The sequence below is a fragment of the Apodemus sylvaticus genome, unplaced genomic scaffold, assembly GCF_947179515.1.
Source record: "Apodemus sylvaticus unplaced genomic scaffold, mApoSyl1.1 scaffold_66, whole genome shotgun sequence".
NCBI classification, from domain to species: Eukaryota; Metazoa; Chordata; class Mammalia; order Rodentia; family Muridae; genus Apodemus; species Apodemus sylvaticus.
This window is the reverse complement of record NW_026263217.1, coordinates 508951-653129: the sequence shown is the minus strand read 5'-3', so window position 1 is coordinate 653129 and position 144179 is coordinate 508951.

Sequence of the window (144179 nt, the reverse complement as noted above, 5' to 3'; positions counted from 1 at the left end):
CATGCGGGATTTCCTTAAAACGTGGTTTTCTGAAAAATTTTAACGAAAGAAAATTCTCCTGTGGGTTCTCTTTTGAGGGTACACGTTTAGACGTACACCCCACACCAAATCTTTTCGAGTTACAACGTGTTTTTTAGGAAATACAAGCTAATTTTGTACTGTGCTTTAATTCTTCTCGTAAAGTGTTTCCAATAAGTACTTGTTTGTCTTTACTCTGCAACACTGTATTTCCTTATAACTTGGTATTCTTACATATTCTTTTGAGAGAAAACTCTCCTGTGCATTCTCCTTTGAGGCTACATGCTTAGACATACACATAACGCCAGAGCTTTTCGAGTTACAACGTGTTGTTTAGGGAAAACAAGATAGTTTCGTACGATGCGAGATTTCCTTAAAACGTGGTTTCTGACAAATTTTGATGAAAGAAAATTCTCCTGTCGGTTCTCTTTTGAGGCTACACGTTTAGACGTACACGTCACACCAAATCTTTTTGAGTTACAACGTGTTGTTTAGGAGATACAAGCTAATTTTGTACGATGCGTTATTTCTTCTTGCAAAGTGTTTCCAATACATATATATTTGTCTTTACTCTTCAACACTGTATTTCCTTATAACGTTGAATTCTTACGTGTTCTTTCGAGAGAAAACTCTCCTGTGCCTTCTCTTTTGAGGTTCCACGCTTAGACCTACACGCAACACCAAAGCTTTTCGAGTTACAACATGTTGTTTAGGAAAAAGAAGATGATTTGGCATGATGCGGGATTTCCTTAAAACGTGGTTTTCTGAAAAATTTTGACGAAAGAAAATTCTCCTGTGGGTTCTCATTTGAGGCTACACGTTTAGATATACATGCCACACCAAATCTTTTCGAGTTACAACGTGTTGTTAAGGAGATACATGCTTATTTTGTAAGACGCGTTAATTCTTCTAGTAAAGTGTTTCCTATATGTACGTATTTGTCTTTACTCTGCAACACTGTATTTCCTTATTCGTGGTATTCTTACATATTCTTTCGAGAGAAAACTATCCTGTGTGTTCCCTTTTGAGGCTACACACTAAGACATACATGCAACACCAAAGCTCTTCGAGTTACAACGTGTTGTTTAGGAAAAACAAGATAATTTCGCACGATGCGGGATTTCCTTAAAACGTGATTTTCTGAAAAATTTTGATGAAAGAAAATTCTCCTATGGGATCTCTTCTGAGGCTACACCTTTAGACATACATGCCACACCAATTCTTTTCGAGTTACAACGTGTTGTTTAGGAGATACAAGCTAATTTTGTACGATGCATTATTTCTTCTCATAAAGTGTTTCCAATACTTATGTATTTGTCTTTACTCTGCAACATTCGGTATTTCTTCTCGCATGGTAAAAAATTAGCTTGTATCTCCTAAACAACACGTTGTAACTCGAAAAGATTTGTTGTGGCGTTTACATATAAACGTGTAGCCTCAAAAGTGAACCCACAGGAGAATTTTCTTTCGTCAAAATTTTCCAGAAAACCACGTTTTATGGAAATCCCGCATCGTGCGAAATTATCTTGTTTTTCCTAAACAATACCTTGTACCTCGAAAAGTTTTGGTGTTGCGTGTATGTCTAAGCGTGTAGCCTCAAAAGAGAACGCACAGGAGAGTTTTCTCTCGAAAGAATATATAAGAATACCACGTTATATGGAAATACAGTGTTGCAGAGTAAAGACAAATATGTACGTATGGAAACACTTTACGAGAGGAAAAAACTCATGGTAAAAAATTAGCTTGTACCTCCTCAACAACACGTTGTAACTCGAAAAGATTTGGTGTGGTGTTTACATCTAAACGTGTAGCCTCAAAAAAGAACCCACAGGAGAATTTTCTTTCGTCAAAATTTGTCAGAAAACCACCTTTTAAGGAAATCCCGCATCGTGCAAAATTATCTTGTTCCTTTGGTGTTGCGTGTATGTCAAAGCATGTAGCCTCAAAAGAGAACACACAGGAGAGTTTTCTCTCGAAAGAATATGTAAGAATACCACATTATAAGGAAATACAGTGTTGCAGAGTAAAGACAAATACGTACTTATTGGAAACACTTAAACTTTACGAGAAGAAATAAGGCATCGTACAAAATTAGTATGTATCTCCTAAACATCACGTTATAACTCGAAAAGATTTGGTGTGGTGTGTACGTCTAAATGTGTAGCCTCAAACGAGAACCCACAGGAGAATTTTCGTTCATCAAAATTTGTCAGAAAACCACGTTTTAAGGAAATCCTGCATCGTGCGAAATTATCTTGTTTTTCCTAAGCAACACGTTGTAACGCGAAAACCTTTGGTGTTGCGTGTATGTCTAAGCGTGTAGCCTCAAAAGAGTACCCACAGGAGAGTTTTATTTCTTCAAAATTTGTCAGAAAACCACGTTTTAAGGAAATCCCGCATCGTGCGAAATTATGTTGTTTTTCCTAAATAACACGTTGTAACTCGAAAAGCTTTGGTGTTGCGTGTATATCTAAGCACGTAGCCTCAAAGGAGAATGCACAGGAGAGTTTTCTCTCGAAAGAATATGCAAGAATACCACGTTATAAGGAAATACAGTGTTGCAGAGTAAAGGCAAATATGTACGTAATGGAAACACTTAAACTTTATGAGAAGAAATAACGCTTCGTAAAAAAATTAGCTTGTATCTCCTAAACAACACGTTGTAACTCGAAAAGATTTGATGTGGTGTGTACGTCTAAATGTGTAGCCTCAAAAGAGAACCCACAGGAGTATTTTCTTTCGTCAAAATTTGTCAGAAAACCACGTTTTAAGGAAATCCCGCATCGTGCTAAATTATCTTGTTTTTCCTAAACAACACATTGTAACTCGAAAAGCTTTGGTGTTGCGTGTATGTCAAAGCATGTAGCCTCAAAAGAGAACGCACAGGAGAGTTTTCTCTCGAAAGAATATGTAAGAATACCACGTTATAAGGAAATACAGTGTTGCAGAGTAAAGACAAATACGTACTTATTGGAAACACTTAAACTTTACGAGAAGAAATAAGGCATCGTACAAAATTAGTATGTATCTCCTAAACATCACGTTATAACTCGAAAAGATTTGGTGTGTTGTGTACGTCTAAACGTGTAGCCTCAAACGAGAACCCACAGGAGAATTTTCGTTTATCAAAATTTGTCAGAAAACCACGTTTTAAGGAAATCCTGCATCGTGCGAAATTATCTTGTTTTTCCTAAGCAACACGTTGTAACGCGAAAACCTTTGGTGTTGCGTGTATGTCTAAGCGTGTAGCCTCAAAAGAGAATGCAAAGGAGAGTTTTTTTCTCGAAAGAATATATAAGAATACCACGTTATTAGGAAATACAGTGTTGCAGAGTAAAGACAAATATTTACGTATTGGAAAAACTTTACGAGAAGAAATAACGCATCTTACAAAATTAGCTTGTATCTCCTAAACAACACGTTGTAACTTAAAAAGATTTGGTGTGGCGTGTACGTCTAATCGTGTAGCCTCAAAAGAGAAACCATAGGAGAATTTTCTTTGGTCAAAATTTGTCAGAAAACCACGTATGAAGGAAATACCGCATCATGCGAAATTATCTTGTTTTTCCTAAACAAAACGTTTTAACTCGAAAAGCTTTGGTGTTGCGTGTATGTCTAAGCGTGTAGCCCCAAAAGAGAACGCACAGGAGAGTTTTCTCTCGAAAGAATATGTAAGAATACCACGTTGTAAGGAAATACAGTGTTGCAGAGTAAAGGAAAATCCATATGTATTGGAAACGCAACATCAAAGCTTTTCGAGTTACAACGTGTTGTTTAGGAAAAACAAGATAATTTCGCACGATGAGTGATTTCCTTAAAACATGGTTTTCTCAGAAATATTAACGAAAAAAAATTCTCCTGTGGGTTATCTTTTGAGGCTACACGTTTAGACGTGCACGCCACACCAAATCTTTTCGAGTTACAAACTGTTGTTTAGGAGATACAAGCTAATTTTTTACGATGCTTTATTTCTTCTTGTAAGGTGTTTCCAATAGGTACGTATTTGCATTTAGTCTGCAACACTGTATTTCGTTATAACGTGGTATTCTTACATATTCTTTCGAGAGAAAACTCTCCTGTGCGTCCTCTTTTGAGGCTACACGCTTAGACATACACGCAATACCAAAGATTTTCGCGTTACAACGTGTTGTTTAGGAAAAACAAGATAATTTCGCACGAAGAGGGATTTCCTTAATACGTGATTTTCTGACAAATTTTGACCAAAGAAAATTCTCCTATGGGTTCTCATTTGAGACTACACGTTTAGACGTACAGGCCACACCAAATCTTTTTAAGTTACAACGTGTTGTTTAGGAGATACAAGCTAATTTTTTTACGATGCATTATTTCTTCTCGTAAAGTTTAAGTTTTTCCAATAAGTATGTATTTGCCTCTACTCTGCAACACTGTATTTCCTTATAACGTGGTATTCTTACATATTATTTCGAGAGAAAACTCTCCTGTGCGTTCTCGGATTTCCTTAAACCGTTGTGTTCTGACAAATTTTGAAGAAAGAAAATTCTCCTGTGGCTTCTCTTATGATGCTACACGTTTAGACGTGCACGCCACACCAAATCCTTTCGAGTTACCACGTGTTGTTTAGGAGATACAGGCTAATTTTGTACGATGTGTTATTTCTTCTCATAAATTGTTTCCAATACGTACGTATTTGTCTTTCTCTGCAACACTGTATTTCCTTATAACGTGGTATTCTTACATATTCTTTCGAGGGAAAACTCTCCTGAGCGTTCTCTTTTGAGGCTACATGTTTAGACATACAAGCAACACCAAAGCTTTTCGAGTTACAACGTGTTGTTTAGGAAAAACTAGATAATTTCGCACGATGCGAGATTTCCATAAACGTGGTTTTCTGAAATATTTGACAATAGAAAGTTCTCCTGTGGGTTCTCTTTTGAGGCTACATGTTTAGACGTACACGCCACACCAAATCTGTTCGAGTTACAACGTGTTGTTTAGGAGATACAAGCTAATATTTTACAATGTGTTAATTCTTCTCATAAAGTGTTTCCAATACGTACGTATTTGTCTTTACTCTGCAACATTGTATTTCCTTATAACGTGGTATTCTTACATATTCTTTCGATAGAAAACTGTCCTGTGCGTTCCCTTTTGTGGCTACACACGTAGACATACAGGCAACACCAAAGCTATTCAAGTTACAACATGTAGTTTAGGAAAAAGAAGATGATTTCGCAGGACGCGGGATTTCCTTAAAACGTGGTTTTCTGAAAAATTTTGACGAAAGAAAATTCTCCTGTGAGTTCTCTTTTGTGGCTACACATTTAGACGTACACGCCACACCAAAACCTTTCGAGTTACAATGTGCTTTTTAGGAAATACAAGCTAATTTTGTACGATGCATTATTTCTTCTCTTAAAGTGTTTCAAATACGTATGTATCTATCTTTAATCTGCAACACTGTATTTCCTTATAACGTGGTATTCTTACATATTCGTTCGAGAGAAAACTCTCCTGTGCGTTCTCTTTTAAGGCTACATGCTTAGACATACACGCAGCACCAAAGCTTTTCGAGTTATAACGTGTTGTTTAGGAAAAACAAGATAATTTCGCACGATGCGGGATTTCCTTAAAACGTGTTTTTCTGACAAATTTTGACGAAAGAAAATTCTCCTGTGGGTTCTCTTTTGAGGCTACACGTTTAGACTTACATGCCACACCAAATCTTTTCGAGTTACAACATGTTGTTTAGGAGATACAAGCTAATTTTGTAAGATGCATTATTTCTTCTCGTAAAGTGTTTCCAATACATACGTATTTGTCTTTACTCTGCAACACTGTATTTCCTAATAACGTGGTATTCTTATATATTCTTTCGAGAGAAAACTCTCCTGTGCATTCTCTTTTGAGGCCACACGTTTAGACATACACGCAACACCAAAGCTTTTGGAGTTACAACGTGTTGTTTAGGAAAAACAAGATAATTTCGCACAATGCGGGATTTCCTTAAAACGTGGTTTTCTGACAAATTTGACGAAAGAAAATTCTCCTGTGTGTTCTCTGTTGAGGCTACACGTTTCAACTTATACGCCACACCAAATCCTTCGAGTTACAACGTGTTGTTTAGGAAATACAAGCTAATTTTGTACGATGTATTATTCCTTCTCGTAAAGTGTTTCCAATAAGTAAGTATCTGTCTTTACTCTGCAATACTGTATTTCCTTATAACGTGGTATTCTTACATATTCTTTTGAGAGAATACTCTACTGTGCATTCTCTTTTGAGGCTACACGCTTAGACATACACGCAACACCAAAGCTTTTCGAGTTACAACGTGTTGTTTAGGAAAACAAGATGATTTCGCATGATGCAGGACTTCCTTAAAACGTGGTTTTCTGAAAAAATTTTGACGAGAGAAAATTCTCCAGTGGGTTCTCTTTTGAGGCTACACGTTTAGATGTAAACACCACAGCAAATCTTTTCGAGTTACAACGTGTTGTTTAGGAGATACAAGCTAATTTTGTACCATGTGTTATTTCTTCTCGTTAAGTGTTTCCAATATGTAAGAATTTGTCTTTACTCTGCAACACCGTATTTCCTTATAACGTGGTATTCTTACATATTCTTTCGGGAGAAAACTCTCCTGTGCGTTCTCTTTTGAGGCTACATGCTTAGACATACACGTAACACCAAACCTTTTCGAGTTACAACGTGTTGTTTACGAAAAACAAGATAATTTCGCACAATGCGGGATTTCCTAAAAACGTGATTTCTGAAAAATTTTGACGAAAGAAAATTCTCCTGTGGGTTCTCTTTTGAGGCTACGCATTTAGATGTAAACAGCACACCAAACAGTTTCAAGTTACAACGTGTTGTTTAGGAGATACAATCTAACTTTGAACGATGCGTTATTTCATCTCTAAAAGTGTTTCCAATAAGTACCTATTTGTCTTTAGTCTGCAACACTGTATTTCCTTCGAACGTGGTATTCTTACATCTTATTTCAAGAGAAAACACTCCTGTGCATTCGCTTTTGAGGATACAGGCTTAGACATACACGCAACAGCAAAGCTTTTCATGTTACAACGTGTTGTTTAGGAAAAACAAGATAATTTCGCACGATGTGGGATTACCATAAAACGTGGTTTTCTGACATATTTTGACGAAAGAAAATTCTCCTGTGGGTTCTCTTTTGAGGCTACACATTTAGACGTACATGCCACACCAACTCTTTTCGAGTTACAACGTGTTGTTTAGGAGATACAAGCTAATTTTGTATGATGCGTTATTTCTTCTCATAAAGTGTTTCCAATACGTACGTATTTGTCTTTATTCTGCAACAATGTATTTCCTTATAACGTGGTATTCTTACATATTCTCTTGAGAGAAAACTCTCCTGTGCATTCTCTTTTGAGGCTACACGCTTAGATATACAAGTAACACCAAAGCTTTTCGAGTTACAGCATGTTGTTTAGGAAAAACAAGATAATTTCGCACAATGCGGGATTTCCTAAAAACGTGATTTCTGAAAAATTTTGAAAGAAGAAAAATCTCCTCTGGGTTCTCTTTTGAGGCTACAGGTTTAGTCGTACACCCCACACCAAATCGTTTCGAGTGACAACGTGTTGTTAAGGAGATACAAGCTATTTTGAACGATGCGTTATTTCATCTCTAAAAGTGTTTCCAGTACGTACGTATTTGTCTTTAGTCTACAACACTGTATTTCCTTACAACGTGGTAGTCTTACATCTTCTTTTGAGAGAAAATTCTCCTGTGGGTTCTCTTTTGAGGCTACATGAGTTACAACGTGTTGTTTAGGAGAGACAAGCTAATTTTTTATAATGCGTTAATTTTTCTCATAAAGTGTTTCCAAGCTAATTTTGAACGATGCATTATTTCTTCGTGTAGCCTCAAAAGAGAACCCTAAACAACACGTTGTAACTCGAAAAGCTTTGGTGTTGCGTGTATGTCTAAACGTGTGGCCTCAAAAGAGAAGGCACAGGAGAGTTTCTCTCGAAAGAATATGTACGAATACCACGTTATAAGGAAATACAGTGTTGCAGAGTAAAGACAAATACATACGTATTGGAAACACTTTACGAGAAGAAATAACGCATCATACAAAATTAGCTTGTATCTCCTAAACAACATGTTGTAACTCGAAAATATTTGGTGTGGCGTGTACGTGTAAACATGTAGCCTCAAAAGAGAACCCAAAGGATAATTTTCGTTCGTCAATATTTGTCAGAAAACCACGTTTCAAGGAAGTCCCACATCGTGCGAAATTATCTTGTTTTTCCTAAACAACATGTCGTAACTCGAAAAGCTTTGGTGTTGCGTGTATGTCTAAGCGTGTAGCCTCAAAAGAGAAGGCACAGGAGAGTTTTCTCTCGAAAGAATATGTAAGAATACCACGTTATAAGGAAATACAGTGTTGCAGTGTAAATACAAATACTTATGTATAGGAAACACTTTACGAGAAGAAATAAAGCATCGTACAAAATTAGCTTTTATCTCCTAAACAACACGTTGTATCTCGAAATATTTTGTGTGTCGTGTACGTCTAAACGTGTAGCCTCAAAAGAGAAGGCACAGGAGAGTTTTCTCTCGAAAGAATATGTAAGAATACCACGTTTTAAGGAAATACAGAGTTGCAGAGTAAAGACAAATATGTACGTATTGGCAACACCTTACGAGAAAAAATAAGGCATCGTACAAAATTAGTCTGTATCTCCTAAACAACACGTTGTAACTGAAAAGGATTTGGTGTGGCGTGTACGTCTAAACGTGTAGCCATTAAAAGAGAACCAACAAGAGAATTTTCTTTGGTCAAAATTTTCCAGAAAACCACGTTTTAAGGAAATCCCGCATCTTGCGAAATTATCTTGTTTTTCCTAAACAACACGTTGTAATTCGAAAAGCTTTTGTGTTGCCTGTATGTCTAAGCGTGTAGCCTCAAGAGAGAAGGCACAGGAGAGTTTTTTCTCGAAAGAATATGTAAGAATACCACGTTTTAAGGAAATACAGTGTTACAGAGTAAAGACAAATACATTCGTATTGGCAACACTTTACGAGAAGAAATAACGCATCATACAAAATTAGTCTGTATCTACTAAACAACACGTTGTAACTCGAAAAGATTTGGTGTGGCGTGTACGTCTAAATGTGTAGCCTCAAAAGAGAACCCACAGCAGAATTTTCTTACATCAAAATTTGTCAGAAAACCACGTTTTATGGAAATCCCGCATCTTGCGAAATTATCTTGTTTTTCCTAAACAACACGTTGTAACTCGAAAAGCTTTGGTGTTGCGTGTATGTCTAAGCATGTAGCCTCAAAAGAGAAGGCACAGGAGAGTTTTCTCTCGAAAGAATATGTAAGAATACCACGTTATAAGGAAATACAGTGTTGCAGAGTAAAGACAAATACGTACGTATTGGAAACACTTTAGGAGAAGAAATAATGCTTCGTGCAAAATTAGCTTGTATCTCCTAAACAACACGTTTAACTCGAAAAGATTTGGTGTCACCTGTATGTCTAAACGTGTAGCCTCAAAAGAGAATCCACAGGAGAACTTTCTTTCATCAAATTTTGCCAGAAAACCACATTTTAAAGAAATCCCACATCGTGCGAAATTATCTTGTTTTTCCTAAACAACATGTCGTAACTCGAAAAGCTTTGGTGTTGCGTGTATGTGTAAGCGTGTAGCCTCAAAAGAGAAGGCACAGGAGAGTTTTCTCTCGAAAGAATATGTAAAAATACCACGTTATAAGGAAAGACAGTGTTGCAGAGTAAAGACAAATACTTATGTATAGGAAACACTTTAGGAGAAGAAATAACGCATCGTACAAAATTAGCTTTTATCTCCTAAACAACACGTTGTAACTCGAAATATTTTGTGTGGCGTGTACATCTAAACGTGTAGCCTCAAAAGAGAAGGCACAGGAGAGTTTTCTCTCGAAAGAATATGTAAGAATACCACGTTTTAAGGAAATACAGAGTTGCAGAGTAAAGATAAATATGTACGTATTGGCAACACCTTACGAGAAAAAATAAGGCATCGTACAAAATTAGTCTGTATCTCCTAAACAACATGTTGTAACTGAAAAAGATTTGGTGTGGCGTGTACGTCTAAACGTGTAGCCTCAAAAGAGAACCCACAGGCGAATTTTCTTTCGTCAAAATTTTTCAGAAAACCACGTTTTGAGGAAATCCCGCATCTTGCGAAATTATCTTGTTTTTCCTAAACAACACGTTGTAACTCGAAAAGCTTTGGTGTTGCGTGTATGTCTGAGCGTGTAGCCTCAAAAGAGAAGGCACAGGAGAGTTTTTTCTCGAAAGAATATGTAAGAATACCACGTTTTAAGGAAATATCGTGTTGCAGAGTAAAGACAAATACATATGTATTGGCAACACTTTACGAGAAGAAATGACGCATCGTACAAAATTAGTCTGTATCTCCGAAACAAAACGTTGTAACTTGAAAAGATTTGGTGTGGCGTGTACGTCTAAACGTGTAGCCTCAAAAGAGAACCCACAGGAGAATTTTCTTAGGTCAAAATTTGTCAGAAAACCTCGTTTTAAGGAAATCCCGCATCTTGCGAAATTATCTTGTTTTTCCTAAACAACACGTTATAACTAGAAAAGCTTTGGTGTTGCGTGTACATCTAAGCGTGTAGCCTCAAAAGGGAATGCACAGGAGAGTTTTCTCTCGAAAGAATATGTAAGAATACCACGTTATAAGGAAATACAGTGTTGCAGAGTAAAGACAAATATGTAGGTATTGGAAATACTTTACGAGAAGAAATAACTCTTTGTGCAAAATTAGCTTGTATCTCCTAAACAACACGTTGTAACTCGAAATGATTTGGTGTGGCGTGTACATCTAAACGTGTGGCCTCAAAAGAGAACCCACGGGATAATTTTCTCTTGTCAAAATTTGTCAGAAAACCACGTTTTATGGAAATCCCTCATCGTGCGAAATTATCTAGTTTTTCATAAACAACACGTTATAACTTGAAAAGCTTTGGTGTTGCGTGTATGTCTAAGCCTATAGCCTCAAAAGAGAATGCACAGGAGAGTTTTCTCTCGAAAGAATATGTTAAAATACCACGTTATAAGGAAATACAGAGTTGCAGAGTAAAGACAAATAGGTATGTATTGGAAACACTTTACGAGAAGAAATAACGCATTGTACAAAATTAGCTTGTATCTCCTAAACAACACGTTGTAACTCGAAAGGATTTGGTGTGGCCTGTACGTCTAAATGTGTAGACTCAAAAGAAAACCCACAGGATAATTTTCTTTTGTTAAAATTTTTCAGAAAACCACATTTTATGGAAATCCCGCATCGTTCGAAATTATCTTGTTGTTCCTAAACAACATATTGTAACTCGAAAATCTTTTGTTTGCGTGTATGTCTAAGGGTGTAGCCTCAAAAGAGAAGGCACAGGAGAGTTTTCTCTCGAAAGAATATGTAAGAATACCACGTTATAAGGAAATACAGTGTTGAAGAGTAAAGACAAATACGTACATATTGGAAACACTTTACGAGAAGAAATAACGCATCGTACAAAATTAGCTTGTATCTCCTAATCAACACGTTGTAACTCGAACTGATTTGGTGTGCTGTTTACATCTAAACGTGTAGCCTCCAAAGAGAACCCACAGGAGAATTTTGTTTCGTCAAAATTTGTCAGAAAACCACGTTTTAAGGAAATACCGCATCGTGTGAAATTACCTTGTTTTTCCTAAACAACACGTTGTATCTCGAAAAGCTTTGGTGTTGTGTGTAGGTCTAAGCGTGTAGCCTCAAAAGAGAACGCAGAGGAGAGTTTTCTCTCGAAAGAATATGTAAGAATACCACGTTATAAGTACATACAGTGTTGCAGAGTAAAGATAAATAGGTACGTATTGTAAATACTTTATGAGAAGAATTAATGCATGGTACAAAATTAGCTTGTATCTCCTAAACAACTCCTTGTAACTCGAAAGGATTTGGTGTGGCTCGTACGTATACATGTGTAACCTCAAAAAAGAACCCACGGGAGAACTTTCTTTCGTCAAAATTTGTCCAAAAACCACGTTTTAGGGAAATCTCTCATCGTGCAAAATTATCTTGTTTTTCCTAAACAACTCGTTGTAACTCAAAAAGCTTTGGTGTTGCGTGTATGTCTGAGCTTGTAGCCTCTAAAGAGAACGCACAGGAGAGTTTTCTCTCGAAAGAACATGTAAGAATACAACGTTATAAGGAAATACAGTGTTGCAGAGTAAAGACAAATACGTACGTATTGGAAACACTTTACAAGAAGAAATAACGCATCGTAAAAAATTAGCTTGTATCTCCTAAACAACACGTGGTAACTCGAAATATTTTGTGTGTCGTGTACGTCTAAACGTGTAGCCTCAAAAGAGAAGGCACAGGAGAGTTTTCTCTCGAAAGAATATGTAAGAATACCACGTTTTAAGGAAATACAGAGTTGCAGAGTAAAGACAAATATGTACGTATTGGCAACACCTTACGAGAAAAAATAAGGCATCGTACAAAATTAGTCTGTATCTCCTAAACAACATGTTGTAACTGAAAAAGATTTGGTGTGGCGTGTACGTCTAAACATGTAGCCTCAAAAGAGAACCCACAGGCGAATTTTCTTTCGTCAAAATTTTTCAGAAAACCACGTTTTAAGGAAATCCCGCATCTTGCGAAATTATCTTGTTTTTCCTAAACAACACGTTGTAACTCGAAAAGCTTTGGTGTTGCGTGTATGTCTAAGCGTGTAGCCTCAAAAGAGAAGGCACAGGAGAGTTTTTTCTCGAAAGAATATGTAAGAATACCACGTTTTAAGGAAATATCGTGTTGCAGAATAAAGACAAATACATATGTATTGGCAACACTTTACGAGAAGAAATGACGCATCGTACAAAATTAGTCTGTATCTCTGAAACAAAACGTTGTAACTCGAAAAGATTTGGTGTGGCGTGTACGTCTAAACGTGTAGCCTCAAAAGAGAACCCACAGGAGAATTTTCTTAGGTCAAAATTTGTCAGAAAACCACGTTTTATGGAAATCCCGCATCTTGCGAAATTATCTTGTTTTTCCTAAACAACACGTTATAACTCGAAAAGCTTTGGTGTTGCGTGTACGTCTAAGCGTGTAGCCTCAAAAGGGAATGCACAGGAGAGTTTTCTCTCGAAAGAATATGTAAGAATACCACGTTATAAGGAAATACAGTGTTGCTGAGTAAAGACAATTACGTAGGTATTGGAAATACTTTACGAGAAGAAATAACTCTTTGTGCAAAATTAGCTTGTATCCCCTAAACAACACGTTGTAACTCGAAATGATTTGGTGTGGCGTGTACATCTAAACGTGAGGCCTCAAAAGAGAACCCACGGGATAATTTTCTCTTGTCAAAATTTGTCAGAAAACCACGTTTTATGGAAATCCCTCATCGTGCGAAATTATCTAGTTTTTCATAAACAACACGTTATAACTCGAAAAGCTTTGGTGTTGTGTGTATGTCTAAGCCTATAGCCTCAAAAGAGAATGCACAGGAGAGTTTTCTCTCGAAAGAATATGTTAAAATACCACGTTATAAGGAAATACAGAGTTGCAGAGTAAAGACAAATACGTATGTATTGGAAACACTTTACGAGAAGAAATAACGCATTGTACAAAATTAGCTTGTATCTCCTAAACAACACGTTGTAACTCGAAAGGATTTGTTGTGGCCTGTACGTCTAAATGTGTAGCCTCAAAAGAGAACCCACAGGATAATTTTCTTTCGGTAAATTTTTCAGAAAACCACATTTTATGGAAATCCCGCATCGTGCGAAATTATCTTGTTTTTCCTAAACAACATATTGTAACTCGAAAATCTTTGGTTTGCGTGTATGTCTAAGGGTGTAGCCTCAAAAGAGAAGGCACAGGAGAGTTTTCTCTCGAAAGAATATGTAAGAATACCACGTTATAAGGAAATAAAGTGTTGAAGAGTAAAGACAAATACGTACATATTGGAAACACTTTACGAGAAGAAATAAGGCATCGTACAAAATTAGCTTGTATCTCCTAATCAACACGTTGTAACTCGAACTGATTTGGTGTGCTGTTTACATCTAAACGTGTAGCCTCCAAAGAGAACCCACAGGAGAATTTTGTTTCGTCAAAATTTGTCAGAAAACCACGTTTTAAGGAAATACCGCATCGTGCGAAATTACCTTGTTTTTCCTAAACAACACGTTGTATCTCGAAAAGCTTTGGTGTTGTGTGTAGGTCTAAGCGTGTAGCCTCAAAAGAGAACGCAGAGGAGAGTTTTCTCTCGAAAGAATATGTAAGAATACCACGTTATAAGTAAATACAGTGTTGCAGAGTAAAGATAAATAGGTACGTATTGTAAATACTTTATGAGAAGAATTAATGCATGGTACAAAATTAGCTTGTATCTCCTAAACAACTCCTTGTAACTCGAAAGGATTTGGTGTGGCTCGTACGTATACATGTGTATCCTCAAAAGAGAACCCACAGGAGAACTTTCTTTCGTCAAAATTTGTCCAAAAACCACGTTTTAGGGAAATCTCTCATCGTGCAAAATTATCTTGTTTTTCCTAAACAACACGTTGTAACTCAAAAAGCTTTGGTGTTGCGTGTATGTCTGAGCTTGTAGCCTCTAAAGAGAACGCACAGGAGAGTTTTCTCTCGAAAGAACATGTAAGAATACAACGTTATAAGGAAATACAGTGTTGCAGAGTAAAGACAAATACGTACGTATTGGAAACACTTTACGAGAAGAAATAACGCATCGTAAAAAATTAGCTTGTATCTCCTAAACAACACGTGGTAACTCGAAAGGATTTGGTGTGGCGTGTACATCTAAACGTGTAGCCTCAAAAGAGAACCCACAGGAGAATTTTCTTTCGTCAAAATTTGTCAGAAAACCACGTTTTATGGAAATCTCGCATCGTGCAAAATTATCTTGTTTTTCTAAAACAACACGTTGTAACTCGAAAAGCTTTGGTGTTGCGTGTATGTCTAAGCGTGTAGCCTCTAAAGAGAACACACAGGAGAGTTTTCTCTCGAAAGAACATGTAAGAATACAACGGTATAAGGAAATACAGTGTTGCAGAGTAAAGACAAATACTTACTTATTGGTAACACTTTACGAGATGAAATAACACATCATACAAAATTAGCTTGTATCTCCTAAACAACATATTGTAACTCGAAAAGATTTTGTGTGGCTCGTACTTCTACATGTGAGACTCAAAAGAGAACCCACAGGAAAACGTTCTTTCTCAAGATATTTCAGAAAACCACGTTTTAAGGAAATCTCGCATTGTGCGAAATTATCTTGTTTTTCCTAAACAACACGTTGTAACTCGAAAAGCTTTGGCGTCGTGTGTTTGTCTAAGCGTGTAGCCTCAAAGGAGAACACACAGGAGAGTTTTCCCTCGAAAGAATATGTAAGAATTCCATGTTATAAGGAAATACAGTGTTGCAGAGTAAAGACAAATAAGTACTTATTGGAAACACTTTACGAGAAGAAATAACGCATCTTACAAAATTTGCTTGTATCTCCTAAACAACACGTTCTAACTTGAAAAGATTTGGTGTGGCTCGTACGTCTACAGGTGTAGCCTCAAAAGAGAACCCACAGAAGAACTTTCTTTCGTCAAATTTGTCAGAAAACAACGTTTTAAGGAAATCCCACATCGTGCAAAATTATCTTGTTTTTCCTAAACAACACGTTGTAACTCAAAAAGCTTTGGTGTTGCGTGTATGTCTAAGCATGTAGCCTCTAAAGAGAACGCACAGGAGAGTTTTCTCTCGAAAGAACATGTAAGAATAAAACATTATAAAGAAATACAGTGTTGCAGAGTAAAGACAAATATGTACGTATTGGAAAGACTTTACGAGAAGAAATAACGCATCGTACAAAATTAGCTTGTATCTCCTAAACAACACGTGGTAACTCGAAAGGATTTGGTGTGGTGTGTACTTCTAAACGTGTATCCTCAAAAGAGAACCCACAGGAGAATTTTCTTTCTTCAAAATTTGTCAGAAAACCACGTTTTAATGAAATCCTGCATCGTGCGAAATTATCTTGTTTTTCCTAAACAACACGTTGTAACTCGAAAAGCTTTGGAGTTGCCTGTATGTCTAAGTGTGTAGCCTCAAAAGGGAACGCACAGGATAGTTTTCTCTCGAAATAATATGTAAGAATATCACGTTATAAGGAAATAGAATGTTGCAGAGTAAAGACAAATATGTACGTATTGGAAACACTTTAGGAGAATAATTAACACATTGTACAAAATTAGCTTGTATCTCCTAAACAACATGTTGTAACTTGAAAAGATTTGGTGTGGCATGTACGCCTAAACGTGTAACCTCAAAAGAGAACCCACAGGAGAATTTTCTTTTGTCAAAATTTGTCAGAAAACCACGTTTTAAGTAAATCGCGCATCGTGGGAAATCATTTTCTTTTTCCTAAACAACATGTTGTAACTAGAAAAGCTTTGGTGTTGCGTGTATGTGTAAGCGTGGAGCCTCAAAAGAGAAGGCACAGGAGAGTTTTCTCTCGAAAGAATATGTAAGAATACCATGTTATAAGGAAATACAATTTTGCAGAGTAAAGACAAATAAGTACATATTGGAAACACTTTATGAGAAGAAATAACGCATCGAACAAAATTAGCTGTCTTTACTCTGCAACACTGTATTTCCTTATAACGTGGTATTCTTACATATTCTTTGGAGAGAAAACTCTCCGGTGCCTTCTCTTTTGAGTCTACACACTTAGACATACACGCAACACGAAAGCTTTTCGAGTTACAACGTGTTGTTTAGGAAAAACAAGATAATTTCGCACGATGCGTGATTTCCTTAAAACGTGATTTTCTGAAAAATTTTGACAAAAGAAAATTCTCCTTTGGGTTCTCTTTTGATGCTACACGTTAAGACGTACACGCCACAACAATTCTTTTCGAGTTACAACGTGTAGTTTTGGAGATACAAGCTAATTTTGTACGATGCGTTATTTCTTCTAGTAACGTGTTTCCAATAAGTACGTATTTGTCTTTACTCTGCAAAACTGTATTTCGTTATAACATGGTATTCTTACATATTCTTTCGAGAGAAAACTCTCCTCTGCCTTCTCTTTTGAGGCTACACATTTAGACATACACGCAACATGAAAGCTTTTCGACTTACAACGTGTTGTTTAGGAAAAACAAGATAATTTCGCACGATGCGGGATTTCCTTAAAACGTGATTTTCTTCAAAATTTTGACGAAAGAAAATTCTCCTTTCGGTTCTCTTTTGAGGCTACACGTTTAGACGTTCACGCCACACCAATTCTTTTCGAGTTACAACGTGTAGTTTTGGAGATACAAGCTAATATTGTATGATGCATTATTTCTTCTCGTAAAGTGTTTCCAATACGTACATATATGTCTTTACTCTGCAAAATTGTATTTCCTTATAACGTGGTATTCTTACATATTCTTTCGAGAGAAATCTCTCCTGTGCCTTCTGTTTTGAGGCTACACACTTAGACATACACGCAACACGAAAGCTTTTCGAGTTACAACGTGTTGTTTAGGAAAAACCAGATAATTTCGCATGATGCGGATTTCCTTAAAACGTGAGTTTCTGAAAAATTTTGACGAAAGAAAATTCTCCTTTGGGTTCTCTTAAAATTCTCCTTTGGGTTCTCTTTTGAGGCTACACGTTTAGACGTACACGCCACACCAAATCTTTTCGAATTACAACGTGTTGTTTAGGACATACAAGCTAATTTTGCAAGATGCATTATTTCTCTCATAAAGTGCTACCAATATGTACGTATTTGTCTTTACTCTGCCACACTGTATTTCCTTATAACGTGGTATTCTTACATATTCTTTTGAGAGAAAACTCTCCTGTGCGTTCTCTTTGGGGCTACACACTTAGACATACACGCAACACCAAAGCTTTTCGAGTTAAAACGTGTTGTTTAGGAAGAACAAGATAATTTCTCACGATGCGGGATTTCCTTAAATCGTGGTTTTCTTAAAAATTTTGACGAAAGAAAATTGTCCTGTCGGTTCTCTTTTGAGGCTACAAGTTTAGACGTACATGCCACACCAAATCTTTTCGAGTTACAACGTGTTGTTTAGGAGATACAAGCTAATTTTGTACGATGCTTTATTTCATCTCTTAAAGTTCATGGGTTTCCAATACATACATATTTGTCTTTACTCTGCAACACTGTATTTCCTTATAACGTGGTATTCTTACATATTCTTTCGAGAGAAAACTCTCCTGTGTGTCCTCTTTTGAGGCTACATGCTTAGACATACACGCAACACCAAAGCTTTTCGCGTTACAACGTGTTGTTTAGGAAAAACAAGATAATTTCGCACGATGAGGGATTTCCTCAATACGTGGTTTTCTGACAAATTTTGACCAAAGAAAATTCTCCTATGGGTTCTCTTTTGAGACCATACGTTTAGACATACAGGACACACCAAATCTTTTTAAGTTACAACGTGTTGTTTAGGAGATACAAGCTAATTTTGTACGATGCGTTATTTCTTCTTGTAAAGTTTTTCCAATAAGTAAGTATTTGTCTTTACTCTGCAACACTGTATTTCCTTATAACGTGGTATTCTTACATATTTTCGAGAGAAAACTCTTCTGTTCGTTCTCATTTGAGGCTACAGGCTTAGACATACACGCAACAGCAAAGCTTTTCGAGTTACAACGTGTTGTTTAGGAAGAACAAGATAATTTCTCACAATGCGGGATTTCCTTAAAACGTGGTTTTCTGACAAATGTTGACGTAAGAAAATTCTCCTGTGGGATCTCTTTTGAGGCTACACGTTCAGACGTACACACCACACTAAATCTTTTTGAGTTACCACGTGTTGTTTCGGAGATACAAGCTAATTTTGTACCATGCGTTATTTCTTCTCATAATGTGTTTCCAATACGTACGTATTTGTCATTACTCTGCAGCTATATATTTCCTTATAACATGGTATTCTTACATATTCTTTCGAGAGAAAACTCTCCTGTGCATTCTCTTTTGAGGCTACACGCTCAGACATACATGCAACACCAAAGCTTTTCTAGTTACAACGTGTTGTTTAGGAAAAACAAGATAATTTCGCACGATACGGGATTTCCTTAAAACGTGGTTTCTGACAAATTTTGACTAAAGAAAATTCTCCTGTGGGTTCTCTTTTGAAGGCTACACGTTTAGACGTACACGCCACACGAAATCTTTTCGAGTTACAACGTGTTGTTTAGGATATACAAGCTAATTTTGTACTATGTGTTATTTCTTCTCGTAAAGTTTAAGTGTTTCCAATAAGTATGTATTTGTCTTTACTCTGCAACACTGTATTTCCTTATAACGTGGTATTCCTACATATTCTTTCGGGAGAAAACTCTCCTGTGCATTCTCTTTTGAGGCTACACGCTTAGACATACACGCAACACCAAAGCTTTTCGAGTTACAACATGTTGTTTAGGAAAAACAAGATAATTTCGCACGATGCAGTATTTCCTTAAAACGTGGTTTTCTGACAAATTTTGACGAAAGAAATCTCTCCTGTGGGTTCTCTTTTGAGGCTACACGTTTAGACATACACGCCACACCAAATCTTTTCGAGTTACAGTGTGTTGTTTAGGAGATACAAGCTAATTTTGCATGATGCGTTATTTCTTCTCCTAAAGTTTTTCCAATAAGTACATATTTGTCAATACTCTGCAACACTGTATTTCCTTATAACGTGGTATTCTTACATATTCTTTTGAGAGAAAACTATCCCGTGCGTTCTCTTTGGAGGCTACACGCTTAGACATACACGCAACACCAAAGCTTTTCGAGTTACAACGTGTTGATTAGGAAAAACAAGATAATTTTGCACGATGCGGGATTTCCTTAAAATGTGGTTTTCTGACAAATTTTGACGTAAGAAAATTCTCCTGTGGGTTCTCTTTTGAGGCTACCCATTTAGACGTACACGCCACACCAAATCTTTTTGAGTTACCACGTGTTGTTTCGGAGATACAAGCTAATTTTGTACCATGCGTTATTTCTTCTCATAATGTGTTTCCAATACTTTCGTATTTGTCTTTACTCTGCAGCAATATATTTCCTTATAACATGGTATTCTTACATATTCTTTCGAGAGAAAACTCTCCTGTGCATTCTCTTTTGAGGCTACACACTTAGACATACACGCAACACCAAAGCTTTTCTAGATACAACGTGTTGTTTAGGAAAAACAAGATAATTTCTCACGATGCGGGATTTCCTTAAAACGTGGTTTTCTGACAAATTTTGACAAAAGAAAACTCTCCTGTGGGTTCTCTTTTGAGGCTACACGTTTAGACGTAGACACCACACCAAATCTTTTCGAGTTACAACGTGTTGTTTAGGACATACAAGCTAATTTTGCAAGATGCATTATTTCTCTCATAAAGCGCTTCCAATATGTACATATTTGTCTTTACTCTGCCACACTGTATTTCCTTATAACGTGGTATTCTTACATATTCTTTTGAGAGAAAACTCTCCTGTGCGTTCTCTTTTGGGGCTACATGCTTAGACATACACCCAACACCAAATCTTTTCGAGTTACAACGTGTTGTTTAGGACATACAAGCTAATTTTGCAAGATGCCTTATTTCTCTCATAAAGAGCTTCCAATATGTACATATTTGTCTTTACTCTGCCACACTGTATTTCCTTATAACGTGGTATTCTTACATATTCTTTTGAGAGAAAACTCTCCTGTGCGTTCTCTTTTGGGGCTACATGCTTAGACATACACCCAACACCAAAGCTTTTCGAGTTAAAACGTGTTGTTTAGGAAGAACAAGATAATTTCTCACGATGCGGTATTTCCTTAAAACGTGGTTTTCTGAAAAATTTTGACAAAAGAAAATTGTCCTGTGGGTTCTCTTTTGAGGCTACACGTTTAGACGTACAGGCCACACCAAATCTTTTCGAGTTACAATGTGTTGTTTAGGAGATACAAGCTAATTTTGTACGTTGCTTTATTTCATCTCGTAAAGTTTGTGGGTTTCCAATACATACGTATCTTTCTTTACTCAGCAATACTGTATTTTCTTACAACGTGGTATTCTTACATATTCTTTCGAGAGAAAACTCTCCTGTGCGTTCTCTTTGGAGGCTACACGCTTAGACATACACGCAACACCAAAGCTTTTCGACTTACAACGTGTTGTTTCGGAAAAACAAGATAATTTCGCACGATGCTGGATTTCCTTAAAACGTGGTTTTCTGAAAAATTTTGATGAAAGAAAATTCTCCTGTGGGTTTTCATTTGAGGCTACACGTTTAGACGTACATGCCACACCAAATCTTTTCGAGTTACAACGTGTTGTTTAGGAGAAAAAAGCTAATTTTTTACGATGCTTTATATCTTCTTGTAAAGTTTAAGAGTTTCAAAAAGGTACGTATTTATCTTTAATTTGCCACAATGTATTTCCTTATAACGTGGTATTCTTACATACTCGTTCGAGAGAAATCTCTCCTGTGTGTTCTCTTTTGAGGCTACATGCTTAGACATACACGCAACAGCAAATATTTTCGAGTAACAATGTGTTGTTTAGGAAAACTAGATAGTTTCGCACGATGCAGGATTTCCTTAATAAGTGGTTTTCTGACAAATTTTGACGAAAGAAAATTCTCCTGTGGGTTCTCTTTTGAGGCTACACGTTTAGACGTACACGCCACACCAAATCTTTTCGAGTTACAACGTGTTGTTTAGGAGATACAAGCTAATTTTGTACGATGCGTTATTTGTTCTCGTAAAGTTTTTCCAATACCTATGTATTTGCCTTTAGTCTGCAACACTGTTTTTCCTTATAACGTGGTATTCTTACATATTCTTTCGAGAGAAAACTCTCCTGTGCATCCTCTTTTGAGGCTACACGCTTAGACATATAAGCAACACCAAAGCTTTTCGAGTTACAACGTGTTTGTTAGGAAAAACTAGATAATTTCACACAATGAGGGATTTCCTTAATACGTGGTTTTCTGACAAATATTGACCAAAGAAAATTATCCTATGGGTTCTCTTTTGAGACTACACGTTTAGACGTACAGGCCACACCAAATCTTTTTAAGTTACAACGTGTTGTTTAGGAGACACAAGCTAATTTTGTACGATGCGTTATTTCTTCTCGTAAAGTTTTTCCAATAAGTATGTATTTGTCTTTACTCTGCAACACTGTATTTCCTTATAAGGTGGTATTCTTATATATTCTTTCGAGAGAAAACTCTCCTCTGCATACTCTTTTGGGGCTACATGCTTAGACATACGCCCAACACCAAAGCTTTTCAAGTTAAAAGGTGTTGTTTAGGAAGAACAAGATAATTTCTCACGATGCGGGATTTCCTTAAAACGTGGTTTTCTGACAAATTTTGACGAAAGAAAATTGTCCTGTGGGCTCTCTTTTGAGGCTACATGTTTAGACATACAGGCCACACCAAATCTTTTTGAGTTACAAAGTGTTGTTTAGGAGATACAAGCTAATTTTGTACGATGCTTTATTTCATCTCGTAAAGTTTGTGGGTTTCCAATACATACGTATCTTTCCTTACTCTGCAACACTGTATTTCCTTAAAACGTGGTATTCTTACATATTCTTTCGAGAGAAAACTCTCCTGTGCGTTCTCTTTGGAGGCTACACGCTTAGACATACACGCAACACCAAAGCTTTTCGACTTACAACGTGTTGTTTCGGAAAAACAAGATAATTTCGCACGATGCTGGATTTCCTTAAAACGTGGTTTTCTGAAAAATTTTGATGAAAGAAAATTCTCCTGTGGGTTTTCATTTGAGGCTACACGTTTAGACGTACATGCCACACCAAATCTTTTCGAGTTACAACGTGTTGTTTAGGAGAAAAAAGCTAATTTTTTACGATGCTTTATATCTTCTTGTAAAGTTTAAGAGTTTCAAAAAGGTACGTATTTATCTTTAATTTGCCACAATGTATTTCCTTATAACGTGGTATTCTTACATACTCGTTCGAGAGAAATCTCTCCTGTGTGTTCTCTTTTGAGGCTATATGCTTAGACATACATGCAACAGCAAATATTTTCGAGTAACAATGTGTTGTTTAGGAAAACTAGATAGTTTCGCACGATGCAGGATTTCCTTAATAAGTGGTTTTCTGACAAATTTTGACGAAAGAAAATTCTCCTGTGGGTTCTCTTTTGAGGCTACACGTTTAGACGTACACGCCACACCAAATCTTTTCTAGTTACAACGTGTTGTTTATGAGATACAAGCTAATTTTGTACGATGCGTTATTTGTTCTCGTAAAGTTTTTCCAATACCTATGTATTTGCCTTTAGTCTGCAACACTGTATTTCCTTATAACGTGGTATTCTTACATATTCTTTCGAGAGAAAACTCTCCTGTGCATCCTCTTTTGAGGCTACACGCTTAGACATACACGCAACACCAAAGCTTTTCGAGTTACAACGTGTTTGTTAGGAAAAACTAGATAATTTCACACGATGAGGGATTTCCTTAATACGTGGTTTTCTGACAAATATTGACCAAAGAAAATTATCCTATGGGTTCTCTTTTGAGACTACACGTTTAGACGTACAGGCCACACCAAATCTTTTTAAGTTACAACGTGTTGTTTAGGAGACACAAGCTAAATTTTTACGATGCGTTATTTCTTCTCGTAAAGTTTTTCCAATAAGTATGTATTTGTCTTTACTCTGCAACACTGTATTTCCTTATAAGGTGGTATTCTTATATATTCTTTCGAGAGAAAACTCTCCTCTGCATACTCTTTTGGGGCTACATGCTTAGACGTACGCCCAACACCAAAGCTTTTCAAGTTAAAACGTGTTGTTTAGGAAAAACAAGATAATTTCTCACGATGCGGGATTTCCTTAAAACGTGGTTTTCTGACAAATTTTGACGAAAGAAAATTGTCCTGTGGGCTCACTTTTGAGGCTACATGTTTAGACGTACAGGCCACACCAAATCTTTTTGAGTTACAAAGTGTTGTTTAGGAGATACAAGCTAATTTTGTACGATGCTTTATTTCATCTCGTAAAGTTTGTGGGTTTCCAATACATACGTATCTTTCTTTACTCTGCAACACTGTATTTCCTTACAACGTGGTATTCTTACATATTCTTTCGAGAGAAAACTCTCCTGTGCGTTCTCTTTGGAGGCTACACGCTTAGACATACACGCAACACCAAAGCTTTTCGACTTACAATGTGTTGCTTAGGAAAAACAAGATAATTTCGCACGATGCTGGATTTCCTTAAAACGTGGTTTTCTGAAAAATTTTGACGAAAAAAAATTCTCCTGTGGGTTTTCATTTGAGGCTACACGTTTAGACGTACATGCCACACCAAATCTTTTCGAGTTACAACGTGTTGTTTAGGAGATAAAAGCTAATTTTTTACGATGCTTTATATCTTCTTGTAAAGTTTAAGAGTTTCCAAAAGGTACGTATTTATCTTTAATTTGCCACAATGTATTTCCTTATATCGTGGTATTCTTACATACTAGTTCGAGAGAAATCTCTCCTGTGCGTTCTCTTTTGAGGCTACATGCTTAGACATACACGCAACAGCAAATATTTTCGAGTAACAATGTGTTGTTTAGGAAAACTAGATAGTTTCGCACGATGCAGGATTTCCTTAATAAGTGGTTTTCTGACAAATTTTTACGAAAGAAAATTCTCCTGTGGGTTCTCTTTTGAGGCTACACGTTTAGACGTACACGCCACACCAAATCTTTTCGAGTTACAACGTGTTGTTTAGGAGATACAAGCTAATTTTGTACAATGCGTTATTTCTTCTCGTAAAGTGTTTCTAATATGTATGTATTTGCCTTTAGTCTGCAACACTGTATTTCCTTATAACGTGGTATTCTTCCATATTCTTTCGAGAGAAAACTCTCCTGTGCATCCTCTTTTGAGGCTACACGCTTAGACATACACGCAACTCCAAAGCTTTTCAAGTTACAACGTGTTGTTTAGGAAAAACAAGATAATTTCGCACGATGAGGGATTTCCTTAATACGTGGTTTTCTGACAAATATTGACCAAAGAAAATTATCCTATGGGTTCTCTTTTGAGACTACACGTTTAGACGTACTTGCCACACCAAATCTTTTTAAGTTACAACGTGTTGTTTAGGAGACACAAGTTAATTTTGTACGATGCGTTATTTCTTCTCGTAAAGTTTTTCCAATAAGTATGTAATTGTCTTTACTCTGCAACACTGTATTTCCTTATAAGGTGGTATTCTTACATATTCTTTCGAGAGAAAACTCTCCTCTGCATTCTCTTTTGGGGCTACATGCTTAGACATACACCCAACACCAAAGTTTTTCAAGTTAAAACGTGTTGTTTAGGAAGAACAAGATAATTTCTCACGATGCGGGATTTCCTTAAAACGTGGTTTTCTGACAAATTTTGACGAAAGAAAATTGTCCTGTGGGTTCTCTTTTGAGGCTACACGTTTAGAAGTACAGGCCACACCAAATCTTTTCGATTTACAACGTGTTGTTTAGGAGATACAAGCTAATTTTGTACGATGCGTTATTTCTTCTCGTAAAGTGTTTCCAATAGGTACGTATTTGCCTTTAGTCTGCAACACTGTATTTCCTTATAACGTGGTATTCTTACATATTCTTTCGAGAGAAAACTCTCCTGTGTGTTCCCCTTTGAGGCTACACGCTTAGACATACAGGCAACACCAAAGCTTTTCGCGTTACAACGTGTTGTTTAGGAAAAACCAGATAATTTCGTGCGATGTGGGATTTCCTTAATAAGTGGTTTTCTGACAAATTTTGACCAAGGAAAATTCTCCTATGGGTTCTCTTTTGAGGCTACACGTTTAGATGTACAGGCCACACCTAATCTTTTTAAGTTACAACGTGTTGTTTAGGAGATACAAGCTAATTTTGTACGATAGGTTATTTCTTCTCGTAAAGATTTTCCAATAAGTAAGAATATGTCTTTACTCTGCAACATTGTATTTCCTTATAACGTGGTATTCTTACATATTCTTTCGAGAGAAAACTCTCCTGTGCCTTCTCTTTTGAGGCTACACGCTTAGACATACACACAACACCAAAGCTTTTCGAGTTACGACATTTTGTTTAGGAAAAACAAGATAATTTCGCACGATGAGGGATTTCCTTATAACGTGGTTTTTGGACAAATTTTGACGAAAGAAAATTCTCCTGTGGGTTCTCTTTTGAGGCTACATGTTTAAACGTACACGCCACACCAAATCCTTTCGAGTTACAACGTGTTGTTTAGGAGATACAAGCTAATTTTTTTATGATGCGTTATTTCTTCTCGTAAAGTTTAAGTGTTTCCAATACGTATGTATTTGCTTTTACTCTGCAACACTGTATTTCCTTATAACGTGGTATTCTTACATATTCTTTCGGCAGTAAACTCTCCTGTGAGTTCTCTTTGGAGAATACACGCTTCGACATACACGCAACACCAAAGCTTTTCGAGTTACAACGTGTTGTTTAGGAAAAACAAGATAATTTCGCATGATGCGGGATTTCCTTAAAACCTGGTTTTCTGACAAATTTTGATGAAAGAAAATTCTCCCGTGGGTTCTCTTTTGAGGGTACACGTTTAGACATACACGCCACACCAAATCATTTCGAGTTATAACGTGTTGTTTAGGAGATACAAGCTAATTTTGTACTATGTGTTATTTCTTCTCGTAAAGTTTAAGTGTTTCCAATAAGTATGTATTTGTCTTTACTCTGCAACACTGTATTTCCTTATAACGTGGTATTCCTACATATTCTTTTGGGAGAAAACTCTCCTGTCCATTCTCTTTTGAGGCTACACGCTTAGAAATACACGCAACACTAAAGCTTTTCTAGTTACAACATGTTGTTTAGGAAAAACAAGATAATTTCGCACTATGCGGTATTTCCTTAAAACGTGATATTCTGACAAATTTTATCGAAGGAAAACTCTCCTGTGGGTTCTCTTTTCTTCTCGTAAAGTGCTTCCAATACATACGTATTTGTCTTTACTCTGCCACACTGTATTTCCTTATAACGTGGTATTCTTACATATTATTTCGAGAGAAAACTCTCCTGTGTGTTCTCTTTTGGGGCTACACACTTAGACATACACCCAACACCAAAGCTTTTCGAGTTAAAACGTGTTGTTTAGGAAGAACAAGATAATTTCTCACGATGAGGGATTTTCTTAAAACGTGGTTTTCTGACGAATTTTGACGAAAGAAAATTGTCCTGTGGGTTCTCTTTTGAGGCTACACGTTTAGACGTACACGCCACACCAAATCTTTTCGAGTTACCACGTGTTTTTTTTAGGAGATACAAGCTAATTTTGTACGATGCTTTATTTCATCTCGTAAAGTTTATGGGTTTCCAATACATACGTATTTGTCTTTACTCTGCAACACTGTATTTCCTTATAACGTGGTATTCTTACAAATTCTATTGAGAAAAAACTCTCCTGTGCATTCTCTTTTGAGGCTACATGCTTAGACATACACGCAACACCAAAGCCTTTCGAGTTACAACGTGTTGTTTAGGAAAAACAAGATAATTTCGCACGATACAGGATTTCCGTAAACCGTGGTTTTCTGAAAAATTTTGACGAAAAAAATTCTCCTGTGGGTTCTCTTTTGAGGCTACACGTTTAGACGTACACGCCACACCACATCTTTTCGAGTTACAACGTGTTGTTTAGGAGATACAAGCTAATTTTGTACGATGCTTTATTGCATCTCGTAAAGTTTATGGGTTTCCAATACATATGTATTTGTCTTTACTTTGCAACACTGTATTTCCTTTTAACGTGGTATTCTTACAAATTCTATCGAGATACAACTCTCCTGTGTGTTCTCTTTTGAGGCTACATGCTTAGACATACACGCAACACCAAAGCTTTTCGAGTTACAACATGTTGTTTAGGAAAAACAAGATAATTTCGCACGATGCGGGATTTCCTTAAAACGTGGTTTTCTGAAAAATTTTGACGAAAGAAAATTCTCCTGTGGGTTCTCTTTTGAGGCTACACGTTTAGACGTACAGGCCACACCAAATCGTTTTAAGTTACAACGTGTTGTTTAGGAGATACAAGCTAATTTTGTACGATGCGTTATTTCTTCTCGTAAAGTTTTTCCAATACGTAAGTATTTGTCTTTACAACACTGTGTTTCCTAATAACGTGGTATTCTTACATATTCTTTCGAGAAAAAAACTCTCCTTTGCATTCTCTTTTGAGGCTACACGCTTAGACATACACGCAACAACAAAGCTTTTCGAGTTACAACGTGTTGTTTCGGAAAAACAAGATAATTTCGCACGATGCGGGATTTCCATAAAACGTGGTTTTCTGACAAATTTTGACTAAAGAAAATTCTCCTGTGGGTTCTCTTTTGAGTTTACGCGTTTAGATGTACACGCCACACCAAATATTTTTGAGTTACAATGTGTTGTTTAGGAGATATAAGCTAATTTTTTTACGGTGCGTTATTTCTTCTCCTAATGTTTAAGTGTTTCCAATATGTTTGTATTTGCCTTTACTCTGCAACACTGTATTTCCTTATAACGTGTTATTCTTACATATTTTTTCGAGAGAAAACTATCCTGTGCATTCTCTTTGGAGGCTACACGCTTAGACATACACGCAACACCAAAGCTTTTCGAGTTACAACGTGTTGTTTAGGAAAAACAAGATAATTTCGCATGATGCCGGATTTCCTTAAAACTTGGTTTTCTGACAAATTTTGACGAAAGAAAATTCTCCTGTGGGTTCTCTTTTGAGGGTACATGTTTAGACGTACAAGCCACACCAAATCCTTTCGAGTTATATCGTGTTGTTTAGGAGATACAAGCTTATTTTGTACTATGTATTATTTCTACTCGTAAAGTTTAAGTGTTTCCAATAAGTATGTATTTGTCTTTACTCTGCAACACTGTATTTCCTTATAATGTGGTATTCCTACATAATCTTTTGGGAGAAAACTCTCCTGTGCGTTCTCTTTTGAGGCTACACGCTTAGATATACCCGCAACACCAAACCTTTTCGAGTTACATGTTGTTTAGGAAAAACAAGATAATTTCGCACGATGCAGGATTTCTTTAAAACGTGGGTTTTGACAAATTTTGATGAGAGAAAACCCTCCTGTTGGTTCTCTTTTGAGGCTACACGTTTAGACGTACTCGCCCCACCAAATCTTTTCGAGTTACAGCGTGTTGTTTAGGAGATACAAACTAATTTTGTATGATGCCTTATTTCTTCTGGTAAAGTTTAAGTGTTTCCAATAAGTACGTATTTGTCTTTAATCTGCAACACTGTATTTCCTTATGACGTGGTATTCTTACATATTCTTTCGAGAGAAAACTCTCCTGTGCATTCTCTTTTGAGGCTACACGCTTAGACATACACGCAACACCAAAGCTTTTCGAGTTACAATGTGTTGTTTAGGAAAAACAAGATAATTTCGCACGATGCGGGATTTCCTTAAAACGTGGTTTTCTGACAAATTTTGATGAAAGAAAACACTCCTGTGGGTTCTCTTTTGAGGCTACACGTTTAGACGTACACGCCACACCAAATCCTTTCGAGTTAAAACGTGTTGGTTAGGACATACAAGCTAATTTTTTAAGATGCGTTATTTCTTCTCGTAAAGTTTAAATGTGTCCAATATGTACGTAATTGCCTTTACTCTGCAACACTGTATTTCCTTATAACGTGGTAATCTTGCATATTCTTTCGAGAGAAAAACTCTCCTGTGCGTTCTCTTTAGAGGCTACATGCTTAGACATACACGCAACACCAAAGCATTTCGAATTACAACCTGTTGTTTAGGAAAAACAAGATAATTTCACACGATGCGGGATTTCCTTAAAACGTGGTTTTCTGAAAAATTTTGACGAAAGAAAATTCTCCTGTGGGTTCTCTTTTGAGGCTACATGTTTAGTTGTAAACGCCACACCAAATCTTTTCGAGTTACAACGTTTTGTTTAGGAGATACAAGCTAATTTTGTACGATGCGTTATTACCTCTCGTAAAGTATTTCCAATACGTACTTATTTGTCTTTACTCTGCAGCAATGTATTTCCATATAACGTGGTATTCTTACATATTCTTTCGAGAGAAAACTCTCCTGTGCATTCTCTTTTGAGGCTACACGCTTAGACATACACGCAACACCAAAGCTTTTCGAGTTACAACGTGTTGTTTAGGAAAAACAAGATAATTTCGCACGATACAGGATTTCCTTAAAACGTGGTTTTCTGACAAATATTGATGAAAGAAAATTGTCCTGTGGTTCTCCTTTGAGGCTACACGTTAGACGTACACACCACACCAAATCTTTTCGAGTTATAACGTGTTGGTTAGGAGATACAAACTAATTTTGTATGATGCCTTATTTCTTCTCGTAAAGTTTAAGTGTTTCCAATAAGTATGTATTTGTCTTTACTCTGCAACACTGTATTTACTTATAACGTGGTATTCTTACATATTCTTTCGAGAGAAAACTCTCCTGTGCGTTCTCTTTTGAGGCTACACGATTAAACATACACGCAACACCAAAGCTTTTCGAATTACAATTTGTTGTTTAGGAAAAACAAGATAATTTCGCACGATGCGGGATTTCCTTAAAACGTGGTTTTCTGACAAATTTTGATGAAAGAAAATTCTCCTGTGGGTTCTCTTTTGAGGGTACACGTTTAGACGTATAAGCCACACCAAATCCTTTCGAGTTATATCGTGTTGTTTAGGAGATACAAGCTTATTTTGTACTATGTGTTATTTCTACTCATAAAGTTTAAGTGTTTCCAATAAGTATGTATTTGTCTTTACTCTGCAACACTGTATTTCCTTATAATGTGGTATTACTATATAATCTTTTGGGAGAAAACTCTCCTGTGCGTTCTCTTTTGAGGCTACACGCTTAGATATACCCGCAACACCAAACCTTTTCGTGTTACAACATGTTGTTTAGGAAAAACAAGATAATTTCGCACAATGCGGGATTTCTTTAAAACGTGGGTTTTGACAAATTTTGACGAAAGAAAACTCTCCTGTGGGTTCTCTTTTGAGGCTACACGTTTAGACTTACACGCCACACCAAATCTTTTCGAGTTACAGCGTGTTGTTTAGGAGATACAAACTAATTTTGTACGATGCCTTATTTCTTCTCGTAAAGTTTAAGTGTTTCCAATAAGTACGTATTTGTCTTTACTCTGCAACACTGTATTTCCATATAACGTGGTGTTCTTACATATTCTTTCGAGAGAAAACTCTCCTGTGCATTCTCTTTTGAGGCTACACGCGTAGACATACATGCAACACCAAAACTTTTCGAGTTACAATGTGTTGTTTAGGAAAAACAAAATAATTTCGCACGATGCGGGATTTCCTTAAAACGTGGTTTTCTGACAAATTTTGACGAAAGAAAATACTCCTGTGGGTTCTCTTTTGAGGCTACACGTTTAGACGTACACGCCACACCAAATCCTTTCGAGTTAAAACGTGTTGGTTAGGACATACAAGCTAATTTTTTAAGATGCGTTATTTCTTCTCGTAAAGTTTAAATGTGTCCAATATGTACGTAATTGCCTTTACTCTGCAACACTGTATTTCCTTATAACGTGGTAATCTTGCATATTCTTTCGAGAGAAAAACTCTCCTGTGCGTTCTCTTTAGAGGCTACATGCTTAGACATACACTCAACACCAAAGCATTTCGAATTACAACCTGTTGTTTAGGAAAAACAAGATAATTTCACACGATGCGGGATTTCCTTAAAACGTGGTTTTCTGAAAAATTTTGACGAAAGAAAATACTCCTGTGGGTTCTCTTTTGAGGCTACATGTTTAGTTGTAAACGCCACACCAAATCTTTTCGAGTTACAACGTTTTGTTTAGGAGATACAAGCTAATTTTGTACGATGCGTTATTACCTCTCGTAAAGTGTTTCCAATACGTACTTATTTGTCTTTACTCTGCAACAATGTATTTCCATATAACGTGGTATTCTTACATATTCTTTCGAGAGAAAACTCTCCTGTGCATTCTCTTTTGAGGCTACACGCTTAGACATACACGCAACACCAAAGCTTTTCGAGTTACAACGTGTTGTTTAGGAAAAACAAGATAATTTCGCACGATGCAGGATTTCCTTAAAACGTGGTTTTCTGACAAATATTGACGAAAGAAAATTGTCCTGTGGTTCTCCTTTGAGGCTACACGTTAGACGTACACACCACACCAAATCTTTTCGAGTTATAACGTGTTGTTTAGGAGATACAAACTAATTTTGTATGATGCCTTATTTCTTCTCGTAAAGTTTAAGTGTTTCCAATAAGTATGTATTTGTCTTTACTCTGCAACACTGTATTTACTTATAACGTGGTATTCTTACATATTCTTTCGAGAGAAAACTCTCCTGTGCGTTCTCTTTTGAGGCTACACGATTAAACATACACGCAACACCAAAGCTTTTCGAATTACAATTTGTTGTTTAGGAAAAACAAGATAATTTCGCACGATGCGGGATTTCCTTAAAACGTGGTTTTCTGACAAATTTTGACGAATGAAAATACTCCTGTGGGTTCTCTTTTGAGGCTACACGTTTAGATGTACACACCACACCACATCTTTTCGAGTTACAACGTGTTCTTTAGGAGATACAAGCTAATTTTGTACGATGCGTTATTTCTTCTCATAAAGTTTAAATTATTCCAATACATACGTATTTGCCTTTACTCTGCAACACTGTATTTCCTTATAACGTGGTATTTTTGCATATTCTTTCGAGAGAAAACTCTCCTCTGCATTCTCTTTCGAGGCTACATGCTTAGACATACACGCAACACCAAAGCTTTTCGAATTACAACCTGTTGTTTAGGAAAAACAAGATAATTTCGCACGATGCGGATTTCCTTAAAACGTGGTTTTCTGAAAAATTTTGACGAAAGAAAATTCTCCTGTGGGTTCTCTTTTGAGGCTACATGTTTAGTTGTAAACGCCACACCAAATCTTTTCGAGTTACAACGTGTTGTTTAGGAGACACAAGCTAATTTTGTACGATGCATTATTACTTCTTGTAAAGTGTTTCCAATACTTATGTGTTTGTCTTTACTCTGCAACACTGTATTTCCTTATAACGTGGTATTCTTACATATTCTTTCGAGAGAAAACTCTCCTGTGCGTTCTCTTTTGAGGCTACACGCTTAGACATACACGCAACACCAAAGCTTTTCGAATTACAACGTGTTGTTTAGGAAGAACAAGATAATTTCTCACGATGCGGGATTTCCTTAAAACGTGGTTTTCTGACAAATTTTGACGAAAAAAAATTGTCCTGTGGTTCTCTTTTGAGGCTACACGTTTAGACGTACACGCCACACCAAATCTTTTCGAGTTACAACGTGTTGTTTAGGAGATACAAGCTAATTTTGTATGATGCTTTATTTCATCTCGCTAATTTTAAGGGTTTCCAATACCTAAGTATTTGTCTTTATTCTGCAACATTGTACTTCCTTATAACGTGGTATTCTTACATATTCTTTTGAGAGAAAACTCTTCTGTGTGTTCTCTTTTGAGGCTACATGCTTAGACATACACGCAACACCAAAGCTTTTCGAGTTACAACGTGTTGTTTAGGAGATACAAGCTAATTTTGTATGATGCGTTACTTCTTCTCCTAAAGTGTGTCCAATACATATGTATTTTTGTTGACTCTACAACACTGTATTTCCTTATAACGTGGTATTCTTACCTATTCTTTTGAAAGAAAACTCTCCTGTGCCTTCTCTATTGAGGCTCCACGCTTAGACATACACGCAACACTAAAGCTTTTCGAGTTACAACATGTTGTTTAGGAAAAAGAAGATGATTTCGCACGATGTGGGATTTCCTTAATACGTGGTTTTCTGAAAAATTTTAACGAAAGAAAATTCTCCTGTGGGTTCTCTTTTGAGGCTACACGTTTAGACGTACACGCCACATCAAATCTTTTCGAGTTACAATGTGTTGTTTAGGAGATACAAGCTAATTTTGTTCGATGCGTTAATTCTTCTCATTAAGTGATTCCAATAGGTACGTATTTGTCTTTACTCTGCAATACTGTATTTCATTATAATGTGGTATTCTTAGGTATTCTTACTAGAGAAAACTATCCTGGGCATTCCCTTTTGAGGCTACACACTTAGACATACAGGCAACACCAAAGCGTTTCGAGTTACAACGTGTTGTTTACGAAAAAGAAGATAATATTGCACCTTGCGGGATTTCCTTAAATCGTGGTTTTCTGACAAATTTTGACGAAAGAAAATTCTCCTGTGGGTTCTCTTTTGAGGCTACACGTTTAGACGTACACACCACACCAAATCCTTTCGAGATACCACGTGTTGTTTAGGAGATACAAGATAATTTTGTAAGATGCATTATTTCTTCTCGTAAAGTGTTTCCAATACATACGTATTTGTCTTTACACTGCAAAACTGTATTTTCTTATAACGTTGTATTCTTACATGTTCTTTCGAGAGAAAACTCTCCTGTGCATTCTCTTTAGAGGCTACACGCTTAGACATACACGCAACACCAAAGCTTTTCGAGTTACAACGTGTTGTTTAGGAAAAACAAGATAATATTGCACGATGCGGGATTTCCTTAAAACGTGGTTTTCTGACAAATTTTGACGAAAGAAAGTTCTCCTGTGGGTTCTCTTTTGAGGCTACACGTGTAGACGTACGAGCCTCACCAAATATTTTCGAGTTCCAACGTGTTGTTTAGGAGATACAAGCTAATTTTGTACGACACGTTATTTCTTCTCTTAAAGTGTTTCCAATACGTACGTATTTGTCTTTACTCTGCAACACTGTATTTTCTTATAACGTAGTATTCTTACATATTCTTTCGAGAGAAAACTCTCCTGGGTGTTCTCTTTTGAGGCTACATGCTTACACATACACGCAACACCAAAGCTTTTCGAATTACAACGTGTTGTTTAGGAAGAACAAGATAATTTCTCACGATGCGGGATTTCCTTAAAACGTGGTTTTCTGACAACTTTTGACGAAAAAAAATTGTCCTGTGGTTCTCTTTTGAGGCTACACGTTTAGACGTACACGCCACACCAAATCTTTTCGAGTTACAACGTGTTGTTTAGGAGATACAAGCTAATTTTGTATGATGCTTTATTTCATCTCGCTAATTTTAAGGGTTTCCAATACGTAAGTATTTGTCTTTATTCTGCAACATTGTACTTCCTTATAACGTGGTATTCTTACATATTCTTTTGAGAGAAAACTCTTCTGTGTGTTCTCTTTTGAGGCTACATGCTTAGACATACACGCAACACCAAAGCTTTTCGAGTTACAACGCGTTGTTTAGGAAAAACAAGATAATTTCGCACGATGCGGGATTTCCTTAATACGTGGTTTTCTGACAAATTTTTACCAAAGAAAATTCTCCTGTGGGTTTTCTTTTGAGGCTACACATTTAGACGTGCACGCCACACCAAATGTTTTCGAGTTACAACGTGTTGTTTAGGAGATACAAACTAATTTTTTACAATGCGTTATTTCTTCTCATAAAGTGTTTCCAATAAGTACGTATTTGTCTTTACTCTGCAACACTGTATTTCCTTATAACGTGGTATTCTTACATATTCTTTCGAGAGAAAACTCTCCTGTGCGTTCTCTTTTGAGGCTACACGCTTAGACATACACGCAGCACCAAAGCTTTTCGAATTACAACGTGTTGTTTAGGAAAAACAAGATACTCTCTCACGATAATTTTGCACGATGCAGGATTTCCTTAAAACGTGGTTTTCTGAAAATTTTGACGAAAGAAAATTCTCCTATGGGTTCTCTTTTGAGGCTACACGTTTAGACGTACACTCCACACCAAGTCATTTCAAGTTACAACGTGTTGTTTAGGAGATACGAGCTAATTTTGTACGATGCTTTATTTCATCTCTTAAAGTTTAAGGGTTTCCAATACTTACGTATTTGTCTTTACTCTGCAACACTGTATTTCCTTATAACGTGGTATTCTTACATATTCTTTCGAGAGAAAACTCTCCTGTGTGTTCTCTTTTGAGGCTATACACTGAGACATACACGCAACACAACAGCTTTTCGAGTTACAACGTGTTGTTTAGGAAAAACAAGATAATTTCGCACGATGCAGGATTTCCTTAATACGTAGTTTTCTGACAAATTTGACCAAAGAAAATTCTCCTGTGGGTTCTCTTTTGAGGCTACACGTTTAGACGTACACGCCACATCAAATCTTTTCGAGTTACAACGTGTTGTTTAGGAGATACAAGCTAATTTTGTACAATGCGTTATTTCTTCTCGTAAAGTGTTTCCAATACGTACGTATTTGCCTTTACTCTGCAACACTGTATTTCCTTATAACGTGGTATTCTTACAAATTCTATCGAGAAAATACTCTCCTTTGCGTTCTCTTTTGAGGCTACGCGCTTAGACATACACGCAACACCAAAACTTTTCGAGTTACAACTTGTTGTTTAGGAAAAAGAAGATAATTTTGCACGATGAGGGATTTCCTTAAAACGTGGTTTTCTCACATATTTTGACGATAGAAAATTCTCCTGTCGGTTCTCTTTTGAGGCTACACGTTTAGACGTACATGCCACACCAAATCCTTTCGAGTTACAACCTGTTGTTTAGGAGATACAAGCTAATTTAGTATGATGCGTTATTTCTTCTTGTAAAGTGTTTCCAATACATACGTTTTTGTCTTTACTCTGCAACACTGTATTTCCTTATAACGTGGTATTCTTACATATTCTTTCGAGAGAAAACTCTCCTGTGCGTTCTCCTTTGAGTCTACACGCTTAGCCATACACGCAACACAGAAGATTTTCGAGTTACAACGTGTTGTTTAGGAAAAACTAGATAATTTCGCACGATGCGAGATTTCGTTAAAACGTGGTTTCTGACAAATTTTGATGTAAGAAAATTCTACTGTCGGTTCTCTTTTGAAACTACATGTTTAGACGTACATGTCACACGAAATCTTTTCGAGTTACAACGTGTTGTTTAGGAGATACAAGCCAATTTTGTAAAATGCTTTATTTCTGCTCTTAAAGTGTTTCCAATATGTACGTATTTGTCTTCTCTCTGCAACACTGTATTTCCTTATAACGTGGTATTCTTACATATTCTTTCGAGAGAAAACTATCCTGTGCGTTCCCTTTTGAGGCTACACACTTAGACATACAGGCAACACCAAAGCTTTTCGAGTTACAACGTGTTGTTTATGAATAAAAAGATAATTTCGCACGATGTGGGATTTCCTTAAAACGTGGTTTTCTGACAAATTTTGACAAAAGAATATTCTCCTGTGGGTTCTCTTTTGACGCTAAACGTATAGACGTGCACGCCACACCAAATCCTTTCGAGTTACCACGTGTTGTTTAGGAGATACAAGCTAATTTTGTATGATGTGTTATTTCTTCTCGTAAAGTGTTGCCAAAACGTACGTATTTGTCTTTCTCTGCAACACTGTATTTCCTTATAACGTGGTATTCTTACATATTCTTTCGAGGAAAAACTCTCCTGTGCATTCTCTTTTGAGGCTACACGCTTAGACATACACACAACACCAAGGCTTTTCGAGTTACAACGTGTTGTTTAGGAAAAACAAGATTATTTTGCACGATGCGAGATTTCCATAAAACGTGGTTTTCTGAAAAATTTTGACGAAAAAAGTTTTCCTTTGGGTTCTCTTTTGAGGCTACACGTGTAGAGGTACGAGCCACACCAAATCTTTTCGAGTTACAACGTGTTGTTTAGGAGATACAAGCTAATTTTGTACGATGCGTTATTTCTTCTCTTAAAGTGTTTCCAATACGTACTTAGTTGTCTTTACTCTGCCACACCGTATTTCCTTATAACGTGGTATTCCTACATATTCTTTCGAGAGAAAACTTTTCTGTGCGTTCTCTTTTGAGGCTACACGCTTAGAAATACACGCAACCCCAAAGCTTTTCGATTTACAACGTGTTGTTTGGAAAAACAAGATAATTTCGCACGATGCGAGATTTTCTTAAAACGTGGTTTCTGACAAATTTTGATGAAAGAAAATTCTCCTGTGGGTTCTCTTTTGAGGCTACACGTTTAGACGTACACGTCACACCAAATCTTTTCGAGTTATAACGTGATGTTTAGGAGATACAAGCTAATTTTGTATGATGCGTTACTTCTTCTCCTAAAGTGTTTCCAATACATATGTATTTTTGTTGACTCTACAACACTGTATTTCCTTATAACGTGGTATTCTTACCTATTCTTTTGAAAGAAAACTCTCCTGTGCCTTCTCTATTGAGGCTCCACGCTTAGACATACACGCAACACTAAAGCTTTTCGAGTTACAACATGTTGTTTAGGAAAAAGAAGATGATTTCGCACGATGCGGGATTTCCTTAATACGTGGTTTTCTGAAAAATTTTAACGAAAGAAAATTCTCCTGTGGGTTCTCTTTTGAGGCTACACGTTTAGACGTACACGCCACATCAAATCTTTTCGAGTTACAATGTGTTGTTTAGGAGATACAAGCTAATTTTGTTCGATGCGTTAATTCTTCTCATTAAGTGATTCCAATACGTATGTATTTGTCTTTACTCTGCAATACTGTATTTCATTATAATGTGGTATTCTTAGGTATTCTTACTAGAGAAAACTATCCTGGGCATTCCCTTTTGAGGCTACACACTTAGACATACAGGCAACACCAAAGCGTTTCGAGTTACAACGTGATGTTTACGAAAAAGAATATAATATTGCACCTTGCGGGATTTCCTTAAATCGTGGTTTTCTGACAAATTTTGACGAAAGAAAATTCTCCTGTGGGTTCTCTTTTGAGGCTACACGTTTAGACGTACACACCACACCAAATCCTTTCGAGATACCACGTGTTGTTTAGGAGATACAAGATAATTTTGTAAGATGCATTATTTCTTCTCGTAAAGTGTTTCCAATACATACGTATTTGTCTTTACACTGCAAAACTGTATTTTCTTATAACGTTGTATTCTTACATGTTCTTTCGAGAGAAAACTCTCCTGTGCGTTCTCTTTAGAGGCTACACGCTTAGACATACACGCAACACCAAAGCTTTTCGAGTTACAACGTGTTGTTTAGGAAAAACAAGATAATATTGCACGATGCGGGATTTCCTTAAAACGTGGTTTTCTGACAAATTTTGACGAAAGAAAGTTCTCCTGTGGGTTCTCTTTTGAGGCTACACGTGGAGACGTACGAGCCTCACCAAATCTTTTCGAGTTCCAACGTGTTGTTTAGGAGATACAAGCTAATTTTGTACGACACGTTATTTCTTCTCTTAAAGTGTTTCCAATACGTACGTATTTGTCTTTACTCTGCAACACTGTATTTCCTTATAACGTAGTATTCTTACATATTCTTTCGAGAGAAAACTCTCCTGGGTGTTCTCTTTTGAGGCTACATGCTTAGACATACACGCAACAGCAAAGGTTTTCGAGTTACAATGTGTTGTTTAGGAAAAATAAGATAATTTCGCACGATGCGAGATTTCCTTAAAACGTGGTTTCTGACAAATTTTGATGAAAGAAAATTCTCCTGTGGGTTCTCTTTTGAGGCTACACGTTTAGACGTACACCTCACACCAAATCTTTTCGAGTTACAACGTGTTGTGTAGGAGATACAAGCTAACTTTGTACGATGCGTTATTTCTTCCCGTAAAATATTTCCAATTTGTACTTATTTGTCTTTACTCTGCAAAATTGTATTTCCTTATAATGTGGTATTCTTACATATTCTTTCGAGAGAAAACTCTTCTGTGCCTTCTCTTTTCAGGCTCCACACTTAGACATACACGCAACACCAAAGCTTTTGGAGTTACAACATGTTGTTTAGGAAAAAGATGATTTCGCACAATGCGGGATTTCCTTAAAACGTGGTTTTCTGAAAAATTTTGACGAAAGAAAATTCTCCTGTGGGTTCTCTTTTGAGGCTACACGTTTAGATGTACACGCTACAGCAAATCTTTTCGAGTAACAATGTGTTGTTTAGGAGATTCAAGCTAATTTTGTACTATGCGTTAATTCTTCTCGTAAAGTTTTTCCAATATGTAAGTATTTGTCTTTACTCTGCAACACTGTATTTCCTTATAACGTGGTATTCTTACATATTCTTTCGAGAGAAAACTATCCTGTGCGTTCCCTTTTGAGGCTACACACTTAGATATACAGGCAACACCAAAGCTTTTCGAGGTACAACGTGTTGTTTATGAAAAACAAGATAATTTCGCACGATGCGGGATTTCCTTAAAACATGGTTTTCTGACAAATTTTGAAGAAAGAAAATTCTCCTGTGGGTTCTCTTTTGAGGCTGCACGTGTAGACGTACGAGCCTCACCAAATCTTTTCGAGTTCCAACATGTTGTTTAGGAGATACAAGCTAATTTTGTACGACACGTTATTTCTTCTCTTAAAGTGTTTCCAATACGTACGTATTTGTCTTTACTCTGCAACACTGTATTTCCTTATAACGTAGTATTCTTACATATTCTTTCGAGAGAAAACTCTCCTGGGTGTTCTCTTTTGAGGCTACATGCTTAGACATACACGCAACAGCAAAGGTTTTCGAGTTACAATGTGTTGTTTAGGAAAAATAAGATAATTTCGCACGATGCGAGATTTCCTTAAAACGTGGTTTCTGACAAATTTTGATGAAAGAAAATTCTCCTGTGGGTTCTCTTTTGAGGCTACACGTTTAGACGTACACCTCACACCAAATCTTTTCGAGTTACAACGTGTTGTTTAGGAGATACAAGCTAATTTTATACGATGCGTTATTTCTTCCCATAAAATATTTCCAATTTGTACTTATTTGTCTTTACTCTGCAAAATTGTATTTCCTTATAATGTGGTATTCTTACATATTCTTTCGAGAGAAAACTCTTCTGTGCCTTCTCGTTTCAGGCTCCACACTTAGACATACACGCAACACCTAAGCTTTTCCAGTTACAACATGTTGTTTAGGAAAAAGATGATTTCGCACAATGCGGGATTTCCTTAAAACGTGGTTTTCTGAAAAATTTTGACGAAAGAAAATTCTCCTGTGGGTTCTCTTTTGAGGCTACACGTTTAGACGTGCACGCTACAGCAAATCTTTTCGAGTAACAATGTGTTGTTTAGGAGATTCAAGCTAATTTTGTACTATGCGTTAATTCTTCTCGTAAAGTTTTTCCAATATGTATTTGTCTTTACTCTGCCACACTGTATTTCCTTATAACGTGGTATTCTTACATATTCTTTCGAGAGAAATCTATCCTGTGCGTTCCCTTTTGAGGCTACACACTTAGATATACAGGCAACACCAAAGCTTTTCGAGGTACAACGTGTTGTTTATGAAAAACAAGATAATTTCGCACGATGCGGGATTTCCTTAAAACGTGGTTTTCTGACAAATTTTGAAGAAAGAAAATTCTCCTGTGCTTTCTCTTTTGAGGCTACACGTTTAGACGTACACACCACACCAAATCCTTTCGAATTACCACATGTTGTTTAGGAGATACAAGCAAATTTTGTACGATGCAATATTTCTTCTCGTAAATTTTTCCAATACTTACGTATTTGTCTTTACTCTGCAACACTGTATTTCCTTATAACGTTGTATTCTTACATGTTCTTTCGAGAGAAAACTCTCCTGTGCGTTCTCTTTAGAGGCTCCATGCTTACACATACACGCAACACCAAAGCTTTTCGAAGTATAACGTTTTGTTTAGCAAAAAGAAGATGATTTCGCACGATACGGGGTTTCCTTAAAACGTGGTTTTCTGACAAATTTTGAAGAAAGAAAATTCTCCTGTGGGTTCTCTTTTGAGGCTACATGTTTAAATGAACACGCCACACCAAATCTTTTCGAGTTACAATGTGTTGTTTTGGAGATACAAGCTAATTTTGTACGATGCGTTAATTCTTCTCCTAAAGTGTTTCCAATATGTACTTATTTGTCTTTACTCTGCAAAATTGTATTTCCTTATAACGTGGTATTCTTACATATTCTCTCAAGAGAAAACTCTCCTGTGCCTTCTCTTTTGAGGCTCCACGCTTACACATACACGCAACACCAATGCTTTTCTAGTTACAACATGTTGTTTAGGAAAAAGAAGGTGATTTCGCACGATGCGGAATTTCCTTAAAACGTGGTTTTCTGAAAAATTTTGAAGAAAGAAAATTCTCCTGTGGGTTCTCTTTTGAGGCTACATGTTTAGACGTACACACCACACCAAAAGTTTCGAGTTACAACTTGTTGTTTAGGAGATACAACCTAATTTTGTACTATGCATTAATTATTCTCGTAAAGTGTTTCCAATACGTACGTGTTTCTCTTTACTCTGCAACACTGTATTTCCTTATAACGTGGTATTCTTACATATTCTTTCGAGAGAAACTCTCCTGTGTGTTCTCTTTTGAGGCTACATGCTTAGACAAACACGCAACACCAGAGCTTTTCGAGTTAAAACGTGTTGTTTAGGAAAAAATAGATAATTTCGCTCGATGCGAGATTTCCATAAAACGTGGTTTCTGACAAATTTTGATGAAAGAAAATTCTCCTGTGGGTTCTCTTTTGGGGCTACACGTTTAGACGTACACGTCACACCAAATCTTTTCGAGTTACAACGTGTTGTTTAGGAGATACAAGCTATTTTGTACGATGCGTTATTACTTCTCGTAAAGTGATTCCAATATGTACTTAATTGCCTTTACTCTGCAAATTTGTATTTCTTTATAACGTGGTATTCTTACATATTCTTTCGAGAGAAAACTCTCCTGTGCGTTCTCTTTTGAGGCTCCACGCTTAGACATACAGGCAACACCAAAGCTTTTCGAGTTACAACATGTTGTTTAGGAAAAAGAAGATGATTTGGCACCATGCGGGATTTCCTTAAAACGTGGTTTTCTGAAAAATTTTAACGAAAGAAAATTCTCCTGTGGGTTCTCTTTTGAGGGTACACGTTTAGACGTACACCCCACACCAAATCTTTTCGAGTTACAACGTGTTGTTTAGGAAATACAAGTTAATTTTGTACTGTGCTTTAATTCTTCTCGTAAAGTGTTTCCAATACGTACGTGTTTGTCTTTACTCTGCAACACTGTATTTCCTTATAACTTGGTATTCTTACATATTCTTTTGAGAGAAAACTCTCCTGTGCGTTCTCCTTTGAGGCTACATGCTTAGACATACACATAACGCCAGAGCTTTTCGAGTTACAACGTGTTGTTTAGGGAAAACAAGATAGTTTCGTACGATGCGAGATTTCCTTAAAACGTGGTTCTGACAAATTTTGATGAAAGAAAATTCTCCTGTCGGTTCTCTTTTGAGGCTACACGTTTAGACGTACACGTCACACCAAATCTTTTCGAGTTACAACGTGTTGTTTAGGAGATACAAGCTAATTTTGTACGATGCGTTATTTCTTCTTGCAAAGTGTTTCCAATACATATGTATTTGTCTTTACTCTTCAACACTGTATTTCCTTATAACGTTGAATTCTTACGTGTTCTTTCGAGAGAAAACTCTCCTGTGCCTTCTCTTTTGAGGTTCCACGCTTAGACCTACACGCAACACCAAAGCTTTTCGAGTTACAACATGTTGTTTAGGAAAAAGAAGATGATTTGGCATGATGCGGGATTTCCTTAAAACGTGGTTTTCTGAAAAATTTTGACGAAAGAAAATTCTCCTGTGGGTTCTCATTTGAGGCTACACGTTTAGATATACATGCCACACCAAATCTTTTCGAGTTACAACGTGTTGTTAAGGAGATACATGCTTATTTTGTAAGACGCGTTAATTCTTCTAGTAAAGTGTTTCCTATACGTACGTATTTGTCTTTACTCTGCAACACTGTATTTCCTTATTCGTGGTATTCTTACATATTCTTTCGAGAGAAAACTATCCTGTGTGTTCCCTTTTGAGGCTACACACTAAGACATACATGCAACACCAAAGCTCTTCGAGTTACAACGTGTTGTTTAGGAAAAACAAGATAATTTCGCACGATGCGGGATTTCCTTAAAACGTGATTTTCTGAAAAATTTTGATGAAAGAAAATTCTCCTATGGGATCTCTTCTGAGGCTACACCTTTAGACATACATGCCACACCAATTCTTTTCGAGTTACAACGTGTTGTTTAGGAGATACAAGCTAATTTTGTACGATGCATTATTTCTTCTCATAAAGTGTTTCCAATACTTATGTATTTGTCTTTACTCTGCAACATTCGGTATTTCTTCTCGCATGGTAAAAAATTAGCTTGTATCTCCTAAACAACACGTTGTAACTCGAAAAGATTTGTTGTGGCGTTTACATATAAACGTGTAGCCTCAAAAGTGAACCCACAGGAGAATTTTCTTTCGTCAAAATTTTCCAGAAAACCACGTTTTATGGAAATCCCGCATCGTGCGAAATTATCTTGTTTTTCCTAAACAATACCTTGTACCTCGAAAAGTTTTGGTGTTGCGTGTATGTCTAAGCGTGTAGCCTCAAAAGAGAACGCACAGGGGAATTTTCTCTCGAAAGAATATATAAGAATACCACGTTATATGGAAATACAGTGTTGCAGAGTAAAGACAAATATGTACGTATGGAAACACTTTACGAGAGGAAAAAACTCATGGTAAAAAATTAGCTTGTACCTCCTCAACAACACGTTGAAACTCGAAAAGATTTGGTGTCGTGTTTACATCTAAACGTGTAGCCTCAAAAAAGAACCCACAGGAGAATTTTCTTTCGTCAAAATTTGTCAGAAAACCACCTTTTAAGGAAATCCCGCATCGTGCAAAATTATCTTGTTTTTCCTAACAACACGTTTTAACTCAAAAAGCTTTTGTGTTGCGTGTATGTCTAAGCGTGTAGCCTCAGAAGAGAACGCACAGAAGAGTTTTCTCTTGAAAGAATATGTAAGAATACCACGTTATAAGGAAATACAGTGTTGCAGAGTAAAGACAAATAGGTACTTATTGGAAACACTTTACGAGAAGAAATAATGTATCGTACAAAATTAGCTTGTATCTCCTAAACAACACGTTGTAACTCGAAAAGATTTGGTGTGGCGTGTACGTCTAAACATGTAGCCCCAAAAGGGAACCCACAGGAGAATTTTCTTTCGTCAAAATTTGTCAGAAAACCACGTTTTAAGGAAATCCCTCATCGTGCGAAATTATCTTGTTATTCCTAAACAACACGTTCTTACTCGAAAAGCTTTGGTGTTGCGTGTATGTCTAAGCATGTAGCCTCAGAAGAGAATGCACAGGAGAGTTTTCTCTCGAAAGAATATGTAAGAATACCACGTTATTTGGAAATACAGTGTTGCAGAGTAAAGACCAATATGTATATATTGGAAACACTTTATGAGAAGAAATAACGCACGGTAAAAAATTAGCTTGAATCTCCTAAACAACACGTTGTAACTCGAAAAGGTTTGGTGTGGTGTTTACATCTAAACGTGTAGCCTCAAAAGAGAACCCACAGGAGAATTTTCTTTCGTCAAAATTTTTTGAGAAAACCACGTTTTAAGGAAATCCTGCATCATGCGAAATTATCTTGTTTTTCCTAAACAACACGCTGTAACTCGAAAAGCTTTTGGGTTGCGTGTATGTCTAAACGTGTGGCCTCTAAAGAGAATGCACAGGAGAGTTTTCTCTCGAAAGAATATGTAAGAATACCACGTTATAAGGTAATACAGTGTTGCAGAGTAAAGACAAATACATACGTATTGTAAACACTTAACGAGAAGAAATAACGCATCTACAAAATTAGCTTGTATCTCCTAAACAACACGTTGTAACTGGAAAAGATTTCATGTGGCGTGTACGTCTAAACATGTAGCCTCAAAAGAGAACCCACAGGAGAATTTTCTTTCGTCAAAATTTGTCAGACAACCACGTTTTAAGGAAATCCCGCATCGTGCGAAATTATTTTGTTTTTCGAAAACATCACGTTGTAACTCGACAAGCTTTGGTGTTGCGTGTATGTCTAAGCATGTAGCCTCAAAAGAGAACGCACAGGAGAGGTTTCTCTCGAAAGAATATGTAAGAAAACCACGATATATGGAAATACAGTGTTGCAGAGTAAAGACAAATATGTACGTATTGGAAACACTTAACGAGAAGAAATAACGCATCTACAAAATTAGCTTGTATCTCCTAAACAACACGTTGTGACTCAAAAGGATTTCGTGTTGCGTGTACGTCTAAACGTGTAGCCTCAAAAGAGAACCCACAGGAGTATTTTCTTTCGTCAAAATTTTTCAGAAAACCACGTTTTAAGGAAATCCCGCATCGTGAGAAATTATTTTGTTTTTCCAAAACAACACGTTGTAACTCGAAAAGCTTTGGTGTAGCGTGTATGTCTAAGCATGTAGCCTCAAAAGAGAACGCACAGGAGAGGTTTCTCTCGAAAGAATATGTAAGAAAACCACGATATATGGAAATACAGTGTTGCAGAGTAAAGACAAATATGTACGTATTGGAAACACTTTACGAGAAGAAATAACGCATGGTATAAAATTAGCTTGTATCTCCTAAACAACACGTTGTGACTCAAAAGGATTTGATGTGGTGTTTACATCTAAACGTGTAGCCTCAAAAGAGAACCCACAGGAGTATTTTCTTTCATCAAAATTTTTTCAGAAAACCACGTTTTAAGGAAATCCCGCATTGTGCGAAATTATTTTGTTTTTGCTAAACAACACGTTGTAACTCGAAAAGCTTTGGTGTTGCATGTATGTCTAAGCGTGTAGCCTCAAAAGAGAATGCACAGTAGAGTATTCTCTCGAAAGAATATGTAAGAATACCACGTTATAAGGAAATACAGTGTTGCAGAGTAAAGACAGATACATACGTATTGGAAACACTTTACGAGAAGGAATAATACATCGTACAAAATTAGCTTGTATTTCCTAAACAACACGCTGTAACTCGAAAAGATTTGGTGTGGCGTGTACGTTGAAATGTGTAGCCTCAAAAGAGAACCCACAGGAGAATTTTCTTTCGTCAAAATTTGTCAGAAAACCACGTTTTAAGGAAATCCCGCATCGTGCAAAATTATCTTGTGTTTCCCTAACAACACGTTTTAACTCGAAAAGCTTTGGTGTTGCGTGTATGTCTAAACGTGTCAGCTCAAAGAGAAAGCACAGGAGAGTTTTCTCTCGAAAGAATATATAAGAATACCACGTTATAAGGAAATACAGTGTTGCAGAGTAAAGACAAATAGTATTGGAAACACTTTACGAGAAGAAATAACGCATCGTACAAAATTAGCTTGTATCTCCTAAACAACGCGTTGTAACTCGAAAAGATCTGGTGTGGCGTGTAGCCTCAAAAGAGAACCCACAGGAGAATTTTCTTTCGTCAAAATTTGTCAGAAAACCACGTATTAAGGAAATCCCCCATCGTGCGAAATTATCTTGTTTTTCCTAAACAACACGTTGTGACTCAAATAGCTTTGGTTCTGCGTGTATGTCTAAGCGTGTAGCCTCAAAAGAGAACGCACAGGAGAGTTTTCTCTAGAAAGAATATGAAAGAATACCACGTTATAAGGAAATACAGTGTTGCAGAGTAAAGACAGATGCATACATATTGGAAACACTTTACGAGAAGAAATAATGCATCGTACAAAATTAGCTTGTATTTACTAAAAAGCACGTTGTAACTCGAAAAGATTTGGTGTGGCATGTACCTCTAAACGTGTAGCATCTAAAGAGAATACACTGGAGAATTTTCTTTGGTCAAAATTTGTCAGAAAACCACATTTTAAGGTAATCCCGCATCGTGTGAAATTATCTTGTTTTTCCTAAACAACAAGTTGTAACTCGAAAAGCTTTGGTGTAGCGTGTAAGTCTAAGCGTGTAGCCTCAAAAGAGAATGCACAGGAGAGTTTTCTCTCGAAAGAATATGTAAGAATACCAAGTTATAAGGAAATACAGTGTTGCAGAATAAAGACAATTACATATGTATTGGAAACACTTTACCAGACGAAATATTGCATCGTACAAAATTAGCTTGTTTCTCCTAAACAACACGTCGTAACTCGAAAAGATTTGGTGTGGCGTGTACGTCTAAAAGTGTAGCCTTATAAGAGAACCCACAGTAGAATTTTCTTTGGTCAAAATTTGTCAGAAAACCACGTTTTAAGGAAATCCCACATCGTGCGAAATTATCTTGTTTTTCCTAAACAACACGTTGTAACTCAAAAAGCTTTGGTATTGGGTGTATGTCTAAGAATGTAGCCTCAAAAGAGAACGCACAGGAGAGTTTTCTCTCGAAAGAATATGTAGGAATACTACGTTATATGGAAAAACAGTGTTACAGAGTAAAGACAATTATGTACGTATTTGAAACACTTTATGAGAAGAAATAATGCATGGGAAAAAAATTAGCTTGTATCTCCTAAACAACACGTAGTAACTCGAAAGGATTTGGTGTGGTGTTTACATCTAAAGGTGTAGCCTCAAAAGAGAACCCACAGGAGAATTTTCTTTCGTCAAAATTTTTTCAGAAAACCACGTTTTAAGGAAATCCGGCATCGTGTGAAATTATCTGGTTTTTCCTAAACAACACGTTGTAACTCGAAAAGCTTTGGTTTTGCATGTATGTCTAAGCGTGTAGCCTCAAAAGAGAACGCACAAGAGAGTATTCTCTCGAAAGAGTATGTAAGAATACCACGTTATAAGGACATACAGTGTTGCAGAGTAAAGACAGATACATACATATTGGAAACACTTTACGAGAAGGAATGATACATCTTACAAAATTAGCTTGTATTTCCTAAACAACACGTTGTAACGCGAAAAGATTTTGTGTGGCATGTACGTTGAAACGTGTAGCCTCAAAAGAGAACCTACAGGAGAATTTTCTTTCGTCAAAATATGTCAGAAAACCACGTTTTAAGGAAATCCCGCATCGTGCGAAGTTATCTTGTTTTTCCTAAACAACACGTTGTAACTCGAAAAGCTTTGGTGTAAACAACACGTTGTAACTCGAAAAGATTTGGTGTGGTGTTTACATCTAAACGTGTAGCATCAAAAGAGAACCCACAGGAGAATTTTCTTTGGTCAAATTTTTTTCAGAAAACCACGTTTTAAGGAAGTCCTGCATTGTGCGAAATTATCTTGTTTTTCCTAAACAACAAGTTGTAACTCGAAAAGCTTTGGTGCTGCGTGTATGTCTAAGCGTGTAGCCCAAAAGAGAACGCACAGGAGAGTTTTTCCTCGAAAGAATATGTAAGAATATCACGTTATAAGGAAATACAGTGTTGCAGAGTAAAGACAATTAAGTACATATTGGACACACTTTACAAGAAGAAATAACGCATCGAACAAAATTTGCTTGTATCTCCTAAACAACAAGTTGTAACTCGAAAAGATTTGGTGTGGCGTGTACGTCTAAACCTGTAGCCTCAAAAGACAACGCACAGGAGAACTTTCTTTCGTCAAAATTTGTCAGAAAACCACGTTTTAAGGATATCCCGCATCGTGCAAAATTATCCTGTTTTTCCTAAACAACACGTTGTAACTCGAAAAGCTTTGGTGTTGCGTGTATGTCTAAGCGTGTAGCCTCTAAAGAGAACGCACCGGAGAGTTTTCTCTCGAAAGAACATGTAAGAATACAATGTTATTAGGAAATACAGTGTTGCAGAGTAAAGACAAATACGTAAATATTGGAAACACTTTACGAGAATAAATAATGCATCGTACAAAATTAGCTTGTATCTCCTAAACAACACGTGGTAATTCAAAAGGATATGGTGTGGCGTGCACGTCTAAACGTGTAGCCTCAAAAGAGAACCCACAGGAGAATTTTCTTTCGTCAAAATTTGTCAGAACACCAAGTTTTAAGGAAATCACGCATCATGCGAAATTATCTTCTTTTTCATAAACAACACGTTGTAACTTGACAAGCTTTGGTGTTGCCTGTATGTCTAAGTGTGTAGCCTCAAAAGGGAACGCACAGGATAGTTTTCTCTCGAAAGAATGTGTAAGAATACCACGTTATAAGGAAATACAGTGTTGCAGAGTAAAGACAAATACGTACGTATTGGAAACACTTTACGAGAAGAAATAAAGCATCGTACAAAATTAGCTTGTATGTCCTAAACAACACGTGGTAACACGAAAGGATTAGGTGTGACGTGCACGTCGAAACGTGAAGCCTCAAAAGAGAACCAAAAGAATAATTTTCTTTCGTCAAAATTTGTCAGAAAACCATGTTTTAAGGAAATCCGGCATCGTGCGAAAGTATCTTGTTTTTTATAAACAACACGTTGTAACTCAAAAAGCTTTGGTGTTGCCTGTATGTCTAAGTGTTTAGCCTCAAAAGGGAATGCACAGGATAGTTTTCTCTCGAAAGAATATGTAAGAATACCACATTATAAGGAAATACAGTGTTGCAGAGTAAAGACAAATACGTACGTATTGGAAACACTTTACGAGAATTAACGCATTATAAAAAATTAGCTTGTATCTCCTAAACAACACAATGTAACTCGAAAAGATTTGGTGTGACGTGTACATCTAAATATGTAGCCTCAAAAGTGAACCCACAGGAGAATTTTCTTTCGTCAAAATTTTTCAGAAAACCAGGTTTTTAGGAAATCCCGCATCATGCGAAATCATCTTCTTTTTCCTAAACAACACGTTGTAACTCGAAAAGCTTTGGTGTTGCGTGTTTGTCTAATCGTGTAGCCTCAAAAGAGAATGCACAGGAGAGTTTTCCCTCGAAAAAATATGTAAGAATACCATGTTATAAGGAAATACAGTGTTGCAGAGTAAAGACAAATATGTACGTATTGGAAACACTTTACGAGAAGAAATAACGCATCATACAATATTTGCTTGTGTCTCCTAAACAACACGTTGTAACTGAAAAATATTTGGTGTGGCTCGTACGTCTACACGTGTAGCCTCAAAAGAGAACCTACAGGAGAACTTTCTTTCGTCAAAATTTGTCAGAAAACCACGTTTTAAGGAAATCCCGCTTCGTGCAAAATTATCTTTTTTTTCCTAAACAACACGTTGTACCTCGAAAAGTTTTGGTGTTGCGTGTATGTCTGAGCATGTAGCCTCTAAAGAGAATGCACAGGAGAGTTTTCTCTCGAAAGAACATGTAAGAATACAACGTTATAAGGAAATACAGTGTTGCAGAGTAAAGACAAATACATATGTATTGGAACCACTTTACGAAAAGAAATAACGCATCATACAAAATTAGCTTGTATCTCTTAAACAACATGTTGTAACTCGGAAGGATTTGGTGTGGCGTGCACGTCTAAACGTGTAGCCTCAAAACAGAAGCCACAGGAGAATTTTCTTTCGTCAAAATTTGTCAGAAAACCACGTTTTAAGGAAATCCCGCATCGTACAAAATTATATTGTTTTCCATAAACAACACGTTGTAACTCGAAAAGCTTTGGTGTTGCCTGTATGTCTAAGTGTGTAGCCTCAAAAGGGAACGCACAGGATAGTTTTCTCTCGAAGGAATATGTAAGAATACCACGTTATAAGGAAATATAATGCTGCAGTGTAAAGACAAATATGTACTTATTGGAAACACTTTATGAGAAGAATTAACGCATCGTAAAAAATTAGCTTATATCTCCTAAACAACACGTTGTAATTCGAAAAGATTTGGTGTGGCTCGTACCTCTACACGTGTAGCCTCAAAAGAGAACCCACAGGAGAACTTTCTTTCGTCAAAATTTTTCAGAAAACCACGTTTTATGGAAATCTCGCATCGTGCTAAATTATCTTGTTTTTCCTAAACAACACATTGTAACTCGAAAAGCTTTGGCATTGCATGTTTGTCTAAGCGTGTCCCCTCAAAAGAGAACGCACAGGAGAGTTTTCCCTCGAAATAATATGTAAGAATACCATGTTATAAGGAAATACAGTGTAGCAGATTAAAGACAAATAAGTACGTATTGGAAACACTTTACGAGAAGAAATAATGCTTCGTACAAAATTAGCTTGTATCTCCTAAACAACACGTGGTAACTTGAAAGGATTTGGTGTGGCGTGTACGTCTAAACGTGTAGCCTCAAAAGAGAACCCACAGGAGAATTTTCTTTATTCAAAATTTTTCAGAAAACCACATTTTAAGGAAATCCCGCATCGTGCGAAATCATCTTCTTTTTCCTAAACAACATGTTGTAACTCGAAAAGCTATGGTGTTGCGTGTATGTGTAAGCGTGGAGCCTCAAAAGAGAAGGCACTGGAGAGTTTTCACTCCAAAGAATATGTAAGAATACCACGTTATAAGGAAATACAATTTTGCAGAGTAAAGACAAATAAGTACATATTGGAAACACTTTACGAGAAGAAATAACACATCTTACAAAATTATCTTGTATCTCCTAAACAACACGTTGTAACTCGAAAGGATTTGGTGTGACGTGTACGTCTAAAAGTGTAGCCTCAAACGAGAACACACAGGAGAATTTTCTTTCATCAAAATTTGTCAGAAACCACGTTTTAAGGAAATCTCGCATCGTGCGAAATTATCTTGTTTTTCCTAAACAACACGTTGTAACTCGAAAAGCTTTGGTGTTGCGTGTATGTCTAAGCGTGTAGCCTCAAAAGAGAACGCACAGGAGAGTTTTCTCTCGAAAGAATATGTAAGAATACCACGTTATAAGGAAATAAAGTGTTGCAGAGTAAAGACAACTACGTACGTATTGGAAACACTTTAAGAGAAGAAATAACACATCGTACAAAATTAGCTTGTATCTCCTAAACAACACGTTGTAACTCGAAAAGATTTGGTGTGGCTCGTACCTCTACACGTGTAGCCTCAAAAGAGAACCCACAGGATAACTTTCTTTCGTCAAAATTTTTCAGACAACCACGTTTTATGGAAATCTCGCATCGTGCAAAATTATCTTGTATTTCCTAAACGACACATTGTAACTCGAAAAGCTTTGGCGTTGCGTGTATGTCTAAGCGTGTAGCCTCTAAAGAGAACGCACAGGAGAGTTTTCTCTCGAAAGAATATGTAAGAATACAACGTTATAAGGAAATACACTGTTGTAGAGTTAAGACAAATAAGTACTTATTGGAAAACTTTACGAGCAGAAGTAACACATCTTACAAAATTAGCTTGTATCTCCGAAACAACACGTGGTAACTCGAAAAGATTTGGTGTGCTGTGTACGTCTAAACGTGTAGCCTCAAAAGAGAACCCACAGGAGAATTTTCTTTCGTCAAAATTTTTCAGAAAACCACGTTTTAAGGAAATCCTGCATCGTGCGAAATCATCTTCTTTTTCCTAAACAACATGTTGTAACTCGAAAAGCTTTGGTGTTGCGTGTATGTGTAAGCATGAAGCCTCAAAAGAGAAGGCACAGGAGAGTTTTCTCTCAAAAGATTATATAAGAATACCACGTTATAAGGAAATACAATTTTGCAGAGTAAAGACAAATAAGTACCTATTGGAATGACTTTACAAGAAGAAATAACGCATCGTAAAAAAGTAGCTTGTATCTCCTAAACAACACGTTGTAACTCGAAAAGATTTGGTGTGACGTGTATGTCTAAGCGTGTAGCCTCAAAAGGGAACCCACAAGAGACTTTTCTTTCATCAAAATTTGTCAGAAACCACGTTTTAAGGAAATCTCGCATCGTGCGAAATTATCTTGTTTTTCCTAAATAACATGTTATAACTCAAAAAGCTTTGATGTTGCCTGTATGTCTAAGTGTGTAACCTCAAAAGAGAATGCACAGGATAGTTTTCTCTTGAAAGAATATGTAAGAATACCACGTTATAAGGAAATACAATGTTGCAGAGTAAAGACAAATACGTACGTATTGGAAACACTTTAGGAGAAGAATTAACGCATCTTAAAAAATTAGCTTGTATCTCCTAAACAACACGTTGTAACTCGAAAAGATTTGGTGTGGCATGTACGTCTAAACGTGTAGCCTCAAAAGAGAACCTACAGGAGAATTTTCTTTCTTCAAAATTTTTCAAAAAACCACGTTTTAAGGAAATCCCGCATCGTGTGAAATCATCTTCTTTTTCCTAAACAACATGTTGTAACTTGAAAAGCATTGGTGTTTCGTGTATGTGTAAGCGTGGAGCCTCAAAAGAAAAGGCACAGGAGAATTTTCTCTCGAAAGAATGTGTAAGAATACCACGTTATACGGAAATACAATTTTGCAGAGTATAGACAAATAAGTACATATTGGAAACACTTACAAGAAGAAATAACGCATCGTACAAAATTAGCTTGTATCTCCTAAACAACACGTTGTAACTCGAAAAGATTTGGTGTGGCGTGTACGTCTAAAAGTGTAGCCTCAAAAGAGAACCCACAGGAGAATTTTATTTCATCAAAATTTGTCAGAAACCAGGTTTTAAGGAAATCTCGCATCGTGCGAAATTATCTTGTTTTTCCTAAACAACACGTTGTAACTCGAAAAGCTTTGGTGTTGCGTGTATGTCTAAGCGTGTAGCCTCAAAAGAGAACGCACAGGATAAAATTCTCCTGTGGGTTCTCTTTTGAGGGTACACGTTTAGACGTACACGCGACAACAAATCCTTTCGAGTTATAACGTGTTGTTTAGGAGATACAAGCTAATTTTGTACTATGTGTTATTTCATCTCGTAAAGTTTAAGTGTTTCCAATAAGTATGTATTTGTCTTTACTCTGCAACACTGTATTTCCTTAAAACGTGGTATTCCTACATATTCTTTCGGGAGAAAACTCTCCTGTGCATTCTCTTTTGAGGCTACACGATTAGAAATACACGCAACACCAAATCCTTTCGAGTTACAAAGTGTTGTTTAGGAAAAACAAGATATTTTCGCACGGTGCGGGATTTCCGTAAAAAGTGGTTTTTGACAAATTTTGACCAAAGAAAAGTCTCCTGTGGGTTCTCTTTTGAGGCTACACGTTTAGACGTACACACCACACCAAATCTTTTCCAGTTACAACGTGTTCTTTAGGAGATACAAGCTAATTTTGCATGATGCTTTATTTCTTCTCGTAAAGTGTTTCCAATAAGTACGTATTTGTCTATATTCTGCTTCACTGTATTTCCTTATCACGTGGTATTCTTACATATTCTTTCGAGAGAAAACTCTCCTGTGCGTTCCCCTTTGAGGCTACGCACTTAGACATACACGCAACACCAAAGCTTTTCAAGTTACAACGTGTTGTTTAGGAAAAACAAGATAATTACGCACGATGCGGGATTTCCTTAATAAGTGGTTTTCTGACAAATTTTGACCAAGGAAAATTCCTCTATGGGTTCTCTTTTGAGGCTACACGTTTAGACGTACAGGCCACACCAAATCTTTTTAAGTTACACCGTGTTGTTTAGGAGATACAAGCTAATTTTGTACGATGCGTTATTTCTTCTCCTAAAGAGTTTCCAATAAGTAAGTATATGTCTTTATTCTGCAACACTGTATTTCCTTATAATGTGGTATTCTTACATATTCTTTCAAGAAAAAACTCTCCTGTGCGTTCACATTTGAGGCTACACGCTTAGACATATACGCAACACCAAAGCTTTTCGAGTTACACCGTGTTGTTTAGGAAGAACAAGATAATTTTGCAAGATGCGGGATTTCCAAAAAACTTGGTTTTCTGACAAATTTTGACGAAAGAAAATTCTCCTGTGGGTTCTCTTTTGAGGCTACACATTGAGATGTACACGCCACACCAAATCTTTTTGAGTTTCAACGTGTTATTTAGGAGATACAAGCTAATTTTTTAAGATGCGTTATTTCTTCTCGTAAAGTGTGTCCAATACGTACTTATTTGTCTTTACTCTGCAACACTGTATTTCCTTATAACGTGGTATTCTTACATATTCTTTCGAGAGAAAACTCTCTTGTGTGTTCTCTTTTGAGGCTACACGCTTAGACATACACGCAGCACCAAAGCTTTTCGAGTTACAACGTGTTGTTTAGGAAAAACAAGATAATTTCCACGATGCGGGATTTCCATAAAACGTGGTTTTCTGACATATTTTGACGAAAGAAAATTCTCCTGTGAGTTCTCTTTTGAGGCTGTACGTTTAGACGTACACGCCACACCAAATCTTTTCGAGTTACATCGTGTTGTTTAGGAGATACAAGCTAATTTTGTACGATGCGTTATTTCTTCTCGTAAAGTGTTTCCAATACATACGTAATTGTCTTTACTCTGCAACACTGTATTTCCTTATAACGTGGTATTCTTATATATTCTTTCGAGAGAAAACTCTCCTGTGCGTTCTCTTTTGAGGCCACACGTTTAGACATACACGCAACACCAAAGCTTTTCGAGTTACAATGTGTTGTGTAGGAAAAACAAGATAATGTCGCACAATGCGGGATTTACTTAAAACAGGTTGTAATTCGAAAAGCTTTGGTGTTGCGTGTATGTCTAAGCATGTAGCCTCTAAAGAGAACGCACAGGAGAGTTTTTCTCTCGAAAGAATATGCAAGATTACCACGTTATAAGGAAATACACTGTGGCAGAGTAAAGACAAATACGTACGTATTGGAAGCACTTAACCTTTACGAGAAGAAATAACGCATCTTAAAAAATTAGCTTGTATCTCCTAACCAACACGTTGTAACTCGAAAGGATTTGGTGTGGCCTGTACGTCTAAAAGTGTAGCTTCAAAAGAGAACCCACAGGAGAGTTTTCTTTCGTCAAAATTTGTCAGAAAACCACGTTTTAAGGAAATCCCGCATCGTGCGAAATTATCTTGTTTTTCCTAAACAACACGTTGTAACTAGAAAAGCTTTGGTGTTGCGTGTATGTCTAAGCATGCAGCCTCAAAAGAGAATGCACAGGAGAGTTTTCTCTCGAAAGAATATGTAAGAATGCCACGTTATAAGGAAATATATTGCTGCAGAGTAAAGACATACACGTACTTAATGGAAACACATTATGAGAAGAAATAACGCATGGTACAAAATTAGCTTGTATCTCCGAAACAACACGTGGTAACTCAAAAAGATTTGGTGTGGCATGTACGTCTGAGAGTGTAGCCTCAGAAGAGAACCCACAGGAGAATTTTCTAACCTCAAAATTTTTCAGAAAACCACGTTTTAAGGAAATCCCGCATCGTGCGTAATTATCTTGTTTTTCCTAATCAACACGTTGTAACTCGAAAAGCTTTGGTGTTGCGTGTATGTCTAAGCGTGTAGCCTCCAAAGAGAACGCACAGGATAGTTTTCTCTCAAAAGAATATGTAAGAAAACCATGTTATAAGGAAAGTGTTGCAGAGTAAAGACAAATACGTACTTATGGGAAACACTTTACGAGAAGAAATAACGCATCATGTAAAATTAGCTTGTATCTCCTAAACAACACGCTGTAACTCGAAAAGATTTGGTGTGGCGTGTAGGTCTAAACGTGTAGCCTCAAAAGAGAACCCACAGGAGAGTTTTCTTTTGTCAAAATTTGTCAAAAACCACGTTTTAAGGAAATCCCGCATCGTGCGAAATTATCTTGTTTTTCCTAAACAACATGTTGTAACTCGAAAAGCATTGGTGTTGCGTGTATGTCTAAGCATGTAGCCTCTAAAGAGAACGCACAGGAGAGTTTTTCTCTCGAAAGAATATGCAAGATTACCACGTTATAAGGAAATACAGTGTTGCAGAGTAAAGGCAAATACATACGTATTGGAAACACTTAAACTTAACGAGTAGAAATAACACATAGTACAAAATTAGCTTGTATCTCCTAAACAACACGTTATAACTCGAAAGGATTTGGTGTGGCTTGTACGTCTAAATGTGTACCCTCAAAAGAGAACCCACGGGAGAATTTTCTTTCGTTCAAAATTTGTCAGAAAACCAAGTTTTAAGGAAATCGCGCATCGTGCGAAATTATCTTGTTTTTCCTAAACAACACGTTGTAACTCGAAAAGCTTTGGTGTTGCGTGTATGTCTAAGCGTGTAGCCTCCAAAGAGAACGCACAGGAGAGTTTTCTCTCGAAAGAATATGTAAGAATACCACGTTATAAAGAAATACAGTGTTGCAGAGTAAAGGCAAATACATACGTATTGGAAACACTTAAACTTTACGAGAAGAAATAACGCATCGTAAAAAATTAGCTTGTATCTCCTAAACAACACGTTGTATCTCAAAAAGATTTGGTGTGGCGTGTACATCTAAACGTGTAGCCTCAAAAGAGAACCCACAGGAGAATTTTCTTTCGTCAAAATTTGTCAGAAAACCACGTTTTATGGAAATCCCGCATCGTGTGAAATTATCTTTTTTTTTCGGAAACAACACGTTGTAACTCGAAAAGCTTTGTTGTTGCATGTATGTCTAAGCGTGTAGCCTCAAAAGAGAATGCAAAGGAGAGTTTTGTCTCGAAAGAATATGTAAGAATACCACGTTATTAGGAAACACAGTGTGGCAGAGTAAAGACAAATGTGTATTGGAAAAACTTTACGAGAAGAAATAAAGCATAGTACAAAATTAGCTTGTATCTCCTAAACAACACGTTGTAACTTACAAAGATTTGGTGTGGCCTGTACGTCTAAACGTGTAGCTTCAAAAGAGAACCCACAGGAGAGTTTTCTTTCGTCAAAATTTGTCAGAAAACCACGTTTTAAGGAAATCCCGCATCGTGCGAAATTATCTTGTTTTTCCTAAACAACACGTTGTAACTAGAAAAGCTTTGGTGTTGCGTGTATGTCTAAGCATGCAGCCTCAAAAGAGAATGCACAGGAGAGTTTTCTCTCGAAAGAATATGTAAGAATGCCACGTTATAAGGAAATATATTGCTGCAGAGTAAAGACATACACGTACTTAATGGAAACACATTATGAGAAGAAATAACGCATGGTACAAAATTAGCTTGTATCTCCGAAACAACACGTGGTAACTCAAAAAGATTTGGTGTGGCATGTACGTCTGAGAGTGTAGCCTCAGAAGAGAACCCACAGGAGAATTTTCTAACCTCAAAATTTGTCAGAAAACCACGTTTTAAGGAAATCCCGCATCGTGCGTAATTATCTTGTTTTTCCTAATCAACACGTTGTAACTCGAAAAGCTTTGGTGTTGCGTGTATGTCTAAGCGTGTAGCCTCCAAAGAGAACGCACAGGATAGTTTTCTCTCAAAAGAATATGTAAGAAAACCATGTTATAAGGAAATAAAGTGTTGCAGAGTAAAGACAAATACGTACTTATGGGAAACACTTTACGAGAAGAAATAACGCATCATGTAAAATTAGCTTGTATCTCCTAAACAACACGCTGTAACTCGAAAAGATTTGGTGTGGCGTGTAGGTCTAAACGTGTAGCCTCAAAAGAGAACCCACAGGAGAGTTTTCTTTTGTCAAAATTTGTCAAAAACCACGTTTTAAGGAAATCCCGCATCGTGCGAAATTATCTTGTTTTTCCTAAACAACATGTTGTAACTCGAAAAGCATTGGTGTTGCGTGTATGTCTAAGCGTGTAGCCTCAAAAGAGAACGCACAGGAGAGTTTTCTCCCGAAAGAATATGTAGGAATACCACATTATAAGGAAATACAGTGTTGCAGAGTAAAGACAAATACATACTTATTGGAAACACTTAAACTTAACGAGTAGAAATAACACATAGTACAAAATTAGCTTGTATCTCCTAAGCAACACGTTATAACTCGAAAGGATTTGGTGTGGCTTGTACGTCTAAATGTGTACCCTCAAAAGAGAACCCACGGGAGAATTTTCTTTCGTTCAAAATTTGTCAGAAAACCAAGTTTTAAGGAAATCGCGCATCATGCGAAATTATCTTGTTTTTCCTAAACAACACGTTGTAACTCGAAAAGCTTTGGTGTTGCGTGTATGTCTATGCGTGTAGCCACTTAAGAGAACGCACAGGAGATTTTTCTCTCCAAAGAACATGTAAGAATACCACGTTATAAGGAAATACAGTGTTTCAGAGTAAAGGCAAATACTTACTTATTGGAAACACTTTACGAGAAGAAATAACGCATCGTAAAAAATTAGCTTGTATCTCCTAAACAACACGTGGTAACTCGAAAGGATTTGGTGTGGCATGCACTTCTAAACGTGAAGCCTCAAAAGAGAACCCACAGGAGAATTTTCTTTCGTCAAAATTTGTCAGAAAACCACGTTTTAAGGAAATCCCGCATCGTGTGAAATTATCTTCTTTTTCATAAACAACACGTTGTAACTCGAAAAGCTTTGGTGTTGTGTGTATGTCTAAGACTGTAGCCCAAAAGAGAACGCACAGGAGACGTTTCCCTCAAAAGAATATATAAGAATACCATGTTATAAGGAAATACAGTGTTGCAGAGTAAAGACAAATAAGTACGTATTGGGAAACTTTACGAGCAGAAGTAACACATCTTACAAAATTAGCTTGTATCTCCAAAACAACATGTTGTAACTCGAAAAGATTTGGTGTTCCGTGTACGTCTAAATGTGTAGCCTCAAAAGAGAACCCACAGGAGAATTTTCTTTCTTCAAAATTTTTCAGAAAACTACGTTTTAAGGAAATCCCGCATCCTGCGAAATCATCTTCTTTTTCCTAAGCAACATGTTGTAACTCGAAAAGCTTTGGTGTTGCGTGTATGTGTAAGCGTGGAGCCTCAATAGAGGAGGCACAGGAGAGTTCTCTCTTGAAAGAATATGTAAGAATACCACGTTATAAGGAAATACAATTTTGCAGAGTAAAGACAAATAAGTACATATTGGAAACACTTTACAAGAAGAAATAACGCATCGTAAAAAATTAGCTTGTATCTCCTAAACAACACGTTGTAACTCGAAAAGATTTGGTGTGACGTGTACGTCTAAGCGTGTAGCCTCAAAAGGGAACCCACAAGAGAATTTTCTTTCATCAAAATTTGTCAGTAACCACGTTTTAAGGATATATCGCATCGTGCGAAATTATCTTGTTTTTCCTAAATAACATGTTATAACTCAAAAATCTTTGGTGTTGCGTGTATGTCTAAGTGTGTAACCTCAAATGAGAACGCACAGGATAGTTTTCTCTAGAAAGAATATGTAAGAATACCACGTTATAAGGAAATACAATGTTGCAGAGTAAAGACAAATACGTACGTATTGGAAACACTTCACGAGAAGAATTAACGCATCGTAAAAAATTAGCTTGAATCTCCTAAACAACACGTTGTAACTCGAAAAGATTTGGTGTGGCATGTACGTCTGAACGTGTAGCCTCAAAAGAGAACCTACAGGAGAATTTCATTTCTTCAAAAATTTTCAGAAAATCACGTTTTAAGGAAATCCCGCATCGTGCGAAATCATCTTCTTTTTCCTAAACAACATGTTGTAACTCGAAAAGCTTTGGTGTTGCGTGTATGTGTAAGCGTGGAGCCTCAAAAGAGAAGGCAAAGGAGAGTTTTCTCTCGAAAGAGTATGTAAGAATACCACGTTATAAGGAAATACAATTTTGCAGAGTAAAGACAAATAAATACATATTGGAAACACTTTACGAGAAGAAATAACGCATCGTTCAAAATTACCTTGTATCTCCTAAACAAAACGTTGTAACTTGAAAAGATTTGGTGTGACGTGTACGTCTAAAAGTGTAGCCTCAAAAGAGAACCCACAGGAGAATTTTATTTCATCAAAATTTGTCAGAAACCACGTTTTAAGGAAATCTCGCATCGTGCGAAATTATCTTGTTTTTCCTAAACAACACGTTTTAACTCGAAAACCTTTGGTGTTGCGTGTATGTCTAAGCGTGTAGCCTCAAAAGAGAACTCACAGGAGAGTTTTCTCTCGAAAGAATATGTAAAAATACCACGTTATAAGGAAATACAGTGTTGCAGAGTAAAGACAAATAGTATTGGAAACACTTTAAGAGAAGAAATAATGCATCGTACAAAATTAGCTTGTATCTCCTAAACAACACGTTGTTACTCGAAAAGATTTGGTGTGGCTCGTACCTCTACATGTGTAGCCTCAAAAGAAGATCCACAGGAGAACTTTCTTTCGTCAACATTTTTCAGACAACCACGTTTTATGGAAATCTCACATCGTGCGAAATTATCTTGTTTTTCCTAAACAGCACATTGTAACTCGAAAAGCTTTGGCGTTGCGTGTATGTCTAAGTGTGTAGCCTCTAAAGAGAACGCACAGTAGAGTTTTCTCTCCAAAGAATATGTAAGAATACCACGTTATAAGGAAATAAAGTGTTGCAGAGTAAAGACAAATACGTACATATTGGAAACACTTTATGAGAAGAAATAACGCATCATATAAAATTAGCTTGTATCTCCTAAACAACACGTGGTAACTTGAAAGGAATTGGTGTGGCGTGTACGTCTAAACATGTAGCCTCAAAAGAAAACCCACTGAAGAATTTTCTTTCGTCAAATTTTTCAGAAAACTAAGTTTTAAGGAAATCCTGCATCGTGCGAAATTATCTTGTTTTTCATAAACAACACATTGTAACTCGAAAAGGTTTGGTGTTGCCTCTTTGTCTAAGTGTGTAGCCGCAAAAGTGAAAGCACGGGATAGTTTTCTCTCGAAAGAATTTGTAAGAATACCACGTTATAAGGAAATACAGTGTTGCAGAGTAAAGACAAATATGTAAGTCTTGGAAACACTTTATGAGAATAATTAACACATCCTACAAAATTAGCTTGTATCTCCGAAACAACACGTTGTAACTCGAAAAGATTTGGTGTGGCATGTTCGTCTAAACGTGTAGCCTCAAAAGAGAACCCAAAGGAGAATTTTCTTTCGTCAAAATTTTTCAGAAAACCACACTTCAAGGAAATCCCGCATCGTGCGAAATCATCTTCTTTTTCCTAAACAACATGTTGTAACTCGAAAAGCTTTGGTGTTGCGTGTATGTGTAAGCGTGTAGCCTCAAAAGAGAAGGCACAGGAGAGTTTTCTCTTGAAAGATTATGTAAGAATACCACGTTATAAGGAAATACAATTTTGCAGAGTAAAGACAAATAAGTACATATTGGAAACCCTTTACGAGAAGAAATAACACATCGTACAAAATTAGCTTGTATCTCCTAAACAACACGTTGTAACTCGAAAAGATTTGGTGTGACATGTACGTCTAAAGGTGTAGCCTCAACAGAGAACCCACAAGAGAATTTTCTTTCATCAAAATTTGTCAGAAACCAGGTTTTAAGGAAATCTCGCATCGTGCGAAATTATCTTGTTTTTCCTAAACAACACATTGTAACTCGAAAAGCTTTGGTGTTGCGTGTGTGTCTAAGCGTGTAACCTCAAAAGAGAACGCACAGGATAGTTTTATTTCGAAAGAATATGTAAGAATACCACGTTATAAGGAAATACAATGTTGCAGAGTAAAGACAAATACGTACTGGAAACACTTTACGAGACGAATTAACGCATCGAAAAAATTAGCTTGTATCTCCTAAACAACACATTGTAACTCGAAAAGATTTGGTATGGCATGTACGTCTAAACGTGTAGCCTCGAAAGAGAACCCACAGGAGAATTTTCTTTCTTCAAAATTTTTCAGAAAACCACGTTTTAAGGAAATCCCGCATCATGCGAAATCATCTTCTTTTTCCTAAATAACAGGTTGTAACTCGAAAAGCTTTGGTGTTGCGTGTATGTGTAAGTGAGGAGCCTCAAAAGAGAAGGCACAGGAAAGTTTTCTCTCGAAAGAATATGCAAGAATACCACGTTATAAGGAAATACAATTTTGCAGAGTAAAGACAAATAAGTACTTATTGGAAACACTTTAGGAGAAGAAATAACGCATCGTACAAAATTAGCTTGTATCTCCTAAACAACACGTTGTAACTTGAAAGGATTTGGTGTGACGTGTATGTCTCAACGTGTAGCCTCAAAAGAGAACCCATGAAGATCCAGAAATGAAACCACACACCTATGGCCACTTGATCCTCGACAAAGAGGCTGAAAACATCCAATGGAAAAAAGATAGCCTTTTCAACAAATGGTGCTGGTTCAACTGGAGGTCAGCATGCAGAAGAATGCGACTTGATCCATCCTTGTCTCCTTGTACTAAGCTCAAATCCAAATGGATCAAGGACCTCCACATAAAGCCAGACACTCTGAAGCTAATAGAAAAGAAACTGGGGAAGACCCTTGAGGACATCGGTACAGGGAGAAAGTTTCTGAACAGAACACCAATAGCGTATGCTCTAAGAGCAAGAATTGACAAATGGGACCTCATAAAGATACAAAGTTTCTGTAAGACAAAGGACACCATCAAGAGGACAAATCGGCAACCAACAAATTGGGAAAAGATCTTCACCAATCCTACATCAGATAGAGGGCTAATATCCAATATATATAAAGAACTCAAGAAGTTAGACTCCAGAAAACCGATCAATCCTATTAAAAAATGGGGTACAGAGTTAAACAAAGAATTCACACCTGAAGAACTTCGGATGGCGGAGAAGCATCTTAAAAAATGCTCAACTTCATTAGTCATTAGGGAAATGCAAATCAAAACAACCCTGAGATTTCATCTTACACCAGTCAGAATGGCTAAGATTAAAAATTCAGGAGACAGCAGGTGTTGGAGAGGGTGTGGAGAAAGAGGAACACTCCTCCACTGCTGGTGGGGCTGCAAATTGGTACAACCACTCTGGAAATCAGTCTGGCGGTTCCTCTGAAAACTGGGCACCTCACTTCCAGAAGATCCTGCTATACCACTCCTGGGCATATACCCAGAGGATTCCCCACCATATAATAAGGATACATGCTCTACTATGTTCATAGCAGCCCTATTTATAATTGCCAGATGCTGGAAAGAACCCAGGTATCCCTCAACAGAAGAGTGGATACAAAAAATGTGGTATATCTACACAATGGAGTACTATTCAGCCATTAGAAACAATGAATTCATGAAATTCTTAGGCAAATGGATGGAGCTAGAGAACATCATACTAAGTGAGGTAACCCAGATTCAAAAGGTGAATCATGGTATGCACTCACTAATATGTGGTTATTAACCTAGAAAACTGGAATACCCGAAACATAATCCACACATCAAATGAGGTACAAGGAGAAAGGAGGACTGGCCCCTGGTTCTGGAGAGACTCAGTGAAACAGTATTCAGCAAAACCAGAACAGGGAAATGGGAAGGGGTGGGTGGGAGGACAGGGAAAGAGAAGGGGACTTAAGGGATTTTCGGGGAGTGGGGGGCTAGAAAAGGGGAAATCATTTGAAATGTAAATAAATTATATCGAATAAAAAAAAAAAAGAAAAAAAAAGAGAACCCACAGGAGAACTTTCTTTCGTCAAATTTTTTCAGAAAACCACGTTTTATGGAAATCTCGCATCGTGCGAAATTATCTTGTTTTTCCTAAACAACACGTTGTAACTCGAAAAGCTTTGGTGTTGCGTGTATGTCTAAGCGTGTAGCCCAAAAGAGAATGCACAGGAGAGTTTTCCCTCGAAAGAATATGTAAGAATACCACGTTATAAGGAAATACAGTGTTGCAGAGTAAAGACAAATACTTATGTATTGGAAACACTTTACGAGAAGAAATAACGCATCGTACAAAATTAACTTGCATCTCCTAAACAACAAGTTGTAACTCAAAAAGATTTGGTGTGGCATGTACGTCTAAACCTGTAGCCTCAAAAGACAATGCACAGGAGAACTTTCTTTCGTCAAAATTTGTCAGAAAACCACGTTTTAAGGATATCTGCATCGTGCAAAATTATCTTGTTTTTCCTAAACAACACGTTGTAACTCGAAAAGCTTTGGTGTTGCGTGTATGTGTGAGCATGTCGCCTCTAAAGAGAATGCACAGGAAAGTTTTCTCTCGCAAGAACATGTAAGAATTCAACATTATAAAGAAATACAATGTTGCAGAGTAAAGACAAATACGTAAGTTTGGAAACACTTTACGAGAAGAAATAAAGCATCGTACAAAATTAGCTTGTATCTCCTAAACAACACGTGGTAACTCGATAGGATTCGGTGTGGCGTGTACCTCTAAACGTGTAGCGTCAAAAGAGTACCCACAGGAGAATTTTCTTTCGTCAAAATTTGTCAGAACACCACGTTTTAAGGAAATCCCGCATCGTGGAAATTATCTTGTTTTTCATAAACAACAAGTTGTAACTCGAAAAGCGTTGATGTTGCCTGTATGTCTAAGTGTGTAGCCTCAAAAGGGAACGCACAGGATAGTTTTCTATCAAAAGAATATGTAAGAATACCACGTTATAAGGATATACAATGTGGCAGAGTAAAGACAAATACGTATGTGTTGGAAACACTTTACGAGAAGAATAAACACATCGTAAAAAATTAGCTTGTATCTCCTAAACAACACGTTGTAACTCGACAAGATTTGGTGTGGCATGTACGTCTAAATGTGTAGCCTCAAAAGAGAACCCACAGGAGAATTTTCTTTTGTCAAAATTTTTCAGAAAACGACGTTTTAAGGAAATCCCGCATCATGCGAAATCATCTTCTTTTTCCTAAACAACATGTTGTAACTTGAAAAGCTTTGGTGTTGCGTGTATGTGTAAGTGTGGAGCCGCAAAAGAGAAAGCACAGGAGAGTTTTCTCTCGAAAGAATATGCAAGAATACCACGTTATAAGGAAATAAAATTTTGCAGAGTAAAGACAAATAAGTACTTATTGGAAACACTTTATGAGAAGAAATAACGCATCATACAAAATTAGCTTGTATCTCCTAAACAACACGTTTTAACTTGAAAAGATTTGGTGTGACGTGTATGTCTCAACGTGTAGCCTCAAAAGAGAACCCACAGGAGAACTTTCTTTCGTCAAATTTTTTCAGAAAACCACGTTTTATGGAAATCTCACATCGTGCGAAATTATCTTGTTTTTCCTAAACAACACGTTGTAACTCGAAAAGCTTTGGCGTTGCGTGTATGTCTAAGCGTGTAGCCCAAAAGAGAATGCACAGGAGAGTTTTCCCTCGAAAGAATATGTAAGAATACCACGTTATAAGGAAATACAGTGTTGCAGAGTAAAGACAATTAAGTACATATTGGAAACACTTTATGAGAAGAAATAACGCATCGTACAAAATTAACTTGTATCTCCTAAACAACACGTTGTAACTCGAAAAGCTTTGGTGTTGCGTGTATGTCTAAGCGTGTAGCATCAAAAGAGAACTCACAGGAGAGTTTTCTCTTGAAAGAATATGTAAGAATACCACGTTATAAGGAAATACAGTGTTGTAGAGTAAAGACAAATACTTATGTATTGGAAACACTTTACAAGAAGAAATAACGCATCGTAAAAAATTTGCTTGTATCTCCTAAACAACAGGTTGTAACTCAAAAAGATTTGGTGTGGCATGTATGTCTAAACCTGTAGCCTCAAAAGACAATGCACAGGAGAACTTTCTTTCGTCAAAATTTGTCAGAAAACCACGTTTTAAGGATATCTGCATCGTGCAAAATTATCTTGTTTTTCCTAAACAACACGTTGTAACTTGAAAAGCTTTGGTGTTGCGTGTATGTGTGAGCATGTCGCCTCTAAAGAGAATGCACAGGAAAGTTTTCTCTCGCAAGAACATGTAAGAGTTCAACATTATAAGGAAATACAGTGTTGCAGAGTAAAGACAAATACGTAAGTTTGGAAACACTTTACGAGAAGAAATAAAGCATCGTACAAAATTAGCTTGTATCTCCTAAACAACACGTAGTAACTCGATAGGATTTGGTGTGGCGTGTACCTCTAAACGTGTAGCGTCAAAAGAGTACCCACAGGAGAATTTTCTTTCGTCAAAATTTGTCAGAACACCACGTTTTAAGGAAATCCCGCATCGTGCGAAATTATCTTGTTTTTCATAAACAACACGTTGTAACTCGAAAAGCTTTGATGTTGCCTGTATGTCTAAGTGTGTAGCCTCAAAAGGGAACGCACAGGATAGTTTTCTATCGAAAGAATATGTAAGAATACCACGTTATATGGATATACAATGTTGCAGAGTAAAGACAAATACGTATGTGTTGGAAACACTTTACGAGAAGAATAAACACATCGTAAAAAATTAGCTTGTATCTCCTAAACAACACGTTGTAACTCAACAAGATTTGGTGTGGCATGTACGTCTAAACGTGTAGCCTCAAAAGAGAACACACAGGAGAATTTTCTTTTGTCAAAATTTTTCAGAAAACCACGTTTTAAGGAAATACCGCATCATGCGAAATCATCTTCTTTTTCCTAAACAACATGTTGTAACTCGAAAAGCTTTGGTGTTGCGTGTATGTGTAAGTGTGGAGCCTGAAAACAGAAGGCACAGGAGAGTTTTCTCTCGAAAGAATATGCAAGAATACCACGTTATAAGGAAATACAATTTTGCAGAGTAAAGACAAATAAGTACTTATTGGAAACACTTTATGAGAAAAAATAACGCATCGTAAAAAATTAGCTTGTATCTCCTAAACAACACGTTGTAACTCGAAAAGATTTGGTGTGACGTGTACGTCTAAACATGTAGCCTCAAAAGAGAATCCACAGGAGAACTTTCTTTCCTCAAAATTTTTCAGAAAACCACGTTTTATGGAAATCTCGCATCGTGCGAAATTATCTTGTTTTTCCTAAACAATATGTTGTAACTAGAAAAGCTTTGGCGTTGCGTGTATGTCTAAGCGTGTAGCCCAAAAGAGAACGCACAGGAGAGTTTTCCCTCGAAAGAATATGTAAGAATACCACGTTATAAGGAAATACAGTGTTGCAGAGTAAAGACAATTAATTACGTATTCGACACACTTTACAAGAAGAAATAACGCATCGAAAATAATTGCTTGTATCTCCTAAACAACAAGTTGTAACTCGAAAAGATTTGGTGTGGCGTGTACGTCTAAACCTGTAGCCTCAAAAGACAATGCACAGGAGAACTTTCTTTAGTCAAAATTTGTCAGAAAACCACGTTTTAATGATATCCCGCATCGTGCAAAATTATCTTGTTTTTCCTAAACAACACGTTGTAACTCGAAAAGCTTTGGTGTTGCGTGTATATCTAAACGTGTAGCTTCTAAAGAGAATGCACAGGAGAGTTTTCTCTCGAAAGAACATGTAAGAATACAATGTTATAAGGAAATACAGTGTTGCAGAGTAAAGACAAATATGTACATATTGGAAACTCTTTACAAGAAGAAATAACGCATCTTAGAAAATTAGCTTTTATCTCCTAAACAACACATGGTAATTCAAAAGGATTTGGTGTGGCGTGCACGTCTAAACGTGTAGCATCATAAGAGAACCCACAGGAGAATTTTCTTTAGTCAAAATTTGTCAGAACACCAAGTTTTAAGGAAATCCCGCATCGTGCGAAATTATCATGTTTTTCATAAACAACACGTTGTAACTTGAAAAGCTTTGGTGTTGCCTGTATGTCTAAGTGTGTAGCCTCAAAAGGGAAGGCACAGGATAGTTTTCTCTCGAAAGAATGTGTAAGAATAGCACATTATAGGAAATACAGTGTTGCAGAGTAAAGACAAATACGTACGTATTGGAAACAGTTTAGGAGAAGAAATAAAGCATCTTACAAAATTAGCTTGTATCTCCTAAACAACACGTGGCAACTCGAAAGGATTAGGTGTGGCGTGCACGTCTAAACGTGAAGCTTCAAAAGAGAACCAACAGAATAATTTTCGTTCATCAAAATTTGTCAGAAGACCATGTTTTAAGGAAATCAGGCATCGTGCGAAATTATCTTGTTTTTTATAAACAACACGTTGTAACTCAAAAAGCTTTGGTGTTGCCTGTATGTCTAAGTGTTTAGCCTCAAAAGGGAATGCACAGAATAGTTTTCTCTCGAAAGAATACGTAAGAATACCACGTTATAAGGAAATACAGTGTTGCAGAGTAAAGACAAATACGTACGTATTGGAAACACTTTACGAGAATTAACGCATTATAAAAAAATTAGCTTGTATGCCCTAAACAACACGTTGTAACTCGAAAAGATTTGGTGTGACGTGTACGTCTAAATATGTAGCCTCAAAAGAGAACCCACAGGAGAATTTTCTTTCGTCAAAATTTTTCAGAAAACCAGGTTTTTAGGAAATCCCGCATCGTGCGAAATCATCTTCTTTTTCCTAAACAACATGTTGTAACTCGAAAAGCTTTGGTGTTGTGTGTTTGTCTAATCGTGTAGCCTCAAAAGAGAATGCACAGGAGAATTATCCCTTGAAAGAATATGTAAGAATACCATGTTATAAGGAAATACAGTGTTGCAGAGTATAGACAAATATGTATGTATTGGAAACACTTTATGAGAAGAAATAGCGCATCGTACAATATTTGCTTGTATCTCATAAAGAACACGTTGTATCTCAAAATTATTTGGTGTGGCTCGTACGGCTACACGAGTAGCCTCAAAAGAGAACCCACAGGAGAACTTTCTTTCGTCAAAATTTGTCAGAAAACCATGTTTTAAGGAAATCCCGCATCGTGCAAAATTATCTTGTTTTTCCTAAACAACACGTTGTAACTCGAAAAGCTTTGGTGTTGCGTGTATGTCTGAGCATGTAGCCTCTAAAGAGAATGCACAGGAGAGTTTTCTCTCGAAAGAACATGTAAGAATACAACGTTATAAGGAAATACACTGTTGCAGAGTAAAGACAAATACATACGTATTGGAACCACTTTACGAAAAGAAATAACGCATCATACAAAATTAGCTTGTATCTCTTAAACAACACGTGGTTACTCGAAAGGATTTGGTGTGGCGTGCACGTCTAAACGTGTAGCCTCAAAAGAGAAGCCACAGGAGAATTTTCTTTCATCAAAATTTGTCAGAAAACCACGTTTTAAGGAAATCCCGCATCGTGCAAAATTATCTTGTTTTCCATAAACAACACGTTGTAACTCGAAAAGCTTTGGTATTGCCTGTATGTCTAAGTGTGTAGCCTCAAAAGGGAACGCACAGGATAGTTTTCCCTCGAAGGAATATGTAAGAATACCACGTTATAAGGAAATATAATGTTGCAGTGTAAAGACAAATATGTACTTATTGGAAACACTTTACGAGAAGAATTAACGCATCGTAAAAAATTAGCTTATATCTCCTAAACAACACGTTGTAATTCGAAAAGATTTGGTGTGGCTCGTACCTCTACACGAGTAGCCACAAAAGAGAACCCACAGGAGAACTTTCTATCGTCAAAATTTTTCAGAAAACCACATTTTATGTAAATCTCGCATCGTGCTAAATTATCTTGTTTTTCCTAAACAACACATTGTAACTCGAAAAGCTTTGGCGTTGCGTGTTTGTCTAAGCGTGTCCCCTCAAAAGAGAACGCACAGGAGAGTTTTCCCTCGAAATAATATGTAAGAATACTATGTTATAAGGAAATACAGTGTCGCAGATTAAAGACAAATAAGTACGTATTGGAAACACTTTACGAGAAGAAATAATGCATCGTACAAAATTAGCTTGTATCTCCTAAACAACACGTGGTAACTTGAAAGGATTTGGTGTGGCGTGTACGTCTAAACGTGTAGCCTCAAAAGAGAACCCACAGGAGAATTTTCTTTATTCAAAATTTTTCAGAAAACCACGTTTTAAGGAAATCCCGCATCGTGCGAAATCATCTCCTTTTTCCTAAACAACATGTTGTAACTCGAAAAGCTATGGTGTTGCGTGTATGTGTAAGCGTGGAGCCTCAAAAGAGAAGGCACTGGAGAGTATTCTCTCGAAAGAATATGTAAGAATACCACATTATAAGGAAATACAATTTTGCAGAGTAAAGACCAATAAGTACATATTGGAAACACTTTACGAGAAGAAATAACGCATCTTACAAAATTATCTTGTATCTCCTAAACAACACGTTGTAACTCAAAAAGATTTGTTGTGACGTGTACGTCTAAAAGTGTAGCCTCAAACGAGAACCCACAGGAGAATTTTCTTTCATCAAAATTTGTCAGAAACCACGTTTTAAGGAAGTCTCGCATCGTGCGAAATTATCGTGTTTTTCCTAAACAACACGTTGTAACTCGAAAAGCTTTGGTGTTGCGTGGATGTCTACGCGTGTAGCCTCAAAGGAGAACGCACAGGAGAGGTTTCTCTCGAAAGAATATGTAAGAATACCACGTTATAAGGAAATACAGTGTTGCAGAGTAAAGACAACTACGTACGTATTAGAAACACTTTAAGAGAAGAAATATCGCATCCTAGAAAATTAGCTTGTATCTCCTAAACAACACGTAGTAACTCGAAAAGATTTGGTGTGGCTCGTACCTCTACACGTGCAGCCTCAATAGAGAACCCACAGGAGAACTTTGTTTCGTCAAAATTTTTCAGAAAACCACGTTTAATGGAAATCTCGTATCGTGCGAAATTATCTTGTTTTTCCTAAACAACACGTTGTAACTCCAAAAGCTTTGGCGTTGCGTGTTTGTCTAAGCGTGTAACCTCAAAAGAGAATGCACAGGATTGTTTTCCCTCGAAAGAATATGTAAGAATACCACGTTATAAGGAAATACAGTGTTGCAGAGTAAAGACAAATAAGTACGTATTGGAAACACTATATGAGAAGAAATAACGCATTGTACAATATTTGCTTGTATCTCCTAAACAACACGTTGTAACTCAAAAATATTTCGTGTGGCTCGTATGTCTACACGTTTAGCCTCAAAAGAGAACCCACAGGAGAACTTTCTTTCTTCAAAATTTGTCAGAAAACCACGTTTAAGGAAATCCCGTATCGTGCAAAATTATCTTGTTTTTCCTAAACAACACGTTGTAACTCGAAAAGCTTTGGTGTTGCGTGTATGTCTGAGCATGTAGCCTCTAAAGAGAATGCTCAGGAGAGTTTTCTCTCGAAAGAACATGTAAGAATACAACGTTATAAGGAAATACAGTGTTGCAGAGTAAAGACAAATACGTACATATTGGAAACACTTTACGAGAAGAAATAACGCATCATACAAAATTAGCTTGTATCTCCTAAACAACACGTGGTAACTCGAAAGGATTTGGTGTGGCGTGTACATCTAAACGTGTAGCCTCAAAAGAGAACCCACAGGAGAATTTTCTTTCGTCAAAATTTGTCAGAAAACCACGTTTTATGGAAATCTCGCATCATGCCAAATTATCTTGTTTTTCCTAAACAACACATTGTAACTCGAAAAACTTTGGCGTTGCATGTTTGTCTAAGCGTGTAGCCTCAAAAGAGAACGCACAGGAGAGTTTTCCCTCAAAATAATATGTAAGAATACCACGTTATAAGGAAATACAGTGTTGCAGAGTAAAGACAAATAAGTACGTATCGGAAACACTTTACAAGAAGAAATAACGCATCGTACAAAATTAGCTTGTATCTCCTAAACAACACGTGGTAACTCGAAAGGATTTGGTGTGGCATGTACGTCTAAATGTGTATCCTCAAAAGAGAACCCACAGGAGAATTTTCTTACTTCAAAACTTTTCAGAACACCTCGTTTTAAGGAAATGCCGCATCGTGCGAAATCATCTTCTTTTTCCTAAACAACATGTTGTAACTCGAAAAGCTTTGGTGTTGCGTGTATGTGTAAACGTGTAGCCTCAAAAGAGAAGGCACAGGAGAATTTTCTCTCGAAAGAATATGTAAGAATATCACGTTATAAGGAAATACAATTTTGCAGAGTAAAGACAAATAAGTACATATTGGAAACACTTTACGAGAAGAAATAACACATCGTACAAAATTAGCTTGTATCTCCTAAACAACACGTTGTAACTCGAAAAGATTTGGTGTGACCTATAAGTCTAAAAGTGTAGCCTCAAACGAGAACCGACAGGAGAATCTTCTTTCATCAAAATTTGTCAGAAACCACGTTTTAAGGAAATCTCACATCGTACGAAATTATCTTGTTTTTCCTAAACAACACGTTGTAACTCGAAAAGCTTTTGTGTTGTGTGTATGTGTAAGCGTGTAGCCTCAAAAGAGAAGGCACAGGAGAATTTTCTCTCGAAAGAAGATGTAAGAATATCACGTTATAAGGAAATACAAATTTGCAGAGTAAAGACAAATAAGTACATATTGGAAACACTTTACGAGAAGAAATAAAGCATCATACAAAATTAGCTTGTATCTCCTAAACAACACGTTGTAACTGGAAAAGATTTGGTGTGACGTGTAAGTCTAAAAGTGTAGCCTCAAACGAGAACCCACAGGAGAATCTTCTTTCATCAAAATTTGTCAGAAACCAAGTTTTAAGGAAATCTCGCATCGTACGAAATTATCTTGTTTTTCCTAAACAACACGTTGTAACTCGAAAAGCTTTGGTGTTGCGTGTATGTCTAAGCGTGTAGCCTCAAAAGAGAGCACACAGGAGAGTTTTCGCTCGAAAGAATATGTAAGAATACCACGTTATAAGGAAATACTGTGTTGCAGAGTAAAGACAAACACTATTGGAAACACTTTAAGAGAAGAAATAAGGCAACGAAAAAATTAGCTTGTATCTCCTAAACAACAAGTTGTAACTCGAAAAGATTTGGTGTGACTCGTACCTCTACACGTGTAGTCTCAAAAGAGAACCCACAGGAGAACTTTGTTTCGTCAAAATTTTTCAGAAAACCACGTTTTATGGAAATCTCGCATCCTGTGAAATTATCTTGTTTTTCCTAAACAACACATTGTAACTCGAAAAGCTTTGGCGTTGCGTGTATGTCTAAGCGTATGGCCTCTAAAGAGAACGCACAGGAGAGTTTTCTCTTGAGAGAATATGTAAGAATACAACGTTATAAGGAAATACAGTGTTGCAGAGTAAAGACAAATACGTACTTATTGGAAACACTTTACGAGAAGAAATAACGAATCATACAAAATTAGCTTGTATCTCCTAAACAACACGTGGTAAATCGAAAGAATTTGGTGTGGCGTGTACGTCTAAACGTGTAGCCTCAAAAGAGAACCCACTGAAGAATTTTCTTTCGTCAAAATGTTTCAGAAAACTACGTTTTAAGGAAATCCCGCATCGTGCGAAATTATCTTGTTTTTCATAAACAACACGTTGTAACTCGAAAAGCTTTGGTGTTGCCTGTATGTCTAAGTGTGTAGCCTAAAAAGGGAACGCACAGGATAGTTTTCTCTTGAAAGAATATATAAGAATACCACGTTATAAGGAAATACAGTGTTGCAGAGTAAAGACAAGTACTTACATATTGGAAACACTTTACGAGAAGAAGTAACGCTTCTTACAAAATTATGCTTGTATCTCCGAAACAACATGTTGTAACTCGAAAAGATTTGGTGTGGCATGTACGTCTAAACGTGTAGCCTCAAAAGAGAACCCACAGGAGAATTTTCTTTCGTCAAAATTTTACAGAAAACCTCGTTTTAAGGAAATCCTGCATCGTGCGAAATCATCTTCTTTTTCCTAAACAACATGTTGTAACTCGAAAAGATTTGGTGTTGCGTGTATGGGTAAGCGTGGATCCTCAAAAGAGAAGGCACAGGAGAGTTTTCTCTCGAAAGAATATATAAGAATACCACGTTATAAGGAAATACAATACGTGTTGTTTAAGAGATACAAGCTAATTTTGTATGATGCGTTATTTCTTTTCGTAAAGTGGTTCCAATACGTATGTATTTGTCTTTACTCTGCAACAGTGTATTTCCTTATAACGTGGTATTCTTACATATTCTTTCGAGAGAAAACTCTCCTGTGCATTCTCTTTTGAGGCTACAAGCTTAGACATTCACGCAACACCAAAGCTTTTCGAGTTACAACGTGTTGTTTAGGAAAAACAAGATAATTTCGCACGATGCGGGATTTCCTTAAAACGTGATTTTCTGAAAAATTTTGACAAAAGAAAATTCTCCTTTGGGTTCTCTTTTGATGCTACACGTTAAGACGTACACGCCACAACAATTCTTTTCGAGTTACAACGTGTAGTTTTGGAGATACAAGCTAATTTTGTACGATGCGTTATTTCTTCTAGTAACGTGTTTCCAATAAGTACGTATTTGTCTTTACTCTGCAAAACTGTATTTCGTTATAACATGGTATTCTTACATATTCTTTCGAGAGAAAACTCTCCTCTGCCTTCTCTTTTGAGGCTACACATTTAGACATATATGCAACATCAAAGCTTTTCGAGTTACAACATGTTGTTTAGGAAAAACAAGATAATTTCGCACGATGCAGGATTTCCTTAAAACGTGGTTTTCTGACAAATTTTGACGAAAGAAAACCCTCCTGTGGGTTCTCCTTTGAGGCTACACGTTTAGTCGTACACGCCACAACAAATCTTTTCGAGTTGCAACGTGTTGTTTAGGAGATACAAGCTAATTTTGCATGATGCGTTATTTCTTCTCGTAAAGTGTTTCCAATAAGTACATATTTGTCTATACTCTGCAACATTGTATTTCCTTATAACGTAGTATTCTTACATATTCTTTCGAGAGAAAACTATCCTGTGCGTTCTCTTTGGAGGCTACACGCTTAGACATACACGCACCACCAAAGCTTTTCGAGTTACAACGTGTTGATTAGGAAAAACAGGATAATTTCGCACGATGCGGGATTTCCTTAAAATGTGGTTTTCTGACAAATTTTGACGTAAGAAAATTCTCCTGTGGGTTCTCTTTTGAGGCTACACATTTAGACGTGCACGCCACACCAAATCTTTTTGAGTTACCACGTGTTGTTTAGGAGATACAAGCAAATTTTGTACCATGCATTATTTCTTCTCATAATATGTTTCCAATACGTATGTATTTGTCTTTACTCTGCAGCAATATATTTCCTTATAACGTGGTATTCTTACATATTCTTTCGAGAGAAAACTCTCCTGTGCATTCTCTTTTGAGGCTACACGCTTACACATACACCCAACACCAAAGCTTTTCGAGTTACAATGTTTTGTTTATGAAAAACAAGATAATTGCGCACAATGCGGGATTTCCTTAAAACGTGGTTTTCTGAAAAATTTTGATGAAAGAAAATTCTCCTGTGTGTTCTCTTTTGAGGCTACATGTTTAGACGTACACGCCACACCAAATCTTTTTGAGTTATAACGTGTTGTTTAGGAGATACAAGCTAATTTTGTATGATGCGTTATTTCTTCTCCTAAAGTGTTTCCAATACGTACGTATTTGTCTTTACTCTACAACACTGTATTTCCTTATAACATGGTATTCGTACATATTCTTTCGAGAGAAAACTCTCCTGTGCATTCTCATTTGAGGCTACACGCTTAGACATACACGCAACACCAAAGCATTTCGAGTTAGAACGTGTTGTTTAGGAAAAACAAGATAATTTCGCACGATGCGGGAATTCCTTAAAACGTGGTTTTCTGACAAATTTTGAGGAAATAAAATTCTCCTGTGGGTTTTCATTTGAGGCTAAACGTTTAGACGTACACGCCACACCAAATGTTTTCGAGTTACAACGTGTTCTTTAGGAGATACAAGCTATTTTTTTACGATGCTTTATATCTTCTTGTAAAGTTTAAGTGTTTCCAAAAGGAACGTATTTATCTTTAATTTGCCACAATGTATTTCCTTATAACGTGGTATTCTTACATACTCGTTCGAGAGAAATCTCTCCTGTGCGTTCTCTTTTGAGGCTACATGCTTAGACATACACGCAACACCAAAGATTTTCGACTTACAATGTGTTGTTTAGGAAAAACAAGATAGTTTCGCATGATGCGGGATTTCCTTAATAAGTGGTTTTCTGACAAATTTTGACGAAAGAAAATTCTCCTGAGGGTTCTCTTTTGAGGCTACATGTTTAGACGTACATGCCATACCAAACCTTTTCGAGTTACAACGTGTTGTTTAGGAGATACAAACTAATTTTTTACGATGCGTTATTTCTTCTCATAGAGTGTTTCAAATACCTACGTATTTGTCTTTACTCTGCAAAACTGTATTTCCTTATAATGTGGTATTCTTACATGTTCTTTCGAGAGAAAACTCTCCTGTGCGTTCTCTTTTGAGGCTACACGCTTAGACATACACGCAACATCAAAGCTTTTCGAGTTGCAACGTGTTGTTTAGGAAAAACAAGATAATTTCGCACGATGAGTGATTTCCTTAAAACATGGATTCTGACAAATTTTACGAACAAAAATTCTCCTGTGGGTTCTCTTTTGAGGCTACACGTTTAGACGTACACGCCACACCAAATCTTTTCAAATTACAATGTGTTGTTTAGGAGATACAAGCTAATTTTGTACGATGCGTTCTTTCTTCTCATAAAGTTTTTCAATAAGTAAGTATTTGTCTTTACTCTGCAACACTGTATTTCCTTATAACATGGTACTCTTACATATTTTTTCGAGAGAAAACTCTCCTGTGCGTTCTCATTTGAGGCTACACGCTGAGACATACACGCAACAGCAAAGCTTTTCGAGTTACGTGTTGTTTAGGAAGAACAAGATAATTTCTCACGATGCGGGATTTCCTTAAAACGTGGTTTTCTGACAAATTTTGACGAAAGAAAATTCTCCTGTCGGTTCTCTTTTGAGGCTAAACGTTTAGACGTACACGCCACACCAAATCTCTTTGAGTTGCAACTTGTTGTTTAGGAGATACAAGCTAATTTTTTTTGCAATGAATTATTTCTTCTCGTAAAGTTTAAATGTTTACAATACGTATGTATTTGCCTCTACTCTGCAACACTGTATTTCCTTATAACGTTGTATTCTTACATATTCTTTCGAGAGAAAACTCTCCTGTGCGTTCTCTTTTGAGGCTACACATTTAGACGTACACGCCACACCAAATCTTTTTGAGTTACAACTTGTTGTTTAGGAGATACAAGCTAATTTTTTTACGATGAATTATTTCTTCTCGTAAAGTTTAAGTGTTTCCAATACGTATGTATTTGCCTCTACTCTGCAACACTGTATTTCCTTATAACGTGATATTCTTACATATTCTTTCGAGAGAAAACTCTCCTGTGCGTTCTCTTTGGAGGCTACACACTTAGACATTCACGCAACACCAAAGCTTTTCGAGTTACAACGTGTTGTTTAGGAAAAACAAGATAATTTCGCATGATGCGGGATTTCCTTAAAACGTGGTTTTCTGACAAATTTTGATGAAAGAAAATTCTCCTGTGGGTTCTCTTTTGAGGCTGCACGTTTAGACGTACACGCCACACCAAATCCTTTCGAGATATAACGTGTTGTTTAGGATATACAAGCTAATTTTGTACTATGTGTTATTTCTTCTCGTAAAGCTTAAGTGTTTCCAATAAGTATGTATTTGTCTTTACTCTGCAACACTGTATTTCCTTATAACGTGGTATTCCTACATATTCTTTCAGAAGAAAACTCTCCTGTGCGTTCTCTTTTGAGGCTACACGCTTAGACATACACGCACCACCAAAGCTTTTCGAGTTGCAACATGTTGTTTAGGAAAAACAAGATAGTTTCGCACGATGCGGTATTTCCTTAAAACGTGGTTTTCTGACAAATTTTGACGAAAGAAAACTCTCCTGTGGGTTCTCTTTTGGGGCTACACCTTTAGACATACACGCCACACCAAATCTTGTCGAGTTGCAACGTGTTGTTTAGGAGATACAAGCTAATTTTACATGATGCGTTATTTCTTCTCCTAAAGTGTTTCCAATAAATACAAATTTGTCTATACTCTGCCACACTGTATTTCCTTATAACGTGATATTCTTACATATTCTTTCGAGAGAAAACTCTCCTGTGCGTTCTCTTTGGAGGCTACACGCTTAGACATTCACCCAACACCAAAGCTTTTCGAGTTACAACGTGTTGTTTAGGAAAAACAAGATAATTTCGCATGATGCGGGATTTCCTTAAACATGGTTTTCTGACAAATTTTGACGAAAGAAAATTCTCCTGTGGGTTCTCTTTTGAGGCTACACGTTTAGATGTACAAGCCACACCAAATCTTTTTGAGTAACCATGTGTTGTTTCGGAGATGCAAGCTAATTATGTACCATGCGTTATTTCTTCTCATAATGTGTTTCCAAAACGTATGTATTTGTCTTTACTCTGCAGCAATATGTTTCCTTATAACGTGGTATTCTTACATATTCTTTTGAGAGAAAACTCTCCTGTGCATTCTCTTTTGAGGCTACATGCTTAGACATACACGCAACACCAAATCCTTTCGAGTTATAACGTGTTGTTTAGGATATACAAGCTAATTTTGTACTGTTTTATTTCTTTTTTTTTTTTTCATTCTTTTTTTTATTCGATATAATTTATTTACATTTCAAATGATTTCCCCTTTTCTAGCCCCCCCCACTCCCCGAAAGTCCCGTAAGCCCCCTTCTCTTTCCCTGTCCTCCCTCCCACCCCTTCCCAGTTCCCCGTTCTGGTTTTGCCAAATACTGTTTCACTGAGTCTTTCCAGAAGCAGGGACCACTCCTGCTTTCTTCTTGTATCTCATTTGATGTGTGGATTATGTTTTGGGTATTCCAGTTTTCTAGGTTAATAACCACTTATTAGTTAGTGCATACCATGATTCGCCTTTTGAGTCTGGGTTACCTCACTTAGTATGATGTTCTCTAGCTCGATCCATTTGCCTAAGAATTTCATGAATTCATTGTTTCTAATGGCTGAATAGTACTCCATTGTGTAGATATACCACATTTTTTGTATCCACTCTTCTGTTGAGGGATACCTGGGTTCTTTCCAGCATCTGGCAATTATAAATAGGGCTGCTATGAACATAGTAGAGCATGAATCCTTATTCCATGGTGGGGAATCCTCTGGGTATATGCCCAGGAGTGGTACAGCAGGATCTTCTGGAAGTGAGGTGCCCAGTTTTCGGAGGAACCGCCAAACTGCTTTCCAGAGTGGTTGTACCAATTTGCAACCCCACCAGCAGTGGAGGAGTGTTCCTCTTTCTCCGCACCCTCTCCAACACCTGCTGTCTCCTGAATTTTTAATCTATGTTTTATTTCTTCTCGTAAAGTTTAAGTGTTTCCAATAAGTATTTATTTGTCTTTACTCTGCAACACTGTATTTCCTTATAACGTGGTATTCCTACATATTCTTTCGGGAGAAAACTCTCCTGTGCGTTCTCTTTTGAGGCTACATGCTTAGACATATACGCAACACCAAAGCTTTTCGAGTTACAACATGTTGTTTAGGAAAAACAAGATAATTTCACAGGATGCAGGATTTCCTTAAAACGTGGTTTTCTGACAAATTTTGATGAAAGAATACTCTCCTGTGGGTTCTCCTTTGAGGGTACACGTTTAGTCGTTCACGCCACACCAAATCTTTTCGAGTTACAACGTGTTGTTTAGGAGATACAAGGTAAGTTTGCATGATGTGTTATTTCTTTTCATAAAGTGTTTCCAATAAGTACACTCTGCAACACTGTATTTCCTTATAACGTGGTATTCTTACATATTCTTTCGAGAGAAAACTATCCCTTGCGTTCTCTTTGGAGGCTACATGCTTAGACATACACGCACCACCAAAACTTTTCGAGTTACAACGTGTTGATTAGGAAAAACAAGATAATTTCCCACGATGCGGGATTTCCTTAAAAAGTGGTTTTCTGACAAATTTTGACGTAAGAAAATTCTCCTGTGGGTTCTCTTTTGAGGCTACACATTTAGACGTGCACGCCACACCAAATCTTTTTGAGTTAAAACGTGTTGTTTAGGAGATACAAGCAAATTTTGTACCATGCATTATTTCTTCTCATAATATGTTTCTAATACGTATGTATTTGTCTTTACTCTTTAGCAATATATTTCCTTTTAACGTGGTATTCTTACATATTCTTTCGAGAGAAAACTCTCCTGTGCATTCTCTTTTGAGGCTACACGCTTAGACATACACCCAACACCAAAGCTTTTCGAGTTACAATGTTTTGTTTATGAAAAACAAGATAATTGCGCACAATGCTGGATTTCCTTAAAACGTGGTTTTCTGACAAATTTTGACGAAAGAAAATTCTCCTGTGGGTTCTCTTTTGAGGCTACATGTTTAGACGTATACGCCACACCAAATCTTTTCGAGTTACAACGTGTTGTTTAGGAGATACAAGCTAATTTTGTACGATGCGTTATTTCTTCTCCTAAAGTGTTTCCAATACGTACGTATTTGTCTTTACTCTACAACACTGTATTTCCTTATAACATGGTATTCGTACATATTCTTTCGAGAGAAAACTCTCCTGTGCATTCTCTTTTGAGGCTACACGCTTAGACATACACGCAACACCAAAGCATTTCGAGTTAGAACGTGTTGTTTAGGAAAAACAAGATAATTTCGCACGATGCAGGAATTCCTTAAAACGTGGTTTTCTGACAAATTTTGGGGAAATAAAATTCTCCTGTGGGTTTTCATTTGAGGCTAAACGTTTAGACGTACACGCCACACCAAATGTTTTCGAGTTACAACGTGTTCTTTAGGAGATACAAACTAATTTTTTACGATGCTTTATATCTTCTTGTAAAGTTTAAGTGTTTCCAAAAGGAATGTATTTATCTTTAATTTGCCACAATGAATTTCCTTATAACGTGGTATTCTTACATACTCGTTCGAGAGAAATCTTTCCTGTGCGTTCTCTTTTGAGGCTACATGCTTAGACATACACGCAACACCAAAGATTTTCGAGTTACAATGTGTTGTTTAGGAAAAACAAGATAGTTTCGCATGATGCGGGATTTCCTTAATAAGTGGTTTTCTGACAAATTTTGACGAAAGAAAATTCTCCTGTGGGTTCTCTTTGGAGGCTACACGTTTAGACGTACATGCCACACGAAATCTTTTCGAGTTACAACGTGTTGTTTAGGAGATACAAACTAATTTTTTACGATGCGTTATTTCTTCTCATAGAGTGTTTCAAATACATATGTATTTGTCTTTACTCTGCAAAACTGTATTTCCTTATAATGTGGTATTCTTACATGTTCTTTCGAGAGAAAACTCTCCTGTGCGTTCTCTTTTGAGGCTACACGCTTAGACATACACGCAACATCAAAGCTTTTCGAGTTACAACGTGTTGTTTAGGAAAAACAAGATAATTTCGCACCATGAGTGATTTCCTTAAAACATGGATTTCTGACAAATTTTACGAACAAAAATTCTCCTGTGGGTTCTCCTTTGAGGCTACACGTTTAGACGTACACGCCACACCAAATCTTTTCGAGTTACAATGTGTTGTTTAGGAGATACAAGCTAATTTTGTACGATGCGTTATTTCTTCTCATAAAGTTTTTCCAATAAGTATTTGTCTTTACTCTGCAACACTGTATTTCCTTATAACGTGGTATTCTTACATATTTTTTCGAGAGAAAACTCTCCTGTGCATTCTCATTTGAGGCTACACGCTGAGACATACACGCAACAGCAAAGCTTTTCGAGTTACAACGTGTTGTTTAGGAAGAACAAGATAATTTCTCACGATGCGGGATTTCCATAAAACGTGGTTTTCTGACAGATTTTGACGAAAGAAAATTCTCCTGTGGGTTCTCTTTTGAGGCTAAACGTTTAGACGTACACGCCACACCAAATCTTTTTGAGTTGCAACTCGTTGTTTAGGAGATACAAGCTAATTTTTTTACAATGAATTATTTCTTCTTGTAAAGTTTAAGTGTTTACAATACGTATGCATTTGCCTCTACTCTGCAACACTGTATTTCCTTATAACGTGGTATTCTTACATATTCTTTCGAGAGAAAACTCTCCTGTGCGTTCTTTTTGGAGGCTACACACTTAGACATTCACGCAACACGAAAGCTTTTCGAGGTACAACGTGTTGTTTAGGAAAAACAAGATAATTTCGCATGATGCGGGATTTCCTTAAAACGTGGTTTTCTGACAAATTTGACGAAAGAAAATTCTCCTGTGGGTTCTCTTTTGAGGATTCACGTTTAGACGTACACACCACACCAAATCCTTTTGAGTTCTAACGTGTTGTTTAGGATATACAAGCTAATTTTGTACTATGTGTTATTTCTTCTCGTAAAGCTTAAGTGTTTACAATATGTATGTATTTGTCTTTACTCTGCAACACTGTATTTCCTTATAACGTAGTATTCCTACTTTTCTTTCGGGAGAAAACTCTCCCGTGCGTTCTCTTTTGAGGCTACACGTTTAGACGTACACGCCACACCAAATCTTTTTGAGTTACAACTTGTTGTTTAGGAGATACAAGCTAATTTTTTAACGATGAATTATTTCTTCTCGTAAAGTTTAAGTGTTTCCAATATGTATATATTTGCCACTACGCTGCAACACTGTATTTCCTTATAACGTGGTATTCTTACATATTCTTTCGAGAGAAAACTCTCCTGTGCATTCTCTTTGGAGGCTACACGCTTAGACATATACGCAACACCAAAGCTTTTCGAGTTACAACGTGTTTTTTAGGAAAAACAAGATAATTTCGCATGATGCGGGATTTCCTTAAAACGTGGTTTTCTGACAAATTTTGATGAAAGAAAATTCTCCTGTGGGTTCTCTTTTGAGGCTACACGTTTAGACATACACGCCACACCAAATCTTGTCGAGTTACAACGTGTTGTTTAGGAGATACAAGATAATTTTGCATGATGCATTATTTCTTCTCCTAAAGTGTTTCCAATAAGTACATATTTGTCTAAATTCTGCAACACTGTATTTCCTTATAACATGGTATTCTTACATATTCTTTGGAGAGAAAACTATCCTGTGCATTCTCTTTGGAGGCTACACGCTTAGACATACACGCAACACCAAAGCATTTCGAGTTAGAACGTGTTGTTTAGGAAAAACAAGATAATTTCTCATGATGCGGGAATTCCTTAAAACGTGGTTTTCTGACAAATTTTGAGGAAATAAAATTCTCCTGTGCGTTTTCATTTGAGGCTAAACGTTTAGACGTACATGCCACACCAAATGTTTTCGAGTTACAACGTGTTCTTTAGGAGATACAAGCTAATTTTTTACGATGCTTTATATCTTCTTGTAAAGTTTAAGTGTTTCCAAAAGGAATGTATTTATCTTTAATTTGCCACAATGTATTTCCTTATAACGTGGTATTCTTACATACTCGTTCGAGAGAAATCTCTCCTGTGCGTTCTCTTTTGAGGCTACATGCTTAGACATACACGCAACACCAAAGATTTTCGAGTTACAATGTGTTGTTTAGGAAAAACAAGATAGTTTCGCATGATGCGGGATTTCCTTAATAAGTGGTTTTCTGACAAATTTTGACGAAAGAAAATTCTCCTGAGGGTTCTCTTTGGAGGCTACACGTTTAGACGTACATGCCACACCAAATCTTTTCGAGTTACAACGTGTTGTTTAGGAGATACAAACTAATTTTTTACGATGCTTTATTTCTTCTCATAGAGTGTTTCAAATACATATGTATTTGTCTTTACTCTGCAAAACTGTATTTCCTTATAATGTGGTATTCTTACATGTTCTTTCGAGAGAAAACTCTCCTGTGCATTCTCTTTTGAGGCTACACGCTTAGACATACACGCAACATCAAAGCTTTTCTAGTTACAACGTGTTGTTTAGGAAAAACAAGATGATTTCGCACGATGAGTGATTTCCTTAAAACATGGATTTCTGACAAATTTTACGAACAAAAATTCTCCTGTGGGTTCTCTTTTGAGGCTTCACGTTTAGACGTACACGCCACACCAAATCTTTTCGAGTTACAATGTGTTGTTTAGGAGATACAAGCTAATTTTGTACGATGCGTTATTTCTTCTCATAAAGTTTTTCCAATAAGTATTTGTCTTTACTCTGCAACACTGTATTTCCTTATAACGTGGTATTCTTACATATTTTTTCGAGAAAAACTCTCCTGTGCGTTCTCATTTGAGGCTACACGCTGAGACATACACGCAACAGCAAAGCTTTTCGAGTTACAACGTGTTGTTTAGGAAGAACAAGATAATTTCTCACGATGCGGGATTTCCTTAAAACGTGGTTTTCTGACAAATTTTGACGAAAGAAAATTCTCCTGTGGGTTCTCTTTTGAGGCTAAACGTTTAGACGTACACGCCACACCAAATCTTTTTGAGTTGCAACTCGTTGTTTAGGAGATACAAGCTAATTTTTTTACAATGAATTATTTCTTCTCGTAAAGTTTAAGTGTTTCCAATACGTATGTATTTGCCTCTACTCTGCAACACTGTATTTCCTTATAACGTGGTATTCTTTCATATTCTTTCGAGAGAAAACTCTCCTGTGCGTTCTTTTTGGAGGCTACACACTTAGACATTCACGCAACACGAAAGCTTTTCGAGGTACAACGTGTTGTTTAGGAAAAACAAGATAATTTCGCATGATGCGGGATTTCCTTAAAACGTGGTTTTCTGACAAATTTGACAAAAGAAAATTCTCCTGTGGGTTCTCTTTTGAGGATTCACATTTAGACGTACACGCCACACCAAATCCTTTTGAGTTCTAACGTGTTGTTTAGGATATACAAGCTAATTTTGTACTATGTGTTATTTCTTCTCGTAAAGCTTAAGTGTTTCCAATATGTATGTATTTGTCTTTACTCTGCAACACTGTATTTCCTTATAACTTAGTATTCCTACTTTTCTTTCGGGAGAAAACTCTCCCGTGCGTTCTCTTTTGAGGCTACACGTTTAGACGTACACGCCACACCAAATCTTTTTGAGTTACAACTTGTTGTTTAGGAGATACAAGCTAATTTTTTAACGATGAATTATTTCTTCTCGTAAAGTTTAAGTGTTCCAATATGTATATATTTGCCTCTACTCTGCAACACTGTATTTCCTTATAACGTGGTATTCTTACATATTCTTTCGAGAGTAAACTCTCCTGTGCGTTCTCTTTGGAGGCTACACGCTTAGACATATATGCAACACCAAAGCTTTTCGAGTTACAACGTGTTGTTTAGGAAAAACAAGATAATTTCGCATGATGCGGGATTTCCTTAAAACGTGGTTTTCTGACAAATTTTGATGAAAGAAAATTCTCCTGTGGGTTCTCTTTTGAGGCTACACGTTTAGACGTACACGCCACACCAAATCCTTTCGAGTTATAATGTGTTGTTTAGGGTATACAAACTAATTTTTACTATGTGTTATTTCTTCTCGTAAAGCTTAAGTGTTTCCAATAAGTATGCATTTGTCTTTACTCTGCAACACTGTATTTCCTTATAACGTGGTATTCCTACATATACTTTCGGAAGAAAACTCTCCTGTGCGTTCTCTTTTGAGGCTACACGCTTAGACATACACGCACCACCAAAGCTTTTCGAGTTACATGTTGTTTAGGAAAAACAAGATAATTTCGCACGATGCGGTATTTCCTTAAAACGTGGTTTTCTGACAAATTTTGACGAAAGAAAACTCTCCTGTGGGTTCTCTTTTGAGGCTACACGTTTAGACATACACGCCACACCAAATCTTGTCGAGTTACAACGTGTTGTTTAGGAGATACAAGCTAATTTTGCATGATGCGTTATTTCTTCTCCTAAAGTGTTTCCAATAAGTACATATTTGTCTAAAATCTGGAACACTGTATTTCCTTATAACGTGGTATTCTTACATATTCTTTCGAGAGAAAACCATCCTGTGCATTCTCTTTGGAGGCTACACGCTTAGAAATACATGCACCACCAAAGATTTTCGAGTTACAACGTGTTGATTAGGAAAAACAAGATAATTTCGCACGATGAGGGATTTCCTTAAAACGTGGTTTTCTAACAAATTTTGACGAAAGAAAACTCTCCTGTGGGTTCTCTTTTGAGGCTACACTTTTAGACGTACACGCCACACCAAATCTTTTCGAGTTACAACGTGTTGTTTAGGACATACAAGCTAGTTTTGCAAGATGCGTTATTTCTTTCATAAAGTGCTCCCATTACATACGTATTTTCTTTACTCTGCCACACTGTATTTCTTTATAACGTGGTATTCTTACATATTCTTTCGAGAGAAAACTCTCCTGTGCGTTCTCTTTGGAGGCTACACGCTTAGACATTCATGCAACACCAAAGCTTTTCGAGTTACAACGTGTTGTTTAGGAAAAACAAGATAATTTCACATGATGCGGGATTCCCTTAAAACGTGGTTTTCTGAAAAGTGTTGACGAAAGAAAATTCTCCTGTGCGTTCTCTTTTGAGGCTACACGTTTAGATGTACACGCCACACCAAATCCTATCGAGTTATAACCTGTTGTTTAGGATATACAAGCTAATTTTGTACTATGTGTTATTTCTTCTCGTAAAGCTTAACTGTTTCCAATAAGTATGTATTTGTCTTTACTCTGCAACACTGTATTTCCTTATAACGTGGTAGTCCTACATATTCTTTTGGGAGAAAACTCCCCTGTGCATTCTCTTTTGAGGCTACACTTTTAGACGTACACGCCACACCAAATCTTTTTGAGTTACAACTTGTTGTTTAGGAGATACAAGCTAATTTTTTTACGATGAATTATTTCTTCTCGTAAATTTTAAGTGTTTCCAATACATATGTACTTGCCTCTACTCTGCCACACTGTATTTTCTTATAACGTGATATTCTTACATATTCTTTCGAGAGAAAACTCTCCTGTGCGTTCTCCTTGGAGACTACACGCTTAGACATTCACCCAACACCAAAGCTTTTCGAGTTACAACGTGTTGTTTAGGAAAAACAAGATAATTTCGCATGATGCGGGATTTCCTTAAAACGTGGTTTTCTGACAAATTTTGACGAAAGAAAATTCTCCTGTGGGTTCTCTTTTGAGGCTACACGTTTAGACGTACACGCCACACCAAATCCTTTCGAGTTATAACGTGTTGTTTAGGATATAGAAGCTAATTTTGTACTATGTGTTATTTCTTCTCGTAAAGCTTAAGTGTTTCCAATAAGTATGTATTTGTCATTACTCTGCAACACTGTATTTCCTTATAACGTGGTATTCTTACATATTCTTTCGAGAGAAAACTCTCCTGTGCGTTCTCTTTTGAGGCTACACGCTTAGACATACACGCACCACCAAAGCTTTTCGAGTTACAACATGTTGTTTAGGATAAACAAGATAATTTCGCACGATGCGGTATTTCCTTAAAACGTGGTTTTCTGACAAATTTTGATGAAAGAAAACTCTCCTGTGGATTCTCTTTTGAGGCTACACGTTTAGACATACACGCCACACCAAATCTTGTCGAGTTACAACGTGTTGTTTAGGAGATACAAGCTAATTTTACATGATGCGTTATTTCTTCTCCTAAAGTGTTTCCAATAAGTACATATTTGTCTATACTCTGCAACACTGTATTTCCTTATAACGTGGTATTCTTACATATTCTTTCGAGAGAAAATTATCCTGTGCGTTCTCTTTGGAGGCTACACGCTTAGACATACACGCACCAGCAAAGCTTTTCGAGTTACAACGTGTTGATTAGGAAAAACAAGATAATTTCGCACGATGCGGGATTTCCTTAAAACGTGGTTTTCTGACAAATTTTGACGTAAGAAAATTCTCCTGTGGGTTCTCTTTTGAGGCTACACGTTTAGATGTACAAGCCACACCAAATCTTTTTGAGTAACTACGTGTTGTTTGGGAGATACAAGCTAATTTTGTACCATGCGTTATTTCTTCTCATAATGTGTTTCCAAAACGTATGTATTTGTCTTTACTCTGCACAATATGTTTCCTTATAGCGTGGTATTCTTACATATTCTTTCGAGAGAAAACTCTCCTGTGCATTCTCTTTTGAGGCTACATGCTTAGACATACACGCAACACCAAATCCTTTCGAGTTATAACGTGTTGTTTAGGATATACAAGCTAATTTTTTACTATGTTTTATTTCTTCTCGTAAAGTTTAAGTGTTTCCAATAAGTATTTATTTGTCTTTACTCTGCAACACTGTATTTCCTTATAACGTGGTATTCCTACATATTCTTTCGGGAGAAAACTCTCCTGTGCGTTTTCTTTTGAGGCTACACGCTTAGACATACACGCAACACCAAAGCTTTTCGAGTTACAACGTGTTGTTTAGGAAGAACAAGATAATTTCTCACGATGCGGGATTTCCTTAAAACGTGGTTTTCTGACAAATTTTGACGAAAGAAAATTCTCCTGTGTGTTCTCTTTTGAGGCTACACGTTTAGACGTACACGCCACACCAAATCTTTTCGAGATACAACGTGTTGTTTAGGAGATACAAGCTAATTTTTTATGATGCGTTATTTCTTCTCGTAAGTGTTTCCAATAAGTACATATTTGTCTATACTCTGCAACACTGTATTTCCTTATATCGTGGTATTCCTACATATTCTTTCGAGAGAAAACTACCCTGTGCATTCTCTTTGGAGGCTACACGCTTAGACATACATGCAACAACAAAGCTTTTCGAGTTACAACGTGTTGATTAGGAAAAACAGGATAATTTCTCACAATGCGGGATTTCCTTAAAATGTGGTTTTCTGACAAATTTTGACGTAAGAAAATTCTCCTGTGGGTTCTCATTTGAGGCTACACATTTAGACGTACACGCCACACCAAATCTTTTTGAGTTACCACGTGTTGTTTAGGAGATACAAGCTAATTTTGTACCATGCGTTATTTTTTCTCATAATATGTTTCCAATACGTATGTATTTGTCTTTACTCTGCAGCAATATATTACCTTATAACGTGGTATTCTTACATATTCTTTCGAGAGAAAGCTCTCCTGTGCATTCTCTTTTGAGGCTACACGCTTACACATACACCCAACACCAAAGCTTTTCGAGTTACAATGTTTTGTTTATGAAAAACAAGATAATTGCGCACAATGCTGGATTTCCTTAAAACGTGGTTTTCTGACAAATTTTGACGAAAGAAAATTCTCCTGTGGGTTCTCTTTTGAGGCTACATGTTTAGACGTACACGCCACACCAAATCTTTTCGAGTTACAACGTGTTGTTTAGGAGATACAAGCTAATTTTGTACGATGCATTATTTCTTCTCCTAAAGTGTTTCCAATACTTACATATTTGTCTTTACTCTACAACACTGTATTTCCTTATAACATGGTATTCGTACATATTCTTTCGAGAGAAAACTCTCCTGTGCATTCTCTTTTGAGGCTACACGCTTAGACATACACGCAACACCAAAGCATTTCGAGTTAGAACGTGTTGTTTAGGAGAAACAAGATAATTTCGCACGATGCGGGAATTCCTTAAAACGTGGTTTTCTGACAAATTTTGAGGAAAGAAAATTCTCCTGTGCGTTTTCATTTGAGGCTAAACGTTTAGACGTACACGCCACACCAAATGTTTTCGAGTTACAACGTGTTGTTTAGGAGATACAAGCTAATTTTTTACGATGCTTTATATCTTCTTGTAAAGTTTAAGTGTTTCCAAAAGGAACTAATTTATTTTTAATTTGTCACAATGTATTTCCTTATAACGTGGTATTCTTACATACTCGTTCGAGAGAAAGCTCTCCGGTGCTTTCTCTTTTGAGGCTACATGCTTAGACATACACGCAACACCAAAGATTTTCGAGTTACAATGTGTTGTTTAGGAAAAACAAGATAGTTTCGCACGATGCGGGATTTCCTTAATAAGTGGTTTTCTGACAAATTTTGACCAAGGAAAATTCTTCTATGGGTTCTCTTTTGAGGCTACACGTTTAGACGTACAGGCCACACCTAATCTTTTTAAGGTACAACGTGTTGTTTAGGAGATACAAGCTAATTTTTTACGATAGGTTATTTCTTCTCGGAAAGTTTTTCTAATAAGTAAAAATATGTCTTTACTCTGCAACACTGTATTTCCTAATAACGTGGTATTCTTACATATTCTTTCGAGAGAAAACTCTCCTGTGCGTTCTCATTTGAGGCTACACGCTAAGACATACACGCAACACCAAAGCTTTTCGAGTTACAATGTGTTGTTTAGGAAGAACAAGATAATTTCCCACGATGCGGGATTTCCTTAAAACGTGGTTTTCTGACAAATTTTGATGAAAGAAAATTCTCCTGTGGGTTCTCTATTAAGGCTACACGTTTAGACGTACACACCACACCAAATCTTTTTGAGTTACAACGTGTTGTTTAGGAAAAACAAGATAGTTTCGCACGATGCGGGATTTCCTTAATAAGTGGTTTTCTGACAAATTTTGACGAAAGAAAATTCTCCTGTGGGTTCTCTTTTGAGGCTACACATTTAGACGTACATGCCACACCAAATCTTTTCGAGTTACAACGTGTTGTTTAGGAGATACAAACTAATTTTTTACGATGCGTTATTTCTTCTCATAAAGTGTTTCAAATACATACGTATTTGTCTTTACTCTGCAAAACTGTATTTCCATATAATGTGGTATTCTTACATGTTCTTTCGAGAGAAAACTCTTCTGTGCATTCTCTTTTGAGGCTACACGCTTAGACATTCACACAACACCAAAGCTTTTTGAGGTACAACGTGTTGTTTAGGAAAAACAAGATAATTTAACATGATGCGGGATTTCCATAAAACATGGTTTTCTGACAAATTTGGCGAAAGAAAATTCTCCTGTGGGTTCTCTTTTGAGGCTACACGTTTAGACGTACATGCCAAACCATATCTTTTTGAGTTACAACGTGTTGTTTAGGAGATACAAGCTAATTTTTTATGATGCGTTATTTCTTCTCGTAAAGTTTTTCCAATAAATAAGTATTTGTCTTTACTCTGCAAAACTGTATTTCCTTATAACATGGTATCTTACATATTCTTTCGAGAGAAAATTATCCTGTGCGTTCTCTTTGGAGGCTACACGCTTAGACATACACACAACACCAAAGCTTTTCGAGTTACAACGTGTTGATTAGGAAAAACAAGATAATTTCACACGATGCGGGATTTCCTTAAAATGTGGTTTTCTGACAAATTTTGACGTAAGAAAATTCTCCTGTGGGTTCTCTTTTGAGGCTACACATTTAGACGTACACGCCACACCAAATATTTTTGAGTTACCACGTGTTGTTTAGGAGATACAAGCTAATTTTGTACCATGCATTATTTCTTCTCATAATATGTTTCCAATACGTATGTATTTGCCTCTACTCTGCAGCAATGTATTTCCTTATAACGTGGTATTCTTACATATTCTTTCGAGATAAAACTCTCCTGTGCATTCTCTTTTGAGGCCACACACTTGCACATACACCCAACACCAAAGCTTTTAGAGTTACAATGTTTTGTTTATGAAAAACAAGATAATTGCGCACAATGCGGGATTTCCTTAAAACGTGGATTTCTGACAAATTTTGATGAAAGAAAATTCTCCTGTGGGTTCTCTTTTGAGGCTACATGTTTAGACGTACACGCCACAACAAATCTTTTCGAGTTACAACGTGTTGTGTAGGAGATACAAGCTCATTTTGTACGATGATTTATTTCATCTCGTAAAGTTTATGGGTTTCCAATACATACGTATTTGTCTTTATTCTGCAACACTGTATTTCCTTATAACGTGGTATCCTTACAAATTCTATCGAGAAAAAACTCTCCTGTGCATTCTCTTTTGAGGCTACACGCTTAGACATACACGCAACACCAAAGCTTTCGAGTTACAACGTGTTGTTTAGGAAAAACAAGATAATTTCGCACGATGCGGGATTTACTTAAAACGTGGTTTCTGAAAAATTTTGACGAAAGAAAATTCTCCTGTGGGTTCTCTTTTGAGGCTACACGTTTAGACGTACACGCCACACCAAATCTTTTCGAGTTACAACGTGTTGTTTAGGAGATACAAGCTAATTTTGTACCATGCGTTATTTCTTCTAGTAAAGTGTTTCCAATACGTACGTATTTGGCTTTAGTCTGCAACACTGTATTTCCTTATAACGTGGTATTCTTACATATTCTTTCGAGAAAAAACTCTCCTGTGCATCCTTTTTTGAGGCTACACGCTTAGACATACACGCAACACCAAAGCTTTTCGCGTTACAATGTGTTGTTTAGGAAAAACCAGATAATTTCGCACAATGAGGGATTTCCTTAATACGTGGTTTTCTGACATATTTTGACCAAAGAAAATTCTCCTATGGGTTCTCTTTTGAGACTACACGTTTAGACGTACAGGCCAGTCCAAATCTTTTTTAAGTTACAACGTGTTGTTTAGGCGATACAAGCTAATTTTGTACGATGCGTTATTTTTTCTTGTAAAGTTTTTCCAATAAATAAGTATTTGTCTTTACTCTGCAACACTGTATTTCCTTATAACGTGTCATTCTTACATATTCTTTCGAGAAAAAACTCTCCTCTGCCTTCTCTTTTGGGGCTACATGCTTAGACATACACCCAACACCAAAGCTTTTCGAGTTAAAACGTGTTGTTTAGGAAGATCTAGATAATTTCTCACGATGCGTGATTTCCTTAAAACGTGGTTTTCTGACAAAATTTGATGAAAGAAAATTGTCCTATGTGTTCTCTTTTGAGGCTACACGTTTAGACGTACACACCACACCAAATCTTTTCGAGTTACAACGTGTTGTTTAGGAGATACAAGCTAATTTTTTACAATGCTTTATTTCATCTCGTAAAGTTTATGGGTTTCCAATACATACGTATTTGTCTTTACTCTGCAACACTGTATTCCCTTATAACGTGGTATTCTTACATATTCTTTCGAGAGAAAACTCTCCTGTGTGTTCTCTTTTGAGGCTACACGCTTAGACATACACGCAATACCAAAGCTTTTCGAGTTACAATGTGTTGTTTAGGAAAAACAACATAATTTCGCACGATGCGGGATTTCCTTAAAACGTGGATTTCTGAAAATTTTTGACGAAAGAAAATTGTCCTGTGTGTTCTCTTTTGAGGCTACACGTTTAGACGTACACGCCACACCAAATCCTTTCGAGTTACAACGTGTTGTTTAGGAGATACAAGCTAATTTTCTACGATGCGTTATTTCTTCTCGTAACGTGTTTCCAATACGTACATATTTGCCTTTAGTCTGCAACACTGTATTTCCTTATAACGTGGTATTCTTACATATTCTTTCGAGAGAAAACTCTCCTGTGTGTTCCCCTTTGAGGCTACACGCTTAGACATACAGGCAACACCAAAGCTTTTCGCGTTACAACGTGTTGATTAGGAAAAACAATATAATTTCGCGCGATGCGGGATTTCCTTAATAAGTGGTTTTCTGACAAATTTTGACCAAGGAAAATTCTCCTATGGGTTCTCTTTTGAGGCTACACGTTTAGACGTACAGGCCACACCTAATCTTTTTAAGGTACAACGTGTTGTTTAGGAGATACAAGCTAATTTTGTACGATAGGTTATTTCTTCTCGGAAAGTTTTTCTAATAGGTAAAAATATGTCTTTACTCTGCAACACTGTATTTCCTTATAACGCGGTATTCTTACATATTCTTTCGTGAGAAAACTCTCCTGTGCGTTCTCATTTGAGGCTACACGCTTAGACATACACGCAACACCAAAGCTTTTCGAGTTACAATGTGTTGTTTAGGAAGAACAAGATAATTTCCCACGATGCGGGATTTCCTTAAAACGTGGTTTTCTGACAAATTTTGATGAAAGAAAATTCTCCTGTGGGTTCTCTATTAAGGCTACACGTTTAGACGTACACACCACACCAAATCTTTTTGAGTTACAACGTGTTGTTTAGGAGATACAAGCTAATTTTTTTTATGATGCCTTATTTCTTCTCGTAAAGTTTAAGTGTTTCCAATACGTATGTATTTGCCTTTACTCTGCAACACTGTATTTCCTTATTACGTGGTATTCTTACATATTCTTTCGACAGTAAACTCTCCTGTGCGTTCTCTTTGGAGGCTACACGCCTAGACATACACGCCTAGACATACACGCAACAGCAAAGCTTTTCGAGTTACAACGTGTTGTTTAGGAAAAACAAGATAATTTCGCATGATGCGGGATTTCCTTAAAACGTGGTTTTCTGACAAATTTTGAAGAAAGAAAATTCTCCTGTGGGTTCTTTTTTGAGGGTACACGTTTAGACATACACGCCACACCAAATCCTTTCGAGTTATAACGTGTTGTTTAGGAGATACAAATTAATTTTTTACTATGTGTTATTTCTTCTCGTAAAGTTTAAGTGTTTCCAATAAGTATGCATTTGTCTTTACTCTGCAACACTATATTTCCTTATAACGTGGTATTCTTACATATTCTTTCGGGAGAAAACTCTCCTGTGCGTTCTCTTTTGAGGCTACACGCTTAGAAATACACGCAACACCAAAGCTTTTCGAGTTACAATGTGTTGTTTAGGAAAAACAAGATATTTTCGCACGATGCGGGATTTCCGTAAAACGTGGTTTTTGACAAATTTTGACCAAAGAAAACTCTCCTGTAGATTCTCTTTTGAGGCTACACGTTTAGACGTACACACCACACCAAATCTTTTCCAGTTACAACGTGTTGTTTAGGAGATACAAGCTAATTTTGCATGATGCTTTATTTCTTCTCGTAAAGTGTTTCCAATAAGTATGTATTTGTCTATACTCTGCAACACTGTATTTCCTTATAACGTGGTATTCTTACATATTCTTTCGAGAGAAAACTCTCCTGGGCATTCCCCTTTGAGGCTACGCACTTAGACATACACGCAACACCAAAGCTTTTCGAGTTACAACGTGTTGTTTAGGAAAAACAAGATAATTACGCACGATGCGGGATTTCCTTAATAAGTAGTTTTCTGACAAATTTTGACCAAGGAAAATTCCTCTATGGGTTCTCTTTTGAGGCTACACGTTTAGACGTACAGGCCACACCAAATCTTTTTAAGTTACAACGTGTTGTTTAGGAGATACAAGCTAATTTTGTACGATGCGTTATTTCTTCTCCTAAAGTTTTTTCCAATAAGTAAGTATATGTCTTTATTCTACAACGTGGTATTCTTTCATATTCTTTCAAGAGAAAACTCTCCTGTGCGTTCTCATTTGAGGCTACACGCTTAGACATATACGCAACACCAACGCTTTTCGAGTTATAACGTGTTGTTTAGGAAGAACAAGATAATTTCGCATGATGCGGGATTTATGCGTTTCCAATACATACGTATTTGTCTTTATTCTGCAACACTGTATTTCCTTATAACGTGGTATCCTTACAAATTCTATCGAGAAAAAACTCTCCTGTGCGTTCTCTTTTGAGGCTACACGCTTAAACATACAAGCAACACCAAAGCTTTTCGAGTTACAACGTGTTGTTTAGGATTTCCTTAAAGCGGGATTTCCTTAAAACGTGGTTTTCTGAAAAATTTTGACGAAAGAAAATTCTCCTGTGGGTTCTCTTTTGAGGCTACACGTTTAGACGTACAGGCCACACCAAATCTTTTCGAGTTACAACGTGTTGTTTAGGAGATACAAGCTAATTTTGTACGTTGCGTTATTTTTTCTCGTAAAGTGTTTCCAATACGTATGTATTTGCCTTTACTCTGCGACACTGTATTTCCTTATAAAGTGGTATTCTTACATACTCTTTCGAGAGAAAACTCTCCTGTGCGTTCTCTTTTGAGGCTACACGCTTAGACATACACGCAACACCAAAGCTTTTCGAGTTAAAACGTGTTGTTTAGGAAAAAGAAGATAATTGCGCACGATGCGGGATTTCCTTAAAACGTGGGTTCTCTTTTGAGGGTACACGTTTAGACGTACAAGCCACACCAAATCCTTTCGAGTTATAACGTGTTGTTTAGGAGATACAAGCTAATTTTTTACTATTTGTTATTCCACGTTATATGGAAAAACAGTGTTGCAGAGTAAAGACAAATATGTACGTATTGGAAACACTTTACGAGAAGAAATAACACATGGTAAAAAATTAGCTTGTATCTCCTAAACAACACGTTGTAACTCAAAAGGATTTGGTGTGGTGTTTATCTAAAGGTGTAGCCTCAAAAGAGAACCCACAGGAGAATTTTCGTTGGTCAAAATTTTTTCAGAAAACCACGTTTTCTGGAAATCCCGCATCGTGCGAAATTATCTTGTTTTCCTAAACAACACGTTGTAACTCGAAAAGCTTTGGTTTTGCATGTATGTCTAAGCGTGTAGCCTCAAAAGAGAACACACAGGAGAGTATTCTCTTGAAAGAATATGTAAGAATACCACCTTATAAGGACATACAGTGTTGCACAGTAAAGACAGATACATACATATTGGAAACACTTTACGAGAAGGAATAATCCATCATACAAAATTAGCTTGTATTTCCTAAACAACACGGTGTAACGCGAAAAGATTTTGTGTGGCGTGTACGTTGAAACGTGTAGCCTCAAAAGAGAACCCACAGGAGAATTTTCTTTCGTCAAAATATGTCGGAAAACCACGTTTTAAGGAAATCCCGCATCGTGCGAAATTATCTTGTTTTTCCTAAACAACATGTTGTAACTCGAAAAGCTTTGGTGTAAACAACACGTTGTAACTCGAAAATATTTGGTGTTGTGTTTACATCTAAATGCGTAGCCTCAAAAGAGAAGCCACAGGAGAATTTTCTTTGGTCAAAATTTTTTCAGAAAACCACGTTTTAAGGAAGTCCTGCATCATGCGAAATTATCTTGTTTTTCCTAAACAACACGTTGTAACTCGAAAAGATGTGGTGTTGCGTGTATGTCTAAGCATGTAGCCTCAAAAGAGAATGCACAGTAGAGTATTCTCTCGAAAGAATATGTAAGAATACCACGTTATAAGGAAATACAGTGTTGCAGAGTAAAGAGAGATACTTACTTATTGGAAACACTTTACGAGAAGGAATAATACATCGTACAAAATTAGCTTGTATTTCCTAAACAACACGTTGTAACTTGAAGGATTTGGTGTGACGTGTAAGTTGAAACGTGTAGCCTCAAAAGAGAACCCACAGGAGAATTTTCTTTCGTCAAAATTTGTCAGAAAACCACGTTTTAAGGAAATCCCGCATTGTGCGAAATTATCTTGTTTTTCCTAAACAACACATTGTAAATCGAAAGCTTTGGTGTTGCATGTATGTCTACACGTGTGGCCTCAAAAGATAACGCACAAGAGAGTTTTCTCTCGAAAGAATATATAAGAATACCACGTTATAAGGAAATACAGTGTTGCAGAGTAAAGACAAATACGTAGGTATTGGAAACACTTTACAAGAAGAAATAACGCATCGTACAGAATTAGCTTGTATCTCCTAAACAACACGATGTAACTCGAAAAGATTTGGTGTGGCGTGTACGTCTAAACGTGTAGTCTCAAAAGTGAACTTACAGGAGTATTTTCGTTCGTCAATATTTGTCAGAAAACCACGTTTTATGGAAATCCCGCATCGTGGAAATTATCTTGTTTTTCCTAAACAACACGTTGTAACTCTAAAAGCTTTGGTGCTGCGTGTATGTCTAAGCGTGTAGCCTCAAAAGAGAACGCACGGGAGAGTTTTCTCTCGAAAGAATATGTAAGAATACCACGTTATAAGGAAATACAATGTTGCAGTGTAAATACAAATACTTATGTATAGGAAACACTTTACGAGAAGAAATAAAGCATCGTACAAAATTAGCTTTTATCTCCTAAACAACACGTTGTAACTCGAAATATTTTGTGTGTCGTGTACGTCTAAACGTGTAGCCTCAAAAGAGAAGGCACAGGAGAGTTTTCTCTCGAAAGAATATGTAAGAATACCACGTTTTAAGGAAATACAGAGTTGCAGAGTAAAGACAAATATGTACGTATTGGCAACACCTTACGAGAAAAAATAAGGCATCGTACAAAATTAGTCTGTATCTCCTAAACAACACGTTGTAACTGAAAAGGATTTGGTGTGGCGTGTACGTCTAAACGTGTAGCCTCAAAAGAGAACCAACAGGAGAATTTTCTTTGGTCAAAATTTTTCAGAAAACCACGTTTTAAGGAAATCCCGCATCTTGCGAAATTATCTTGTTTTTCCTAAACAACACGTTGTAACTCGAAAAGCTTTGGTGTTGCCTGTATGTCTAAGCGTGTAGCCTCAAGAGAGAAGGCACAGGAGAGTTTTTTCTCGAAAGAATATGTAAGAATACCACGTTTTAAGGAAATACAGTGTTGCAGAGTAAAGACAAATACATTCGTATTGGCAACACTTTACGAGAAGAAATAACGCATCGTACAAAATTAGCTTGTATCTCCAAAACAACACGATGTAACTCGAAAAGATTTGGTGTGGCGTGTACGTCTAAACGTGTAGCCTCAAAAGTGAACTTACAGGAGTATTTTCTTTCGTCAAAATTTGTCAGAAAACCACGTTTTATGGAAATCCCGCATCGTGGAAATTATCTTGTTTTTCCTAAACAACACGTTGTAACTCGAAAAGCTTTGGTGCTGCGTGTATGTCTAAGCATGTAGCCTCAAAAGAGAACGCACAGGAGAGTTTTCTCTCGAAAGAATATGTAAGAATACCGCGTTATAAGGAAATACAGTGTTGCAGAGTAAAGACAAATAAGTAAGTATTGGACACAATTTATGAGAAGAAATAACGCATCGTAAAAAATTAGCTTGTATCTCCTAAACAACACGTTGTAACTCGAAAAGATTTGGTGTGACATGTACGTCTAAACATGTACCCTCAAAAGAGAACTCACAGGAGAATTTTCTTTCATCAAAATTTGTCAGAAAACACGTTTTAAGGAAATCTCGCATCGTGCAAAATTATCTTGTTTTTACTAAACAACAAGGTGTAACTCGAAAAGCTTTGGTGTTGAGTGTTTGTCTAAGCGTGTAGCCTCAAAAGAGAACGCACAGGAGAGTTTTCTCTCGAAAGAATATGTAAGAATACCACGTTATAAGGAAATACAGTGTTGCAGAGTAAAGACAAATAAGTACATATTGGAAACACTTTAGGAGAAGAAATAACGCTTCGTAAAAAATTTGCTTGTATCTCGTAAACAACACAGTGTAACTCGAAAAGCTTTGGTGTGGCTCATACGTCTAAACTTGTAGCCTCAAAAGAGAACCCACAGGAGAACTTTCTTTCGTCAAAATTTGTCAGAAAACCACGTTTTAAGGATATCCCGCATCGTGCAAAATTATCTTGTTTTTCCTAAACAACACGTTGTAACTCGAAAAGCTTTGGTGCTGCATGTATGTCTATGCGTGTAGCCACTTAAGAGAAGGCACAGGAGATTTTTCTCTCGAAAGAACATGTAAGAATACAACGTTATAAGGAAATACAGTGTTGCAGAGTAAAGACAAATACGTACTTATTGGAAACACTTTACGAGAAGAAATAACGCATCGTAAAAAATTAGCTTGTATCTCCTAAACAACACGTGGTAACTCGAAAAGATTTGGTGTGGCGTGCACGTCTAAACGTGTAGCCTCAAAAGAGAACCAACAGGAGAATTTTCTTTCGTCAAAATTTGTCAGAACACCACGTTTTAAGGAAATCCCGCATCGTGCGAACTTATCTTGTTTTTCATAAACAACACGTTGTAACTTGAAAGGTTTTGGTGTTGCCTGTATGTCTAAGTGTGTAGCCTCAAAAGGGAACGCACAGGATAGTTTTCTCTCGACAGAATATGTAAGAATACCACGTTATAAGGAAATACAGTGTTGCAGAATAAAGACAATTACGTACGTATTGGAAACACTTTATGAGAAGAAATAACGCAGCGTACAAAATTAGCTTGTATCTCCTACACAACATGTGGTAACTCGAAAGGATTTGGTGTGGCGTGCACGTCTAAACGTGAAGCCTCAAAAGGGAACCCACAGGAGAATTTTCTTTCTTCAAAATTTGTCAGAAAACCACGTTTTAAGGAAATCCCGCATCGTGCGAAATTATCTTGTTTTTCATAAACAACAGGTTGTAACTCGAAAAGCTTTGTTGTTGCCTGTATGTCTAAGTGTGTAGCCTCAAAAGGGAATGCACAGGATAGTTTTCTCTTGAAATAATATGTAAGAAAACCACGTTTTAAGAAATACAGTGTTGCAGAGTAAAGACAAATATGTACGTATTGGAAACACTTTACGAGAAGAATTAACGCATTGTACAAAATTAGCTTGTATCTCCTAAACAATACGTTGTAATTCGAAAAGATTTGATGTGGCGTGTACGTCTAAATATGTAGCCTCAAAAGAGAACACACAGGAGAATTTTCTTTCGTCAAAATTTGTCAGAATCCACGTATTAAGGAAATCCCGCATTGTGCGAAATTATCTTGTTTTTCCTGCACAACACTTCGTAACTCGAAAAGCTTTGGTGTTGCGTGTATGTCTAAACGTGTGGCCTCAAAAGAGAATGCACAGGAGAGATTTCTCTCGAAAGAATATATAAGAATACCACGTTATAAGGAAATACAGTGTTGCAGAGTAAAGACAAATACGTAGGTATTGGAAACACTTTACGAGAAGTAATAAAGCATCGTACAAAATTAGCTTGTATCTCCTAAACAACACGATGTAACTCGAAAAGATTTGGTGTGGCATGTACGTCTAAACGTGTAGCCTCAAAAGAGAACTCACAGGATAATTTTCTTTCGTCAAAATTTGTCAGAAAACCACGTTTTATGGAAATCCCGCATCGTGGAAATTATCTTGTTTTTCCTAAACAACACGTTGTAACTCGGAAAGCTTTGGTGGTGCGTGTATGTCTAAGCGTGTAGCCTCAAAAGAGAACGCACAGGAGAGTTTTCTCTCGAAAGAATATGTAAGAATACCACGTTATAAGGAAATACAGTGTTGCAGAGTAAAGACAAATAAGTACGTATTGGACACATTTTACGAGAAGAAATAACGCATCATAAAAAATTAGCTTGTATCTCCTAAACAACACGTTGTAACTCGAAAAGATTTGGTGTGACGTGTACGTCTAAACGTGTAGCCTCAAAAGGGAACTCACAGGAGAATTTTCTTTCATCAAAATTTGTCAGAAAACACGTTTTAAGGAAATCTCGCATCGTGCAAAATTATCTTGTTTTTCCTAAACAACACGGTGTAACTCGAAAAGCTTTGGTGTTGAGTGTTTGTCTAAGCGTGTAGCCTCAAAAGAGAATGCACAGGAGAGTTTTCTCTCGAAAGAATATGTAAGAATACCACGTTATAAGGAAATACAGTGTTGCAGAGTAAAGACAAATAAGTACATATTGGAAACACTTTAGGAGAAGAAATAACGCATCGTAAAAAATTTGCTTGTATCTCCTAAACAACACGTTATAACTCGAAAAGATTTGGTGTGGCGTGTACGTCTAAACCTGTAGCCTCAAAAGACAACGCACAGGAGAACTTTCTTTCGTTAAAATTTGTCAGAAAACCACGTTTTAAGGATATCCCGCATCGTGAAAATTATCTTGTTTTTCCTAAACAACACGTTGTAACTCGCAAAGCTTTGGTATTGCGTGTATGTCTATGCGTGTAGCCACTTAAGAGAATGCACAGGAGATTTTTCTCTCGAAAGAACATGTAAGAATACAACGTTATAAGGAAATACAGTGTTGCAGAGTAAAGACAAATACATACTTTTTGGAAACACTTTACGAGAAGAAATAACGCTTCGTAAAAAATTAGCTTGTATCTCCTAAACAACACGTGGTAACTCGAAAAGATTTGGTGTGGCGTGCACGTCTAAACGTGTAGCCTCAAAAGAGAACCAACAGGAGAATTTTCTTTCGTCAAAATTTGTCAGAACACCACTTTTTACGGAAACCCCGCATCGTGCGAAATTATCTTGTTTTTCATAAACAACACGTTGTAACTCGAAAAGTTTTGGTGTTGCCTGTATGTCTAAGTGTGTAGCCTCAAAAGGGAACGCACAGGATAGTTTTCTCGCGACAGAATATGTAAGAATACCACGTTATAAGGAAATACAGTGTTGCAGAGTAAAGACAAATATGTACGTATTGGAAACACTTTATGAGAAGAAATAACGCATCGTATAAAATTAGCTTGTATCTCCTAAACAACACGTGGTAACTCGAAAGGATTTGGTGTGGTGTGCACGTCTAAACGTGAAGCCTCAAAAGAGAACCCACAGGAGAATTTTCTTTCGTCAAAATTTGTCAGAAAACCACGTTTTAAGGAAATCCCGCATCGTGCGAAATTATCTTGTTTTTCATAAACAACACATTGTAACTCGAAAAGCTTTGGTGTTACCTGTATGTCTAAGTGTGTAGCCTCAAAAGGGAACGCACAGGATAGTTTTCTCTCGAAAGAATATGTAAGAAAACCACGTTTTAAGGAAATACAGTGTTGCAGAGTAAAGACAAATACGTACATATCGGAAACACTTTACAAGAAGAATTAACGCATTGTACAAAATTAGCTTGTATCTCCTAAACAACACGTTGTAATTCGAAAAGATTTGGTGTGGCATGTACGTCTAAATATGTAGCCTCAAAAGAGAACACACAGGAGAATTTTCTTTCGTCAAAATTTGTCAGAAAACCACGTTTTAAGGAAATCCCGCATCGTGCGAAATTATCTTGTTTTTCATAAACAACACATTGTAACTCGAAAAGCTTTGGTGTTACCTGTATGTCTAAGTGTGTAGCCTCAAAAGGGAACGCACAGGATAGTTTTCTCTCGAAAGACTATGTAAGAAAACCACGTTTTAAGGAAATACAGTGTTGCAGAGTAAAGACAAATACGTACATATCTGAAACACTTTACAAGAAGAATTAACGCATTGTACAAAATTAGCTTGTATCTCCTAAACAACACGTTGTAATTCGAAAAGATTTGGTGTGGCATGTACGTCTAAATATGTAGCCTCAAAAGAGAACACACAGGAGAATTTTCTTTCGTCAAAATTTTTCAGAAAACCACGTTTTAAGCTAATCCCGCATCGTGCAAAATCATCTCCTTTTTCCTAAACAACATGTTGTAACTCGAAAAGCTTTGGTGTTGCGTGTATGTGTAAGGATGGAGCCTCAAAAGAGAAGGCACAGGAGAGTTTTCCCTGCGTGTAGCCTCAAAAGAGAACTCACAGTAGAGTTTTCTCTCGAAAGAATATGTAAGGATACCACATTACAAGGAAATACAGTGTTGCAGAGTAAAGACTAATACATATGTATTGGAAACACTTTATGAGAGAAATAACGCATCTTGCAAAATTAGCTTGTATGTCCTAAACAACACGTTGGAACTCGAAAAGATTTGGTGTGGCATGTACGTCTAAAAGTGTAGCCTCAAAAGAGTACCCACAGGAGAGTTTTATTTCTTCAAAATTTGTCAGAAAACCACGTTTTAAGGAAATCCCGCATCGTGCGAAATTATGTTGTTTTTCCTAAATAACACGTTGTAACTCGAAAAGCTTTGGTGTTGTGTGTATATCTAAGCACGTAGCCTCAAAGGAGAATGCACAGGAGAATTTTCTCTCGAAAGAATATGCAAGAATACCACGTTATAAGGAAATACAGTGTTGCAGAGTAAAGGCAAATATTTACATAATGGAAACACTTAAACTTTATGAGAAGAAATAACGCTTCGTAAAAAAATTAGCTTGTATCTCCTAAACAACACGATGTAACTCGAAAAGATTTGATGTGGTGTGTACGTCTAAATGTGTAGCCTCCAAAGAGATCCCACAGGAGTATTTTCTTTCGTCAAAATTTGTCAGAAAACCACGTTTTAAGGAAATCCCGCATCGTGCTAAATTATCTTGTTTTTCCTAAACAACACATTTTAACTCGAAAAGCTTTGGTGTTGCGTGTATGTCAAAGCATGTAGCCTCAAAAGAGAACGCACAGGAGAGTTTTCTCTCGAAAGAATATGTAAGAATACCACGTTATAAGGAAATACAGTGTTGCAGAGTAAAGACAAATACGTACTTATTGGAAACACTTAAACTTTACGAGAAGAAATAAGGCATCGTACAAAATTGGTATGTATCTCCTAAACATCACGTTATAACTCGAAAAGATTTGGTGTGGTGTGTACGTCTAAACGTGTAGCCTCAAACGAGAACCCACAGGAGAATTTTCGTTCATCAAAATTTGTCAGAAAACCACGTTTTAAGGAAATCCTGCATCGTGCGAAATTATCTTGTTTTTCCTAAGCAACACGTTGTAACGCGAAAACCTTTGGTGTTGCGTGTATGTCTAAGCGTGTAGCCTCAAAAGAGAATGCAAAGGAGAGTTTTTTTCTCGAAAGAATATATAAGAATACCACGTTATTAGGAAATACAGTGTTGCAGAGTAAAGACAAATATTTACGTATTGTAAAAACTTTACGAGAAGAAATAACGCATCTTACAAAATTAGCTTGTATCTCCTAAACAACACGTTGTAACTTAAAAAGATTTGGTGTGGCGTGTACGTCTAATCGTGTAGCCTCAAAAGAGAAACCATAGGAGAATTTTCTTTGGTCAAAATTTGTCAGAAAACCACGTATGAAGGAAATACCGCATCATGCGAAATTATCTTGTTTTTCCTAAACAAAACGTTTTAACTCGAAAAGCTTTGGTGTTGCGTGTATGTCTAAGCGTGTAGCCCCAAAAGAGAACGCACAGGAGAGTTTTCTCTCGAAAGAATATGTAAGAATACCACGTTGTAAGGAAATACAGTGTTGCAGAGTAAAGGAAAATACATATGTATTGGAAACGAAACATCAAAGCTTTTCGAGTTACAACGTGTTGTTTAGGAAAAGCAAGATAATTTCGCACGATGAGTGATTTCCTTAAAACATGGTTTTCTGAGAAATATTAACGAAAAAAAATTCTCCTGTGGGTTATCTTTTGAGGTTACACGTTTAGACGTGCACGCCACACCAAATCTTTTCGAGTTACAAACTGTTGTTTAGGAGATACAAGCTAATTTTTTACGATGCTTTATTTCTTCTTGTAAGGTGTTTCCAATAGGTACGTATTTGCCTTTAGTCTGCAACACTGTATTTCCTTATAACGTGGTATTCTTACATATTCTTTCGAGAGAAAACTTTCCTGTGCGTCCTCTTTTGAGGCTACACGCTTAGACATACACGCAATACCAAAGATTTTCGCGTTACAACGTGTTGTTTAGGAAAAACAAGATAATTTCGCACGAAGAGGGATTTCCTTAATACGTGATTTTCTGACAAATTTTGACCAAAGAAAATTCTCCTATGGGTTCTCATTTGAGACTACACGTTTAGACGTACAGGCCACACCAAATCTTTTTAAGTTACAACATGTTGTTTAGGAGATACAAGCTAATTTTTTTACGATGCATTATTTCTTCTCGTAAAGTTTAAGTTTTTCCAATAAGTATGTATTTGCCTCTACTCTGCAACACTGTATTTCCTTATAACGTGGTATTCTTACATATTATTTCAAGAGAAAACTCTCCTGTGCGTTCTCGGATTTCCTTAAACCGTTGTGTTCTGACAAATTTTGAAGAAAGAAAATTCTCCTGTGGGTTCTCTTATGATGCTACACGTTTAGACATGCACGCCACACCAAATCCTTTCGAGTTACCACGTGTTGTTTAGGAGATACAGGCTAATTTTGTACGATGTGTTATTTCTTCTCGTAAATTGTTTCCAATACGTACGTATTTGTCTTTCTCTGCAACACTGTATTTCCTTATAACGTGGTATTCTTACATATTCTTTCGAGGGAAAACTCTCCTGAGCGTTCTCTTTTGAGGCTACATGTTTAGACATACAAGCAACACCAAAGCTTTTCGAGTTACAACGTGTTGTTTAGGAAAAACTAGATAATTTCGCACGATGCGAGATTTCCATAAACGTGGTTTTGTGAAAAATTTGACAATAGAAAGTTCTCCTGTGGGTTCTCTTTTGAGGCTACATGTTTAGACGTACACGCCACACCAAATCTGTTCGAGTTACAACGTGTTGTTTAGGAGATACAAGCTAATATTTTACAATGTGTTAATTCTTCTCATAAAGTGTTTCCAATACGTACGTATTTGTCTTTACTCTGCAAGATTGTATTTCCTTATAACGTGGTATTCTTACATATTCTTTCGATAGAAAACTGTCCTGTGCGTTCCCTTTTGTGGCTACACACTTAGACATACAGGCAACACCAAAGCTATTCAAGTTACAACATGTAGTTTAGGAAAAATTTTGTACGATGCATTATTTCTTCTCGTAAAGTGTTTCCAATACGTACTTATTTGTCTTTACTCTGCAACACTGTATTTCCTTATAACGTGGTATTCTTACATATTCTTTTGAGAGAAAACTCTCCTGTGCATTCTCTTTTGAGGCTACACGCTTAGACAAACACGCAACACCAAAGCTTTTCGAGTTACAACGTGTTGTTTAGGAAAAACAAGATAATTTCACACGATGTGAGATTTCCTTAAAACGTGGTTTCTGACAAATTTTGATGAAAGAAAATTCTCCTGTGGGTTCACTTTGGAGGCTACACGTTTAGACGTACGAGCCACACCAAATCTTTTCGAGTTACAACGTGCTGTTTAGGAAAAACAAGATAATTTCTCAGGATGCGAGATTTCCATAAAACGTGGTTTTCTGAAAAAATTTTGACGTAAGAAAGTTCTCCTGTGGGTTCTCTTATGAGGCTACACGATTACACGTACACGCCGCACCAATTTCTTTCGAGTTACAAGGTGTTGTTTAGGAGATACAAGCTAATTTTGTACCATGCGTTATTTCTTCTCATAAAGTATTTACAATACGTACCTATTTATCTTTAATCTGCAACACTTTATTTCCTTATAACGTGGTATTCTTACATATTCTTTCTTTTTTTTCTTTTTTTTCTTTTTCTTCTTTTTTTTAGGCTTGATACAATTTATTTGCTTTTCTTTAGAATTTTTTTTATTGTTATTTTTTTTATTCGTACGATGCGGGATTTCCTTAAGACGTGGTTTTCTGACAAGTTCTAAGGAAAGAAAATTCTCCTGTGGGTTCTCTTATGAGGCTAAGCATTTAGACCTACACGCCACACCAAATCCTTTCGAGTTACAAGGTGTTGTTTAGGAGATACAAGCTAATTTTGTAACATGCATTAATTCTTCTCATAAAGTATTTACAATCTGTACCTATTTATCTTTACTCTGCAACACTGTATTTACTTATAACGTGGTATTCTTACATATTCTTTCGAGAGAAAACTCTCCTCTGCATTCTCTTTTGAGGCTACACGCGTAGACATAAACGCCACACCAAAGCTTTTCGTGTTACAACATTTTGTTTGTGAAAAACAAGATAATTTCGCAGGATGCGAGATTTCCTTAAAACGTGGTTTCTGACAAATTTTGATGAAAGAAAATTCTCCTGTGGGTTCTCTTTTGAGGCTACACGAAGAAATAATGCATCGTTCAAAATTAGCTTGTATCTCCTAAACAACACGTTGTAACTCAAAAAGATTTGGTGTGGCGTGTACATCTAAACGTTTAGCCTCAAAAGAGAACCCACAGGAGAGTTTTCTCTCGAGAGAACATGTAAGAATACCACGTTATAAGGAAATACAGTGTTGCAGAATAAAGACAAATATGTACACATTGTAAACACTTTACGAGAAGAAATAACGCATCGTACAAAATTAGCTTGTATCTCCTAAACAACACGTTGTAACTCGAAAAGATTTGGTGTGGCATGTACGTCTAAATGTGTAGCCTCAAAAGAGAACCCACAGGAGAATTTTTGTTCGTCAAAATATGTCAGAAAACCACGTTTTAAGGAAATCCCGCATCGTGTGAAATTATCTTGTTTTTCTTAAACAACACGTTGTAACTTGAAAAGATTTGGTGTTGCGTGTATGTCTAAGCATGTAGCCTCAAAAGCGAATGCACAGGAGAGTTTTCTCTCGAAAGAAGATGTAAGAATACCACGTTCTAGGAAATACAGTGTTGTAGACTAAAGACAAATACGTACGTATTGGAAACACTTTTAGAGATGAAATAATGCATCGTTCAAAATTAGCTTGTATCTCCTTAACAACACGTTGTAACTCGAAACGATTTGGTGTGGCGTGTACGACTAAACGTGTAGTCTCAAAAGAGAACCCAGAGGAGAATTTTCTTTCTTCAAAATGTTTCAGAAATCACGTTTTTAGGAAATCCCGCATTGTGCGAAATTATCTTGATTTTCCTAAACAACACGTTGTAACTCGAAAAGCTTTGGTGTTACGTGTATGTCTAAGCGTGTAGTCTCAAAAGAGAACGCAGAGGAGAGTTATCTCTCGAAAGAATATGTAAGAATACCACGTTATAAGGAAATACAGTATTGCGGAATAAAGACAAATACGTATGTATTGGAAACACTTTACGAGAAGAAATAAAACATCGTTCAAAATTAGTTTGTATCTCCTAAACAACACGTTGTAACTCGAAAAGATTTGGTGTGGCGTGTATGTCTAAGCGTGTAGCCTCAAAAGAGAACGCACAGGAGAGTTTTCTCTCGAAAGAATATTTAAGAATACCACGTTATAAGGAAATACAGTGTTGCAGAATAAAGACAAATACGTACATATTGGAAACACTTTATGAGAAGAAATAACGCATCGTACAAAATTAGCTTGTATCTCCTAAACAACATATTGTAACTCGAAAAGAGTTGGTGTGGCATGTACGTCTAAATGTGTAGCCTCAAAAGAGAACCCACAGGAGAATTTTCTTTCTTCAAAATATGTCAGAAAACCACGTTTTACGGTAATCCCGCATCGTGTGAAATTATCTTGTTTTTCCTAAACAACACGTTGTAACTTGAAAAGCTTTGGTGTTGCGTGTATGTCTAAGCGTGTATCCTCAAAAGCGAACGTACAGGAGTGTTTTCTCTCGAAATAAGATGTAAGAATACCACGTTCTAAGGAAATACAGCGTTGCAGACTAAAGACAAATAGGTACTTATTGGAAACACTTTTAGAGATGAAATAATGCATCGTTCAAAATTAGCTTGTATCTCCTAAACAACACGTTGTAACTCGAAAAGATTTGGTGTGGCGTGTACGTCTAAATGTGTAGCCTCAAAAGAGAACCCACAGGAGAATTTTCTTTCGTCAAAATTTTTCAGAAATCACGTTTTTAGGAAATCCCGCATTGTGCGAAATTATCTTGTTTTTCCTAAACAACACGTTGTAACTCGAAAAGCTTTGGTGTTACATGTATGTCTAAGCATGTAGCCTCAAAAGAGAACCCACAGGAGAGTTTTCTCTCGAAAGAATATGTAAGAATACCACGTAATAAGGATACGGTGTTGCAGAGAAAAGAGAAATACTTATGTATTGGAAACACTTAATGAGAAGAAATAACGCATGGTACAAAATTAGCTTGTATCTCCTAAACAACACGTTGTAACTCGAAAAGATTTGGTGTGATGTTTACATCTAAACGTGTAGCCTCAAAAGAGAACCCACAAGAGAATTTTCTTTCGTCAAATTTTTTTTCAGAAAACCACGTTTTAAGGAAGTCCTGCATCGTGCGAAATCATCTTGTTTTTCCTAAACAACACGTTGTAACTCGAAAAGCTTTGGTGTTGCGTGTATGTCTAAGCGTGTAGCCTCAAAAGAGAAGGCACAGTAGTGTATTCTCTCGAAAGAATATGTAAGAATACCACGTTATAAGGAAATACAGTGTTGCAGACTAAAGACAGATACTTACTTATTGGAAACACTTTACGAGAAGGAATAATACATAGTACAAAATTAGCTTGTATTTCCTAAACAACACGTTGTAACTCGAAGGATTTGGTGTGGCATGTAATTTGAAACTTGTAGCCTCAAAAGAGAACCCACAGGAGAATTTTCTTTTGTCAATATTTGTCAGAAAATCACGTTTTAAGGAAATCCCGCATTGTGCGAAATTATCTTGTTTTTCCTAAACAACACGTTATAACTCGAAAAGCTTTGGTGTTGCGTGTATGTCTAAACGTGTGGCCTCAAAAGAGAACGGACAGGAGAGTTTTCTCTCGAAAGAATATATAAGAATACCACGTTATAAGGAAATACAGTGTTGCAGAGTAAAGACAAATACGTATGTATGGGAAACACTTTACGAGAAGAAATAACACATCGTAAAAAATTAGCTTGTATCTCCTAAACAACACGTGGTAACTCGAAAAGATTCAGTGTGGCGTGTACGTCTAAACCTGTAGCCTCAAATGAGAAGACACAGTAGAATTTTCTTTCGTCAAAATTTGTCAGAAAACCACGTTTTAAGGAAATCCCGCATCGTGCGAAATTATCTTGTTTTTCCTAAACAACACGTTGTAACTCGAAAAGCTTTGGTGTTGCGTGTATGTCTAAGCGTGTAGCCTCTAAAGAGAACTCCCAGGAGAGTTTTCTCTTGAAAGAACATGTAAGAATACAATGTTATAAGGAAATAGAGTGTTGCAGAGTAAAGACAAATGCGTACTTATTGGAAACACTTTAAGAGAAGAAATAACACATAGTACAAAATTAGCTTGTATCTCCTAAACACTTGGTAACTGGAAAGGATTTGGTGTGGCGTGCACGTCTAAACATGTAGCATCAAAAGAGAACCCACAGGAGAATTTTCTTTCCTCAAAATTTGTCAGAACACAATGGATTAAGGAAATCCCGCATTGTGCGAAATTATCTTGTTTTTCATAAACAACACGTTGTAATTCGAAAAGCATTGGTGTTGCCTGTATGTCTAAATGTGTAGCCTCAAAAGGGAATGCAAAGGATAGTTTTCTCTCGAAAGAATATGTAAGAATACCATGTTATAAGGAAATACAGTGTTGCAGAGTAAAGACAAATACGTACGTTTTGGAAACACTTTACGAGAAGAATTAACGCATCTTACAAAATTAGCTTGTATCTCCTAAACAACACGTTGTAACTCGAAAAGGTTTGGCGTGGCGTGTACTTCTAAACATGTAGCCTCAAAAGAGAACCCACAGGAGAATTTTCTTTCGTCCAAATTTTTCAGAAAACCACGTTTTAAGGAAATCCCCCATCGTGCGAATTCATCTTCTTTTTCCTAAACAACATGTTGTAACTCGAAAAGCTTTGGTGTTGCGTGTATGTGTAAGCGTGGAGCCTCAAAAGAGAAGGCACAGGAGAGTTTTCTCTCGAAAGAATATGTAAGAATCCCACGTTATAAGGAAATACAATTTTGCAGATTAAAGACAAATAAGTACAGATTGGAAACACTTTACGAGAAGAAAGAATGCATCGTAAAAAATTAGCTTGTATCTCCTAAACAAAATGTTGTAACTCGAAAAGATTTGGTGTGACGTGTACGTCTAAACGTGCAGCCTCAAAAGAGAACCCACAGGAGAATTTTCTTTCTTTCTTTTTTTTTTTCCGTTTTTTAAATTAAATATTTTCTTTATTTACATTTTAAATATTATCTGCATTCCTGGTTTCCCCTCTGGAAACACACTATCCCATAACCCCTTCTCCCTGCTCACCAACCCATCCACTCCCACTCCTTTTTTTTTTTTTTTGTCTTATTTTTTTTGTGTTGACTTCTTTTTTATTCGATATAATTTATTTACATTTCAAATGATTTCCCCTTTTCTAGCCCCCCCACTCCCCGAAAGTCCCGAAAGCCCCCTTCTCTTCCCCTGTCCTCCCATCCACCCCTTCCCACTTCCCCGTTCTGGTTTTGCTAAATACTGTTTCACTGAGTCTTTCCATAACCAGGGGCCACTCCTCCTTTCTTCTTGTACCTCATTTGATGTGTGGATTATGTTTTGGGTATTCCAGTTTTCTAGGTTAATATCCACTTATTAATGAGTGCATACCATGATTCACCTTTTGAGTCTGGGTTACCTCACTTAGTATGATATTCTCTAGCTCCATCCATTTGCCTAAGAATTTCATGAATTCATTGTTTCTAATGGCTGAATAGTGCTCCATTGTGTAGATATACCACATTTTTTGCATCCACTCTTCTGTTGAGGGATACCTGGGTTCTTTCCAGCATCTGGCAATTATAAATAGGGCTGCTATGAACATAGTAGAACATGTATCCTTATTACATGGAGGGGAGTCTTCTGGGTATATGCCCAGGAGTGGTATAGCAGGATCTTCTGGAAGTGAGGTGCCCAGTTTTCGGAGGAACCGCCAGACTGATTTCCAGAGTGGTTTTACCAATTTGCAACCCCACCAGCAGTGGAGGAGTGTTCCTCTTTCTCCACACCCTCTCCAACAGCTGCTGTCTCCTGAATTTTTAATCTTAGCCATTCTGACTGGTGTAAGATGAAATCTTAGGGTTGTTTTGATTTGCATTTCCCTGATGACTAATGAAGTTGAGCATTTTTTAAGATGCTTCTCCGCCATCCGAAGTTCTTCAGGTGAGAATTCTTTGTTTAACTCTGTACCCCATTTTTTAATAGGGTTGTTTGGTTTTCTGGAGTCTAACTTCTTGAGTTCTTTATATATATTGGATATTAGCCCTCTATCTGATGTAGGATTGGTGAAGATCTTTTCCCAATTTGTTGGTTGCCGATTTTTCCTCTTGATGGTGTCCTTTGCCTTACAGAAACTGTAATTTCATGAGGTCCCATTTGTCAATTCTTGCTCTTAGAGCATACGCTATTGGTGTTCTGTTCAGAAACTTTCTCCCTGTACCGATGTCCTCAAGGTTCTTCCCCAGTTTCTTTTCTATTAGCTTCAGAGTGTCTGGCTTTATGTGGAGGTCCTTGATCCATTTGGATTTGAGCTTAGTACAAGGAGACAAGGATGGATCAATTCGCATTCTTCTGCATGCTGACCTCCAGTTGAACCAGCACCATTTGTTGAAAAGGCTATCTTTCTTCCATTGGATGTTTTCAGCCTCTTTGTCAAGGATCAAGTGGCCATAGGTGTGTGGGTTCATTTCTAGATCTTCAATCCTGTTCCATTGATCCTCCTGTCTGTCACTGTACCAACACCATGCAGTTTTTAACACTATTGCTCTGTAGTATTGCTTGAGGTCAGGGATACTGATTCCCCCAGATTTTCTTTTGTTGCTGAGAATAGTTTTAGGTATCCTGGGTTTTTTGTTGTTCCAGATGAATTTGATAATTGCTCTTTCTAACTCTGTGAAGAATTGAGTTGGGATTTTGATGGATATTGCATTGAATCTGTATAGTGCTTTAGGCAGAATGGCCATTTTAACTATATTGGTTCTACCGATCCATGAGCATGGGAGGTTTTCCCATTTTTTGAGGTCTTCTTCCATTTCCTTCTTCAGAGTCTTGAAGTTCTTGTCATACAGATCTTTCACATGTTTGGTAAGGGTCACCCCAAGATACTTTATACTGTTTGAGGCTATTGTGAAGGGGGTCATTTCCCTAATTTCTTTCTCAGCCTGCTTATCCTTTGAGTATAGGAAGGCCACTGATTTGCTTGAGTTGATTTTATAACCTGCCACTTTGCTGAAGTTGTTTATCAGCTGTAGGAGCTCTCTAGTGGAGTTCTTTGGGTCACTTAGGTAGACGATCATGTCGTCTGTAAATAATGATAGTTTGACTTCTTCCTTTCCAATTTGTATCCCTTTGACCTCCTTATGTTGTCGAATTGCCCGAGCTAGTACCTCAAGTACAATATTGAAAAGATAAGGAGAAAGGGGGCAGCCTTGTCTGGTCCTTGATTTCAGTGGGATTGCTTCAAGTTTCTCTCCATTTAGTTTGATGCTGGCTACCGGTTTGCTGTATATTGCTTTTACTATGTTTAGGTATGGGCCTTGAATTCCTGTTCTCTCCAAGACTTTAAGCATGAAGGGATGCTGAATTTTGTCAAATGCTTTTTCAGCATCCAATGAAATGACCATGTGGTTTTGTTATTTGAGTTTGTTTATGTAGTGGATTGTATTGATGGATTTCCGTATATTGAACCAACCCTGCATTCCCGGGATAAAGCCTACTTGATCATGGTGGATGATCGTTTTGATGTGTTTTGGATTCGGTTAGCAAGAATTTTATTGAGTATTTTTGCATCGATGTTCATAAGGGAAATTGGTCTGAAGTTCTCTTTCTTTGTTGGATCTTTTTGTGGCTTTGGTATCAGCGGAATTGTGGCTTCGTAGAAGGAATTGGGTAGTGTTCCTTCTGTTTCTATTTTGTGGAATAGTTTGAAGAGTATTGGTGTTAACTCTTCTTTGAAGGTCTGGTAGAATTCTGCACTGAAGCCATCTGGTCCTGTGCTTTTTTTGGTTGGAAGACTTTCTATGACTCCTTCTATTTCTTTAGGCATTATGGGACTGTTTAGATGGTCTAGTTGGTCCTGATTTAATTTTGGTATTTGGTATCTGTCAAGGAAATTGTCCATTTCCTCCAGATTCTCCAGTTGTGTTGAGTACAGGCTCTTGTAGTAGGATCTGATGATTTTTTGGATTTCCTCAGTTTCCGTTGTTATATCTCCCTTTTCATTTCTAAGTTTGTTAATTTGGATACTTTCTCTGTGCCCTTTGGTCAGTCTGGCTAAGGGTTTATCTATCTTGTTGATTTTCTCAAAGAACCAGCTCCTGGTTTTGTTGATTTTTTGTATGGTTCTCTTTGTTTCTACTTGATTGATTTCGGCCCTGAGTTTGATGATTTCCTGCCTTCTACTCCTCCTGGGTGAAATAGCTTCTTTTTGTTCTAGGGCTTTCAGGTGTGTCATTAAGCTGGTAATGTATGCTCTCTCCATTTTCTTTTTGGAGGCACTCAGGGCTATGAGTTTTCCTCTTAGCACTGCTTTCATTGTGTCCCATAGATTTGGGTATGTTGTGTTTTCATTTTTATTGTGTTCTAAAAAGTCTTTAATTTCTTTCTTTATTTCTTCCTTGACCAAGGTATCATTGAGTAGAGTATTGTTCAGTTTCCACGTGTATGTGGGTTTTCTGTTGTTTCTGTTGCTATTGAAGACCACTTTTACTCCATAGTGATCAGATAGGAGGCATGGTATTAGTTCTATCTTCTTATATTTGTTGAGGTCTGTCTTGTGACCAATTATATGGTCGATTTTGGAGAAGGTACCATGAGGTGCTGAGAAAAAGGTATATTCTTTTGTTTTAGGATAGAATGTTCTATATATATCTGTTAAATCTAATTGGTCCAAAGCTTCAATTAGTTTCATTGTGTCCCTGTTTAGTTTCTGTTTTCCTGATCGGTCCATTGAGGAAAGTGCAGTGTTGAAGTCACCCACAATTATTGTGTTAGGTGCAATGTGTGCTTTTAGTTTTAATAAAGTTTCTTTTACGAAAGAGGGTGCCCTTGCATTTGGGGCATAGATGTTCAGGATTGACAGTTCTTCTTTTTGTATTTTTCCTTTGACCAGCAAGAAGTGTCCCTCAGGGTCTCTTTTGATGACTTTGGGTTGAAAGTCAATTTTATCTGATATTAAAATGGCTACTCCAGCTTGTTTCCTGAGACCATTTGCTTGTAAAATTGTCTTCCAGCCTTTTACTCTAAGGTAGTGTTTGTCTTTGACCCTGAGGTGTGTTTCCTGTAAGCAGCAAAATGTAGGGTCCTGTTTACGTATCCATTCAGTTAGTCTGTGTCTTTTTGTTGGGGCATTAAGTCCATTGATGTTAAGAGATATTAAGGAATAGTGATTGTTACTTCCTATCATTTTTGACGTTATTTTTTAAATTTGAATGCTTAACTTCTTTTGGGTTTGATGAAAGGTTACTATCTTGCTTTTTCCAGGGTGAAGTTTCCCTCCTTGTATTGGTGTTGTCTTCTTATTATCCTTTTTAGGGCCGGGTTTGTGGATAGATATTGGGTAAACTTGGTTTTGTCATGAAATATCTTAGTTTCTGCATCTATGGTGATTGAGAGTTTTGCTGGATATAGTAGTTTTGGTTGGCATTTGTGTTCCCTTAGAGTCTGCATGAGATCTGCCCAGGACCTTCTAGCCTTCATAGTCTCCGGTGAAAAGTCTGCTGTGATTCTGATAGGTCTTCCTTTATATGTTACTTGGCCTTTTTCTCTTACTGCCTTTAGTATTCTTTCTTTGTTTAGAACATTTGGTGTTTTGATTATTATGTGACGGGAAGTATTTCTGTTCTGGTCCAGTCTGTTTGGAGTTCTGTAGGCTTCTTGTATATTCATGGGCATCTCTCTCTTTAGGTTAGGGAAGTTTTCTTCCATAATTTTATTGAAGATATTTGCTGGCCCTTTAAGTTGTAAATCTTCACTCTCATCTATGCCTATAATCCTTAGGTTTGGTCTTCTCATTGTGTCCTGGATTTCCTGGATATTTTGGGTTACAAGCTTTTTGCATTTTGCATTTTCTTTAACTGTTGAGTCCATGGTTTCTATGGAATCTTCAGCATCTGAGATTCTTTCTTCTATCTCTTGTATACTGTTGTTGATATTTGCATCTCTGTCCCCTGATTTCTTCCCAAGGCTTTCTATCTCAAAAGTTGTCTTCCTTTGAGTTTTCTTAGTTGTTTCTACTTCTGATTTTAGATCCTGGATGGTTTTGCTTAGCTCCTTCACTTGCATGTTTGTGTTTTCCTGTAATTCTTTAAGAGATTTTTGTGTTTCCTCTTTCATGAGCTCAGCCTGTTGACCAAAGTTCTCCTGTATTTCTTTAAGAGATTTTTGTGTTTCGTCTTTCATGACCTCAGCCTGTTGACCAAAGTTCTCCTGTATTTCTTTAAGTGTTTTTTGCATTTCCTCCTTGTTGGCTTTTGTATTCTCCTGGATTTCTTTCAATGATTTTTGTGTTTCCCTTGCAAGGGCTTCTAACTTTTGATCCATTTTCTCCTGAATTTCTTTAAGTATGTCCTTCATGTGTTCCTGTACCAGCATCATGACCAGTGATTTTAAATCCAAATCTTGTTTTACTGGTGTGATGGGGTATCCAGGACATGTTGGTAGAGGAGAATTGGGTTCAGATGTTGCCATATTGCCTTGATTTCTGTTAGTGACGTTCCTGCGTTTGCATTTTGCCATCTAGTTCTCACTGGTGTTAGTTTGTCTTGTCAGTGCTCGACTCACCAGTGCAAGCTGCCCCTTCCCCGTTGGCCTCTGGTGCACAGCTTACCTCCTGCACTGCTTGTAGACAGGGTGCTGCTGCCCAGGCTGTTCAGATCCCAAAGCAGGCACCCGAAGGCTCCTGCTGGGGCCCGCTGGATTCACTGGAGCACACTGACTTCTCCCAGCTGGCCGCCCGGAAACCCAGCTAGCCACTTGCAGGACTTGGAGATGTGGTGCTGCCGCCCAGGCTGATCTGGGCAGCAGAACTCCCAACCGGGTTGGTGCACACAAGGCTATCCTAGCTGCTCAGGCCCTGAGTCTAGGCAAAAGCCTGTCAGGCCAATATCGGTGCAAAGTTCCCCTCAGCTGTGGGTGTTAATTGGGTGTGTCAGGTGGCTAGGATGGTGGCGTGTGCGAGTTCCCTGAGAGTGCTGGGAGAGTCTGCTGGGCTAACAACCTCCTGGCTGGGTCAGCACACAGATGGCCCAACGAGCAGCCCAGGGCCTGGGGGTCAGTCCAGGGCCTGACCGTCTGAGACCCCTGCTATGTCCGCCTCGGGCTATGCCTGTTAGCTGGTTTGGTTTTGCCTGCTAGGTCTCTCTGGCTTCCCGTAGGCAAAATGGTGGTGGTGCGCAAACTGGCCCGGATAAACAACCTCCTGGCCGGGTCGGCACACAGATGGCCCACCGAGCAGCCCAGGGCCTGGGGGCAGTCCAGGGACTGACCGTCTGAGACCCCTGCTATGCCTGTTAGCCGGTTTGGTTTTGCCTGCTAGGTCTCCCTGGCTTCCCCCAGGCAAAATGGTGGTGGTGCGCGCGCCGGCCCTGGAGGAAAAAAACCTCCTGGCCGGGTTTGCACCCCGGTGGACCCCCGATCAGCTCAGGGCCTGGGTGCAGGCCAACGCCCGTCGGGCTTAGACCCCCGCGATGTTGTTCTCGGGTTATATTTGCGTACCTCAGTCTGATTTCTCTGGCGACCGAGAACCAATATGGAGCCCTCGTAACTGACTGGAGGGAGGCAGAGTTCTGATGTGGCTTCCGTGTGGTGAAAGGCACCGTAAATCCGCCGCTGCTTGCAGCCTGGCTGGCCAGCGATGGCCAGTGGTCGTGGGCACCGGGTCTGCCTGGACCCTGTCCGCTTGGTTCTACTGCTGATGGCCCTTCCTCTGGACCAGCCGCTGCTGCTGCTACTGCTGCTGCTGCCGCTCCCAGGCCCAAGAATTTTCTTTCATCAAAATTTGTCAGAAACCACGTTTTAAGGAAATCTCGCATCGTGTGAAATTATCTTGTTTTTCATAAACAACACGTTGTAAATCGAAAAGCTTTGGTGTTGCGTGTATGTCTAAGCGTGTAGCCTCAAAAGAGAACGCACAGGAGAGTTTTCTCTCGAAAGAAAATGTAGGAATACCACGTTATAAGGAAATAAAGTGTTGCAGAGTAAAGACAAATACGTACATATTGGAAACACTTTAAGAGAAGAAATAACGCATCGTACAAAATTAGCTTGTATCTCCTAAACAAAGCTTTGTAACTCGAAAAGATTTGGTGTGGCTCATACCTCTACAAGTGTAGCCTCAAAAGAGAACCCACAGGAGGAAATTCGTCCGTTAAAAATTTTCAGAAAACCACGATTTATGGAAATCTCGCATCATGCGAAATTATCTTGTTTTTTCCTAAACAACACGTTGTAACTCGAAAAGCTTTGGTGTTGCGTGTTTGTCTAAGCGTGTAGCCTCGAAAGAGAACGCACAGGAGAGTTTTCCCTCGAAAGAATATGTAAGAATACCACGTTATAAGGAAATACAGTGTTGCAGAGTAAAGACAAATTCGTACGTATTGGAAACACTTTATGAGAAGAATTAACGCATCTTACAAAATTAGCTTGTATCTCCTAAACAAAACGTTGTAACTCGAAAGGATTTGGTGTGGCGTGTACATCTAAACATGTAGCCTCAAAAGAGAACCCACAGGAGAATTTTCTTTCGTCAAAATTTTTCAGAAAACCACGTTTTAAGGAAATCCCGCATCGTGCGAAATTATCTTGTTTTTCCTAAACAACACGTTGTAACTCGAAAAGCTTTGGTGTTGCGTGTATGTCTAAGCGTGTAGCCTCAAAAGAGAAGGCACAGGAGAGTATTCTCTTGAAAGAATATGTAAGAATACCACGTTATAAGGAAATACAGTGTTGCAGAGTAAAGACAGATACTTACTTATTGGAAACACTTTACGAGAAGGAATAATACATCGTAAAAAATTAGCTTGTATTTCCTAAACAACACGTTGTAACTCGAAGGATTTGGTGTGGCGTGTAAGTTGAAACGTGTAGCCTCAAAAGAGAACCCACAGGAGAATTTTCTTTCGTAAAAATTTGTCAGAAAACCACGTTTTAAGGAAATCCCGCATTGTGCGAAATTATCTTGTTTTTCCTAAACAACACGTTGTAATTCGAAAAGCTTTGGTGTTGCGTGTATGTCTAAACGTGTGGCCTCAAAGGAGAACGCACAGGACAGTTTTCTATTGAAAGAATATGTAAGAATACCACGTTATAAGGAAATACAATGTTGCAGGGTAAAGACAAATATGTATTTATTGGAAACACTTTATGAGAAGAATTAACGCATTGTAAAAAATTAACTTGTATCTCCTAAACAATACGTTGTAACTCGAACAGATTTGGTGTGGCGTGTATGTCTAAACATGTAGCCTCAAAAGAGAACCCACAGGAGAATTTTCTTTCGTCAAAATTTTTCAGAAAACCACGTGTTAAGGAAATCCCCCATCGTGCGAAATCATCTTCTTTTTCCTAAACAACATGTTGTAACTTGAAAAGCTTTGGTGTTGCGTGTATGTGTAAGCATGGAGCCTCAAAAGAGAAGGCACAGGAGAGTTTTCTCTCGAAAGAATATGTAAGAATACCACGTTATAAGGAAATACAATTTTGCAGAGTAAAGACAAATAAGTACATATTGGAAACACTTTATGAGAAGGAAGAATGGATCGTAAAAAATTAGCTTGTATCTCCTAAACAACACGTTGTAACTCGAAAAGATTTGGTGTGACGTGTATGTCTAAACGTTTAGCCTCAAAAGAGAACCCACAAGAGAATTTTCTTTCATCAAAATTTGTCAGAAACCACGTTTAAAGGAAATCTCGCATCGTGCGAAATTATCTTGTTTTTCCTAAACAACACGTTGTAAATCGAAAAGCTTTGGTGTTGCGTGTATGTCTAAGCTTGTAGCCTCAAAAGAGAACGCACAGGAGAGTTTTCTCTTGAAAGAATATGTAGGAAAACCACGTTATAAGGAAATACAGTGTTGCAGAGTAAAGACAACTACGTACGTATTGGAAACACTTTAAGAGAAGAAATAACGCATCTAACAAAATTAGCTTGTATCTCCTAAAGAACACTTTGTAACTCGAAAAGATTTGGTGTGGCTCGTACCTCTAGAAGTGTAGCCTCAAAAGAGAACCCACAGGAGAACTTTCTTTCATCAAAATTTTTCAGAAAACCACGTTTTATGGAAATCTCGCATCGTGCGAAATTATCTTGTTTTTCCTAAACAACACGTTGTAACTCGAAAAGCTTTGGCGTTGCGTGTATGTCTACACGTGTAGCCTCAAAAGAGCACGCACAGGAGCGTTTTCCCTCGAAAGAATATGTAAGAATACCACGTTATATGGAAATACAATGTTGCAGAGTAAAGGCAAATAAGTACATATTGGAAACACTTAGGAGAAGAAATAACGCATCTTACAAAATTTGCTTGTATCTCCTAAACAACACGTTGTAACTCGAAAAGATTTGGTGTGGCTCGTACGTCTACACGTGTACCCTCAAAAGAGAAACCACAGGATAACTTTCTTTCGTCAAAATTTGTCAGAAAACCACGTTTTAAGGAAATCCCGCATCGTGCAAAATTATCTTGTTTTTCATAAACAACATGTTGTAACTCAAAAAGCTTTGGTGTTTCGTGTATGTCTAAGCCTGTAGCCTCTAAAGAGAACGCACAGGAGAGTTTTCTCTCGAAATAACATGTAAGAATACAACGTTATAAGGAAATACAGTGTTGCAGAGTAAAGACAAATACGTAATTATTGGAAACACTTTACGAGAAGAAATAACGCATCGTAGAAAATTAGCTTGTTTCTCCTAAGAAACACGTGGTAACTCGAAAGGATTTGGTGTGGCATGTATGTCTAAACGTGGAGCCTCAAAAGAGAACCCACAGGAGAATTTTCATTCGTCAAAATTTGTCATAAAACCACGTTTTAAAGAAATCCCGCATCCTGCGAAATAATCTTGTTTTTCATAAACAACACGTTGTAACTCTAAAAGCATTGATGTTGCCTGTATGTCTAAGTGTGCAGCCTCAAAAGGGAACGCACAGGATACTTTTTTCTCGAAAGAATATGTAAGAATACCACGGTATAAGGAAATACAGTGTTGCAGAGTAAAGACAAATACGTATGTATTGGAAACACTTTATGAGAAGAATTAACGCATCGTACAAAATTAGCTTGTATCTCCAAAACAACACGTTGTAACTCGAAAAGATTTGGTGTGGCGTGTACATCTAAACATGTAGCCTCAAAAGAGAACCCACAGGAGAATTTTCTTTTGTCAAAATTTTTCAGAAAACCACGTTTTAAGGAAATCCCGCATCGTGCGAAATCATCTTCTTTTTCCTAAACAACATGTTGTAACTCGAAAAGCGTTGGTGTTGCGTGTATGTGTAAGCGTGGAGACTCAAAAGAGAAGGCACAGGAGAGTGTTCTCTTGAAAGAATATGTAAGAATACCACGTTAAAAGGAAATACAATTTTGCAGAGTAAAGACAAATAAGTACATATTGGAAACACTTTACGAGAAGAAATAATGCATCGTAAAAAATGAGCTTGTATCTCCTAAACAACACGTTGTAACTCGAAAAGATTTGGTGTGTCATGTACGTCTAAAAGTGTAGCCTCAAACGAGAACCCACAGGAGAATTTTCTTTCATCAAAATTTGTCTGAAACCACTTTTTAAGGAAATAGCGCATCGTGCGAAATTATCTTGTTTTTCCTAAACAACACGTTGTAACTCGAAAAGCTTTGGTGTTGCATGTATGTCTAAGCATGTAGCCTCAAAAGAGAATGCACAGGAGAGTTTTCTCTCGAAAGAATATGTAAGAATACCACGTTATAAGGAAATACAGTGTTGCAGAATAAAGACAACTACGTACGTATTGGAAACACTTTAAGAGAAGAAATAACGCATTGTACAAAATTAGCTTGTATCTCCTAAACAACACATTGTAACTCGAAAAGATTTGGTGTGGCTCGTACCTCTACACGTGTAGCCTCAAAAGAGAACCCAGAGGAGAACTTTCTTCCGTCAAAATTTGTCTGAAAACCACGTTTTATGGAAATCTCGCATCGTGCGAAATTATCTTCTTTTTCCTAAACAACACGTTGTAACTCGAAAAGCTTTGGCGTGCGTGTTCGTCTAAGCGTGTAGCCTCAAAAGAGCATGCACAGGAGAGTTTTCCCTCGAAAGAATATGTAAGAATACCACGTTATAAGAAAATACAGTGTTGCAGAGTAAAGATAAATAACGACATATTGGAAACAATTTAGGGAAGAAATAACGCATCGTACAAAATTTGCTTGTATCTCCTAAACAACACGTTATAACTCGAAAATATTTGGTGTGGCTCGTACTTCTACACTTGTAGCCTCAAAAGAGAACCAACAGGAGAACTTTTTTTCGTCAAAATTTGTCAAAGAACCACGTTTTAAGGAAATCCCGCATCGTGCAAAATTATCTTGTTTTTCCTAAACAACACGTTGTAACTCGAAAAGCTTTGGTGTTGCGTGTATGTCTGAGCATGTTGCCTCTAAAGACAATGCACAGGAGAGTTTTCTCTCAAAAGAACATGTAATAATACAACGTTAAAAGGAAATACAGTGTTGCAGAGTAAAGACAAATACGTACGTATTGGAAACACTTTACGAGAAGAAATAACGCATCATACAAAATTAGCTTGTATCTCCTAAACAACACGTGGTAACTCTAAAGGATTTGGTGTGGCGTGTACGTCTAAATGTGTAGCCCCAAAAGTGAACTGACAGGAGAATTTTCTTTCGTCAAAATTTGTCAGAAAACCACGTTTTAAGGAAATCCTGCATCGTGCGAAATTATCTTGTTTTTCCTAAACAACATGTTGTAACTCGAAAAGCTTTGGTGTTGCCTGTATGTCTAAGTGTGTAGCCTCAAAAGAGAACGCACAGGATAGTTTTCTCTCGAAATAATATGTAAGAATACCACGTTATAGGAAACACAGTGTTGCAGAGCAGACAAATATGTACATATTGGAAACACTTTACGAGAAGAAGTAACGCATCGTAGAAAATTAGCTTGTATCTCCTAAACAAAACGTTGTAACTCGAAAAGATTTGGTGCGTCGTGTACGTCTAAACGTGTAGCCTCAAAAGAGAACCCACAGGAGAATTTTCTTTCGTAAAAATTTTTCAGAAAACCACGTTTTAAGGAAATCCCGCATCGTGCCAAATCATCTTCTTTTTCCTGAAAAACATGTTGTAACTCGAAAAGCTTTGGAGTTGGGTGTATGTCTAAGCTTGTAGCCTCAAAAGAGAATGCACAGGAGAGTTTTCTCTCGAAAGAATTTGTAAGAATACCATGTTATGAGAAAATACAGTGTTGCAGAATAAAGACAAATACGTACGTATTGGAAACACTTTAAGAGAGGAAATAACACATCGTACAAAATTATCTTGTATCTCCTAAACAACAATTGGAACTCGAAAAGATTTGTTGTGGCTCGTACTTCTACACGTGTAGCCTCAAAAGAGAACCCACAGGAAAACTTTCTTTCGTCAAAATTTTTCAGAAAACCACGTTTTATGGAAATCTCGCATCGTGAGAAATTATCTTGCTTTTCCTAAACAACACATTGTAACTCGAAAATCTTTGCCGTTGCGTGTATGTCTAAGTGTGTAGCCTCTAAAGAGTACGCACAGGAGAGTTTTCTCTCAAAAGAACATGTAAGAATACAACGTTATAAGGGAATACAGTGTTGCAGAGTAAAGACAAATACATACTTGATGGAAACACTTTACGAGAAGAAATAACGCATTGTAAAAAATTAGCTTGTATCTCCTAAACAACACGTGGTAACTCGAAAGGACTTGGTGTGGCGTGTACGTCTAAACGTGTAGCCTGAAAAGAGAACCCATAGGAGAATTTTCTTTCTTCAAAATTTTTCAGAAAATCACGTTTTAACGAAATCCCGCATCCTGCGAAATTATCTTGTTTTTCCTAAACAACAAGTTGTAACTCGAAAAGCTTTGGTGTTGCGTGTATGACTAAGTGTGTAGCCACAAAAGGGAATGCACAGGAGAGTTTTCTCTCGAAAGAATATGTAAGAATACCACGTTATAAGGAAATACAGTGTTGCAGAGTAAAGACAAATACGTACATATTGGAAACACTTTAAAAGAAGAAATATCGCATCATACAAAATTAGCTTGTGTCTCCTAAACAACTCGTTGTAACTCGAAAAGTTTTGGTGTGACGTGTACGTCTCAACGTGTAGCCTCAAAAGAGAACCCACAGGAGAATTTTCTTTCATCAAAATTTGTCAGAAACCACGTTTTAAGGAAATCTCGCATTGTGCGAAATTATCTAGTTTTTCCTAAACAACACGTTGTAACTCGAAAATCTTTGGTGTTGTGTGTATGTCTAAGCATGTAGCCTCAAAAGAGAACACACAGGAGAGTTTTCCCTCAAAAGAATATGTAAGAATATCACATTATAAGGAAATACAGTGTTGCAGAGTAAAGACAAATACGTATGTATTGGAAACACTTTACGAGAAGAACTAATGCATCATACAAAATTAGCTCGTATCTCCTAAACAACCGGTTGTAACTCGAAAGGATTTGGTGTGGCGTGTACGGCTAAACGTGTAGCCTCAAAAGAGAACCCACAGGAGAATTTTCTTTCGTCAAAATATGTGAGAAAACCACGTTTTAAGGAAATCCCTCATCGTGCAAAATTATCTTGTTTTTCCTAAACAACAAGTTGTAACTCGAAAAGCTTTGGTGTTGCGTGTATGTCTAAGTGTGTAGCCTCAAAAAAGAATGTAAAGGAGAGTTTTTTCTCGAAAGAATATTTAAGAATACAACGTTATAAGGAAATACATTGTTGCAGTGTAAAGACAAATACGTACATATTGGAAACTCTCTACGAGAAGAAATAACGCATCGTAAAAAATTAACTTGTTTCTCCTAAACAACACGTTGTAACTCGAAAAGATTTGGTGTGGCGTGTACGTCTAAACGTGTAGCCTCAAAAGAGAACCCACAGGACAATTTTCTTTCGTTAAATTTTTTTCAGAAAACCGCGTTTTAAGGAAATCCATCATCGTGCGAAATCATCTTCTTTTTCCTAAACAACATGTTGTAACTCAAAAAGCTTTGGTGGTGCGTGTATGTCTAAGCGTGGAGCCTCAAAAGCGAAGGCACAGGAGAGTTTTCTCTCGAAAGAATATGTAAGAATAGACGTTATAAAGAAATACAATTTTGCCGAGTAAAGGCAAATAAGTACATATTGGAAACACTTTAGGAGAAGAAATAACGCATCGGACAAAATTAGCTTGTATCTCCTAAACAACACGTGGTAACTCGAAAAGGTTTGGTTTGGCGTGTACGTCTAAACGTGTAGCCGCAAAAGAGAACACAAAGGAGAATTTTCTTTCCTCATAATTTGTCAGAAAACCACGTTTTAAGGAAATCCCCCATCGTGCAAAATTATCTTGTTTTTCCTAAACAACAACTTGTAACACGAAAAGCATTGGTGTTGCATGTATGTCTCAGTGTGTAGCCTCAAAAGAGAATGCACAGGAGAGTTTTCTCTCGAAAGAACATGTAAGAATACAACGTTATAAGGAAATACAGTGTTGGAGAGTAAAGACAAATACGTACATATTGGAAACACTTTAAGAGAAGAAATGACACATCATAAAATATAAGCTTGTATCTCCTAAACAACAAGTGGTAACTCGAAAAGATTTGGTTTGGCGTGTACGTCTAAAAGTGTAGCCTCAAAAGAGACCCCACAGGAGAATTTTCTTTCTTCAAAATTTGTCAGAAAACCACGATATAAAGAAATCCCTCATCATGCAAAATTATCTTGTTTTTCCTAAACAACATGTTGTAACTCGAAAAACTTTGGTGTTGTTTGTATGTCTAAGCGTGTAGCCTCAAAAGAGGATGTAAAGGAGAGTTTTTTCTAGAAAGAATATGTAAGAATACCACGTTATAAGGAAATAGAGTGTTGCAGAGTAAAGACAGATACGTACATATTGGAAACACTTTACGAGAAGAAATAACGCATCGTAAAAAATTAACTTGTATCTCCTAAACAACACGTTGTAACTCGAAAAAATTCGGTGTGGCGTGTACGTCTAAACGTGTTGCCTCAAAAGAGAACCCACAGGACAATTTTCTTTCGTTAAAAATTTTCAGAAAACCACGTTTTAAGGAAATCCCGCATCGTGCGAAATCATCTTCTTTTTCCTAAACAACATGTTGTAACTCAAAAAGCTTTGGTGTTGCGTGTATGTCTAAGCGTGGAGCCTCAAAAGCGAAGTTACAGGAGAGTTTTCTCTCGAAAGAATATGTAAGAATACCACGTTATAAAGAAATACAATTTTGCAGAGTAAAGGCAAATAAGTACATATTGGAAACACTTTAGGAGAAGAAATAACGCATCATAACGCATCGTACAAAATTAGCTTGCATCTCCTAAACAACACGTGGTAACTCGAAAAGATTTGGTTTGGCGTGTACGTCTAAACGTGTAGCCTCAAAAGAGAACCCACAGGACAATTTTCTTTCGTTAATACTTTTCAGAAAACCACGTTTTAAGGAAATCCCGCATCGTGCGAAATTATCTTGTTTTTCCTAAACAACACCATGTAACTCGAAAAGCTTTGGTGTTGCGTGTATGTCTCAGCGTGTAGCCTCAAAAGAGAATGCACAGGAGAGTTTTCTCTCGAAAGATCATGTAAGAATACAACGTTATAAGGAAATACAGTGTTGCAGAGTAAAGACAAATACGTACTTATTGGAAACACTTTACAAGAAGAAATTACGCATCATACAATATTAGCTTGTATGTCCTAAACAAAAAGTGGAAACTCGAAAACATTTGGTTTGGCGTGTACGTCTAAAAGTGTAGCCTCAAAAGAGAACCCACTGGAGAATTTTCTTTCTTCAAAATTTGTCAGAAAACCACGTTTTAACGAAATCCCGCATCCTGCGAAATTATCTTGTTTTTCCTAAACAACAAGTTGTAACTCGAAAAGCTTTGGTGTTGCGTGTATGTCTAAGTGTGTAGCCTCAAAAGGGAATGCACAGGAGAGTTTTCTCTCGAAAGAATATGTAAGAATACCCCGTTATTAGGAAATACAGTGTTGCAGAGTAAAGACAAATACGTACATATTGGAAACACTTTACGAGAAGAATTAATGCATCGTACAAAATTAGCTTGAATCTCCTAAACAACACGTTGTTACTCGAAAAGATTTGGTGTGGCCTGTACGTCTAAACGTGTAGCCTCAAAAGAGATCCCACAGGAGAATTTTCTTTCATCAAAATTTGTCAGAAACCACGTTTTAAGGAAATCTCGCATTGTGCGAAATTATCTAGTTTTTCCTAAACAACACGTTGTAACTCGAAAAGCTCTGGTGTTGCGTGTATGTCTAAGCGTGTAGCCTCAAAAGAGAAAGCACAGGAGAGTTTTCTCTCGAAAGAATATGTAAGAATGCCACGTTATAAGGAAATACAATGCTGCAGAGTAAAGACAAACACATACGTATTGGAAACACTTTACGAGAAGAATTAACGCGTAGTACAAAATTAGCTTGTATCTCCTAAACAACAAGTTGTAACTCGAAAAGGTTTGGTGTGGCCTGTACGTCTAAACGTGTAGCCTCAAAGGAGAACCCACAGGAGAATTTTCTTTCATCAAAATTTTTCACAGAACCAAGTTTTAAGGAAATCCCGCATCGTGTGAAACCATCTTCTTTTTCCTAAACAACATATTGTAACTCGAAAACCTTTAGTGTTGCGTGTATGTCTAAGCGTGGAGCCTCAAAAGAGAAGGCACAGGATAGTTTTCTCTCGAGAGAATATGTAAGAATACCACGTTATTAGGAAATACAATTTTGCAGAGTAAAGACAAATAAGTACATATTGGAAACACTTTACGAGAAGAAATAATACATCATACAAACTTACCTTGTATCTCCTAACAACACGTGGTAACTCGAAAAGATTTGGTTTGGCGTGTACGTCTAAACGTGTAGCCTCAAAAGAGAACCAACAGGAGAATTTTCTTTCATCAAAATTAGATAACCACGTTTTAAGGAAATCCCGCATCGTGCAAAATTATCTTGTTTTTCCTAAACAACACGTTGTAACTCAAAAAGCTTTGGTGTTGCGTGTATATCTAAGCGTGTAGCCTCAAAAGAGAATGCACAGGAGAGTTTTCTCTCAAAGGAACATGTAAGACTACAACGTTATAAGGAAATACAGTGTTGCAGAGTAAAGACAAAAACATAAATATTGGAAACACTTTACGAGAAGAAATGACGCATCATAAAATATAAGCTTGTATCTCCTAAACAACAAGTGGTAACTCGAAAAGATTTGGTTTGGCGTGTACATCTAAAAGTGTAGCCTCAAAAAAGACCCCACAGGAGAATTTTCTTTCTTCAAAATTTGTCAGAAAACCACGTTATAAGGAAATCCCGCATCCTGGGAAATTATCTTGTTTTTCCTAAACAACAAGTTGTAACTCGAAAAGCTTTGGTGTTTCATGTATGTTTAAGTGTGGAGCCTCTAAAGGGAATGCCCAGGAGAGTTTTCTATCGAACGAATATGTAAGAATACCACGTTATAAGGAAATACAGTGTTGCAGAGTAAAGACAAATACGTACATATTGGAAACACTTTATGAGAAGAAATAACGCATCGTTCAAAATTAGCTTGTATCTCCTAAACAACACGTTGTAACTCGAAAAGATTTGGTGTGGCCCGTATGTCTACACGTGTAGCCTCAAAAGAGAACCCACAGGAGAATTTTCTTTCGTCAAAATTTGTCAGAAAACCACGTTTTAAGGAAATCCCGCATCGTGAGAAATTATCTTGTTTTTCCTAAACAACACGTTGTAACTCGAAAAGCTTTGGTGTTGCGAGTATGTCTAAGCGTGTAGCCTCTAAAGAGTACACACAGGAGTGTTTTCTCTCGAAAGAACATGTAAGAATACAACGTTATAAGGAATACAGTGTTGCAGAGTAAAGACAAAAACATACTTGTTGGAAACACTTTACGAGAAGAAATAACGCATTGTAAAAAATTAGCTTGTATCTCCTAAACAACACGTGGTAACTCGAAAGGACTTGGTGTGGCGTGTACGTCTAAATGTGTAGCCTCAAAAGAGAACCCATAGGAGAATTTTCTTTCATCAAAATTTGTCAGAAAACACGTTGTATGGAAATCTCGCTTCGTGTGAAATTTTCTAGTTTTTCCTAAACAACACATTGTAACTCGAAAAGCTTTGGTGTTGCGTGTATGTCTAAGTGTGTAGCCTCAAAAGAGAATGCACAGGAGAGTTTTCTCTTGAACGAATATGTAAGAATACCACGTTATAAGGAAATACAGTGTTGCACAGAAAAGACAATTACGTACCATTGGAAACACTTTAAGAGAAGAAATAATGCATCGTACAAAATTAGCTTGTATCTCCTAAACAACACGTTGTAACTCGAAAAGATTTGGTGTGGCTCGTACGTCTACACGTGTAGCCTCAAAAGAGAACCCACAGGATAACTTTCTTTCTTCAAAATTTTTCAGAAAACCACGTTTTAAGTAAATCCCGCATCGTGAAAATTATCTTGTTTTTCCTTAAAAACACGTTGTAACTCGAAAAGCTTTGTTGTTGCGTGTATGTCTAAGCGTGTAGCCTCTAAAGAGTATGCACAGGAGAGTTTTCTCTAGAAAGAACATGTAAGAATACAACGTTATAAGGAAATACAGTGTTGCAGAGTAAAGACAAATACATACTTGTTGGAAACACTTTACAAGAAGAAATAATGCATCGTAAAAAATTAGCTTGTATCTCCTAAACAACACGTGGTAACTCGAAAGGACTTCATGTGGCATGTACGTCTAAACGTGTAGCCTCAAAAGAGAACCAATAGGAGAATTTTCTTTCTTCAAAATTTGTCAGAAAATCACGTTTTAACGAAATCCCGCATCCTGCGAAATTATCTTGTTTTTCCTAAACAACAAGTTGTAACTCGAAAAGCTTTGGTGTTGCGTGTATGTCTACGTGTGTAGCCACAAAAGCGAATGCACAGGAGAGTTTTCTCTCGAAAGAATATGTAAGAATACCACGTTGTAGGAAATACAGTGTTGCAGAGTAAAGACAAATACGTACATATTGGAAACACTTTAAGAGAAGAAATAACGCATCGTACAAAATTAGATTGTATCTCCTAAACATCACGTTGTAACTCGAAAAGATTTGGTGTGATGTATACGTCTAAACGTGTAGCCTTAAAAGAGAACCCACAGGAGAATTTTCTTTCAACAAAATTTGTCAGAAACCACGTTTTAAGGAAATCTCGCATCGTGCGAAATTATCTTGTTTTCCCTAAACAACACGTTGTAACTCGAAAAGCTTTGGTGTTGCATGTATATCTAAGCATGTAGCCTCAAAAGAGAACACACAGGAGAGTTTTCCCTCGAAAGAATATGTAAGAATATCACATTATAAGGAAATACAGAGTTGCAGAGTAAAGACAAATACGTATGTATTGGAAACACTTTACGAGAAGAAATAACGCAACACACATTATTAGCTTGTATCTCCTAAACAACAGGTTGTAACTCGAAAGGATTTGGTGTGGCGTGTACAGCTAAACGTGTAGCCTCAAAAGAGAACCCACAGAAGAATTTTCTTTCGTCAAAATATGTGAGAAAACCACGTTTTAAGGAAATCCCTCATCGTGCAAAATTATCTTGTTTTTCCTAAACAACAAGTTGTAACTCGAAAAGCTTTGGTGTTGCGTGCATGTCTAAGCGTGTAGCCTCAAAAGAGAATGTAAAGGAGAGTTTTTTCTAGAAAGAATATGTAAGAATACCACGTTATAAGGAAAAACAGTGTTGCAGAGTAAAGACAAATACGTACATATTGGAAATACTTTATGAGAAGAAATAACGCATCGTAAAAAATTAACTTGTATCTCCTAAACAACACGTTGTAACTGGAAAAGATTTGGTGTGGCGTGTACGTCTAAACGTGTAGCCTCAAAAGTGAACCCACCGGACAATTTTCTTTCGTTAAATTTTTTCAGAAAACCACGTTTTAAGGAAATCCCGCATCATGCAAAATCATCTTGTTTTTCCTAAACAACATGTTGTAACTCAAAAAGCTTTGGTGTTGCGTGTATGTTTAAGCGTGGAGCCTCAAAAGCGAAGGCACAGGTGAGTTTTCTCTCGAAAGAATATGTAAGAATACCACGTTATAAAGAAATACAATTTTGCAGAGTAAAGGCAAATAAGTACATATTGGAAACACTTTAGGAAAAGAAATAACGCATCGTACAAAATTAGCTTGTATCTCCTAAACAACACGTTGTAACATGAAAAGTTTTGGTTTGGCGTGTATGTCTAAACGTGTAGCCTCAAAAGAGAACACAAAGGAGAATTTTCTTTCGTCAAAATTTGTCAGAAAACCACGTTTTAAGGAAATCCCGCATAATGCGAAATTATCTTGTTTTTCCTAAACAACACGTTGTAACTCGAAAAGCTTTGATGTTGCGTGTATGTCTAAGCGTGTAGCCTCAAAAGAGAATGCACAGGAGAATTTTCTCTCAAAAGAACATGTAAGAATACAACGTTATATGGAAATACAGTGTTGCAGAGTAAAGACAAATACGTACATATTGGAAACACTTTACGAGAAGAAATTACGCATCATGAAATATTAGCTTGTATCTCCTAAACAAAAAGTAGAAACTCACAAACATTTCGTTTGGTGTGTATGTCTAAACGTGTAGCCTCAAAAGAGAGCGCACTGGAGAATTTTCTTTCTTCAAAATTTGTCAGAAAACCACGTTTTAACGAAATCCCGCATCCTGCAAAATTATCTTGTTTTTCCTAAACAACAAGTTGTAACTCGAAAAGCTTTGGTGTTGCGTGTATGTCTAAGTGTGTAGCCTCAAAAGGATATGCAAGGAGAGTTTTCTCTCGAAAGAATATGTAAGAATACCACGTTATAAGGAAATACAGTGTTGCAGAGTAAAGACAAATATGTACATATTGGAAACACTTTAAGAGAAGAAATAAAAAATCGTACAAAATTAGCTTGTATCTCCTAAACAACAGGTTGTAACTCGAAAATATTTGGTGTGCCGTGTACGTCTAAACGTGTAGCCTCAAAAGAGAACCGACAGGAGAATTTTTTATCGTCAAAATATGTGAGAAAACCACGTTTTAAGGAAATCCCTCATCGTGCAATATTATCTTGTTTTTCCTAAACAACAAGTTGTAACTCGAAATCTTTGGTGTTGTGTGTATGTCTAAGCGTGTAGCCTCAAAAGAGAATGCAAAAAAGAGTTTTTTCTCGAAAGAATATGTAAGAATACCACGTTATAAGGAAATACAGAGTTGCAGAGTAAAGACAAATACGTACATATTGGAAACACTTTAGAGAAGAAATAACGCATCATACAAAATTAGCTTGTATCTCCTAAACAACACGTTGTAACTCGAAAAGATTTGATGTCGCATGTACGTATAAAAGTGTAGCCTCAAAAGAGAACCCACAGGAGAATTTTCTTTGGTCAAATTTGTCAGAAAACCACATATGAAGGAAATCCTGCATCGTGGGAAATTATCTTGTTTTTCCTAAACAACACGTTGTAACTCGAAAAGATTTGGTGTTGCGTGTTTGTCTCAGTGTGTAGCCTCAAAAGAGAACACACAGTAGAGTTTTCACTAGAAAAAATATGTAAGAATACCAGGTTATAAGGAAATACAGTGTTGCAGAGTAAAGACAAATACGTACTTATTGGAAACACTTTACAAGAAGAAATAACGCATCATACAAAATTAGCTTGTATCTCCTAAACAACAGGTTGTAACTCGAAAGGATTTGGTGTGGCATGTACGTCTAAACGTGTAGCGTCAAAAGAGAACCCACAGGAGAATTTTCTATCGTCAAAATTTGTGAGAAAACCACGTTTTAAGGAAATCCCTCATCGTGAAAAATTATCTTGTTTTTCTTAAACAACACGTTGTAACTCGAAAAGCTTTGGTGTTGCGTGTATGTCTAAGCATGTAGCCTCAAAAGAGAACGCAAAGGAGAGTTCTTTCTCGAAAGAATATATAAGAATACCACGTTATAAGGAAATACAGTGTTGTAGAGTAAAGACAAATACGTACATATTGGAAACACTTTACGAGAAGAAAAAATACATCGTACAAAATTAGCTTGTATCTCCTAAACACACGTTGTAACTCTAAATGATTTGGTGTGGCGTGTACGTCTAAATGTGTAGCCTCAAAAGAGAACCCACAGGAGAATTTTCTTTGGTCAAATTTGTCAGAAAACCACGTATTAAGGAAATCCCGCATCGTGCGAAATTATCTTGTTTTTCCTAAACAACGCGTTGTAACTCGAAAAGCTTTGGTGTTGCGTGTATGTCTAAGCGTGTAGCCTCAAAAGAGAACACACAGGAGAGTTTTCTCTCGAAAGAATATGTAAGAATACCACGTTATAAGGAAGTACACTGTTGCAGAATAATGACAAATACTTACGTATTGGAAACCCTTAAACTTTACGAGATTAAATAAAGCATCGTACAAAATTAGCTTGTATCTCCTAAACAACACGTTGTAACTCGAAAAGATTTGGTGTGGCGTGTACATCTAAACGTGTAGCCTCAAAAGAGAACCACAGAACAATTTTCTTTCGTCAAAATTTGTCAGAAAACCACGTTTTAAGGAAATCCCGCATCGTGAGAAATTATCTTGTTCTTCCTAAAAAACACGTTGTAACTCGAAAAGCTTTGGTGTTGCGTGTATGTCTAAGCATGTAGCCTCAAAAGAGAACGCACAGGAGAGTTTTCTCTCGAAAGAATATGGAAGAATACCACGTTATAAGGAAATATAGTGTTGCAGAGTAAAGACAAATACATACTTATTGGAAACACTTTAAGAGAAGAAATAACGCATCGTTCAAAATTAGCTTGTATCTCCTAAACAACAGGTTGTAACTCGAAAAGATTTGATGTGGCGTGTACGGCTAAACGTGTAGCCTCAAAAGAGAAACCACAAGGAGAATTTTCTTTGGTCAAAATTTGTCAGAAAACCACGTATTAAGGAAACCCCGCATCGTGTGAAATTATCTTGTTCTTCCAAAACAACAAGTTGTAACTCGAAAAGCTTTGGTGTTGCTTGTATGTCTAAGCGTGTAGCCTCAAAAGAGAATGCACAGGAGAGTTATCTCTCGAAAGAATATGCAAGAATACCACGTTATAAGGAAAACAGTGTTGCAGAGTAAAGGCAAATACGTACGAATTGGAAACACTTAAACTTTACGAGAAGAAATAAAGCATCTTAAAAAATTAGCTTGTATCTCCTAAACAACACGTTGTAACTCAAAAAGATTTGGTGTGGCGTGTACGTCTACACGTGTAGCCTCAAAAGAGAACCCACAGAATAACTTTCTTTCTTCAAAATTTTTCAGAAAACCACGTTTTAAGTAAATCCCGCATCGTGAAAATTATCTTGTTTTTCCTTAAAAACACGTTGTAACTCGAAAAGCTTTGTTGTTGCGTGTATGTCTAAGCGTGTAGCCTCAAAAGAGAACGCACAGGGGAGTTTTCTCTCGAAAGAATATGTAAGAATACCACGTTATTAGGAAATAGAGAGTTGCAGAGTAAAGACAAAAACGTATGTATTGGAAACACTTAAACTTTACGAGAAGAAATAACGCATCGTAAAAAAAATTAGCTTGTATCTCCTAAACAGCACGGTGTAACTCAAAAAGATTTGGTGTGGTGTGTACGTCTAAAGGTGTAGCCTCAAAAGAGAACCCACAGGAGTATTTTCTTTCGTCAAAATTTTTCAGAACACCACGTTTAAGGAAATCCTGCATCGTGGGAAATTATCTTGTTCTTCCTAAACAACACGTTGTAACTAGAAAAGCTTTGCTGTTGCGTGTATGTCTAAGCTTGTAGCCTCAAAAGAGAACGCACAGGAGAGTTTTCTCTCAAAAGAATATGAAAGAATACCACGTTATAAGGAAATACAGTGTTGCAGAGTAAAGACAAACACGTATGTATTGGAAACCCTTAAACTTTACGAGATGAAATAAAGCATCGTACAAAATTAGATTGTATCTCCTAAACAACACGTTGTAACTCGAAAAGATTTGGTGTGGCATGTACGTCTAAACGTGTAGCCTCAAAAGAGAACCCACAGGACAATTTTCTTTCGTCAAAATTTTTCAGAAAACCACGTTTTAAGGAAATACCGCATCGTGAGAAATTATCTTGTTCTTCCTAAACAACACGTTTTAACTCGAAAAGCTTTGGTGTTGGGTGTATGTCTAAGCGTGTAGCCCCAAAAGAGAACGCATAGGAGAGTTTTCTCTCGAAAGAATATGTAAGAATACCACGTTATAAGGAAATACAGTGTGGCAGAGTAAAGAAAAATACGTACGTACTGGAAACACTTTATGAGAGAAATAACGCATCTTGCAAAATTAGCTTGTATGTCCTAAACAACATGTTGTAACTCGAAAAGATTTGGTGTGGCGTGTACGTCTAAACGTGTATCCTCAAAAGAGAACCCACAGGAGAGTTTTCTTTCGTCAAAATTTGTCAGAAAACCACGTTTTAAGGAAATCCCGCATCGTGCGAAATTATCTTGTTTTTCCTAAACAACACGTTGTAACTCGAAAAGCTTTGGGGTTGCGTGTATGTCTAAGTGTGTAGCCTCTAAAGGGAATGCAAGGAGAGTTTTCTCTCGAAAGAATATGTAAGAATACCACGTTATAAGGAAATACAGTGTTGCAGCGTAAAGACAAATACGTACATATTGTAAACACTTTAAGAGAAGAAATAAAAATTCGTACAAAATTAGCTTGTATCTCATAAACAACACGTTGTAACTCGAAAATATTTGGTGTGACGTGTACGTCTAAACGTGTAGCCTCAAAAGAGAACCGACAGGAGAATTTTTTATCGTCAAAATATGTACGAAAACCACGTTTATTGAAATCCCTCAGCGTGCAAAATTATCTTGTTTTTCCTAAACAACAAGTTGTAACTCGAAAAGTTTTGGTGTTTCGTGTATGTCTAAGCGTGTAGCCTCAAAAGAGAATGCAAAGGAGAGTTTTTTCTCGAAAGAATATGTAAGAATACCACGTTATAAGGAAATACAGTGTTGCATAGTAAAGACAAATACGTACATATTGGAAACACTTTACGAGAAGAAATAATGCATCATACAAAATTAGCTTGTATCTCCTAAACAACACGTTGTAACTCGAAAAGATTTGATGTGGTGTGTACGTCTAAACGTGTAGCCTCAAAAGAGAACACACAGGAGAATTTTCTTTGGTCAAATTTGTCAGAAAACCACGTATTAAGGAAATCCTGCATTGTGGGAAATTATCTTGTTTTTCCTAAACAACACGTTGTAACTCGAAAAGGTTTGGTGTTGCGTGTTTGTCTCAGTGTGTAGCCTCAAAAGAGAACACACAGGAGAGTTTTCATTAGAAAGAATATGTAAGAATACCAGGTTATAAGGAAATACAGTGTTGCAGAGTAAAGACAAATACGTACTTATTGGAAACACTTTACGAGAAGCAATAACGCACCATACAAAATTAGCTTGTATCTCCTAAACAACAGGTTGTAACTCGAAAGGATTTGGTGGGGCATGTACGTCTAAACGTGTAGCCTCAAAAGCGAACCCACAGGAGAATTTTCAATCGTCAAAATTTGTGAGAAAACTACGTTTTAAGGAAATCCCTCATCGTGCAAAATTATCTTGTTTTTCTTAAACAACACGTTGTAACTCGAAAAGCTTTGGTGTTGCGTGTATGTCTAAGCATGTAGCCTCAAAAGAGAAGGCAAAGGATAGTTCTTTCTCGAAAGAATATATAAGAATACCACGTTATAAGTAAATACAGTGTTGCAGAGTAAAGACAAATACGTACATATTGGAAACACTTTACGAGAAGAAATAATGCATCGTACAAAATTAGCTTGTATCTCGTAAACAACACGTTGTAACTCTAAATGATTTGGTGTGGCATGTACGTCTAAACGTGTAGCCTCAAAAGAGAACCCACAGGAGAATTTTCTTTGGTCAAATTTGTCAGAAAACCACGTATTAAGGAAATCCCGCATCGTGCGAAATTATCTTGTTTTTCCTAAACAACACGTTTTAACTCAAAAAGCTTTGGTGTTGCGTGTATGTCTCAGCATGTAGCCTCAAAAGAGAACACACAGGAGAGTTTTCTCTCAAAAGAATATGTAAGAATACCACGTTATAAGGAAATACAGTGTTTCAGAGTAAAGACAAATAGGTACGTATTGGAAACCCTTAAACTTTACGAGATGAAATAAAGCATCGTACAAAATTAGCTCGTATCTCCTAAACAACACGTTGTAACTCGAAAAGACTTTGTGTGGCGTGTACGTCTAAACGTGTAGCCTCAAGAGAGAACCCATAGGAGAATTTTCTTTCGTCAAATATTCAGAAAACCACGTTTATGAAATCCCGCATCGTGCGAATTTATCTTGTTTTTCCTAAACAAAACCTTGTAACTCGAAAAGCTTAGGTGTTGCATGTATGTTTAAGCATGTAGACTCAAAAGAGATCACAGAGGAGAGTTTTCTCTCGAAAGAATGTGCAAGAATACCACGTTATAAGAAAATACAGTGTTGCAGATTAAAGACAAATACGTACTTATTGGAAATACTTTATGAGAAGAAATAACATATCGTAAAAAATTAGCTTGTATCTCCGAAACAACACGTTGAAACTCCAAAAGATTTGGTGTGGCGTGTACGTCTAAACGTGTAGCCTCAAAAGAGAACCCACAGGAGAATTTTCTTTTGTCAAAATTTGTCAGAAAACCACGTATTAAGGAAATCCCGCATCGTGTGAAATTATCTTGTTTTTCCTAAACAACGCGTTGTAACTCGAAAAGCTTTGGTGTTGGGTGTATGTCTAAGCGTGTAGCCTCAAAAGAGAACACACAGGAGAGTTTTCTCTCGAAAGAATATGTAAGAATACCACGTTATAAGGAAGTACACTGTTGCAGAATAATGACAAATACTTTCGTATTGGAAACCCTTAAACTTTACGAGATGAAATAAAGCATCGTACAAAATTAGCTTGTATCTCCTAAACAACACGTTGTAACTCGAAAAGATTTGGTGTGGCGTGTACATCTAAACGTGTAGCCTCAAAGAGAACCACAGGACAAATTTCTTTCGTCAAAATTTGTCAGAAAACCACGTCTTAAGGAAATCCCGCATCGTGAGAAATTATCTTGTTCTTCCTAAAAAACATGTTGTAACTCGAAAAGCTTTGGTGTTGCGTGTATGTCTAAGCATGTAGCCTCAAAAGAGAACGCACAGGAGAGTTTTCTCTCGAAAGAATATGTAAGAATACCACGTTATAAGGAAACACAGTGTTGCAGAGTAAAGACAAATATGTACTTATTGGAAACACTTTACGAGAAGAAATAACGCATCGTAAAAAAATTAGCTTGTATCTCCTAAACAACAGGTTGTAACTCGAAAAGATTTGGTGTGGCGTGTACGGCTAAACGTGTAGCCTCAAAAGAGAACGCACAGGAGAATTTTCTTTGGTCAAAATTTGTCAGAAAACCACGTACTAAGGAAACCCCGCATCGTGCGAAATTATCTTGTTTTTCCTAAACAACACATTGTAACTCGAAAAGCTTTGGTGTTGCGTGTATGTCTAAGCATGTAGCCTCAAGAGAGAACGCACAGGAGAGTTTTCTCTCGAAAGAATAGTTAAGAATACCACTTTATATGGAAGTACAGTGTTGCTGAGTAAAGACAAAAGCGTACATATTGGAAACACTTAAACTTTACGAGATGTATTAAAGCATCGTACAAAATTAGCTTGTATCTCCTAAACAACACGTTCTTACTGGAAAAGATTTGTTGTGGCTTGTACGTCTAAACGTGTAGCCCCAAAAGAGAACCCACAGGACAATTTTCTTTCGTCAAAATTTGTCAGCAAACCTCGTTTTAAGGAAATCCCGCATCGTGAGAAATTATCTTGTTCTTCCTAAACAACACGTTGTAACTCGAAAAGTTTTGGTGTTGCATGTATGTCTAAGCGTGTAGCCTCAAAAGAGAACGCACAGGAGAGTTTTCTCTCGAAAGAATATGTAAGAATACCACGTTATTAGGAAAACAGTGTTGCAGAGTAAAGGCAAATACGTACGTATTGGAAACACTTAAACCTTACGAGAAGAAATAACGCATCTTAAAAAATTAGCTTGTATCTCCTAAACAACACGTTGTAACTCGAAAAGATTTGGTGTGGCGTGTACGTCTAAACGTGTAGCCTCAAAAGAGAAACCTCGGGAGTATTTTCTTTCGTCAAAATTTGTCAGAAAACCACGTTTTAAGGAAATCCAGCATCGTGCTAAATTATCTTGTTTTTCCTAAACAACACATTGTAACTCGAAAAGCTGTGGTGTTTCCTGTATGTCTAAGCGTGTAGCCTCAAAAGAGAATGCACAGGGGAGTTTTCTCTCGAAAGAATATGTAAGAATACCACGTTATAAGGAAATACAGAGTTGCAGTGTAAAGACAAAAACGTATGTATTGGAAACACTTAAACTTTATGAGAAGAAATAACGCATCGTAAAAAAAATTAGCTTGTATCTCCTAAACAGCACGGTGTAACTCAGAAAGATTTGGTGTGGTGTGTACGTCTAAAGGTGTAGCCTCAAAAGAGAACCCACAGGAGTATTTTCTTTCATCAAAATTTGTCAGAACACCACGTTTTAAGGAAATCCCGCATCGTGGGAAATTATCTTGTTCTTCCTAAACAACATGTTGTAACTCGAAAGGCTTTGCTGTTGCGTGTATGTCTAAGCTTGTAGCCTCAAAAGAGAATGCACAGGAGAGTTTTCTCTCGAAAGAATATGAAAGAATACCACGTTATAAGGAAATACAGTGTTACAGAGTAAAGACAAACACGTATGTATTGGAAACCCTTAAACTTTACGAGATGAATTAAAGCATCGTACAAAATTAGCTTGTATCTCCTAAACAACACGTTGTAACTCGAAAAGATTTGGTGTGCCATGTACGTCTAAACGTGTAGCCTCAAAAGAGAACCCACAGGACAATTTTCTTTCGTCAAAATTTTTCAGAAAACCACGTTTTAAGGAAATCGCGCATCGTGAGAAATTATCTTGTTCTTCCTAAACAACACGTTTTAACTCGAAAAGCTTTGGTGTTGGGTGTATGTCTAAGCATGTAGCCCCAAAAGAGAACGCATAGGAGAGTTTTCTCTCGAAAGAATATATAAGAATACCACGTTATAAGGAAATACAGTGTGGCAGAGTAAAGACAAATACGTACATACTGGAAACACTTTATGAGAGAAATAACGCATCTTGCAAAATTTGCTTGTATGTCCTAAACAACATGTTGTAACTCGAAAAGATTTGGTGTGGCGTGTACGTCTAAACGTGTATCCTCAAAAGAGAACCCAGAGGAGAGTTTTCTTTCATCAAAATTTGTCAGAAAACCACGTTTTAAGGAAATCCCGCATCGTGTGAAATTATCTTGTTTTTCCTAAACAACACGTTGTAACTCGAAAAGCTTTGGTGTTGCGTGTATGTCTAAGTGTGTAGCCTCTAAAAGGAATGCAAGGAGAGTTTTCTCTCGAAAGAATATGTAAGAATACCACGTTATAAGGAAATACAGTGTTGAAGAGTAAAGACAAATACGTACATATTGTAAAACTTTAAGAGAAGAAATAAAAAATCATACAAAATTAGCTTGTATCTCCTAAACAACACGTTGTAACTCGAAAATATTTGGTGTGATGTGTACTTCTAAATGTGTAGCCTAAAAAGAGAACCGACAGGAGACTTTTTTATCGTCAAAATATGTAAGAAAACCACGTTTTAAGGAAATCCCTTATCGTGCAAAATTATCTTGTTTTTCCTAAACAGTGCGTTGTAACTCGAAAAGCTTTGGAGTTGCGTGTATGTCTAAGCGTGTAGACTCAAAAGAGAGCACACAGGAGAGTTTTCTCTAAAAAGAATATGTAAGAATACCACCTTATAAGGAAATACAGTGTTGCAGAGTAAAGACAAATACGTACTTATTGGAAACACTTTATGAGAAGAAAAAACGCATCGTAAAAAATTAGCTTGTATCTCCTAAACAACACGTTGTAACTCGAAAAGATTTGGTGTGACCTGTACGTCTAAACGTGTAGCCTCAAAAGAGAACACACAGGAGAATTTTCTTTGGTCAAAATTTGTCAGAAAACCACGTATTAAGGAAATCCCGCATCGTGCGAAATTATCTTGTTTTTCCTAAACAACGCGTTGTAACTCGAAAAGCTTTAGTGTTGCGTGTATGTCTAAGCGTGTAGCCTCAAAAGAGAACACACAGGAGAGTTTTCTCCCGAAAGAATATGTAAGAATACCACATTATAAGGAAGTACACTGTTGCAGAATAATGACAACTACTTTCGTATTGGAAACCCTTAAACTTTACGAGATGAAATAAAGCATCGTACAAAATTAGCTTGTATCTCCTAAACAACACGTTGTAACTCGAAAAGATTTGGTGTGGCGTGTACATCTAAACGTGTAGCCTCAAAGAGAACCACAGGACAAATTTCTTTCGTCAAAATTTGTCAGAAAACCACGTTTTAAGGAAATCCCGCATCGTGAGAAATTACCTTGTTCTTCCTAAAAAACACGTTGTAACTCGAAAAGCTTTGGTGTTGCGTGTATGTCTAAGCATGTAGCCTCAAAAGAGAACGCACAGGAGAGTTTTCTCTCGAAAGAATATGTAAGAATACCACGTTATAAGGAAACACAGTGTTGCAGAGTAAAGACGAATACGTACTTATTGGAAACACTTTACGAGAAGAAATAACGCATCGTAAAAAAATTACCTTGTATCTCCTAAACAACACGTTGTAACTCGAAAAGATTTGGTGTGGCGTGTACGGCTAAACGTGTAGCCTCAAAAGAGAACCCACAGGAGTATTTTCTTTCATCAAAATTTGTCAGAAAACCACGTTTTAAGGAAATCCCGCATCGTGAGAAATTACCTTGTTCTTCCTAAAAAACACGTTGTAACTCGAAAAGCTTTGGTGTTGCGTGTATGTCTAAGCATGTAGCCTCAAAAGAGAACGCACA